At 36.7% G+C, this 124,361-nt stretch overlaps 7 protein-coding genes across 9 annotated transcripts; 3 read left to right on the top strand and 4 right to left on the bottom strand.

Moving 5' to 3' along the window:
- Positions 1-25,212: 25,212 nt before the first annotated feature.
- On the bottom strand, positions 25,213-39,055 carry LOC149080813 (transmembrane protein 145). Its single transcript, XM_089237490.1, has 6 exons — positions 38,399-39,055; positions 36,234-36,408; positions 35,437-35,670; positions 29,930-30,067; positions 29,178-29,433; positions 25,213-28,863 (listed from the first exon to the last, which is right to left on the bottom strand). Exons 1-6 carry the CDS (start codon positions 38,878-38,880, stop codon positions 28,697-28,699), a joined length of 1,452 nt encoding a protein of 483 aa, XP_089093616.1. The 5' UTR covers positions 38,881-39,055; the 3' UTR covers positions 25,213-28,696.
- A 230-nt stretch (positions 39,056-39,285) lies between these two features.
- Positions 39,286-49,198, top strand: LOC149080812 (uncharacterized). The gene is made up of 4 exons (XM_089237488.1): positions 39,286-39,327; positions 41,557-41,689; positions 45,217-45,314; positions 49,028-49,198. Exons 2-4 carry the CDS (start codon positions 41,557-41,559, stop codon positions 49,109-49,111), a joined length of 315 nt encoding a protein of 104 aa, XP_089093614.1. The 5' UTR covers positions 39,286-39,327; the 3' UTR covers positions 49,112-49,198.
- On the bottom strand, positions 49,190-62,493 carry LOC149080810 (uncharacterized). Of its 2 annotated transcripts, XR_016193391.1 has the most exons (3): positions 62,234-62,493; positions 54,684-54,858; positions 49,190-49,909 (listed from the first exon to the last, which is right to left on the bottom strand). XR_016193391.1 is itself a non-coding variant. In XM_089237489.1 (2 exons), the coding sequence occupies exons 1-2, from the start codon at positions 62,360-62,362 to the stop codon at positions 54,760-54,762; spliced, it is 228 nt and encodes a 75-aa protein (XP_089093615.1). In that variant the 5' UTR covers positions 62,363-62,493; the 3' UTR covers positions 53,303-54,759. The 2 variants fall into 2 exon arrangements, 1 of the variants encoding a protein (XP_089093615.1); XM_089237489.1 differs by lacking the exon at positions 49,190-49,909 and having other exon boundaries at positions 53,303-54,858.
- On the bottom strand, positions 59,097-62,235 carry LOC149080811 (dnaJ homolog subfamily C member 8). Its single transcript, XM_089237486.1, has one exon. The coding sequence runs from the start codon at positions 62,106-62,108 to the stop codon at positions 61,374-61,376; it is 735 nt and encodes a 244-aa protein (XP_089093612.1). The 5' UTR covers positions 62,109-62,235; the 3' UTR covers positions 59,097-61,373.
- Positions 62,494-62,608: 115 nt separating the features above from the next.
- On the top strand, positions 62,609-70,194 carry LOC149080809 (coiled-coil domain-containing protein 32). The gene is made up of 3 exons (XM_089237485.1): positions 62,609-62,717; positions 67,970-68,148; positions 69,978-70,194. The coding sequence occupies exons 1-3, from the start codon at positions 62,642-62,644 to the stop codon at positions 70,098-70,100; spliced, it is 378 nt and encodes a 125-aa protein (XP_089093611.1). The 5' UTR covers positions 62,609-62,641; the 3' UTR covers positions 70,101-70,194.
- A 5,959-nt stretch (positions 70,195-76,153) lies between these two features.
- Positions 76,154-92,325, bottom strand: LOC149080808 (cell division control protein 42 homolog). Of its 2 annotated transcripts, none has more exons than XM_089237484.1 (5): positions 91,955-92,325; positions 91,771-91,856; positions 91,454-91,665; positions 85,485-85,543; positions 76,154-83,202 (listed from the first exon to the last, which is right to left on the bottom strand). In XM_089237484.1, the coding sequence occupies exons 3-5, from the start codon at positions 91,647-91,649 to the stop codon at positions 82,699-82,701; spliced, it is 759 nt and encodes a 252-aa protein (XP_089093610.1). In that variant the 5' UTR covers positions 91,650-91,665; positions 91,771-91,856; positions 91,955-92,325; the 3' UTR covers positions 76,154-82,698. The 2 variants fall into 2 exon arrangements, with proteins under 2 accessions (XP_089093610.1, XP_089093609.1); XM_089237483.1 differs by having other exon boundaries at positions 91,967-92,325.
- Positions 92,326-92,592: 267 nt separating this feature from the next.
- defl (Integrator complex subunit 7) lies at positions 92,593-114,039 on the top strand. Its single transcript, XM_089237482.1, has 22 exons — positions 92,593-92,834; positions 93,140-93,247; positions 94,405-94,534; positions 94,752-94,898; positions 95,623-95,760; positions 96,002-96,131; positions 100,056-100,172; positions 100,496-100,618; positions 101,804-101,918; positions 102,794-102,901; positions 103,055-103,173; positions 103,332-103,428; positions 103,550-103,698; positions 103,917-104,102; positions 104,904-105,062; positions 105,151-105,345; positions 105,517-105,620; positions 105,933-106,001; positions 106,975-107,122; positions 108,689-108,787; positions 108,995-109,186; positions 113,688-114,039. Exons 2-22 carry the CDS (start codon positions 93,148-93,150, stop codon positions 113,934-113,936), a joined length of 2,874 nt encoding a protein of 957 aa, XP_089093608.1. The 5' UTR covers positions 92,593-92,834; positions 93,140-93,147; the 3' UTR covers positions 113,937-114,039.
- Positions 114,040-124,361: the final 10,322 nt, after the last annotated feature.

Genomic DNA, 124,361 nt, shown 5'->3' with positions numbered 1-124,361 from the left:
CTGAGTCATGATTTCATTTTCCTGAACAATTAAAAAGTGTGTTCATTTTTATGGGAAGATTTTTTTTAAAGTTTCTCTTGTAATGGCTGTCTCCTTCCACAAAAAGTGACCATTTTGATTCAAATCTCATGTACATCGTATAAAAGTTTTTATAAGACCAAGCTGAAAATGTCGCTATTTTATAATAATGAATTTCATACGTGATCTAAAAAATCATCTTAGAGCCATGTGGCAAGAAAAATGCTTAAAGCCAAGGCTTTTTACATAGAAAAAGTATATTTTAATTTCTGTGAGTCTTTTGAGTTTTTTTTCCCCCCTGTTTGATTTTTGCAATTAAATTAAAAATGTGATGGTAAAGATTTAGAAAATGGATGCCTGAGGTTAACAGGGCTGCTCTGTCATTAATGAGTTCACCACCTCCATGTGTCCGGTATGGTTTTGAAAGTTAGGATAACTCATTTGTAATGGACAATATTTCAACATTTGTACCGCTGAATAATGTAGAAATATTTCTTTTTTATTAGGTTTTTTCCTTCAAAGAAATGTAGTCAAACTCAGTTGTTATGGCGTTTGACTAAACATGTGATTTTGTTGTAATGGTTGTGTAATTTGAACGGCGGTTGGGGTTTTCAAAGTTAAAATAGGTAATTAGATGCATTGACTTGTTTTTTTATCTCTAATACAGTAAAACCTCTCTGAGATGGATGCTGTGTGATACGAAAACCTGATTAAACAGAATCAAATGATAGCCCCGTTAATGATGCTTCTTTATAACATGTAAACCTGGCTAAAATGAGAAAATTATTTTGGTCCCTTGATACAATGGCAACACTAATAGAACATAAAAAACACACGCAAGCATGATGCTGATATGTTAGGGCCACTAGTATATACACGCACAGCATGTTTGGCATGTAAACAATTCATTAAAAATTTCCCATTTAAAAATATAATATGGAATTTTTCGCAAATGACTTTCCAGAACATGATCTATGTTTCATTAATTGGAAGTTTCAGTACACAAGGACTGTATAAAAAGTTTTGGTATGTATGTGGCTAGTATTTGCCAATATGCATATAGATGTGTGATTCACACCAAAATTCAAGGTTACTCCATTCAAGTTTACTTTCATTCAAGCGTAAAAATACTCCTTATATAAACTTTTGGTGAGGAGTGAAATTACTCTTAAAAATAAATTTTGCGGATAATACCTTATCTGCCCCTCAAAAAATTATGGTATTTTAAGGAATGGTATGACATTCAAAACCTTTTTTGTTATTGGAAATATTCTCTGAAATCAGGGATTTTTTTTTTTTCTCTCATGCATACAAAAAGCCATAATTCTGACTTTGTAAAAAGGTTACCACTGGGTTAGAAGTGCCTGTTAAAAATTTTTCAAACAAACGAGCTGAATTGTTAAAAAGAGTGTCTCATTATATCATAGGTCCTATCATTTCTATGTTAAAAAGGGTAGTGTGTGTGGGAATTGCACAGAACCATTACTCATTGATTCAATGGATTGGATGTCGTAATAACTGAGTTTGGTTGCATTACTAAAATTGCTATTTAAAACATTTCAATCATGAGAATCGAACCACCAATCAACTGTCATTGATGTGCTCTCGATACCTCTGTCATTACCAGCAAGTGGACTCAGTAAAATTACTCGTCTTTTGTTATGAGCCGAGGCATAACAAAATAAAATTCACAGCGATTTATTTCTTTTGTAACTTGTCTGGAAAAAAGAAAATCTGAGAGTATATTTTATTGTGTATCTAAAGTTCATACTTTGAATTTGCTATATTATGCATTTGGTATAATTTATTTAATAATGTGTGAACTTACCAGGAAATATTGAAAGTGTCAACATGAGAATTTTTTTTTTATTTCATTCACATAAGATTGGTTCTAAAAAATTTTCCCCATAATTTTTTTTTTTTTTTTTTGGTTTTGAAGGAATTTTTGCAGCAATGTATATAGATGTGATTAGCTTAATTATTTCTATACTGTTTGTTTAGCCAAAACCAGCAACATAATTGACACAAATTACAAAAATATTACTATCTTTTAGTGGTGGCTGGTGACTGAGATGCAGGCTCGGGCAACCACCAGATTTTCAGAGAAATTACTAGAAAAGTTGTTTCAGTTGTCAAGAAACTGTGAGCCTTTGAGCACAGCTGATTATTACAGACCTTCTGCAAGTTTTTGGAAACTAGAATGGGCATGTGAACTATAATGGGGAACTGGATATTTTTTTTTTTTTTTTTTGTCAAATAATTCTGAATAATATCAATATCTGAGCAACCAATTACAGTGATACCTTGAAAAAAGTTTAATAGCGAAGTTTGTACTGACCAAGGCAGAAAAACCACACACAAAAAAATCTTTGTTATCCAAAAAAATAGGAGGCCGGGGCGTTCTTTGATATCACTGTATTGATTATTACTGGAATCATTAATTATCTATTTTTCCCCCTCCATCTTCTCAATGGCTCTTCCCGTTATGACCTTATTTCTGTCAATGCTTTCCAGTTTTTAATTTTTTGAATACTTTTTTGGGGATATGCCATAACATTTATTTAAATTACTAAACATTTTCGCAGGATAAATTATTTGATAATATATTAAATTTCTTCCTATATCAAAGACTACTATATCGTTCAACATACAGTTAAGTTCATTTTTTTAAGGGAAAATATTCAACTTGAATCTTACTGAAACATCTATAGAGCGGACATGCAGAAACTCGGGTCCATTTGCTGTTTCCCCCCCCCCCCCCATCCCCTTAGGTAGCAAATAGCCCCTTACGGATGAAGCACCAGCAAGGGCCTTCAAACAATAGATCCCCAACCTATTGTGCACATTTGATGCTGCTACCATTAAAGCTCTGCATGGTTTCCAGTCGCCTTGGGGTAGCCTGAGACAATCTGCCTGTATGTTTCTGTGTGTGTGTCAGACTTGCATGCTTTATTCCAGTTCCGGTGAAATGTGCACCATGTTGTTCCATGTGACATAGCCTTAAAAAGTGGGGGTACCTATCCAGTAACTAGGATTTTTTTGTAAGGGTGGGTAAACATGATTTTGCCGCCCCTATTACTGTATAATTTAATCATTTTATATCACTATTTTTGTTCTCCCTCAAAATTTCTTTGCTCCACCCCTCTACTTCCGGCTCTGTATCTATCCACACCCAACACTATAAATATACCAGTTTGTGACTTGCGAACAATGGCCTTCTTGATCCATGTAGGAGTCATTAATTTGATTAGCTAAAAACTTGATGCTGTCTCAAAGTGTTGGCCAAATGAATGGGAGAAGGAAAAACGTCTCTGCTATTTTCTGTTGTGTAACTTCCATATCTTGATTTTTTTTTCCCCCCTAAAGCATTCATTAAATGAACGTTGTGTATCATATTGGTTGGGAACGTCAGTTTATACACATACATGCAGTAATTTCATTATGCATCATAACTTTCATGACTTATATTATATTCCATTATAAATTTATAATGTGGAATTAATTATAACTTTTAACATGATTCAAAATTACAATATATTTTAAAAAATTTCGTTATACCCTGGGTTTCATTCCACTAGTCGCCACTGCTATCACAGATTATCAATTCTTTTTTGATAGTTTTCTACAACCCCTAAAAGTAACCCAACCATAGATTATGGAGAATATTGAGTCTGGAATCTGTGGAAGTTAAATTATCATTTACATGGGAAATTTAGGCACGTTTTCAGTTGGCCAATTATAGAGGCAGCTGACTTGAAGGTGTCTTTGTGTTCCATTATCGAGTGTTTATTGCATTTATATTCAACAAAATCAAAAGCAACTACCTTATGCCTATCTGAAAGCATTGTATTTTAAGGTCATGTGTTTCTTTCGTGCAGCCGATCAGGTTTGATGTGTTTTGTAGTTTGGATATTTTTTCGCTCTTTTTTTTGTGCATATTTTGTATATGATTTTATGGTACTGTACTCTCTCTAAGCTAGTCGTCGTTGATTTGTAATTCATTCTTATATGATATGGTTCTGGGGAAAAATGTTTGATTATACGTTTTATTATAGTCTTTTTGGCAGCATTCGTCGTCTAGCAATGGTTCTTTCAAAATGGGAGGGGGGAATGAGTTGTCCCAAAAAAAAAATTAGTTTCAGGTTTCTCTTTTTTTTTAAAAGAATGAAAAAATTCTTTTAGTATAAGATTCGATAATGAAATACAACTGAAATATATACAAGGTGGGCAAAAAGTAAAGTCAATGGCACATTTTAAAAATGAATCAACTGACATAAACAAATGTGGTTTGCACTAAAATACTTATCATGGCCTAGAGATTTTCTTTTGAAAAATCTGAAGAAAAAAAATGTTCAAAATTTCATTCACAGATGGTGCTGTATCTAGAATCCTTGTAGTCCATATATGCTTGAACAATGGCCCACAGCTCAAGTGTGATTTGTAATCTCAGACCTAATTTCGTCAAAATTAACTGAATAGCGCATTTACAGATCACTCAAGTGTCTAATGGCATATTTAGACATAATTTAAATTACCTGCAACACAGTTCCAGTCACTTGGATAACTTTAGTGACTCGCAGCACATTCACGGATCACTTGAGTAACCCACAACACAGTACCATAAGTGGTCCATAGCATATTTCACTGATCACTTAAGTGGTTTGCAACATATTTCAAGATCACTTAAGGCATTATTTCCTCAAAGTATGCATTGCAGCTCCTAGAGGCATTTGCTGAAAGCTGGAGATATTCATTTATGTGCCATAAATGAATTTATTTATGCTTTCGGGTGGTTCATTGGTGAAAATATCTACTAAACTATTCTGCAGAGCTGCGAATGACAAAAATTCACAGCGCAGTTCCAGGTAAATTAAGCGGCCCATGACACATTTATAGATCACTCAAGTGACTGGTGGTGCAGTTTCACATCACTTTAATGGCCCATAGCACATTCCCACATCACTGAAGTGATTTACTATGTATTTACTGATCACTGGAAAAACCTGCGACAGCCAGACCATTTGAGCACCCCGCAGCACACGAAAAGATCATTCGTGAGTGATCTGCTACTCATTTAAGCCTCATTTGCATGTTCAATATTGCAGTAGCATTGGGAGTTCTAGTACCCGCTTGACGACTTCTTTTTCTCGTAAGGAAAGAAATGGAGATAATTAATTGGTAAAAATTCTTGAAGCGGATTTAAATCCCGCTTTTTCCATTTCCCATGTAAACGGGACTTTACAGACCTGTACCTTTGTCATGGTGGGAGATCACTTGAGCAGCCTACAACCTATTTTTGAACCAATGAAGTCGCCCAAACTCTTCTAAATCCATGACCCACACTTGTGTCCAGCCTGATCCAATGGTTATGGGTGAGTAGTGTGGCCCCTCCACCATGGGCAAGGATCATCAAATGTTGGTAGGTATTGAAGGACTGGTTGAGGAGAACCATGATCTTCTTGCCTCCAACCCAAGTCAAAAGAGCCATCATCCTTCCCCATCTTCCTATCAGACTGGCCATACAGTTGTTGAACAACACCAACTGTCCCATTATGCATTGGCATATTAAATTGTTGCGGAAGTAAATATTTTCCAAGGAACATTGGGCCAGTGTATAGCCAGCCTAAGTTCCATAGCAGCAGAGAGAGGAAAGCAATAAGTTGCGAATGATAGTGGGCCCCAACTTAAAGGCTGAGTACCTTGCTATAGTCCATCAATAGTTTAGATAGAACTGGATCAAAACAGTACTTGCAAATGATATTTTTTGGGATCCATAAATGAGCTGTTTTGCATTTTTTTTGCTTTGTTGCTGAGTCACGATGGAATGCAATCGGCTTCAGATTCCATCATTCTAGAAATAGCTTGCCTAGTGAAAGAGCATAACTTCAAAAAAATCTGTTAGTGTGAAACGTTTTTAATTTCATTCTATCTCAGTATTGAATTAAATCTCGTTAATTTATTGTCATGATATATTGAAGACGACAGTTTATGCCTCTCATGTAACACCAACATCAAGGAAATGAAGACAAGGATCACGGAAGTGATCAAGACTCCTCTGCAAATTCAAATCAAGTATCATTTTAATGTAACCCAAGCTGCAAAGCATGCTTGTACTGTAGTTTTATATAATGTGAATGATAAAAAAATATGCATTCTTGTGCAGACTACATTCGAAAATGTGTCATCGATTTTTCACCTACTCTGTCCCACTTAAAGCTCTTTTTGTATCTGTTTCATTGATGTTTTATCTTTGTGGATCTGTACAATATTTCACAGGAACCTATACTGGAATTTTGTCTTGGAGAAAATCTTAATTTTTTTTTTTTTTGCTCTGATATAGTGCCTTATTATCACCAAGTTTTTTTTTGTTAATATATAAAAAAACTTACAACTCCAGTTTTGTTTTGTAAAAACGAGCTCTCTGTCAAATCAACATTAATAATAAGCATGCTATTGCAATACAAGAGAAGAAATGGTCTCAGCAGTTACGAAGTGAATAATCTTATTCTTTAAGGGTGCGAATCTGAGTGTTAAAGAACGCATGTGTACTGTGTATCCTTGGCGGTTTTAATGCATTCTAAAAATTGAAATGATTGTAGGGTTTTTACCTCCCTTGACCAAAATTGAAAACTGTCCTGAGGAAAATCCCAAGTTGATTCTTTCCTCCGTTTGTATTCAGATGTATACGATAATATTAAATTGTATGTTTTCATGAGCGCTTTGGTGGAATATGTGCTGCTGCGAACATTTATTGTCAGAACCATTTTTTTAACCTCCTTCCCTCATGTATTATGTATATTTTTCTGCCTTCACCTAGTTATTCAATATTTTGTACACAGTGCAATTTCGCTCTAAATCTTTTTCGTGTTTTTATTTCTTTTCGTATTTAAATAGATCCTGTTTAAGAAAAAGTCTTAGTTCTTTTTATTATTTGGTTTGAAAACAAAATGTAGCGAATTTGGAATAAATGTGTTGATTTCGTTTTTAGGAATTTGTGGATTTATTTCGTGGCTTAATTTTTTTTCCTCCATGGGAGAGTATCTATGTATAAATGCTCAACCCATAGCCTGCAGGCCAAATGTGGCCTGTGATCTCAAGCCTAATTTTGTAAAAATGAACTAAGCGGTCAGATCACATTAGTGGCTCGCTTCATTGTTCCAGCGCACATATAAGCGGCCTGCATTGCAGTTGCACGTCAATTAAGTTTGCCTGTGGATTCAGTTTCCTTCTAGAGAAGACACAGGCATTGCTTCTACTCACAGTGATAGAAATCGTATTTGGTACGCTGCGACGGCTCGAAGCTTGGAAACAATGTTGGAGCTAGAGTATGCTGTCCTGGAGATGGTATACAGTTATTATAACCTTTACGAGCTGTAAACCCCACGGCTTCACTCGTGTGGATTTGGTAATCTATGAAAGTTACTCTGCAATGACCGCCCACCTAACATTTGAGCCCCTCATGACACCCTTGGGGAAACGAATTTTCAGAAATCACGTCTTTTTAAGTATCTACATTATAAAATATAATAGACGAAATTTCATATTTAGGGCTTCAGCAGTTTTGTCTCAGTGATGATTGCTCCATATAACCTTTGCACCCCCCCCCCCTCTCCTTAGTGCGGTTACATTCTGAAAAATCCTTTATACCAGTGATTCCCTACAATACAAAAGTACTGACCGAATTTCATATTCATAGCTACAGTGGTTTCGGCTCGGTGTGATTTCTCTGTATACCCCCTTATGTTCCCTTCAGGTGTCTAATTTTTAAAGGGTGCGGTAGCCCAGGTCGATAAGATACTCGCCTGAAGTACCATAGTATGTTTAGAGGTGTCGCGAGTTCGATACCCGGTTCGTCCTTGTCAGAAAAATTTCCTGACACGGGTACAACAGAAACGACGACATGACTACAGAAAAAGGTTGCTGCCGCAAGGAGTTCCCCATCGAGGGGTTCGCGCTCCAACCTCTCGATGAATATAAAAAACAAAAGCCTGCCGTTCGGTATCGGCAATAAATTGTAGGTCCCGGTCTAATTAGCCCTCGTGTGCAGAGAGTGACCGTGGTGCGACAAAAATGATCAAATCAAATTTTTAAAAGAAAAACCCTTGGTCTTTATGTCATGAAATGAAACTTCTGACCAAATTTCAGTGGTTTGGGCTCAGCATGATTTCTCTATTACCTTTGAACCCCCTTAGGATTCGAATTTCATAACTATCCCCCCCCCCTTTTACAGTGGTACCTCCCTTAACTGACTCGTTTCTGATCCCCGGTCCCGTGGAATAGGACTTAAACTCTAATTTGTTAATTTTTGTTCATAAATCGGAAATTTATTATATTGAACGGTAGTTATATATATGAATAATCCCAAGCTCGCATTAGTAAATATGATAATCCGTCAATTAATTACTTGATTAACTGAACATAACTATGGTCCAGGATGCTGATTCCGAATGACAATGTTGGCTTTGCACATATTAATACGTGTGAAGAAAGCCAACATATATATATATATATATATATATAATTGATAATGTTGTTATCCAGCAACGGCAGAGTGCAGCAGGTCCACATACACGGTTTACAACGGTAAACTGATTGTGGATTAGGAGCGCAAGTTCTTATAACCATCTTATTTGCATATTTCCACCGAAGCGCTCGTACCATCGCCACCTATCGGCTGTTTTTTAGTAATTTTTTGCCCCCGTCTTAAAAAAATATTCCTGTGACCTAGCGATGCAAAACAACGCAAACCGTTTTTATTTCGGTTATTTTTCCGGTTTTTATTCATTTTTAAATTTTTACGGACTTTTTACCCACCCTGTATAATATTAGATCACCGGACCTTTGACGTTGGGAGAAGGGGGGGGGGCAATGCCCCCACGCCCTCCCGTATCTCCGCCCATGCACATAATCCGATTTGTTCATAATCCATGCACAGTTGTTCGATCACTCATATTCTTAGAATTTTTTCATGGAAAGAAATAATTATATTTTTGCTACAAAAAAAATTGGCTGTAGGAATTTTGTTGTCAAAATTTTCGTCTCATAAAAATTTACATACATAAGAGTAAGTAAATTATCATTAAAGCTTTTTTTCTCGATTTTGATCAATGATTTTTTGGTTCATATTTATTACGAAGTCGATAATGTTAATATTCTAAAAAAACCCGATCTCTCTCTCTGTTTGCTCTCGCTCTTTTACCATCATTGTTTGAGTTGTCAGAAATTTTGAGATTAGATGGCAGCACCAACAGTATATAAATCAAGCCTCAGAATCTATGTCGTCTGCTTCTCCCAAGGTTCTTTGTTTTGGACGTCTCCTTATATTATGAAAAAATAACTGAACTTCTAGTTCGAATTTCCAGTTCAGTTTATGAGCTTAGCTTGTAAGGAACCAAACAAAGCGACTTTCTGCCTGTCGTCTGCTCATCAAGATATTATTTGTTTTGGATGCCTCCTTATGCCCGTATGAAATAACCGAACCTTTAGTTCAAATATCCAGCTCGGTTTATGAGCTTAGATCATAAGGAACTGGGTGGAATGAAGAATATATTTTTTTTTTTATTAAACTTCATCTTCACCACATGTGTCACTTTCAATTCTGAAATTAGATGGCAGCACCTACAGTATATATTGTGAAGTGAGGAAATTCATTTCTTACCTGTCGTCTGCTTGTTGGAAGGTCTTTTGTTTTCGACGTCTCTTTGTGTACTGCAGAAATAACTGTACTGTTAGTTTGAACTTCCAGTTCAGTCTATGAGCATTGTTTAAAAGGAGCTAAGTAGAATGAAGAATATAGTTTTTTCAACCTGAACTTCATTCACACCACATAAGTCACTTTTGATTTTGACGTTAGATGGGAGCACCAACGATATTTGAAAAAAGACTACGTATATAGCAGCGTTTCTATGTACAAGATTGCGGTAGCATTGGGAGTTCTAGCTTCTGCTTGACAACCTTTTTCCTTCCTAAGCATTAGTCAAGCTTATATTACTGGAGGGCGCATCGAGCCGCTGGGGCGGGGTCAACATCGAATGCAAGGAAATCACGTGACTCGTTGAACAAGTTCATGCCTGGCAATCTCCCCAGAGTGCAACTATAATATTATAGATACTTTTTGAGCCGGGGCAAGAACGCATTTTGGCGCCCACACGTAAAATAGAAGAAGCAATTAAAGGATACATTCGGCACCCCCCTTCCGTCTATCCCTCAGGGCACAAGATCCGCCTGCGCCCACCTGGTTGCGGCCCTGATTCTCCCCATTCAAATGTATAGTTCAGTCTCTAAATATTGCGTTTTAAAGAATAAAAAAGGATAGAGAACTCTTGTAAAGATTAATTTATTTATTTATCTAATTCAGCATTAACTTCTTTCATTAATGTACTAAAAAATTTCCCTCATTATTTCTGGAATTTTCTTTCATTAATTTTGGAATTATTTCCTTTATTAATAATTTTTTTCATTACTTCTGGAATTGTTTCCTTTATCAATTTTGGATTTGTTGCTCCCATTAATCCTGAAATTATTTCATTCATTAATGCTAGAATTATTTCATTCATTAATGCTAGAATTATTTCCTTCATTAATGCTAGAATTATTTCATTCATTAATGCTAGAATTATTTCATTCATTAATGCTAGAATTATTTCATTCATTAATGCTAGAATTATTTCTTTCATTGATTCTGGAATATACATTATCTCATTAATTCTGGAATATACATTATCTCATTAATTCTGGAATATACATTATCTCATTAATTCTGGAATATACATTATCTCATTAATTCTGGAATATACATTATCTCATTAATTCTGGAATATACATTATCTCATTAATTCTGGAATATACATTATCTCATTAATTCTGGAATATACATTATCTCATTAATTCTGGAATATACATTATCTCATTAATTCTGGAATTATTTCTTTCACTAGTTTTGTAATTATCATTTTCATCAATGCTGAAATTATCACTTTCATCAATGCTGAAATTATCACTTTCATCAATGCTGAAATTATCACTTTCATCAATGCTGAAATTATCACTTTCATCAATGCTGAAATTATCTCTTTTCTTTCATCAATACTGAAATTACCTCTTTCATTAATTCTGGAATTATCTCTTTCATTAATTTTATAATTACCTCTTTCATTAATTTTATAATTACCTCTTTCATTAATTTTATAATTATCACTTTCATCAAATGCTGAAATTATATCTTTCATTGATTTTGTGGAATTATCTCTTTCATTGATTTTGTGGAATTATCTCTTTCATTAATTCTGGAATTATTTTTCAATAATACTGCAATTATCGCTTTCATTTATTTTGGAATTATCATTTCATCAATACTGAAAGTCTCTTTCATTAATTCTAGAATTTTTCTTTCATTAATTTTGGAATGATCTCTTTCCTTAATTCTGGAAATTATCTCTTTCCTTAATTCTGGAAATTATCTCTTTCCTTAATTCTGGAAATTATCTCTTTTCTTAATTCTGGAAATTATCTCTTTCCTTAATTCTGGAAATTATCGCTTTTACATTAATTTCGGAATTATCGACTTTCATCAATCTGGAATTATCGACTTTCATCAATCTGGAATTATCTTTCATATATATGTGGGAATTATCATTTTCATTAATTTTGGAATCATCTTTCCATAATTCTAGAATGACATTTCATTAATTCTGGAATTATCGCTTTCATTAAATTTGGAATTATCTTTCCTTGATTTTGGAAAATTATTTATTTCATTAGTTTTGGAATTATTTATTTCATTAGTTTTGGAATTATTTCTTTCATTAGTTTTGGAATTATTTCTTTCATTAGTTTTGGAATTATTTCTTTCATTAATTTTGAAATTACCTTAATTCTGGAATTATCGCTTTCATTAATTTCTGAATTATCGACTTTCATTAATTTCTGAATTATCGACTTTCATTAATTTCTGAATCCACTCACCAGTAAGAAAAGCACCATGACTGTTTTCCTACAGAGCGCAATATATCTCACGACAGCGCTTTACAAATACAAATACAAATACAATGCCACAACAGGCAAATTGCCCTACGAGGTGGCTGACTTAAGAACATCATGGATCCCCGAACCATTTTTTGGAGGCCCTACCTACTACTGCTACACCACACATGCACCCCGCCCACACCCCCCCCCTCCCACCCGCGGAACCCCCAACGAATCTGTACATGCGGGAATGTGCGTGTAAGTGTAGTGAAACCTGACGTGAAGTTTTGTTTTTGTTTCTCTGTAATGCTTGTTATGTGTAGTGCTGCCAACTGCCACCAATTTTTCAAACTATGAGTGAAGTGTTATGATTGAATGATTTATCGTTGTAGGACTGTTGCTCTCTGTGGCGAGACTTTTTAACTGGGAGATCGGCTCGCATTTGCGCCTTGAAGTTGGGAACCACAGAAAACCAACTTCAGCCGACCACCGACCACGTCGGGCGTGATTGGCCGACTGCTTCTGGAGGAGTCAAATGCATCGTGCGTCGCGCGTTTTGCCGTTCTCTTCACTCTTATATGTGTTTTCTTTCCCTTCCTTCAAACCGGAGCATGCAGACAACAGAGTAGCTGATGCCAAGGCCATATACTAATACAGCAGCCCTGATCTGATGCGCTCCGCTAGGAAAACACAAACGCGTAGCGTGATTATGTAACACGTTGCTGCCGACGAGAAATTATACTGTTCGGTTCACGCGGCGCAAAACACCTATTCCTAGGAAAACCAAGCTTGAAGCCGGGTGAATAGGTGAATTGTAACACAATTGACACGTTTAAAAAGAAATACGATAAACATGTTGGGGTAAATCGAGAAACTACCCATACTTAGAATAAGACAACCATAAGTATTCTTTACGGGCATTGTATAGTATTTTATCGTGTATATATTGTTTATAATTTTTGTCAATTGCATTTTTAATAGGGTTGCTGTATTTTTGAAATATATGACATCCATATTTTTATGGGCATCTTTTTCTCAGCCACCTCGTTGGGCATTTTGCCTGCTGTGGCGTTGTATTTGTAAACTTTTCTTTATGCTATTAGAAAATAACGAAGATTGCGCCGATATTCGCGTCTTGTGATCTTTCGACAAATGATGTTGGCCACATCATTCTCAGCACTGGCAAGGCGGAGAGCGCTGACGTCCTACTCCCTCCAGTAATATAAGCTGGACAGGGCCGTCTTAAGAGCATCATGGGGCCAAGTCATCTTTCTGAGACCCTACCAGACAAATTTCCGTAAATTTCAACCGGATCTCATTTATGTGAGGCCCCTTTTCACTTGAGGTGCCCGGGTGGGCCTATGACTTAAGACGGCACTGAAGCTGGATGTTCGTAAGGGGCCGTTCAAGTATTACGTAAGCAAATTTTTAGTCATTTTTGACCCCCCTCCCCCAGCAAAATTTCGTCATCAGCTGTGCCCCTCTGAATCTTAACGCATATTGGTGGGATCAGAGACGATCAAAAAAATATTTTTTTAATGCAAAAAAATATTTTTTTTAATTGAAATTTCCATTGAGAAGAAATATAAGTTATTTCTCCTCTAAGAAAATTTCAGCAAAAAATACCTTTATATGTTATTATAATCAGTTTTTCTGTTAATTCCAATGTCATATGAAGTCTATGAACTCAAAACTTATCTTTAATAAATTCTTGGCCCGCGGACCAAATATGGCCCCGGGGAGTTATCTGATCCAGCCTGCCCTCCTCAAACCTAATTTTGTAAGAAAATGAACTAAGCGGCACATCTACAGATCGCTTAAGTGTCGCGTGGTACAATTCCAGAACATTTAAGCAGCCCATGGCACATTTTCAGATCATTTAAATGATCCGGGACAGTTCCAGAACACTTAAGCGATCCGTGACACATTTAGAGATCCCTTGAGTGACATGTGACGTAGTTTTAGAGCACTTAAGAGCCCCCCCAGTGCGGTTCTACATCACTCAAGTTACCCGCGACACATTCTCAGATTATTTAAGTGATCCGTGGCGTATAGTTACGGATCACTTGAGTGATGCGTGGCACAGTTCCAGAGCACTTAAGCAGCCCGGACACATTTCCAGATCACTTGGATCCGCGAAACATTTAGAGATCACTAAAGTGGCTCTGTAAGGCACTTATCAATGGGGTACTTCAAGTGCCCACAAACTATCGAAAGATTTCTCGTTTTTGGCGCACCGAGTAAGATGTCATTAAAAATATTTCATATTTTCATAAAGGGTGGTTGATGACGGAAGCATTATCCAACCCCCCCCCTCTCGTCATCAAAAGTCAGCAAATCGGATACCCCTCCCCCCCCCATCGATGATGTAATACTTGAACGGCCCCAGAGTCTCCCTTTATTGAACCCCTTATGATCCCCTCCCCAAGGGCCGAGTTTCAAAAATTCCCTTCTTAATGAGTCTTTACGTTATGAAATGAAATTTGACAAAATTTAATGAATTTCAGTGGTCTCGGTTCTGCGTGATTTCTCAGTTACATTTGACCCCCTCAGGGGTCGAATTTCAAAACACCCCTTCATAGTTAGTCTTTACGTCATGAATATAGCTTCAGTGGTTTCAGCTGGGCGCGATTTCCCTATGACAACTTTGACTTCCCCTCACTCCCTTAGGGGTCCAATTTTGAAAGAAACCTCAGTTGGTCTGTACGTTTTATATCAAAACTTCTGACCGAATTTCATGAATTTCAGAGGTCTCAGCTCGGCTTGATTTCTCTATGAAAAATCACGCCAACTTCTTGGTACTTTTTAACCCTCTTATGATTGACCCCCTTAGGGGTAGAAAATTCCGAGAAACCCTCCTTCTCACTCTTTACGTGAGAAAATAAAACGTATAGCCGAATTCCATGAATACAGCTTTAGTAGTTTCCGCTAGGCGTGATTTCTCTACATGGCTCCCTTTCCTGAATCCCTTTATGACCCCCGTCCAGTGGAAGAGAGAGAAAATCAAAAATCCTCATTTCAGTTAATCTTAACATGAATTTATGCGGTTTCGGCTCGGCGTGATTGCTATGTTATCTTTGAAATCCCCTTACGGCCCCCTTCAGGGGTCGAAAATTTTTTTTTTTCGAAAAACCCCTTGTTAGTTTTTCTTTACGCCATGAAATGAAAATTCTGACCTAATTTCATGAATAAGTCATATTGCAAATCACTTTTGGCGTGATTTGCATGTTACATTTGAACGTCCTTATTCGACACACATCCCCTTAAGGGTCGAATTTCGAAAACCTTTGTTGGTCTGTACATCATGAAATAAAAATTTTGACCGAATTTAATGAATTTCAACGGTCTCGGCGTGATTTCTCTACATTATCTTTGTAAGCCTTGACGACTCGAATTTCGAAAAAAAAACCCTTTCTTAGTATTTACGTCATGAAACAAAACTTGTGACCGAATTTCATGAATATAGGCTTCAGCGGTTTCAGCTGAATGATATGTAGCCAATCTAGCGTTCAAATGTAACATAACTGTTTTTCAGTGTCAGAATTTGGATACGTAGAGGTTTTAGTAGATGCATTTTTATATGTTCTAGTAGTCGGGCTGTTCCAAAGCCGCTTGAAAGGTCTTAATGCAGCTTTGGGCTGTTCTGATGGCTCTTCAGAAGTCCGAAATTACTTATCATGTGGTCAGGGATTGTTATAATGCACTCTGTAATCTATTCAACAACAGGGTCCAGCTTTGCTGGGTACCTGGTAATTCAAGTATCTCGGGTAATGAATTTCCTGGCTAGAAGGGATTCTAGGACCCTGTTTGTTGGTCTTGAGCCAATTTTGTGCATTTTATGGGAAATGATTAGAAATACAATTTCAGCTCATTCATGAAAAAACAGTATTAAAATTGACTGAATAATGATGGTCAGTGACCGGCAAGAGAGATAAATTGTGATTGCCCTAGTTTTTTGGGCAAAAAGAGCTGATGAAACTCAACAAAAATGATATTTGTAGAGCTGTTGGCCTTTATTAGACCTTTGTTTCAGCTACCTAAGGACTTAATTTTTTTTGGGACAGTTCCACATCAATTAAGTTACCCGCTGCATGGCTCGAGATCACTCAAGCAGCCCATGGCACATTTCCACATGACTTAAGTGGTTCACAGCATGTTCCCAGATGACTTAAAAGGCATCAGCATATTCACACTTGAGTGATCCACGACACATTTACAGATCACTCAAGTGACCAGTGGTACAGTTCCAGAGCATACGAGCAGCCTGCATTTCAGTTGCACATCAATTAAGTTGCTCGCAGGACAGTTCCACATCAATTAACTTATCTGCTGCACAGTTCCAGATCACTCAAGCGGCCCCCCACTACATTCCCAGATCACTTAGAAGACATTGAAAGTGTGAGGAATATTCACACTTGATCACTTGACTGATCTGCAACGCATTTTCAAACCAGTGAAGTGGCCTACTCTTCTAAGGGTTGAACAGACTTTCTTCATTGGATATTAAGGGAACGTGACAACTTATCACGCTTATCGAAATGGTACAATAAAATACAGGGTGTTTATAAATTACCACCTGGGTTTCATTGCTCATAAATTTTGAAATAAATGTAATAAAAAAATATATTATAGAATCACAAACTGCAATTCCAACAAAAAACCATGTAATTAAAGTTATGGTTTCCGCATATAAGCCTGTACAGACAAAATTCTATTTCCTTCAAAGTGCTTTCCAGCATTTGCAGTAAAAACAATTTGGATCACAATTTATAACTTCATAGATTTTTATTGTAATGATTTCCTAAGAGAAATTGCAGCAGAGGACATAAAACCACATGCACACCACACAAAATATCAATTCCATGCTGAATTCGGAAAAAAAGCTTTTAATATATATCTTAGCACATCAAATACAATTCTAAAATGTATCCCCGATAAATACAATGCAAAGAAAACACACGAGTGTATACATGTATGTAAACAATTATTTACATGACTAGATACTTCAAGTTCGAAAATTTAATTTCAGGATTAATGACTGAGGAAAATTCAACAATTTTTAAAATGGCTACAGAAAGTGAAAATGGATTTTAAATTATGATACCAGAATACTATTAACCTTTTAACGGCCAATGTTCCCAATTGGGAACATACTTTTGATTAATTCAAAAAAAATATTTCTCTTTAACGAAAATAGCTGATTTTTTTCCCCTGAACATATAAGGTTCTGAACTTAATTTAGAAAAGACAAAAGTTATTCGATTCAGCTTTTATCATATCAATTTATTATTCTAAAATCACCCATTTTCAAGGGAAATTATCTGTAAGTTTATGTTTTAATTATTAAAATAGTTTTTGTAAACGTACATGCATCTCAATTTTTTTTCAATTGTAGAATATTGCCAAGAATGATAAGAAATGCTCAATGACAGAGAAAAAAAATTTGTTTGAATTCCAGGGAACTTTTCCTACGATTGTTCCCAATTGGGAACATTGGCCACTACTGACTATTCTAAAGTGTAATGCAGAGGAGTGGCATTCCGAAAAAACAATTTATTGCTTTTTCCTTCTCTCTGGTGTGTCTCAAAAGGAAGGAAAAGTATCAAATTTCACATTCCGATGTTTACATGCAGCATCCCCTTTTTTCTGTGACTGACTTTGCCCTCCCTCGCCCGACCCTTCAACCTTTTCTCTACGTTTTGAGTAATTTTGTTGGTACGCTGGTCTTTCAGTTCTCAGTTGATATCTGGTCTTGTGACTTTCTACACTTCTTTTTCCCATCTTTTTTGTTACACTAGTAGCTTATTAGACTGAGTTTGAGAGATTCTGATGTATCACATCTCTCTGATGAAGAATTCGAAATGTGCCAGCTACTGCCTGATGAAAATGAGCGGGCTACAGATGAGGAAGATATCGATGACAACATGCTTGGCCCGGTCGTTCCTGCAGATGTTTGTGTATATCTGTGTTTTAAGATCACCACGTAGTTCATTTGTGGGGGAATTTGTAGATCCTATCAACATGCCTTCTACATCAAAATTGCCTTTCAAAGATCAGATAATTACCCAGTCAAAAAATAAGAAAACATCATGTGTCAACTGCCAAAAGACTAAAATTCATGCAACCGAAGTGAAAATTCGACAAAAATATAAGTGAACCTACTGAAGCAATCAGTCATAAGTTTCCTGAGCTAAGTGCAAGCCGACTCGATTGATATTTTTTTCAAATTTTTACCGCAAGAGTGCCTCAGTTACTTGGCTGAGATGACAAATATTTATGTCGCACAACATGGATCGAATTTAAAAATTGAGTGGAAAAAAATCGCAAAGTTTTTTGGATTGGTTTTGCTAAGTGGGTATCACAGAATACCAAGTGAAAATGATTACTAGGGTACTTTCAGTAGACACAGCAGTACCAATTGTCCCCACTGTTATGCCGAGAAATAACTTTAGAGACATAAAAAATAACTTCCATTTGATGGATAACTCTTTCTTACAACCCGGTGATAAGTTGGCTATCTATGATGAATTAAATGAAAAATTTACACACATTCGGTTTGGGTTGTTCCATGATAAACTAAGCATCGATGAATCAATAGTACCGTATTACGCTCATCATTCAAGTAAGATGTTTATATGGGGAAAACCGATTCGCTTTGGATTTAAAATTTGGATGATTTGCTCAAACAGTGTGGTTTCCCATATAAAATGGAAGTATATGCTAGTGAGCAGTCATCGGAGCCTGTGCTTTTAGGTACCAGAGTTGTAAATAATATTTTCTCTCTTTATATTTTTAAATAATATCTTTTAACTTACCAAGGGATCCATACAAAAACCTGAATCCGTATGTATGTATTCTTTTGTGAATTTTAGACCAGCATTTCAGCTCATCATAAGCTCTTTATTATAATCCAGATATACATGCCTTTTGAGTGTATTCGAGAGAAATTTATTTCCATCATTTTTAAAATTCTATATGTATATTCTTTAATTTTTAAAAATAAATTTATTAAATGATGACGAATTTTGCATCATCCTGTAAGATGGCTTCACTGCGAAAATTATGTTTAGTCAGATCCGGCCAATGTTCCCAATTGGGAACATTCAAGAAAACGCATAGGGAAATTTTTTTTCTTCAATTTCTCGATTGATATCTCTTAACTAAAAAATCAGAAGGAGAAATTAACAAAAAAATAATGAAAATCAGTTGGAATCTGAATTCGGTCGGTAAAAGGTTAAGGAACACATTTCAATAAAAGTCATGCCTATCTCTTGAGCAACTTAAATGCAGCAAGATATACTATACCACATACAGTAGAGTCTCAGAAATTCAAAGTTACAGAAGACTTAACCCTCAGGTGTCCCCATTGACATCATCCACAGATGATTGGCATAGTAGCCTGCTCAAACATGTGATCTGAATTTTTTCCTCTTTTTAACATGTTCTTAAAAAATAATATATATATGCGTACGACATCTATACATTCTAATTTTATTTATTTCAACACTGTATTTTCTAACAGATTTGCCTGTAAAGTAGAACCTCGTTTATCCAAACATCAATTTTCCGAACAACTCGGTCAACCGAACACATTTTCAACCTACTCATTTTCAGTTTTCTATAGTCAATAATGCTCAACAGTTGATATTTTCTTGGAACTTGAACCCTCTTATCTCCCAACTCGATAGATTCATTCTATTGCACAATAATCCACTTCCAAACAAATGTGCATACCATACCTGTGAGCTATAGAAGTAAGTAGGGACAGATCCAGATACAGTTTATGCAGTTATAAATGACTGACAAGCAAACAAAAGTGTGAATAGGAGCAAATTTAGCTGCCATCCTTTTTTTTTGTCAGACGATATTTTATTCCTATGGGTGTGCCTTAATGAGAGAGAGGAGTGCTTCTTCTTGACAACAAAACAGTTCTTTTTGTGGTTTTGCTGGGGGGGGGGGGAGTATCATTTGTTGCTGAATTTCAATTTATTCCTTTGTGTTATCAAATTAGTTTTGAAATTGATTTTCGAATACCCTTCGGTCCCAATGTGTTCGGATAATCAAGGTTCTACTGTACTATGTAGGATGGGTGCATATTGTTGAGTACTGGTAGAGCGCATGCCTGCTACCAATTACTATTTTGTCTGTGATTGTGGGTTTGAATCAGAGTTCTCTGAGAATTTACAGAATCAGAAATTACAACAGCACGTCAGAGTAATGTGTAGCAGTCTTAAGATAGGGTTTACTGTATTTGAAATGTATGAGTGAGTGCCATCTAACACAAAAGACAACTGAAAAAAAAATAATTTTATGCTGGCAAATGTGAGACAAATATTTCTCAGACTATTCCCACAGCCTATAAGGGTTAAGATCATAAAATTTCTGTCTTAAAAGTCTCACCTTTTTATAGAACACGGTGTCATTCTTTTTCTCACCAGAAATGCAAGTTTGCATGCCCATTTTACAAATACAAAGACCACAACAGGTGAATTGCCCACCAAGGGGTCTGAAAAAAGATGTCCATAAAAATATGGATGTCAAATATAACCAAAATACAGCAACCCAATACATTAAAAAAAAAAAAAAAAATTGTATAATACACTGCCCATAAGAAGATTATGATTGTCTTATCTAAGTATGGATAGCTTCGATTTATACCATTATATCTATCATACTTCTTTTTAAACGTGTCAATTGTGTCAGAATGTACGACCCCCCCCCCCCAAGGTAAGCTGTTCCATTTATCAACAGCCCTATTAGAGAAAAAAAACTCCTTCGCAACACAAAAATCTGGAAGTTCCCTTACTAAACAATAACGGTGTCCCCACCTAAAAGCAGTTAATTGATGGTGTACTAATAACTCATGGTTCATCCTATCTCTCCCGTTGAAAATTTTAAACACTTTGATCATATCCCCTGACACCTGCATTACCTAATGTAAACATATTCAAGAGATCAAGTCTTTCTTCATAATTTATTTACCGAATCAATCTTCTTATATGAACGTATTTACCATGAAATATGTTCTTAAAATGTGATACCTTAACTCACTGCAGACTCTAACATGAGAGCAACAGACCCAACAGCAAACACTATTCGTAACTATACACGCAACTTCCTACTATTCGCAATTCACATTCCACTCACAATTCAAAATATAGTTGTGGCAGACTTAACTTCTCGCACATAAAAAACTATTATATAAAAACAGACTGTTAGGTACAGACACTAACATTTCCAGCACAGCTCACTTACCCCTTCAAAGTGAATAAAAAAGTATTAAATTACCCAATGGCACAAAAGACTGGGGTTGTGCTCGATGAAGAAGACTAAAGCATATATGCTCAAGCTGTGGCCAGTGACTTCACAACCCCGATTTTGTAAAAATTTACCAGTGCAAATACTCCACATTACCAGAATACTTGAGTAACCCACGGTGCAGTTCCACATCAATTAAGTAGCCTGTAGCACAAAGTGACCTATGGCTAGTAGTATACAAAGGATTTTCTTAAAAAAAAAAAAAAATGGTGTTTAAAATTTTATATCTTCCCAAGGAGTGGGGGGGTTACAATTTTTAACTGCGAAAATACACCATAATCTCTTCCCCGGAATTGCATATGCTAATGTCGAGGTTGTTAATTGCATTTTTAATTGGGTTGCTGTATTTTTGAAACATATGACATCCATATTTTTATGGGCATCTTTTTATCAGCCACCTCGTTGGGCATTTTGCCTGTTGTGGCGTTGTATTTGTATTTGTATTCCCTCTAAAGATCAGTTGAGTGCTGCTCGATTTACATAATTTTTGATTTCTTTGCACTATATGTAATCTTTGACGTATCAATAAATTTTGGTTTTACCGGAGATGCCCTGTTTCCCCCCCTCCGGGGGGGGGGGGGGCGGCGAAGTGCTTACGTTGCTTCTTGCGACAGAGCCTGGGTGTCTCGCGGTTTCTCCAGTTTCTCCAGTTGAGTGCTGCAGCACAGTTCCAGATCACTTAAGTGACTTGTGGTACATTTCCAGATCACTTAAGTGACTTGTGGTACATTTCCAGATCACTTAAGTGACTTGTGGTACATTTCCAGATCACTTAAGTGACTTGTGGTACATTTCCAGATCACTTAAGTGACTTGTGGTACATTTCCAGATCACTTGAGCGGCCTGCACTTTCCAAAAGATTGTGCATCCTTGCTCTAAAGCAGGGATGACTACCCCCATATCACCAGGATAGGCACACAAAGGGTTTCTTAAAAAAATTTAACAATCAATTTCATTACCTTATTGAAATTATTATCTGGTAATCTTGTAGGCTGCCAGAGATGGTACATCACTCCACTACTAGATGGCACTTAGCAATTTATACCATTGCACAAATTAACACCCCCCCCCCCCCAGATCGATGATAGTAACTCTTGCACACCTGCATAAACCATTGGCAGAACAATGTCGAAGAGGGCGGTATATTGTGCTCTAAGTTCACCAGGGTACCGTGCACAGCTTGAAAAAAAAGGATGGCCATGCTTTGCTTCAAATTTTAACGAATCCTAAAAAATCTTCAGAATTTGAATTCACTCTCACAAATCACACGATGCAAATAAACAAATGTACAATGTGTGCAAAAGTCTGGAAATTGAGAGTTTTGTGGTGTCTACGGATAGATCTTGTAAACTGTGAAATCGAATAGCGTCCTAATAATGAGGGTATATCTCCTGAGTTTTGGAAGGTCCCATACTGGTTGTACCACATTGGAAGTATAAGAAATTGTACAGCGCAGATACAGTCTGACCCTGATATAACAATCTCTGATTAAATATTTTTTTTAGAAGTCCTTATGCGAATATTTGTGGTGATCTGAACCTGGTATAATATTTTTCTTTGATTTCATGAATTAAAATGTCTGTTTTATGATTCATTGAATAAGAGTTTGAATGTAGATTCCAGTAAATCTAAAACAAATCCAATCATATCCGATTGAGATGAAGATATCTTTCCCCATCTTGTACCTTAATGAAGGGTGCAAAAGAAGGTGGTCACATTGAGAATTACACCTGTCTCAATGACACAGAACACCTAAATGTCTTTTCTGAGTAAAAATATCATACACTATTGTCTTTCCTATCATCTATTACACTTCAAATAATCCAAAACGGTCTTGTTTACATTGAATTATCGAGACTCTACTAATAGAAAAACAAAATAATTAAAAAAAAATTTAAATAACAGAAGCCTTTCACAATTAAATAGGCTTTCAAATTTAGTACAAGTTTATTGTACGGCATTATAAGAAAAGCTGAATTCTGTTTCAATGTAAAAAAAAATAAAGATAACAAATGCATAATGTCCGTCCAAATACAAGTTATAATACTAGCAAATACAATAGCCCTATCATAATAAATGCTGAGAGAAATCTTGCAAAATTAAATGAAATAAAGAAAAATTAATCAAACTGAATCAATGAATCGGCCACTTGTGTGAAGTTTCAAAATAAATCAAGCATAAAATCATATGTTTATAGAGTGATCTGTCACTTATACAGTTCTCTCAGTTATAAGATGATTTTCTGCACTCCTGGCTAAAAATGCTGCATTATAATGCTATTCGCTTAATGCATGTGCTCAACCTATGGCCCTTGCAGGGTCATTTGATATGGCCCACGAACTCAAACTTAATTTTGAAAAAATTTAACTAAACAGGCCATTTACAGATTACTTGTGACCCTTGTCACATCATTTAACTGACACATTAATGACCAGCAGCACATTTCTAAATCACTAAAGTGATCCACAGCACACTTGCAGATCACTTAAGTGGCCTGCAACGTGTTTTCAAACCAATAAAGTGGCCTTCACTCTTCTAAAGGTTGAGAATCCTTCACTTAATGTCTCTCTCACTCATGCATCTTTTTCCCCTGTTCTTTTGCACAGACGCCTAAGTGAGAGATCACTGAAATTAATTACAAGCAACAAACTGATAATCATTGGATAGAATTGATGATAAAAAATCTGAAATGAGATCGATGCACTTTGGAAACACTGTTCAACAGGATCACCAGATTGATTCAGATCAAACCATATTATGGAATGTTAGTCATGTCATCCAGACAGAAAATACACGTTGCCTCTCACAATTTCCCGCATGAGTTAATATACAAAGTGTTTTACTCGCTCCCAACCCTCATGTACCGACGGTCTCACACTGACCATTTCATAGTTATTGATACAAACTAATTTTGTCCTTGTGCAACTTAACTTCTGATGAAGCAAATAACTAGCATTCAGGAAACATTGAGAAGATGAGCTCATACCAAATAACGAAACCCTCTGCCTGGACAATTACTTGCCCATTTGCTTTTACTTGTTCTCAATTTTGATTTGATACCACTGATCCAAGGGAGCCTGGCTGCTGAATCTAGAGAATGGGCAGCACTTACACCTCCATGTCAGGTGGTTTAAAAAAATACAGTTGATTTCATTAGTTGTAGCGAGGCAGGTTTATAAAATGCATTAAGTAACATGATTACGTGCCTCTGACAATATGGTATAGTCAAACCTTGTTACAGCTGCTTCAATGTTGTACCAACCCTGCTTAGCACCAGAACTTTTCAGTGAGCAAAATTTTCCATGTGCAGGGATTACACAGGTTTAACTGTGAATCACAAAATGCCAAACTTATTTTTGCATAGTAATTCTGTAAAATAAATGGTGGCGCTAAGTCATGATTTGACTGTATATTCAAAGAGATTATGGTATGGTAAATGTTGAACAGTATATATAGTAGACTCTCATCAATCCAGCTCATATCACAAGCCAGGGTAATGCTGGATCAACAACGCTGTTTGATTACTGAAAGATAGTTGAAAGGGGGGGGGGAAGAATTAAATATAAACGTCTGTACAGGCACGTAGAGACATATTTCCATCTTCTGTGTTCGAAAGTCTAAAAACAGTCTGTGCTAGCTTTCTGGCAGATTATAGAGTCTACTGTATTTCAGAATGACTGATAGCATTTGATTACTAAAAAATGCAAAAATGGGACAATAGAAAATAAATCAAGCTCATGCTGATTTCAGCAATGAGCTGATCAAACAGCAATTTCCTGCTTGTACTCAAGTAAAAAAATATACTGAATTTGTTAGTGTGAATTATATGCCACTGTGCATTGACTGTAGCTTTTTTTGCTTGTGATGGGAGGTTGGAATAAAAATGACTATTTTTAAAAACGGCCCACTGACAAAAAAATTTTCGTACGTAACAATTGGTTTACAAGAGAATCAAATTTTTTCAAGATTTCATTGGTCATTACAAAATTTTTTTATCAATGGTACCAGAACTAATTGATTACATCTCCAGGGCCACTACCACAAACAAAAACTGACAACTGCCCACCCAGGGCCAGAATCGATTCTGGCACCCCTCCCCCCATAATTTTTAACAAAACAAGAAAATATTTTGTGAATTAAAACCAGCCAAAGTTTATTTTTTGGATAAAACAGGAAAAACACAGTGACCTTCCAGGTGCAAGGCACCAGACCCCTTCCTGCCGTCTTCTGGTTGCAGCCCTGGGGACACCCCCCCCCCCCCCACTGCTATCCCAAATATGTAATAAGAGCTCATCAATGTTAAAATAAACAGAGTGGTTAGAAGTAAAGTTGAAAATGAATGCGAGAGAAATAAGTACCAGACATTGAGCATGGGTTTGTAAGGAAAAGTGGACAAATTCAACACTACGCAGAAATGAATGGGTGATGGTTTCCTTGGAAGACATAGCAGTAATGCCGGCTCTTGGGGGGGAGTGCAGCCTGTATGGTTGCAACTCTGGAGGGGTGCCAAATCCGAGGTAAAAGGGTTTTTTGTCAAAAAAAATTGACCAAAAGAAATACGGGGAAAAAAATTTATAGACAAAAACAATGTAATTATATCTGTCGCTCTAAAAGGGGCATCAAATTTGAGGTGAAAGGGCAAAAAAAGTTTTTCCTTTTCGTCAGGAATGGTTGGCATAAATTGAGTGGGTAGGCAGGGGTTGCTAAAAAAAATTCCAGCACAGGTAGAGATTTTGTGTGAAGCTGCCCCAGAATTGAAGAAAATAACGTTCTGAAAAACAGAACATTATTAAAAAACAATAATTTAGCATAGACTTTAACTTAAAAGTTTTCAGGTTTTTTGGCCAATGTGAAGTATAGTTTGTCTTTTGACGTTTCGTTCACGTGAGTGGTGAACATAAAAATGATGAGATTGAAACCCAAGCTTTATCCAGAACCCTTAGGAACAACTTCAGCCGATGGTAAAAACAGACTAGCTCAATAGACCAATCCCAATGAGGCAGTGCGACTCAAGCAGGGAGAAGACATAAGTAGTAGCCTTTTGCCCGCCGTTACATAATGATTTCTTGAAAATATTCGACACTCGTGCAAACAAAACGTCGAAAGACGAAAACTGTACTTCACATCGGCCAAAAAACCTGAAAACTTTTAAGCTACATTCTAATTTACACGATGGCCACGAAAGTCTTTTTTGTTTCAATAATTTAGCTGTTTTATATGGAGATGTGCTGAACATTCTTCCACCATGAATTATAGGAGTGAGTTTTTCTGATGACAGAGAAATATGCACATAGATTATATGGTACTTTGGTTTATAAGCAGGACATTACAATAGTTCAGAGGTTTCCAGCAATTCAGATCATGCCAATCAGTTAATCTGATAGTTACAAAAGTGTTTCACAGAACTCAAGCATCCATACAGCGAAACCTCAATTTAATGATGGTCTGTAGACCAAGAAAAATTATTGATGCTTTTTGAGATATTATCAAGAAACAATATTAAAAAATACAAATGCAAGGCCACAACAGACAAAATGCCCAACGAGGTGGCTGAGAAAAAGATGCCCATAACAAATATGGGGAGATGTCATATATTCATTATATTATTTAAATAATTATCTGGGATAAGCAAACTCAGAAATAACTTCTACCCACGAACAAAGAAAAAGTTGTTTTTTCTTTTGTTACATACTGTTATTGGCACAGTTTGTCTTGCTTGAGAAGTGGGATTTCCAGAACACCCCAATTTTATTTTTGGTACCAAAACTTTTCTGTTAAATACATTTTTATTGTAAGTTCCCAAATGATGTCTTTAAGTATGATACAATGTATTATAGTTAAAAAGATATGCATACCCCCTACCCAATACCTACATTCCTCTAATGTAAACATGGTCAAAAATTCAAGTCTTTTTTCATAGCCAAAGCCTTATGTGGCAACAAGGGCATGTGTAACTCTTCTCTGCACCCCTTCAACCAAGTCTATGTCCCTATGTAAGTATGATCTTCAAAACCTTACAGCATATTTAAGTCCAAGATGAACTAAGCCTCAAAAATTCGAAAGAATGACTTTAAGAGAATGTGAAAAGACATTTTTAAGAATGAAACCAAGCATTCTATTTGCTTTTTTTGGCCACTGAACAACGTTCAGAAAACTTAAGCCACTCATCAATAAGAATCCCGAAATCTGACCCCAGTTGCATCCCCAAGACAGCAATACCATTCATCTCGTAAATGAAACATGGGTTGCTTGAACCAAAATGAGCAACCATACGTCACGAGCCACCATCAACACTAAAGGGCATGCTCCATTCATTAGCCCATGTTGCAATCGTATTAAACTTGTCTGGAGCATCTCCCTATTGCCTGGATTCTGACTACCCTCCATTAGCTTCACGCCATCTGCGAATTTGCTAGCAATCCCATCGATACAACAATAGAGTTTATCAGTAAGAAGTGAAAACAGTATTGGCTCAACAACACTTTCTTTACTAGGTGCATGCAAGGTTAAACACCAGTAGAAATGGTCTTGATATTGATATCAATATAGAAAAAGCTTGGCCACTCTCATCTGCTCTAAAGCATATACATAAGTGGATTCATTCTGTTAACGGTATCAGTTACAACATATTTTTCGCAGCTCCCAAGAGACTCCATGATATCCAGGTTTGACTGTACTATATTTCATGACAGAATAATCAAAACTTCATGTAGAGAATGTAACAATCTAAAAACAGTTTAAAACAAACTTTTATAAGCTTTTTTTTTTCAACACTAAGTGCGCTGCACTCATTATTTTATACTTATAATACATCAACACACATCTATCTTCTTGATACTCTTTTTTAAAGAGGATACATCACTATACATAGAATAGATTCCAGATACTGGATCAAATATGAACACTATTATTATGTTCTAACTATGCAAAAGTTCTTGAACATAGTGACAAGTCTACAACAAGCACCTATCACTTGACAAACAATTTATGCTATAGACAGTTTTTCTTATACACCCAATATCGAAACAAAGTTGGAATAAAATGTTATGAGAAAAGTTCATCGATGCGAAACGCCATGCAATGAACTGTGATACAAACACGATCAACACCGACATGCATATATCAATATGCAAAAAAGTTATATATGTTTTTCATGAGCTTATTTCATAATAAAGACATACGTACCCAACACACACACACACACACTTGCTTGTTATACATGTATAATCATTCATACATCATCACCCACATCAATTCATTGAAAGTAAAACTTTAGCAATTAAAATCAGAACTTTGAAAATGTAAAATGGAAAGGGATCGATATATAAAAAAAGAAAGACTCAGCTTTTGGGCTCTACTGGAAAACAAATGCAGGATTCTGGCATAACAACTCCAATTACACTTTCTGTGGCCTCGGTACATTATGCGGGGCTTCATTGAATTCCTCCAACTCCTCACCAGGATCAGATTCGGACGCTAGTTGAAAATACTGCTCGCTTCTCGTTGGCCACAGAAGGTGGGCCATGATTGCATATGCCATGAAATCTGCACTGGAGGTGATGCCTAAACAAATGGGGTGAGGTAAATTTTCCATTAATGTAATTATTTGCTAGAAATTTCAAATACATAAAAAGCACTTTTTTCCTTAGTAACATTTTTTTTTACATTTTGAAATTTTACATTTTTTAAGCATAGAAATAGAATTCGTAAAAGCAGAGAAAAATAGGAAAAAGTTTGATCGTGACAATTTAAAATACAGTTAAACTCATTGCAGTGGAATTCCAAGGCTTGGCAAAATTACATGCTACACAATTTTAAATCCACAAACTATTTAAATGACAAAGGAAAAATATATGAATGAAGAATAAAGAAATTACCCAATAGTAGTTTTGCTCTCCACAGGGCAGAGATCTTAATAGCGATCAGTGCAACAACTGGAAGATAGACGAACCAAACAAGTATACCAGCACCAAAATGGACATAGAATTTGAGCTTCATGCGATCGTTTTCATCTAGCATTGTCGATCGCAGCTCGTACAAGAACCATACCATGATGACAAGTCTGAAGACCAGAATTATCCATCCGGGAAATGTCTGGTACTCATATATGTCGTCAATAACATCAACTTCAGTCTATAAATAGAAAATTTCTATTAGAAAGCTAACAAAGGTGGCACTTTTGAAATGATGAAGACAGTATAATGTTCATAACTTGTTCAATCTCTTATATAACTGAGATAAGAAAAAAAATTATAATGACATATTCGAGACAACATAAATTAAGCTAGTAAAGTCAGAGTAAGAGTTCTGCATCTCTTGATAACTACTAAGTAAGAAATCTCAAGAAGTAGATAACTCTGATTAATTTACATTTGCAGATTAATCATGATTCTGTCATCATCAGAAGACAAAGGGAAGGTTGCATTGCATTAATATAATATTACATATGTCCAGTGTCGTAACTAGCCATTCCTGTGCAAGAGTTTGTATGACCCCCTCAATTGAATACCCCCCCCCCCTACATTTCTGGAAAGGGGGGCCAGAATGGCCCCCCTTTCCAAGTGGGACCTGTGCGGGTACATCTGTTGCACCTGCCTAGTTACGGCACTGTATATGTGATACAGCTTACCATGTTCCAGACATACAGTAATATGTTCACACAGGTATATAACAGCCAAACACAGAATAGCAGAGGTTTCCATGTGATTTCTGTACGAGTTATCGCCCAGCCTTTAGCCAAAAGCAACAGCAGCAACATGAACAGACTCTGTAATGACAAGAATAAAGAAAATTCAAGCTGTTTACAGCATGCCAATTATTTTCAAGGGAAATCACACTGGAGTCATTAAATAAGTTATTTAATTACAACAAGCACTATTTTATCAATGCTCAGTTTTTGTTAATTTATTACAGTGTTAAACCTTGCTATAGCAAATCTTTGGATACATAGAATGATATGTTTTTAGTCTCTTTAGATTTTTTTACACAAATTATTTTATAGGGATACAGCAAATGTCAATATGAATGCATTATTATTAGCCTAAACTGAAATGGAGCCAGAAGTGCATAGTTATAATTGTAATAATTGTCCCAGTAGCTGGATCTGCATCTTTTCAGCCGACTACTACTCACGGAACTGTCAGTTTGTGCATAACAGGGTAGGGGATATAGGAGTAGGATCCACCAATTCAATATAGGCCTGAAGGACATTTGCTCCTCACTTGGGGTCACGTTCTTGGAGCTTCCCGCATTTACCGATAGGTGGCTTCGTTCGGATGGGATCCATCTAAATAAGAGAGGGGTCTGGGAGGTTTACGATAGGCTTAGGTCAGGTTTTTTACTCCCAGACCACGTAGTCGGGAATGCGGGTTAGTTAATGATAATCACAACAGTACTGACAGGGAATTACCCACCTCTGACTTGGATGGCTTCTCGATTGACAACAAACCACCGGGCAAATTAAAATGTGTGTTAATAAATGCCAGGAGCTTGGGTAACAAGAAAGATTTTTTAGAAACTATGATAGTTGTGGAGGACTTGGATCTTATAGCCATTACAGAATCTTGGGCAAACGATGGGGATGAATCTTTCTTACACATCTCTGGATACGATACTTTTTTGAGAAATAGATCTGATAGGAAAGGGGGTGGAGTGTTGATATACGTGAAATCATGTTTGAAGGCTAGAGAGTGTAACGTGCAGAGAAGTGACATTGAAACCATATGGGTTGAACTTGAGAACAAAAGACGTCATAAGCTTATTGTTGGGGTTTGTTACAATCCACCGAATAGGGATCAAAACTACATCGCCAAAATGCATGATGAAATTTCCTACATGTGTAAGCGAAAGAGGGTTCTCATACTAGGGGATTTCAATTACCCGGGTATTGATTGGGAGAACCTTTCATCTGGAAATCAGTATGAAAGAGACTTTCTTAAGTTGGTGCTCGAAAATTTTTTGTATCAGCATGTATCAGAAGCCACTAGGGGTACTGCTATTTTGGATTTAGTTCTTACTAGTTCTGAGGATCTAGTTGAACATGTTTCGGTGGGGGAAGAGTTTTCTTCCAGTGATCATCGTATCGTCAGATTTCACTGTAACTTTTCCTCGGGTAAGGTTGATAACAAAAGACTGGTTCCTTGTTTTCGGAGAACTAACTTTGATGTTTTGCGAAGAAGGTTAGCGGAAGTTTTCAAAGACCGGTTGGAATCAGTAGGGGTGGTAAGTCAATGGGAAGAATTTAGTACGAAGCTGTCCTCTGTTTTGCACGACGTCATACCCTTTGTTCGAAAAAAGCGTGTTTGTACATCACACCCTCTATGGTTCACGGATAGCGTGCGGAACCTTTATCTTGAAAAGAAAAGAGCATTCAGAGAGTATAAAAGTGGACGAGGTGACCTATCATTGTTTACTGATAAAAGAAGACTGTTGAAGAAAGCGATAAGGGATAGTAAAAAGCAAGTTGAATCTAGGTTGGCAGATAACATTGGCTCTGACCCAAAATCATTTTTTCGATACGTCAATAATGGATGTAAGGGGACAGTTGGCCCCCTCTCGATAGGAAGCTCAAAAGTAGAGAGCAATGTAGGCATGTGTAGTGCTTTCAATGACTTTTTCGCGTCGGTTTTTAATGGAGATAATGATATTCGATATACGGGTGTTGCATGGGGTAATAAAACGCTCAACGATATTCAAGTGGAAGACGTGGAGGTCCTAAATCTTCTAAGAAATGTATGTGCAAGCAAAGCACCAGGACCAGATGATATCTATCCCAGGGTTCTCAGGGAAGGTGCTAATGAATTGTTGGGGCCAGTCGCACAGATATACAGGAGTAGTGTTGCTGAGGGTATCGTCCCGAGAGATTGGAAACTGGCTAACGTTGTTCCGATATTTAAGAAGGGTAGTAGAGAAGTGGTGTCTAATTATCGTCCAGTGAGTTTGACGAGCTCCCTCTCGAAAATTTTGGAAATTATCATCAAAAGGCAGTTTGTGAAGTGGATAGACGAGAATAATGTATTGTCGGATAATCAGCATGGGTTCAGGAAGGGGAAGTCATGTGTAACTAACCTCCTTTGCTTCTATGATTACGTGACTAAGGCTTTGGGTAAGAGCAAAAATGTCGACGTTGTTTACCTTGATTTCCAGAAGGCATTCGATCGGGTCCAACATGGCAAACTCTTGAAGCGTTTACACGAGATTGGAATAGGGGGCAACTTGCTGAATTGGATAGAATCGTGGTTAAGAGATAGGTCGCAACGAGTTATGGTGAACGGGGAATTCTCTGGTTGGACAGATGTCACAAGTGGAGTTCCTCAGGGAAGTGTCCTTGGCCCCATACTTTTTTCACTTTTTATCGACAAACTCGATCAGGGTATCGATGGAATTACTAGCAAATTCGCAGATGATGTGAAGCTAATGGGGGTAATCGGAAATGAAAGCGATAGGGAGTTGCTCCAGACCAACTTAAACAAGATTGCAGCATGGGCAAATGAATGGGGCATGCCGTTTAGCGTAGATAAGTGCATGGTCGCTCATTTTGGTTCGAACAACCCACGGTTCTCTTACGAGTTGAATGGTGTCACTATCCCGGATGCAACTAGAGTCACCGATTTGGGAATTCTCATTGACGAGCGACTTAAGTTTTCTGAACATTGTTCAGCGGTTGTCAAAAAATCGAATAGAATGCTTGGACTCATTTTCAAAAAGGTCTCTTCGCGTTCTCCTAAAGTCATTCTTCCGCTTTTTCGAGGCTTAGTTCGTCCTGGAATGGAGTATGCTGTAAGGTTTTGGAGACCATACCTACAGAGGAACATAGACTTGGTTGAAGGGGTGCAGAGAAGAGCTACGCGTGTCCTTATTGGCACACAGGGCTTGAGTTATGAAGAAAGACTTCATTTTTTGAATATGTTTACATTGGATGAACGCAGGTGTCGAGGAGATATGATCGAAGTGTTCAAAATTTTCAATGGGATGGATAGGATGGACCATGAACTTTTAGTACACCGCCAATCGACTGCTTTTACAAGGGGACACCAGTATCGATTGGTGAGGGACAATGCAAGGTTATGGTGTCGCAGGGAATTTTTCTCCAATAGGGTTGTTAATAAATGGAATAGCTTACCCCCGGAGATAGTAAATTGTAACACAATTGACACGTTTAAAAAGAAATACGATAAACATGTTGGGGTAAATCGAGAAGCTATCCATTCTTAGAATAAGACAACCATAAGTATTCTTATGGGCATTGTATAATATTTTATCATGAATATATATTGTTTATAATTTTTGTGAATTGCATTTTTAATTGGGTTGCTGTATTTTTGAAACATATGACATACAACCATACAACCATATTTTTATCAGCCACCTTGTTGGGCATTTTGCCTGTTGTGGCGTTGTATTTGTATTTGTAACATCAAAATATGATCAACGCGAAATGTTCAATATGGATGCTTTTGTGCTAAAGAGATTGACTGCTCCTCAACCATCTTCGGTGATAGAGTTCAAAGATCATGACATGCTTGATGGTCTAAAGCTGGCGGATCCAACATTTTCCACTCCAAGTGACATTGATTTAATCATAGGGGCTGATCACTTCTTCTCGATAATTCCCAGCTGATCTTGCGTCTCGAGGAATCAGTCCTGAGCTGCTTCAAGAATGTGAACTCTGGTGGCATGGACCACCATTTCTCCGTGATCCATCTAGAACCTGGCCTAAGACAAATGATGGATTGCTGAAATCATCACCTATACCTGAAGAAAGACTGGATCCAATATACTCATACGCAACATCGATCAACAACACTCTGAGTGATTTATTTGAAAAATATTCATCTCTGTCTAAAATAATTCGTATCGTTGCATACTGCTTCAGATTTTTGTCAAAATGCTTCGGGACAAAACTTACTGGCAGCAACATCGCGAAACCCACTGTGAAGCCATTGCAGTTGTCTGAGATAACATTGTATAAACGAGGCTCAATTGTACCACCGTAGTTTCCTGCATCTAATCTGTGGATTTATACATTAAAATAAACATAAGAACTTTTTGATGCAGATTATATATTGTAGCACATTATCAGCTGCTGTTTAATTCGGAGTGAATGGAATAGGAACTGATATTTTAAAAAACTAATTAATGAAAAATGATTTTGTAAAGATGCATAGATGGTATATAAATGCAAGTACAAAAAAAATATTTTTTCTACAAAAGCAAAGCATGATCAACAACCTCCTTCAAATTTTTGATTTCACTAATTTACAATTTTTGTAAATTGCATTTTTAATTGGGTTGCTATATTTTTGAAATATGACATCCATATTTTTATGGGCATCTTTTTCTCAGCCACCTCATTGGGCATTTTGCCTGTTGTGGCATTGTATTTGTATTTAATGGATGAAATTTTAACTGGTGAATTATATGATCATAGGCAGAGATAAACTTGGAAATCTGGGGGGGGGGGGTCATTATTGCTGGGGGAAGCATGATGATGCTGATGTCAATTCATATATACATATGCATTAGATCAATTGCCTCTACCTTTGACGTGGGGGGCACATGCCCCGTATCTCCACCCAAGTATACGATACTTTTAATTCAAAGTGGTGCATTCAAAGAGCACTAGGTACTCTCTCCCCCCGACTAAAACTTGGTATTGGTGCTTAGAATTTTATATGTGCGATAAATCCCCAGGCTCATCATGTAATTTGTTCCTCAGCTGAGTAAAAACACATTTCTTCCTTTACACTTATGATTCTACTGCTCACTCATCTTGACATATTTTTAGATATTGTGCTTGATTTTCAACCAAAACTAAAAACATGATACAACGTTTAAGAAAAAACAATGCAGAAATATCTAAAACAAAAATAATAAAAATAGTGCTGATATCATAATTGCATCAAATGTTTGGCAACCAATGAAACATAGGAATATACATCCCGATGGTTCAAAATAATCTTTAAGAACTAAAATCACCCACAGAAGTGTTCAAAAATTTTAGCCTATCTAAAACTTGATAAAGTAAAAATAGGGATGGAATATGTAATCAAAGAGTAAAAGTATAAATTAAATTTCTATCACAACAATAAAAACTGAACAGCAATACCAAAAAACTCTTAGGAAAAAAACCTGTACCTGCGACAAGAGATGCATGACATCTCCAAATATCTGAAGACCTTGTATATCATCACCAAACATGGCAAACATTATAACATATGTGAAGAACGAAAGCACATAAGCTAACTGAAATGTAAGAGAAGAAGTGAAAAGACGGGTTATGTGGTGATGCTGATGCATGGCTGCATACATCTGCAGCGAGACTAAGATTATGTATAATGCCACGAGACCAAGATACATCTCAACAGTGCCCTGGAAATACAAAAAATGGTAAAAACGTCAAATAAAATACACTCATGTTGCACATAATCAGATATTAAAACTAAAAAATATATTAGTGCTTATAATTTCATCATCGTGATCACACGTGAATCATAGATATCACTTATTTAATAAACATCAGTCAAATACAGTCAATTTTCAATAAGCCAAATACCTGTTTGCTTTTATGTGTTTCCAGAATATTCAAAATTTTATAAAGTAGTTTACCAAGTCAAAATAATAAGCAGCTGATGTTTTTTGTTGGCAGAGGCACATTCGACCAGGGCTTGACAAATCAAAAAAAATTTAAGTGCCTATACCAATTTCCTAATCGCCATGGCAACCTAGCACCTGGGATTTGTCAAGTCCTACATTAAATTAATCAAAATTTGACTGGAAATGTATTATTCTCGCTAAATTCTAGAATTATAAATATGAAATTAAACATTAAAAATCAGTCTTTGAACAAAACAATAGAATGTTATGCATCACCAAAAGTACAACTATGCCATCCATGAACTTTGTTATGGAATAAAATATGCAAGAAAATTTACCTGCTGATCAAATGACAGTTGAAACTCAAACGGATTCCTATGTACTCCATATGGATCACCGTTGACTAACCAAATATCATAATCTATGGCTATATTCTCATGAGAGGACTGCGTCCATGTGCAATTATTCTCACCGCCAGAGCGATAACATGCAACAAAGCTCAAATACCAAAACCTGCAAAATGGAAAAGGGTAAGAAACAAACATCAGTCAAGCTAATGTCAAAACAATTGAATTAACATGAAACACATCTTCAGGACTGTCACACATCTGTGGCAAACTTGTTTTTATAAAAGTCTGTGCCAAGAATTTGTAACAACTTCACACTTCATCAGGCGTAACGCGTTTGTCAGGTACATCAGAAACTAGTGTGATTGTATTTTGCATATTGTGCCACAAAAAGAATCAACAGATTATTCTTTGGACTTAAACTGTCAGACCAGACGCGACCCAGGTTCTGTCCCTCCCAGGATATAAGCCTTTTACCCGTGTGGGTTGAAATAATGACTTGAACTGGGTTTGCACCGTACCATCCAGAACCTCAAACCTGGATGCTTTTGAATAGTAATTACAGTGTGTTCTATCCAAAACCCAAAGATTAAATTTAAAGATTAAAAAAACAGAAATAAGAGTCTAAAATGTAAACAGATGCGAGAATTGTAATCAATTATCAAAAATATATCCATACATGCAAACATACTCATGCATTCAGATCAGGGCTTGACATGCTGAAAAATTTATGCATCAAATTTTTTAAGAGTCAACCATAATGTTTGAAGAAAGATAGTCCAAAATAATATTTTTTCAACATTTTCGGGACTTGATAGATCACTTTTAATAATTATTGGTTGACAAGCTAACATAAATTTTCAGAATTTTATGTTGTTCTTCAGATTCAAAACCAGTAATCACACATTGAAAATTTTGATATGAACCCAGCAAATCAGTCAAAAGTAACATGTAGTAAACTTTGTGTGTGAATATACAGGGTGGATAGGAAATGGAAAACTGGGCACATTTGAAAAAAGACTGATTGACATCAAAAGGTACGGTTTGCACTAAAACACTTATGGCCTAGTTTTATTTTTGATAAATTAAATGAAAAAGTTCATGCTTCCCTCACAGACGGTTATGTAAAATGAAAAATTTCACATGGCACATTAAGTGCAACGCAAACAATGCACAACTAATGTCTGACAATTTGTGTGTATCACATAAACCATGTCATATTTCACACAATGCGAGAATCCTACCATTTGTTTAGATGTAGCCCAAGCTAAAAAGGGTGTGCGTATTGAAATGTGACGGTTTTATATAAAGCAAATTGTCATGAACATCAATTATTCACTGTTTATATTACATTTTATGTGATAAGGAGAGCTCTTCGTTTTACAGTGCCACCTGTGTGTGAGTGAAATTTGAACTTTAAAATTTATTTTTAAAAAACTCTACGTTCCCCCAAAGCAGAATACGCCAAAATCTGCAATGCATGTCGCAGAACAATCATTGGCACTGTAGAAAAATCTGGAAGAATTTTAAGAAAAATATAGAAAACACTGTTATGGGAATTTTTTCTGCAGAGCATTTCCAGTCAGCCGAGAGCTCATTGCAGAACAATGCGAAACATTCTGCTTTGGGGCTCCATATGTCAGGGGTTCTCAAACTTTTTCCACTGGCAGCGCCCCTTTCCCTGATCAATGCTTATGCACAGTGCTCCTCACAAAGGTTGGAAGCACTGCAGGGTGCAGTTTTCGTGAGATCCCCTTCTCTATGGCATAGGTATTTCAGTGCAAGCTGCACCTTTTTATGTCAATTGGTTAATTTCATAGGCCAATTAAATTTTACAATATGTTTTTACAGGACTTCTCATCCATTCTGTATATTGGTCAGATTTTGCGGCCCCACTAAGACTATTGGTTGAATACCTCAATTGCCAGTGTGGAAATCCAACTGACTTTGGCAATTTAACACAATCGTCATTCTCTCACCAAATGAAAACACTACTGGAAAGGAATTAGTGCTGCTCCTAATATAAAAATGAGGGACAAGGAAGAGTGAGCACAAATGTGAATTGGCCCGAATGTGAGTGCATGAATGTGAACTGTCGACCATTGCACTTAAGTCAACCTATATCAGAGCGGCTATTTACACAATAACAAATTTACCGAGCCTGGTTGGAATTTTGCACAGCATAGGTGAACTGGTGGCCGTTGACAACGTGGCGAGAAGTGTCCACACATAACTCGTTGGTCTCGCACGGAATGCTTAGTAGGAAATCTTCGGTGCCGTTTTCGTTACAGTGTCTGTCCCGAGCGACAGTGTCGATCTTCTCGAACATGACGGAGCACGCGTCGTCCAGAGGCGGCAGGTGCTTGGGTCGGTTCCGGTAGTAGTCGACGAAGTACTGTCTGTCCACGACCACCATAGCAGCCTTGAAGAGATTACCTTCGCTGGGTTTCTTGGTCGTGATGTTCCCGTATATGAACCCCAACGTGTTGGCGCTGTCATGGTTATCGGTCTTTTGAAAGCCAAACTTGGCTAAAAACAAGAAAAACTGCCCGGTATTCCAGCTCCCTTGCAAACGCAGTGAGGAAGAGCTGTTGGACATACACACCAGGATAAACACAAAATTTTGTATTAAGTTCATGCTATATGCATTAAAATAAGTACCTTCGCCTATACACAAATAAATTAAAAAATTGGCGATGAAAATAAAATCGAAGCGGTGTAATCACATAATAACAGCAACTACGCTATCAGCTATGATATTGAAGTAACCCTTCCCCGTCCATGACGTTACGCAGTTTACGGACGGCCTTGACAAGCACTCACTGGAGTGTCAAATCATTGTTTTTTTTAACTGAAAAATTAAACACATCTATTTATGACTAAAAATCAGCAAAACCTCAATACAATATATATATATATATATTTTAGACAGATTTTTCTCATTTTATAGTTTATTTGGTATTTTTGAGTGTTTACTCAATTATTCATGCAAATTGATTTCATATTTTAAATCACGCTTGCTGTTTCAGCCGTCTTGATCTAGGAATATAAACAAAGCAGCTATCCGGTTACTGAAATAACAAAGGTAGTAGGTTTTTAATATTTTGACTCTATGTAGTTAACGTAAATTTTATTGAAACCCCCAAATATTGTGCTTAAATGAGAAAATTAATTGTTAAATTATATTCTTTGATAATAATTATTTCATCAACCTCCCCCTCTATGGCTTCCCCGCTTATGTGGGACTGTGGCAGCACTTCGGTTCGAGCCCCAAAGATGAGTTTTATTCATTGTTTTACACTATCAATTGATTTTGTGAGGACCTGTGGAAAGGTTTGGCGTGGGTCCGCCAAATAACCATATTTCAAGATAGAGCAGAACCGAATATTATCATGGACTGTAGGACCTCATCCAGTGAATTCAAAGTATGAAAAACAACAACATAGAATTGCCGTGGGCTGGAGTCCCACCCAGGAAGAGTGATGCTTTGCCCCTTCCCCTTGGCTGGAGGCTCCAGCGTTATCTACATTTACATATTCAGAGTCTACATTTATTTGTTATGCTCCTTTCTCTATGTGTTCTTTTAAGGCTCAAAATTAATCTACAGCTGTAAAAAATGTCCTTATTCTTTTTGATGGGTCTGAAATCAAGTATCTTCTATATATGATTGTGAAAATGCTCGTCAAATTTGTAGCCACTTGGGCAATATTGAACAGCAATGAGGCCAAACTATTGTGATTGGTATAAGCATAGGCGGAGATAGACTTGAAAGTCTCGGGGGGGGGGGGGGGGTGGCAAGATGATGATGATTCATATATACACATATACATTAGATCAGTCAATTCCGTCTTTGACGGTGGGGGGCAGCATATCTCCGCCCTTAGTATAAGAGGGGGTAATTCTTAATTGTTGGGTCTATTCTCTGTGGTCACTAACACTCCATAGCAGTGCTCTTCGAGTACCGCTATGGTGGTCAAGGTGTCATAGCAATGGATTCACATTGCAAGGACTCGCGTTCGAACCCCACAATGGTGGTGGGCTAAAGTTTGTTTTCTGTGGTTTCCAACTTCGAGGGGCAAATGCGAGCCTATCTCCCCCCCCCCCCCTAAAAAGTCTCGTCACAGAGAGCAACAGGCTTTCAACAGTACAAATCTTCAATTATTACACTACACACAGTCTCCTTTCCTTTCAAATCAAACATTGTTTTCAAATCAAACATTGTCCATGCTCTATTGCCATCTGGCAATTTTAGCATATCTCCCCCAATGGGGCTGGACCATGGCTGACTTCATTATACAGTAATAATATACATAAAATAGAAAATAAAATAAAGCAACGAATAAAATAAAACTTCATGCATAGTTCTGGAAAATTTGATGGCAGATGCAGCATTACACAGTAACAACTTCACATTAGGTTCACAACACTCGCACTCCAGCATGCACCAATTCATTAGAAATGACACAAAGAAATGTGGATGAGCTGCATATATGCATGGGCGGAGATATGGGGGGGGCGCGTGGGGGGCATTGCCCCCCCCCCCAGAGTCAAAGGTGGAGTCGACTGATCTAATGTATATATGAATTGACATCATCATCATCTTGCCCCCTCAGACTTCCAAGTCTATCTCCGCCTATGCATATATGGTTTAGTAGTAGGGCTCTTCAAGTGCTGTTTCATGGTATTTACTGCCAGCCTGTAAAACATTTTGCTCAATTCATGATGTTCAACTTAACACAATACTGGGTCTATATGTTTTTATTTACATTAGCTATCAACAGGTATGTGTAATTGTTCAATTATTTTCACTAGTTTGCAAAAACGTTAAAGAATGCTGCTCTATTGCATGTCAAATACAGTGAAACCTCCCAATAAAGGCCCCTGAGAAAATGTAGTCGTTTTTTGAGAGGGCACCATTGTAAGAGGTTGGGTATGTCTGAGGAAAAATATAAAAAAAATTTATTTCATGTATAATTATAACTATACTATAACTTATGAAAAGTTTGCAGCCATTCATTTATTATGCATTGAATTTAGCATGAAAGATTCCTCGCACCCGTTTTCAACCAGGGTAGTAGGCCCATATTTTGGAAACTATTGTGGGAGCAGGGGTATCTCAAGCCTATCTAGATCTAGGGGTTGTTTAACCTGTGTGACCACACAGGACACAGTTATATGAGGGACGTTGTAAATCGGTGGTAAACAGGAAAAATAATTGCAAGAAAAAATGTTTTGTTTAGGAAATTCACATTATGAATATGCTGGATAGAATGATTACAAGAGAAAAAACTAATTTAATATGCATTTCGTCTAGATGGGATTTTTTGTGATCACTTTTACTGATGTAACTTATACACCAGGGAGAGCCGATACGATATTTTCAAACAAATGGAACTTCTTCTCGAGCTGCCCTTATGATCTAAGGAAGAACCCATATTTATCTTCAGGTTCGTAGGGGTTTGAGGAAGAAAAATTTAAGAGAAAAAGAAAATGAATAAGTTTTTCATATAGTATGCATCATTTACTTTTTATTTTAATGGTCAAAAGTGGCTGTTGTTCGGAAATTAACTTTAATGTTAATCCAATGGGATGCATTCTGTTCCAAGGAATGCAGCAGTTGTTTGGAGGTGACCGTTATGGGAGGTTTTACTGTGCCTAAAATTGTTGAGAGAGAGCTGAAGCACCACCTTTATAGTCCTTTTCGCAAGTCTCCCATCAAGAGCACAGGTTTTTTAACATTCCAGGGACCAGGAAAAAGTTGATGACACTCTATTCTTTGTGACATTACCGTTTATATCATTGGTCATCATTCTTAGGTATTGATCTAAGCATTATTTTCAAAGTATGAGATGAGATGTATGTGAATAAAATCTTTCCTGATATAGAAAACAAGGTTAATTTTCCATAAGCATGGTCACCGCTAACGTGGCAATTTTTTTTTTTGCACCAAGCAATCACAAGGCTAATTCAAGATGGCAGACAAAGAACACATACAATGGCACAAAAAATTCAATTTATTACATGAAATCAATCTAAGATGTGGTAATGTGCGTAATCAATTGAAATATGTGGGATGTATGGAAAACTACAAAGAAATTATGCAGAAAAAATTGATGTAAGGAAATGCATGGTTAATTAATGTGGTTTGATAAAGGGTTGGCAAAACTAGCAAATAATATTGCAGGGTTCCCAGCAAAATCTGCTTGATCATTTCCCTGACCAAAAACGCGTACACTGTCACACGCATATATAATTCTAAACCATCCCCACACACACACGCACTATCACTCTAAATTATCGTCAACCCCCCCCCCCCATATTCGTGGGGGTGGGGAAAATACGGGAAATCTGTGAATAACCGAAACCATAGTTTTTTTTTGTTTATCTCATTTATTGAACATCATGAGAAGAGCAGGGTGATGCAAAAGTATAAGGGAATGTAAAAGAGGGTGCAGGAATTGATTGTTGGTGATGTTTTCTGAAAGAACATTGTGATTTCTGTTTGCCGTTTCTTCTTCATATCATCAAGTATGTTGGAGTATGTTGACAAACTTCTTCTACTAATTTTTCTACATGTGAAGAACATACCACAGAGGTATTTCAGCGCCTCACGACACAGTGCGTGAAATTAGGAAGGCAGATTCATGTGTCTCCAGTGGTGTAGATGGTAGCATGCTTGCCCGGTATGCAAGAGGGCCTGGGTTCGAGTCCCGGCGGAGACGTGATGACTTTTCTTTCCGAGCTCACCTCAGCATAATATCCGGAAAATAACTGTTTCCTTGATACCACAGAGGGTTAAAAATAATCTATTGCTGATTTGAACTTGTGAAGCTCTCCTGCTATGTTACTCATGGTGAACTTGTCTTCTACTTCTTTATTTTGATCTTCCTCTGGTACCACTTGTTTCATGAGCAATCAGCTGCATTAATTCCTCCTCTGTCAATGCCTCTGAATTGCTATTAATTAGCTGTTTGACTTCTCTTTTATATCCACATCATTGAACCCTTCTCTACCCACCTGTTTCACTAATGTGACCTGCTGAGGTAAATATCCCTTCTCTTTAATAATTTTCAGCAGTAACTGGAAATTTTCTAGCTACCTCCCGGTCGGCAGCGGCTTGATGGCCAGTGATTTTTGCATTGTGTAATCCAAATCGTTTCTTAAATCTATGAAATCAACTTTTACTTGTATAAAATTCTGATGAAATAGATGTTTCACTAGCTCTTCCCTTTATAGAAGAGTAAATTAATCTTTTTGCTTTTTCCCATTATAATATTACAATCAATTGGACTACTTTCTTTGTAGCAGTCTTGTATCCACAAAAAACCTGAATTTTCAGTATGAGAAACACATGGATTCTGTAGGCAATGCAAAGTTTTTACTGCCACGGGTGCAGCTACAGCCACGGCTGATCAAATTTCACATTCTTTTTTCTTGATATATCTCACCATAGATTCGTTGATTCCATAATGGCGAGTCACAGCAGCAATTGACTTACTTTCGTAGGCGATCCAAAGTTTTTGCTGCTACAGCCACGGCTAATCAAATTTCATATTCTTTTTTCTTGATATAGGCCTATCTCACCATAGATTCGTTGATTCCGTAATGATGAGTCACAGCAGCAATTGACTTACTTTTGCCAATATATCCAATTTTTCTTGTACAGTTTTCACTTTGTTTGTCTTTTTAGAGAATTATCAGTAGTACTAGACAAATGAGCCATCCTAAACACGCACAACTCAAATTTTGTAAACAAAACATGAATGACGATTGCTGAGCGTTGCTGAAAAAAATTCCAATGAAGGGAAAAACCACAAATACGGGAGGGGGGGGGGTGGTGGCGACTGTGTACATAATTTTGCAGTAATATACCATTGAAAAGCACATTACAGACAGAACGTAACTATTTTGCCACCACCCCACCCCTTACAAAATCAAATTATGTATATGATATTGCACACAATACTAGTTTTCTTGGAAATTTCATATAGAGATAATTGAATTCAAATCATTCTTCAACATATAAAGGTTAATGATTCTCTACCCACAGGCAGGAAAAAAAAGCAAGATAAAATGTTTTTTCAGAAGAGACAGAAAAGAAGTTAAAAGCTGGTATTGGCTTTGACAATGGAAAAAAAGGAGGGTCTCTCCACTTTAGATCCCTTCATCTATTTACTCAGAGGGCAGATTGTTCCCTGGCCAACATTGTTTTCCAGTATATATATATGTAAACTCCCACCCTTTCAACTTATAAGGCATATCTCTCAGTAGGGGGATCTGGAGGAAAATGCTGATAAGGATTTTTTCCCTCGCTCTGGGGATCTGAAAAATAATCTTCCATGGAAAAAAGTGAAGGTACCACTTGAATGTAGATTTATCCTCTTTGATTTTTTTTCTTTTTCCCCTTCAGATTTTCCCTGACTTTTCCCAAGTATTTAGAATTTTCCCTGACTGTTTTCCAATTCCCTGACTTTCCAAGTCGCTGGGAACCCTATATTGGCTATCAAGTCTGCCACTTTTTGTGTAAAAAAAGTTGGCACTGTCCACTCTTATGGAAAATTAACCGAAAGCACACATATCAGAATATTCACTAGTACTAGTCTGTTATCAGGATGATCATTGGCATACTTTTCCATGCTTTTGATGGTAGTTTTTTTCAGGGCCGCAACTGGGGGGGGGGGAGCAGATAGGTCTAGTGCCCGGGAACTGTGGACTAGATGGGGTACCAAAATGTATGCTTGTCCGGCCTGCTAGTCACTGTGTTATGTCTTTCTTTCATATTCATGCTTGTGATTTGAGCAGCAACCTTTTTTCCAACCATCAAAACTTATGGTTTGGTTACATTGCGGTTTTTCTTCATCTCCAATCGGTAATTTTCCAAAATAACCAACCAGCACTCAATCAGTTTTGACAATTAATTATTTTTAACTTTTCTTTTTTGTGATTAGTGTCTAATTTTTTTCTCTCTCGCCAGGATATAAAACTATATATAGATGTCTTTCCCAGACAAACAAAATAGAGAGCGATGTTGGCAGGCACGTGACCGGTTCTGGGCATGTCTTGATAAAAATGGTAATGACCAAACAAAGTGCGATAATGAAATGAAAGAATTCCACAAGGAATGCCCTAATTTATGGGTATGTTACCTTCGTAAACTGATCATTTTTTTCCTCTCATGTTCAGAGGCAATGACATGAAAAAAAAATTGCAAGGCTGAAAATCGCCAATTGTCCTGTATATACAGAACTCAAGCCCGAACGTAGGAGACAGGATGGTGTATTACAATGTATATTTGTGAATTATTGGGTGGCTGAGTCCCCTTCACAAAATTTACTGGAGGGGCTCAAATAGCCTCAGCCCCCAGATTCCGGTGCCTATGCTCATGTTTATTAACATTAATATCAGTATAAATTTGAATGGAAGGAATGAGTTTAGGGTGATATACAATAAAACCTTGCTACAATGATATATCAAATTTATATTATAATAAACCCTCTACAGTGATATTTTTTCAAATCTTGTTCGGAAATATCTATACTCGAAAGAAACTACTGCCTCTCAATACAACAATAATGGCTCTACAACATTTTTTCTTTGTCTGCAGAGTATCATTATGTTTAGGTTTCGCTGAAATCACTCATCAAGAAATTGAAAATACAATATATAGACATTATGAATGATTCTATGTAATTTTCAGGCCCAGCCTGACCCAACTGTATGGGCATTTATGGCTTATAAGAATATTTCTTGTATAAAGAAAGTATATGATACGACACCTTCCCCACCCCTACTATAGGGTTTAAGTTTTCCGATAAGTCACCCTTGAATAATTACGCTGTTTAAATTTGGAAGTCACCAAATTATATGGGGGTCCTGCACCTATTTTTTCTCTCACAGTTCTTGATTTTCTCTCTTTCTGTCAGTCAAGTAAAAACATTGATAGCATAATACCATCTATCCGCAGGCTGAAAAAACATCTTCAGAAAATGAACCCCTTTAATAGAAAATGTGCTGCCATCTAATGTTTCGAAAGAGAAAACAATACTCTTGTATAGTGTCTTCATTAAAAACTAGATGGCAGTAATCTCCATCAAGGTAATATAAAAATTATACAGATTAGAGCTGTACAGCTGTTTGTGAAAATTGCAGTAAGTCAAGACTGACTGACATAATTGGTTGTTTTGTAGATTAATTTGTACTTGGCGCTGAAATGGACTAGCTGTAAGCAGAATTTTCTCCGGAAGGGGTGCCGGAAAAAAGTCGATAAACATTGCCAATATCTGGGTTATACTAAAGCTGTTCCACAGTGGCATCCCTGATTGCACATTAATGGGGGACAATGAGTTAACTTGGGATTTCAAGGCCTTGAAACACCCTAACGCAGGGGTTCTCAAACTGTGTGCCATGGATCACCAGCCGATAAAGGTTTTTCAAAGAGATTCTTTGTTAACTGCTCTGGGTAGCTGCGGGGATTAAGAAAAGGGGCGCCGCAGGTGGAAAAAGTTTTAGAACAATTGCTCTAACAGACTCATCATCCAGTTTTGTGTGGAAAAACCATTTTTCTATTCAAAGTGACAATCATGAAAAAACAAATGGAATAGAAAATGTCATTTGCTGTAGTGATAATATTGCCATTACACTTTGCACAAAAACGGTGGATAAGTGGGCCTGGGGTGCAGTAGTCATACATAGGAGCCTTGTTGCATATTCAACGTGTGAGTCGTCACATTTGTTGACATGTAAAAAATTTTGACAGCTCTGATGAGCAATTGAGAAAATATCAGGTATCATGAATTAGCCGCCATCTATGGCGATAGACCTGAGTTGTGCTCGGTTTAAAAGAAAAACATTTGGTGTGGGCTTCAAAATGCCATTACTTTTTTACTGCATGTATAGGTTTTACCAAGTCAAGTTGGTAAAAGCCTGAAAAATGCCTGTAAACGTATATATGTTATGGTAAAAGTTAGGTTTTACCACTCTTCTGGCTTTTACCATAACATATATATCATATTATAGAAATACAGTAAAACCTGTCTTCAATGGAATTTTTTCAGTTGAACACAGATTTCTGTTTAATAGAGGTTCAATTGACGTAATGTGTGAAATTATGTAACGATCTATGTAATTGAAGTACAGTATAACAAAAATAAATTAATTGAAATGTTCACTATTTACGCTACAATTACTAAATATTTAGGTTTCCATAGCATCTGTATGAAACTTCACCCCACATTGTTCATCTGAAATGACTACATTTATGTTCTTTTTGACTATCTCTGAAATTTTCAATAAGGGTGTCAATATCTGTCGTGCCACGTTCAGTTTGTATATTAACGTCTATATTTATGCAATCCTCAGCACCAGGGCTGTAACTAGACAAAATTTTTGCGAAAGTGGAGGGAGGGAGCAACATGATTTTGCTGCCCCAAAAAACTGTAAAATCTGACAAAAATCCCTCGTAAAATTCGCCACTCCTAAATTTTGCGACCTAAGCAATTGCCCCCGATCGCCTCCCTCTAATTCCGGCCCTGCTCAGCACTTGTGCTCACGGAAAACAGCTTGCGTACAATTTTGTAAGTGATTGTATACCATTTAGAAATCTATCAATTACACTGAGAGAGAGATTTCTCTTAGAAGAGCTTGCTTTACCGAGAAATTTTGTTACAATTTCAGAAAGCAACTGTTTCACTAAATGTGGCTTTTCAAAAACCATAGCATCACGTACGGTAACGGCTTTTACAGATCTAATGGAGGGTGAAGTAAAACTCGCATTAGCAGGTAGTCATTGCATAAAAAACTTTGATAGAACTACTAATACTTTGTATGATCTATGATCTTTTGGTCGCGAAACAGTCAATTTGTGTGCAATTTTTCGTTAAAAGGTAAAATTTTCCTTTTCGTTTCCGCGTTAGACAGGTTCAGTTTAATCCAGGTTTTTTAATGTGTATTTTGGCATTGAAATCAAGTGTCCACGATTTTTTTCCGTCAAAGACAAGTTTTACTGTATAAAGGAATTTGGGATCTCAAGCATAGGCGATTGCAATCGTTGCTGAAAATTGTGATAGGAACCTCTGAAATATATCCAAATGGCAGGAAATGACACACTCATAATTAAAAATGAATTTGATGGTCTTGGGGGGGGGGCATGATAATGTCAATACATATGTTTCTATTAAAGTTCAGTTATTTCATGAAACAACTCATTAGTTAATCCCTTCATATAAAAGCATTTGGCAACAAATTTGGATGATCTATATTTGATGAATCATCAATAAATCTGGTAACTTTGTCCTAACCTAACCGCACACACTAGAAAAAGGGAAAGATGAAAAAGTCCACAATAGATTTCTCTTTTCATTCTCACCCTACGTGTTTCCTTTTGCTCTTACATGTATGTAGTGGAAACACACATTATATGTGGGTGGAATCATTAACAGGTTTATAGAAAAAAACGGAGGAAGGAAACTTCGGCTGATAGGACTACAGTAAAGCTTCAAGTTGGTGAGGAAACAGTAAAGAGAATGCAGAGAAAACTGCATAGAATTTATGGCATATGGGCAAAATATTTCACCCGTGATCATAAAGATGTTAAAGTGTGTAAAAAAAACTAATAACTCCACACTTCAATTAGTTATTCTATGAAATAACTGAATCGTACACTTTAATGGTAACATATATGCACACAAAAATTTAAAAGTCAATGGTACATATCTTTAACGTCGAGGGCATTAGAATTGACACATTCAAAATTTGAATTTATTTTAAGTTTTTTTTTTGTATTTCAGATACAGCATTTCAACCGAAAAAGGGAATACATCAAGTACAAAGAAAAACTTTTACAAAGTGATGAACCAATTGATAAATTGTAGCGATATATTTTGTATAGGTGATAGTTTGAAACAATGCGCTTTTTGTAAAATGGATTATTTATAGAATAAGAAAGCTTTTTTTTCCGATGAGTGCATTTTAATTTCATTATGGTTCAAGTGTTATTTATAAGTGATATTATACAAGTACATGGTAATTGAATTGCGGAATTAAATCATCACCAGTTTGAAGGAAAAAAATTAATCCAATCCAAATAATAAATCAATCCCTACAGCAGGATATCATTACCATTGATATGACCGATTTTAGACGTAATTCAATCCTCATTAAAAAAAATTAAATGTAAGAATTCATTTCCTCATTCAAATAGCATCCTTCAGTTTTTATGGGAAACATTCCATTATCTGGGTGAATGCCAACCGTCTACTTCTCTAAAATCACTGATGCAAAGTCTTACATTTCTAAGATTTGGTAAGAACTGAATTTCTGACTAAATGCATTTGGTTGCGGGACACATTCCAGCTGAGAACGAACTTCGGGAAATATATTTATATCCATAGAAAATATATTCTTTTGGTCGAATGGATGAAATCATGCAGGAGAGTCAGCAGTGTTTCTAACCTGTGGGTGGTCTTGAGTTTCAGGTAGGAAATTTCAATTTCTGGATCAATTCTGTGTGTGCTCTCGGACTTGTTCTATGAACTTTCACAGGTGCTTGAGCACCCCTGGCTCCGACGCCACTGAAGTCACATGATCTTTAGATTTAAAAGCCTTGTGTAGTCTGCTGTGGTACAATGGTCATCGGCTGAAATTGATCTTGCACAGTTTCTGACTCTGAACTGCAAATCAGAGTTGTTGATTTTTTTTTTTTTTAAATCACGATTTTTTTTTATTTAAAAAAAATATATATATATATGAAGTATAAAAAATTACTAACACACTAGTCATTAATCTATGTTTCTTTAAAGAATATAAAATTAAAGAAATTTAAACTTACAAAAATGACTATTTAAAAATATTTGCAAACAAAAGATAAAGAATCATATACTTGTGAAATATTTCAGATCATTTTATTAAGAAAGGGGGAAAAACACTTCTTGAATAAATATCTTGCATCAAGTATTAAATAATTTAACCCTGTGTGAATAAATAATTGTTCATTTGTTTCATTAGAAACACTAGTTTGAATGCTTTGTCTACTCTTAATCTGTTTCGTTATTTGGAATGAACTTCACCTTGAAAAAATCCTTTCACCACAGGCATCAATGATTTGGCTGTAGTTAGCATGTTCACATATCGCCAGGGCCGAAACTAGATGCTTGGTCACCCAGGGCAAATGCGCATTTTGATGCCCCCTTGTAATGTTGAAGGAGAGGTTTCAGAATGAAATTTACGCCCCCCTCGTGTCCAGCGCCCGAGACCCGCCTGCTCCCTACTAGTTGCGGCCCTGCATATCACTCTCTGTAATTGTATCTTTACCAAAAACATTATAAAAACTATTCCATCCCTCAAAATCAGACATTGTATCAACAACCTTAGGGTGAAAAATTTTTTTTAGCATGAAAATGGTTCTAACTTTCCCAAAAACTTTAATGTAATTGCCAAGAAACCGGAGCCACATTTTTGGTTGATAGATTCAAGACCCTTATTCTCTCTTCTTTTATGACATTAATACCCTATTAGAGGTGAACACTGATGAGCTTAGAATAAATGCAGCAAAATGTGCATCTGTTAATGATTGTTCATATATATTTTTATACTCTGATGACAAAACCTTTTTATTGTTTGATGTTTCTTTTATCTTCAATTGCAGCTTTTTCCATGCCAATACACATTCAGCTATGGAGCAGTAGTGCAGTTCCTTTGTACAAAATCGTTAATTAATTGGCTATTGGTTTCAGAATTGCAATTATGTCCTTGACATTTCTTTTTGAATTAATATTTAAGATTTCACTAGAGATGTTACTATCTGTGGTCTTCACAAACTTTGGTAACAACTGATGAATTTTTAACATAAGTGTAAGTCCAGAAAAATCAAGCTGAAATACAGAGTCTTTCTGGAATAAACCATATTTGCAGTAACACACAAAACTTGATGCTACATTAGTGAAGTTAACAGAAGAAAACTTCAAAACTAAAAACCACATTTGCTAAATAATTTCCAGCATGTGATAAGCCAGATGTGTCAATAGTATCAACATGGATAGCTTTACCACACCATTTGATAACACACAGAATTTATTCATTATGTATATCCATCCATCGCTACGCAATTTTTGATTTTATAAGTCAACTTTACATCCTCTAACTTCATTGTAAATCTTGGGTAACCATACCATTAATCAGCTAAATTGGTACGACTATGGTATCTCTGATATTTGATATACATATTAATATATATATTATAATATAAAAATATAATATTTAAATTAATTTATATTTAAAACTTTAAAAATCAGTTGATTTAAATCACTACAACCCTGCTGCAAATATGAGCTGTTCTCTGATTCAAAAAAGTCTCTCCACAAAGAGACCAATTTGATACAAAAACAAACGCGAAAATTCACATATCTTGCTCTATTTCTAATATTAAGACAGATGATGGCATTTCTCGAAACAAGCATAACCCGGACATCATAAAAAGTGTTAGAGAAACTCTTACACACACTCTTCCATTTACAACCAGTCTGTTGAAATTTCCTAGAAATATTTATGAGATGTGTTATGGTTGTAGCAGTATTAACCTGTTGTTATACCATGTGTTTCGTGAAGAAAAGGGAAATTAATCGTATATTTAAAGACTCAATCTAGTTTTTTTTTTTATTATTGAATTCTTTTAAAACGCTTCAGATGAAGGAAATCAAAAGATCAGTAATTTGTCATCGGTTGATTGATTTTATCAGAAGTGAATTATAAAGAGGGGGGGGGGAAAGTATCATCATTGCTACCATCAAATTTCAGTAAAAGTGCTTGGTTTCTTTTTTCGCTTTTGAAAAATATTGGATCCTGCAAAAACAAATAATCAAAGGTGGACACCAGAGGATCCCCCTTGTTAAAAAAAAAAAAAAAAACATTATTGGTGATGTGTCTGTCGATACGCCCCAATTCACTATACCAAGTCACTATGGTGACTAGAAAATCAGTATTAGTGCATAAAATTTTCTATATGTGATATCAGAAAATTTTGTAAAATCCTTACTGTAATTTAGCTATCATATGACGTCTACTGTAGTGGGAAAACCTTGATTTATAAGTAATTCTGCCTATGAACACTTTTTGACTGTTTTTCAGCCTCAGCTAATGGATATAGATTTGGCTAATGAATGTTTCAGTGGATGTTGAACCCCCCCCCCCCTAAAATAAACTCATGTTGTGAGCTTAAATTTTATGCCTACCATCTTAATTACTATCCACTGAGCCTGATGAATTTATGTCTCTCAAAATCACTTCTCTTTCCAGACTTTCTCTTTCTGAAAGCTTTTAAGACTATTTTTTCAAAAGCCTTCATTGTGTTCAGTGCAATTGAAAAGACTCAAAACTTTTTTTTTCCTGCAGGAGCTTAAAATTGAATGTCCAAACAAAAATTAAAACAATGATAGTGATATTATGCATGTATGATGATGAAAACGAATTTGAAGAATGTTTCTACAAAAAGAAGTGCCTAAACTGCCCAAATTAAAAAACAAGTCTTAGACAAGACTATTAAAATTGAAGAGAAAGTGCTAAAATAGAAGATGTAGTAGAAACTTTTCACGTGCACAATTACAGAGGTTTAAAGTCAATGAGGTCCTTCTTGAACACATCTTTGGAAGTTTGATTTATTACGTAAAATTTTAGGAAAAAGTACTTTTATGTACCTACAGCTGACATATGAGTATTTTCTCCAGATTGGGCGAGAAATTCCATTGACTGAAAAAGGCAGTGGTTGTTCACCAACTTTGTTTCGATGAGCTCATGGGCCTTTGTGGCCACTCCAATAAAATTAGTCAATTTAGGGGCTAAATAAAAAAAGATGCCCCAGAAGCTCCGACAAAGCATTTAAAAAAAAAAGGGGGGTCTTCAAATTAGAAATGTTAGGAACCACTGGTTTGACTTGAGCAAACGTCAATGAATCAAAATACAACAAAAAAGAAGAGGTCCAGTAAAAATGAATCGTAAGGGAAATTGACAGGATCACAATTAAACCAAAACAGTATATATTAAACTTTGATTTAATTTGGTAAGTAATCCATTTAAATTTGGAAATTGGTTAACGACACATTTTGAAATGTTAAAAGAAGCAATAATTCTATTCTTAACTCGTCATATTTCCATATACTTGACATTACAAGTAACCTCCAAATAATGACCACTTTGAACATGGAGTCATGAAGAAAAATGCGCATATCGTGACAAGAAAAAATAATTTTCAAACAGATTTTTAATAAAGTTTTTCCCACTCCCCGAACTTCATGGGAGAAGAAAAAATTATGTATGCTTTCCTCTCCTGTACACAAATGCTAGATGGGTATATTGAAGGCAGTGCAAAGGGGAAAAAACTTCATAGGGGACAACAGAAGACCTGCTGAAGAACTCTAATCACCAGAGGAATATGCAAGTTCTCCAATTACTAGAAACCCTTTGTTTATTCTGCACTCCCTACTCCAAGGGATTGTTACGTCCAAGAAAAATGGTGCAGCTAGGAATAGAAATGCCCAGGATATTAAATTTTTATTGGCAATAATGTGCCAATCCTTTTTTTTAAAACAAGAATGTGTGTCAGCGCCTACATCTTGAACTATCAAATTGGACTTAGGAATGCCCTGGAAAGGAACCAAAAAAGACACTGCCTTGGTCCATATCAGTTTTTCCCACCAAGTTGTTGCCGCTGTGGTGGTCGAGTGGTTATAGTGACGGACTCGCGATGCGAGGATCCGGGCTCAAACCCCAGTGGTGGTCAGCTGAAGTTGGTTTTTTGTGGTTCCCAACTTCAAGGCGCAAATGCGAGCCGGGGGGTGCATGTGTGGTGTAGCAGTAGTAGGTAGGCTACCAAAAAATGGCTCGGGGATCCATGATGTTCTTAAGTCAGCCACCTCGTTGGGCAATTTTCCTGTTGTGGCGTTGTATTTGTATTTGCTGTGTTAACCTCAGCACTGCAAACCTGAATTTTTGGATGTCATAATCGTGCTGCAGATCGAGATTAACCAATTATTATATTTATCATCAAAATATAATCAATTATATAACTATTATAATCAGTTACGAAATGGATTGTCATTTTACATGTTATATGCGTAGATCTTAAATTTTGAGTTATTTTTCGAAATAAAATCACCATTCCCAATAATGGTCACATTTCACAGTCCCATTAGTGACTGTTGTTGGAAGGTTTTACTGTAAACGATTTTATTTATAGGAACCTATGGGAAATCACACTTTGGCTAATGAATATGATTCCAGGATAAATTATCGTTGTTAGTAGAGGTATCACTATTTGAAATTCTAAAAATAATCTGTTCCCTCCCTCTTTTTAAGCTGATAATAAAAAATCGTTAATGATATCTGTTGGCAAGCACTACCATAATTTTTTTTAGAATGTCATTTTTTTTAATTTGGATAATTGTCACTACTCACAAGTATTTGCAACATACAAACAGTATTTATGGGCCTCTAATACATAAATCAGGTTTCAGTGTAAAAATATGTGAATTCATTTCTTCTTCCTTTTTTCATATTCGTTTATGCAGATGCGAAATTCTTTCACTTGGTTTTGACACTTTCTCCAGTCCTTGTACTCGGCAATGCATTCCTGAAAGGACAAAATTTTATGTTGCAATGTCGCAAATTGTATAATATATTTCTGGTTATTTGAATAGAAATTTTATTTTTCTGCAAGAAATCAACACACTGTTTCTCCTACAGAGGAAAAAAATTGGGGCTGAATTTTTTTTCAATGGGGGGTGGGGGACATTAAAATTTAATTTCTCTTCTTTTCCCAACCATTACCTCAGCTTGCAAACAATACTATAGCAGCTGATTCAGTTTTTACAATATCATTGTGACTCATTATTACTGTATTCCCCAAACTAACCAGTATGCCAGGAAACAGCAAGGAAGACTAGTATGCAGGGAAATTTGAATCAGATTTTGGAAAATTATCTAATATAGGCCTATCTTCCTCCTAACAATCCATTGAATTAGCTGAATGCATACTATGATACTTATTAATTATCAAGTCTTGCTTTTTCTGGCATGTCAGAAATGGCGTAGAACCCCCGTAATGGAAAAAACGGGTGTCCCCTCCCATTTTCAGACATGCCGGCTATATATAATGCGGGGAAATACAGAAATTAACATTTTAACCGGTTTTTAAAATTTTCCTGATCCGCATTACAACTGAAAAATTGGAAATTGTGAAACCCTCCACAAATTGTCACCTATTTTCAAGATTTTTGTCCCCCTGATTTGAGCTAACTGCTTTTCTCCCCAAAAAAACAAGAAAAGTGACTTTACCCATCGCTTTCATTTCCTGCACTATACCTAGAAAGTTGGACGTTTTACCAAAAAGTGAAAGCCATGGAGCTGTCCGAAACATTTTTTTGTTCATAACAGTTTCAATGAAATATTTCAGTCATTCAAAAAATATGTACAAAGGTAAAAGTAAGCATTCAACAATAATTGAACATATGCAATAACCAGACCAACAAAAGAAAAAAAAACTTGATAAGACAATGAAACTGCATTTTTTTTGAACCAACATCCTTTATTAAAACCGACATGAGAAAAGAATAATCAACACACAATATTTTTTTAAAACAAATGTCTATTGTCAGGCCTATTACATCATTACCATTAATCGTCGTTCTAACGTAAAAATCTAGTCTCAAAAAGTACAAATTTCATACCTCAAAATAAGCAACAGGTAAGAACAGAACTAACATCGAGTTCAACATATAAATTTCTTTTGCTGTTTTTATAAACATTTCCAAACATTGGCATCACCTGTAGCTACGGTTATAAAATATTGACTTGTAGTAATCAACAGGAGCCAGAAAATCCTGATGCTTAGACTTGGTTTAAAAAGGAAAAAATGGGGGAATTTTTAGCCCCCTTGGTCAAAAAAATAGTATCAAATTCGATCATTTTGGCTTGAAATATTATCAAACATAGAACTTTCTGAAATACTTATACTCTTACAGCGTGTCTTTGAGCTCATGGACCAAACTTTCAAGGGAAGGTAAAATACAAATGAAGGAGCATTTTTTGTATGCCAATGTGGGTTCGGAAATGAAAATTGTTGGCAGGAAAACTCTGATGAGGACCTCATAGTAAAACTTTCAGTTACTGCTGCAACTGTTCGTGAAACACCTCCCATCTTCGAAAAGGTATGCCAACCACTTGCTAGATGCTGCCAGGCCTCTATCGAAGTTTGTAGCGATACATTTGAGCACTTACTGTAATTAATGTAAATAAAAAGCTTTTTTAATTTCCTCAGCATTTTATGTTTTTCCGCCAACACTTTTCATTTCCGACCCCACATTGCTATACAAAAAATGCTTCTTTACGTGTATTTTACCTTCCCTTAAAGTTTGGCCCATGAGTTCAGGGACACCCTGTGTATTCACGACTATTAGCGCTGAATAATAAGTAAGGAAACATGACATTCTTTTTAATCATTTTAAAATTATGATGCCAGAATACAGTAAATTATGGCGAAATAGGGAAAAAATACAACTAGTCTAGAAGTGACACATATATAAGCTTTCAATTATATGATTCCAGAATTTCGGCAGATGAATTTTCAGCCTCTGGGGCTGCAGACATCTTCAACTCACTCTCTAGCATCATCCACTCTGTTCGCCTCAATGATCAAATATCAAGAAAATTTTTGCAGCAGTAACAGTTGTGCAAATAGCTCTGATTCCTGCTAATCACTATGTTGTAAACGAGGGCTTAACTGACAAATCCCAGGTCACCATGGTGACTAGAAGAAAATTGACAAGGATTAAAAAGAAAAAGCCAGCCAAATTTTTTAGGAGCCAACCATTTTTTGTTTTATGTTTATGGGACTTGGTGGTTCTTTTTATGGTGGTATTCATGCTCACAAAAGATTTCATGTCCTCTGACTTGAACGCTTAGAAAATTTTACGCATCAATGCAGATTTTTTAGTCACCATGGCGACCTAGGATTTGTCTAAACCTGAAGATCGGTATTGGTGCATAAAATTTTCTATATGTAATTGCAAGTACAGTACGTCTTTCAACATGGGTAGAAGAGTTATGTTCCAAGAAAAGCATAAAAAAACCTTATCATGGACCATTCTTCAGCAAAAACCCATGCTTGGCTCCTAAGGAATGTGGCAGGAGTCCAACAATTTTTGGATTTGTCGAGTCCTGTTGTAAACACATATGAATTTGCTTTGTCCAAGGTCCTTCTGCATCGAAGCACATGCTGAGAACCTCTGCATCATGGAATGTATTTTCCTTTGATATTTCATTAGTACAGCAGAACCTCGCGATAATGGATACCCTTAGGACACACAATTTTATTCTTTTACAGGAGAGTCTGTTAATAGATGGTAAAATATGTTAATGCCTGCTGACATTATTCAAAAAGTGTCCGTCATGGGAGGTTCTACTGCACAACCACCCCATATAATAGCCTACTGCCCTTGACATACCATAAAACGACTTAACAAATCCTAGATTGCCATGGCGGCTAAAAAAATTGCACTGGCATTTTCCAGTTATTACTGCATTTAAGTCAGAGGACAGCACAAAATCTTCAGAATCTTTGTAAGCATGTGGCTGGCAGTTCCTTCAAAGAAATGTGAATGCCGTCTAATGTTTTATTCATTTTTTCAAGCCCTGCCATAAAATTATATATATCCCTGGCACCATCATATCTCCAGATGCCTATAATTTTACCTTCAACTTCCCGATTATTAATTCAGCCAAGACTTGGCAAATCATAAAAAAATCCAGGCACCAGAACAATTTTATTAAGCCCTAATATTTTTTCCTCCCACAGAAAAACAGGTCAAAAATATTTATTTCGGCTTTTCCAGGACATAGTGACCGCCTTCAGTATTGATAGATGCGCTGATATACAGGGTTAGCAAGAAATATGTGTTGCGAGTGTGTTCTACTGTTCCAAATGAGATAAAATTTGTACATCAGATTGTTAAAATGACGTGCTTGTGATTTATCAAATTTAAAAAAGTACAAAAATCTGGCGCAGTAACACAAGTGGTATTTATTTGCATACATTGAACAAGTGAAATGCCATTAGCATTGCATCTTCTTATTCGCTGGATAATAAGGTGGTGTATTGTGCAAAAGTGTTAGTTACTTATCTACACATCATGCCAACATTGCAAGGACAACGCTTCTTCTGTAAAATTGTTCCATCCATTGTTGCAGCTGTAAAATAATTCCACCGCATCAAGCAGATACAAAGAGGCCCAATGCCACCGTGTGCCCTACACAAGATGATTGAAAAATTTGTTAAGAACCGGACAACTTGGCATTCTTCGGATAGAGGATGAAATTAGATCCTGTCTGCTCACATCAAAGATGTGGCTGCGTAGTAAGCCAGCAGTCAATCCCATCATGGTGGTGTGAGTGTATCCACCGCTGTTTGCTGTGCTGTGGATATATGCTGTATTCCACGGTATAAACCCATCATGCGCTTCAGTTCCTTGCCCGAATGGTAGTTGACATGACTTAGCCATGGAATATTCTATGGACCGATGAAGCCCACCTTTGTATCAGTGGCCAAGTTAACATCCAGAATTGTCTAATTTGGGCAGCGGAAAACCCTCACGCTATCCAGGAACAATCCTTGCATCCTTAAAAAGTGACAGCATGGTGTGATTTTATTGCCACTTTTATCATTTGGCCATATATTTTTTAAAGAAATAACTATTAATGGAATCAAAACCTATTCTCGCCACAACACAATCATACCATGATTATGCTGAACGATTTCATAATCCCACAACTTCAACAACACAGTTACACAAATTTTGTTGACAGGATTTGGTAAAAAAAAAAAAAAAAAAGGACGACGAAACCTAGATAGGGGCGCACCTCCCCACATTTCTGGGCCTGTAAAGCAATAGCCCAAAAAAGCATTCCACAGATGCAAGTGTGATCAGATGGTATTTTACTGCTGCATGGCCTCCTCACTCACTGGATATTGTTCCGTGCAACTTCTAGTTATGGGGTTTCCTGAATTACACCGTCTACCGTAGAAGACCCGGATCTGTGTCAGATCTCAAGGACAGCATTTGGCCATGTTCACATCGTTCAAAATGAAGGGAGGCATATTGAGCAGTTTAGTGCTCTATATTAACCATTTATGTGTATAAGCATATCCAATATTTATATATACGTGCTCCAGCGGCACCTATCAATGGTTTTTGTGCTAATTTTTTAATTTTTTGATAAATCACAAGTGCATCATTTGAAGTTTGGAGCAGTAGAAGTAGGCACAGATCCAGGACGATGTGGTGGAAGGGGCGAATTGTTTTAGTTTTGGCCGTTCTGTATTTTACAAGACAGAAAATTTTCTCCATATTATTCGGAGAAAGGACTGTCGTTTTAATCCCCCCCCCCCCCCCCCCCGTATTCACACCTGAGCGAAGGCAGACATTTTCAGCTCTGAATGGAGCAGAGGCATGCATCTTTAGCTGTGACTGGAGTGGAGACAAGCATTATCAGCTGCGAATTAAGTGAAGGCAGGCATCTTTAGCTGCAAACAGGGCGGGACCTTGAATGCTGCAAACTATGCAGCTGCAGAAGGCTTCAACTGAAGGGGTCCACTTTTAGGGTGATTTTTTTATAGGGCTAACATGGGGAGGGGAACGAAAGCTTATCCCCAAAATATTATTCGCTTACACTTGAAAATGCTCAGAACCAGAGCTGTGGATGAAGTGGAGGCAATCGGATCCAGGGCGATGTGTAGCAAAGTGACTTAATGTACAGGGTCATTGGATCATCGATTTTACAGGACAGAAAAATTTCTCCATATTATTCATCTCGAGAAAGGTGATCGTCCCTATCGCCCCCCCCTCTGGATCCACTCTTCAGTATAACAAACCCCAGACCTCTCTAAGACTGTGCACATCCGACCACAAGGTACAAGAGTGCATAATAGAGACAAGCGAATAAAATAATTGTATTGTTTTGTTCTGTCCCCACACATACCCAAGAAACGAGACAAAGGAGAGAAAAAAGCCAATCAACAGGGTTGCATGAGCTGAACAAACATGTTTGTTTGCACCTCGATCTGCTGATTTGCCTGTTTTTCCCTTTCCCTCTTCGGCGAAGGCATTATCATCCTTACATTTCAGAACCCTTTTACGCCATTTCCTCTATCCTCCTCTTTTGCTATGGGAGGGGATATCTCTTCCTCCACCCTATGCATTTTTCCCCCTTCCTAGTCAAAATTCTTGGAACTCTTTGCTCTGCTATGTATGCATTATTACTTGCTGACCCTGTATTGCTTTCAAAAATTTAACATTGTTCTCAGATTCCAATTTAGTAACCACACATAAAAAAACTCAGGTACCAATACTACAAATAATTTCTTCTTTGTTCATGGTGACCTAGCAACTGGGATTTGTCAAGTCCTGAATTCAGGTTTCGTCGAGAATTCTTTGCAAAAGTAGTTGGTGGGATTAGTAAGAATGGTGGTGCTACCACTATTCTGTGAACGTTCATGTGCATGTAAAAACTGAAAAAACCACAGTAGTGTTCAATGTGAACCCACACAGCTTCAATATCTCAGATCGTCATTGTTACATATGATTTTACGATCACAAAAAAAAATGAAATATATATACTTATATTGTTATCAAATCCAAAATCAATCAGGAACCAGATAGACTTCACTTCTGAACATGCAATTCAACTAATATTAATACAGCAAGCAACTCCTCCCAAAGAAATTGATTTGAAAATGACCTTATCACGATAAAAAAACATTGGCATGTTCTTCATATATACACACACACACACACAAGCTATCACTAAATATGCATAAAAAAACAGGAGAAAAAAAATTGCCAATTCGAAATGTCCTGTTGAGAACTGCAGTAACTTAGGATGAATATGAGCGACACAGAAAAGAAATTTCACAAGCAAAAGCACTAACATAGTCTCTTTCACACTCTTTCCAATATTATCACTAAAATATTTCCAGTTTTTCCCCCCACAATCGCACAAAACACATGAAGGTTCATCTGTTTTTGTTTTTTTTAAACCTAAATCGCTAGTTCAAGGTAAAAACTCTTCCAAAAAAAAAAAGAAAAATAACACTCATCTCGTTTCAGCTTTGTGCTTAGGCGGTCTAAACTCTTTAACCTTCTTTGTCTTTGATCCCGCTTTAAATGCTTTCCAGCTGTTGATGCGGTTCTCGCGACTGTCCTCATAGTTCTTCTGCCACTCCTGCTCGACTTTCTTCTTCTCCTCCTCCGCAATCTCTTCCTCCCGCTTCCTTTTCCTGTCCTCCATGTTGCGCTCTTCTTGCTGCCTCCGCTTCCTCTCCAGGTCAGCGAAAAGCTTCATGGTCATTACGTAGATGGCGTGCTTGTACTTCCCGGGATCGTCCTCGTCTACCTCTGTGCTCTTCCCGGCTTTCTTCAGCTTCTTGCGCTTCTCCTCGATCATCTGGTCGGTCCTTCCTTTGGCTTCCTCGACTATCTCCATGGCCTTTGCCCGCTGGCCCTCATCCTCCAGACACTTATAAGCCTTGTTCACGATGTCAAAAGCCTGCTGAGCGCGCTCACGGTTGTCCGGGTTCTTGTCAGGGTGGACGAGGATAGACAACTTACGATACTGCTTCTTGACTTCATCTAGGGTCGTTTCAGGGTCCACTTGGAGCACTTCGAATGGGTTGAGATTGAAGTACGTACTACCCGGTCTCAAGAGCCGGTCTATTTGCTGTTTAGGGGTGAGGACAGAGTCTCTTTTCTCTATCTCTTTCACCTCGGCGATGAAACTGTTCAATAGGTTCTCGGATGGCTCGACGGGAAGAGGTATATTCATAGCCATACTTATTACTGTAACGTGGAAAAGATAAAATATGTATTTTCACTATAACAAATAACGAAGAAGCGGTTTTTTTTTTTTTGATGAGTCAGCTCTTCGGAGTTTTTTGGTTCAAATTGATATCATACCTGAACTCGGTAATGAAGATCAGCGCAACCCGCTTCATTCAACAGTTCGTCCACATCTACACCGACTACCGTCCGCACGACGCCGTGTGGATGGCTGACGCCAGTCCTTACAGATGCATCATCGCCCATCTAACTCCGCGTGTTTTACCCGCTAACAAATACACAAGTATCTTAACTATTTTCAATTACAACACAACGGCCGTCCGTACAAGAAATACACGATATGTGTGTTTTGGCGACCTGATCCGAGGACATCGTAAGTTTTCAGCCTTTGAAAAGGATGAACCTGATCCTTCTCTGCTCAGGGTAGAGCTCGTAGATCCAGAAGACCAGGACTATTCATTTCGATTCTCTTGTCTTTTCATTGTCAAAGCCGTCCGTGTTTACATAGCACTGAAGGAAATAAAAATGATCGATGACCAGAATCCAGCGAGTAACACTCCATATCCTTTACCCGATTCAGAGCTTTACTTGAAAAAACTAGGTCAGTTGAAATTTATTTAAGCTCTATGGATTTTGTTGGAGTTAAAATAATGAAATACACGCAGTGAATAGACTTATGAAATAATACCCTATAATAACAAGGGTGCTCAATCTTTAGGAGAGGGGTGGACCTCTTCATTAATTTAAAAATGTGTCGCGGGTCGCTTAAATGACCTGTAAATGTGCCGCTGGTCACTAAAGTGCTCTAGACCTGTCCAGCGGATCATTTAAGTGATCTATATGCATGCCGCGTTTCAATCAAATGATGTGTAAATATGCTGCGGGGTCACTCGAGTAATTTGTAAATGTGCCGCGGGTCACTTAAATGATCTGTAAATGTGCCGCGGGGTCACTTAAATGATCTGTAAATGTGCCATGGGTTGCTCAAGTGAACTGTAAATATGCCATGGGTCACTTAAGTGATCTGTAAATGTGTCTCGGTTCACTCATGTGATTTGTTGATATCTGGTTTATCGAGTTATCTGTAAATGTGCAGCGAGTGACTCGTGTGAACTGTAGATACGCTGCGTATCACTCGAGTTATCTGTGAATGCACCGCGGGTTACTTAAAGTGATCTGTGAATGTGGTAGAAAATTTTATTGTTACTGATACTCGCACAGCTGTTTCTTTGTTATGATTTTCAACGAGATAGTGTGTCGTTTAAAAGAAGTCCAGACCACTAGAATGACTAACCTACAGAGTGTCGTGTAATCACGTGAGTGACCATAAGAATGACGAGGTGAGCGGGGGACGAAAACAGTGACCCAGAGGGTATGAATTCATGTGAACGACCGAAAGAGTGACCTAGAGCGCAGAGGCATATTTACGGTGGGGGGGGGGAAGGAGAACTAAACGGGATATAGTCCAGGTTGGATAATTTGGAAGAATGCATACTCAAGAAAACTAGACATTAATGGGTGAAGGGCGGCAAAATTTGTATAGCCCACACAGAGCCAGGGGGCAACTGCCGCGGGCGAGAAAATTTAGGGGGCGGCCGGTTTATGTGTGAACAAAGAACACAATTATAGAATTATCGAATTTTAAACTTATTGGGGCGGCTAAATAATGTTTGCCCTGGGTGACAAAAATCATAGTTACGGCCCATACGAGCCCACAGGCCACTATACGATGAATCCACCTCCAGGGGGGGGGGGTAAATATTATGTTGCCCTCGTAAATTGCTCGAATTTCCTAGTGGAGAAATGAGGCATTTGCTCAATTAGCACCTGCTATTTACCATAGCATCTGATCCAATCACCGTGGGGGTACCCACTATTCACCCGAGAATGAGCTGCGGGGTAGTTTATTAAAGAATCAGGCAATATATCGTCCTTCTTAAATTCAGAAACAAACAAAACGAGTGAAACTTTGACCATTTCTGTCACACCGCTGTCATTTTCTGCACACGAGGGCTAATTAGACCGTGACCGACTTATTGCAATTAAGTAAATCACAATTTATTGCCGAATCCGAACGGCAGCCTTTTTTATACACACGGGGAGTTTGGTGTGCCAACCCTTCGGTGTGGGACACCTTGTGCGTAGTAATCTTTTTTGTTGCCATGTCGCCTCTTTCCATCATACCCCTGTGTCAGAAAAGTTTCTGACATTAACGAACCTGATAGAAATCGCGACACCTCTAAATATCCTTTGGTACTTTAGGCGAGTATGTTATCGACCTGGGCTACCGTGCTCACAAGTAAAACAGCACTTCCGTTCAAAAGCACCGCAGGTGGAGGTTCTGTTTTGGTTGGAAAACAATTGTTGTTCATTGTTGGCAGGACCGTAATTAGAGGGGGGGGGGCAGGGGGTAATTGCCCCGGGCCGAAAAATGTAGGGGGGCGGCAGTTTTAGGTGGGAACAAAGAACACCATATTACAAAATTATCGAATTTTAAAGTTGTGGGGGTAGCAAAAACACTAGTTACGGCCCCGATTGTTGGTGTAGTGGCACCATCTCTGGTAAATATACGTGTAAGCAGGGCCGTCTTACGAGCATGATGTGCCCTGGACCAGGTGATTATCCTGAGGCCCAACCAGGTAAATTTACATGCTTACTTCCGAAAATTTCAATCTCATTTTTGTGAGTCCCTTCTCCGCTTGAGGTCCCCCGGCTGGCCTATGCATTAAGATGACTTTGTATGTAAGGAACATAGCCAAAGAATGCGTGCGCATGCATCTTCATGCCCAAGTTTAAGAGAATTTCTGGTAACCCTACTTAAACGCTTCCTCTCGCATATTGAGTACGTAAATTAGAAATTATATAGTTAAACCTTGGAAGCCCAGCTGTCATCTATACATGAAATATAAAAAATACTAAACATCAGCTGGCTTATAAGACTCCTGCTGAGCTGAATAAAAAGTTCCATTTCCGTGTTAACGAGGGTCCTTTTTATTGTCCAGATAACACGCACATTCTCTTTAATTTCAACTACACAGATCTGCTGTTTCTCTGCGCACAGAATTCTGATATCTGTGCGGAATGGAAAAACATCATGCTACGTTATACAGTGTGGGGGAATTTTTTACTGCACAGCAAAAACTGTATACACAGAAGCATCCTCGGCAGTGTCCGCCAGTACGTATCTTTATGTGGGACTCACGCATAAAAATTCAATTTTACTTCTCCAAATTTTGTTGAGGAGTGAAAATACTCCCTCAAATTTTAGGTAATTATATTTCTTTGTTCCTCGGGTGCGGGGGACCCCCCCCCCCCCTCTTTTCACCAAATTATTACCTAGAATTTTTGGAGAGGAGTGAAATTATTCTTTAAAATTATTTTTTCGGACAACATTGATTCTCAATCTTTCTCAGAATCTAAACGTCCATATTTTGTCATTTCATTCACCATAAAAAAAAATGCTGCTTCTCTCCGTTTGTCCGTAACCGACAAACGGGTAAAAATCAAAATTTTATCAGCCAAAACACATTGGCTTCTAAAAAATTACACCGTACAATATACGTATATTACATTGAGAAAAATCATTACGCCTCCTGCCACCTATTGAATAAAAATCACAACTGTTACGGTTCGAATTGGTGACTGGTTTTTAATTAACGTGCCGAATGAAAAAAAAAATGTAACATGATATTAATTAATAATTTATGAGCAATAATATCAATTAAAATGTTAAGTTTGTCATAAAATTTTAACAGTTGATTTATAGATACAGTAAAATGACGTTAGTAAAACTGCAAAATACTGTCGTCTTGGTTCCCTGTGATTGTAATCGAAAAAGCATATAGACCCTCATACATTTTGGATTAGAATCGCGAAAAACCAAGACGGCTATATTGTATGAGTGTTACTAATATTATTTTACTGCATACATATATCAACTGTTAAAATTTCGTAGCAAACTTAATATTTTAATTAATATTATTGCTTATAAAGGTACGAGCTAATATTATATTGCATTGTTTTTTCATTTGGCACATAAATTCGAAAACCGGTCACCACTTGGAATCATAACAATTGTGAGTTTTATTTGATAGGTGGTAGGAGAGAGAGATTCCAGTTTAATGATGTTTCTCAATATAATTGAGTTCACAGTTTTACAGTGGAGTAAAAACAACAAAAACGATGAGATTTGTCCCCAGCCTTCGTGCTAGTGCCCTGCCAGTCCTACCCTTTTGGTGGTCATGATGCTCACTCCATTGTGGATAGCTACTACTTGATTTACTTAGGGGATATTCATTGACAATACAGATGAACACCTTAAGATTTAATGATTAGGTCAGGGGAGATTATTTCAGTAAAAGCATATGTCAGAGTTCATGCACGGGAGCTCTCTTATTCTGGTGATGGTTATAATCAAAGCTCTCGATATTCGTGAATATTCCTCCCAATAGGATGACAGGGCTCCAACCACGCGAGTTCCAACCAACGAGTTCAATCAGACACTGCACTCATGAAACCCTCCCCCCCCCCATCCAGCAGTAAGTTCCTTAGGCTGAGATCTTTGGTGGGCCCCCAGCATTATGCATTTATAGAATGAAAAAAAAATGATGAGAATCATGTGAGGCTCTCGGGATTGAGCCCTGCCAGCTCCGCCTCTCCCCACTCGCGGGGGCCATGCGGCGACGTCAGTTGAACAGTTGAATAAGGGTTCCACGATAAGATCTTAAGATCTGGCACAATGATTTATGATAATAAATATGCATATTAAGAGCAGAACCGTACGCGGGAGGAATAGGGGCCCGTGCCCCAGCCCCACGAGCCGATCAAAAATTAAAGAAAGTTCAATGTTTCGGTATAAAAAAATTAAAATCTATCGAAAGAAAATTTATTTTCCATGCTATTTTAACGAATTTTTGTTAATTTTAACGCTTTTTGAAGGGTGGTAACTCAAAGTTTTTTGGGAAGCCAATTTTTGTGCCCTCCCCAAAGCTTTTTGTACCCCTTCCAAAGGTCGACCTGTGTACTCCCCAATTAAGAGGTGCTATGACCAAGCCCTCTTTTATTTTGTCTTGAGTCTATGATGCTGTTGAGGCGGCAGTAGGGACACACTTTTATTTTGGAGAAATATTAAAAAATTTGTTTGAGTTCCGTAGATCATTATCATCTAGGGTTCCGCGAAAAACTCTACGCTAGAAACCCCTGCTCTAGAACTACGCAGTGGGTCACTCAAGTGATCTTTAAATGTGTTGCGAGTCGCTCAAGTGATCTTTAAATGTGTTGCGAGTCACTTAAGTGATCTGGACATATGCCTTAGGTCATTCAAGTTAGCTGAGGGCAATCCCCCCTGCAGTGTCAATGATGGAGCCGACTGACCTAATGTATATGCATGTATATGAATTGGCATCATAACGCCCTCCCAGCTTTCAGTATCGTGCCCCTCCCCTCCAGGCTTTCATGGCAGCGATAGACATGAAAGGCTTACTTACTCACCGTTTCGGTTACTAAGTAAGCCTTTCATATCTATCTCTGCCTATGCTCTGGTCTCTTGGGTAGCGTTATATAATAGTTTCCATCGTATATCTATGCAGGAAAACAGGCTTTCAGGTTACTCAACTCTCAACTGACCCACCGCATGTCGTCTCTTCTCTTTGGATCCCGTATAAACAATGTTACACCCCCCCCCCACTCCTTAGTGTTGACATCTCCATTTCTGATTGAGAAGTAGCTATTTATTCATTGTCTCCTTAGTGTTAGAACCTCAAGTGGCTATTTATTCATTGCAATTCGTGTAAATGTCACAGTTCCATGTCAGAATAGAATATAGTTTAAATGAAAGCTTTGTGTCAAATTTAGAATCAAGACTTTCGAATTTGCAAGGGAAAGAGAAAGAGTTGAAGTCTAAAGATATGCTGAAAGTGCTGAAAGCTGTGCGGGAGGATCAGATGGGGCATCTGAATTCCTCCGACCAGGCGAGTACTTTTCTTCCAGAGTCAGATGAACAGGATAAAGAACTGACTCAAACATACTTAGAGGTAAGAGCGCATATTCATCACAAGAAGCCTTGTCTATTCCTTTATGTACATTGCCGAACAACATGAGTAGAGCCCGGAAGTTTAGGCACTAAAAATGTTCGAAATAAGCAGTCAAAAAGGCACTAAATATATTGAAAAAAAGGCATTTATATAATTTATGGAAGGAAGAAAATATAACAAAAAACTAGTATCAAGGGTCCAAAAACTAGCTAAAAAATTGGTTGCACTTGATCCGTCTACTGTTTCAATTAGTTTATAATAACTGCATTATTATCCAAGTTAAATATTGATTTCAAGCCCAAAATAAAGTATTTGAGGTCCCCTCGGGTCAATTCCAGGGCCACCATTAACAGACATGAAGCCCGAAGAGAAAATGATCTGTGGGGGGGCTCCTTCGAGTTGTGAATAATTCTCGTTCATTTGATGTATTATTTGGAATAATTACTTTCTACATTGTTCCATTATTGTAAAAAAAAATTACTTTTTTTTAATACCCCCCCCCCCACATATGCGAGATTCCTCCAAGCGGGGGGGGGGGGGTCTGTGCGACCGGATCTGTTGCACATCCCGTGAGGGCGACTCCCGTCAATACCAAAAAATACGTGTGTAAAATAAATAGCCATGGTTGTTTGATGTGCATTTATGGTGTAAAAAACTAAATCAAAACAACATGGGGCCCCAGAGCCACGGGTTTGAACCCCACCGTCGCCGCACTGGTTGTCGGCTGGAGTTGATTTTCTGTGGTTAGTTTCCCAACTTCGAAGTGAGAATGAAAGCTTATCTTCCCCATTGAAAAGTCTCGTCGCAGAGAGTAACAGGCCTACAACGGTAAAATCTTCAAGCATTACACTTCACTCATACTTCGAAACATATGAGGTAGATGGCAGCACTATAACAAGCGTTACACAGAAACAAGCTTCACGTTAGGTTCACAACACAGACACGCACATTCCAACATGTACCAATTCGTTAGAAGTTCCGCAGAGGAATATGGACGAGGTGCATGTGTGGTTTAGTAGTAGTCCAATGCCTGAGCGACTCACATAATGTGAAGAAACAAATTTCTGATTTTCCTCTGCTTTTCCAACATGGGCTGCGTTCATCTGAAACACCACGTCTAACACCATTCGGTCAAAGCAGAGTTGACTCATAGGGAAAACCAAGTTTCCTATCTTTCAGATCACTTATTCGGGGTTTAAATGGGGCTAGGACTTTCTGATGAAAATTAACACTGAGAGTTGGAAAAATTTTTAAATTAGCATTTCTTTTGTTCTCAATGCTCAAAATATCCAAGTTTTGCATATTATGGCATCTGAAACTCACCAGTAAACTTAGAAATATGTTAAAATAGGCATTTGTGGTGGAAAAAAGTTTCAAAAGAAGCATTTTTACTGAAAAGTCTGAAAATGGGCAAAAAAAACAAAGGCATTTATGGCATTTTTCCTGAACTTGTGGGCTCTAATTAAGAGTTTATTTGGCCAGCAGTTGTATCTATAGCGTCTGCTCTCTCTCTCTCTCTCTTCTGTCCTCCAAATCCATTCATTGAATCGCACACTTTGAGAAACGCCTCTGTTATACTTTATTTTAGTGTTTCTCAACCGCCGTGCCGCGGCCCGGTTACCGTTTCATTTCTCCTAATTCATTTTCCGTTGGTCGTGTTTTTAACCGGGCCTTCGACTCACAAAAGTGAATGAAACCGGGCCGCCGCAGGCTTGAAAAGGTTGAGAACCACTGCTTTATTTGACCCTTATTCAACACATTCATAGTGGTATTGATTTTGCGATAATTTTTAGGAACTTTATTAGGAAATTTCTTTCTTTTTTTTTCAGAAGAAACTATTTCCTCAGAAAAACGCCCTGACTTACGAAGAGTTGCAACATTTACTGAAAGCTGATGTTTTGGCGAAAGTAACTTCAGAAGATTCTGAACCAGATATCGATGCTCACAGATAGATAAGTTATGCTTCTGTGAATACTGCGCTGTAGTGTATCATACACTTTTTTTTTCTATTTTGTATAATTAAAGTGTGTCAAAGTTTAGCGTGAAGTGATGGCAATTATTTGTTTCTTATGTATCGATGCCATACGCATTTCTCCTCTTGCCTAATTCATATACAGGAGGGTTCAAAATTATTGTACACCAGTTTCATTATACCAGACGTTTCGCAAATATTTTGTCCATCACCCTCTCCTTCAATTTTTTTTTTGTCCCGAAGTGGAGTCAACCCTCCGGATCCCATACTAAACCCGTAGTATCTACAGCATAGGTCCCCAAACTTTTTGTTCTCTCGGCTACTCTTCAGAAATTTTTTCTCTCATCGCCCCTCAACTCATGCGAACCCATAGGACCCTATGTTGGACCAGCAGCTTTTATCGCCCCCTCCCGGACCATTCCATCGCCCACTCGGGGCAATATTGCCCACTTTGGGAAACACTGATCTACAGCATCCCGACTCTTATAGGCAGAGATAGACTTGAAGGGTCTCTGCGGGCAACTATGGTGATGTCTGTACAAATAAATGGTGAATTGGTAACTGCGCGGCACAGCATTTTACTTGTGAACCATACATTTCATAATAGAGACATACTTCCAATTAGAGAATGTATCCAAACAACATGTGGACCTCAGATATGTCGTTCATGCTGCAAGTGGTTGTATAATTATGGAAATAAAAAAAACTAACTTTTTATACGGACACCCTGTGCCCAAAATTAGAAAATCGTTGTATTGTCTCTCCTGAGGCCAACAAAAAGCATTTTGCACGTAATTGGAATATTTGCCGAGATATTCGTAACACGGAGGAAACTTTGTTTTTCCCCTTGTTTCGAATTTGAATATCTCAACGAGCAGTGCAGTTTTTTTGTTGGCACATGAGAGAGACAATACAATGACTTTCTAATTTTTGGTTGTCCGTATCAAAAGTTAGTTTTTTTTAAATTTTCATTACTCCCCAACCCCCTACTACTACCACACGCACCTCGTCCACATTCCTTTGCGGAACTTCTAACGAATTGGTACATGTTGGAATTTCACATGTAGTGAACCTTCCGTAAAGTTTGTTCCTGTGTAATGTTTGTTATCCGCTCACTTCGACACCCCTGGGAGGTCCACGGCCCTCTGCGGAATTTCTAATGAATTGGTACATGTTGGAATGTGCATGCACGTGTTGTGAACCTAACGTGAAGTTTGTTACCGTGTAATGCTGCCATCAATTTTTCTAACTATAAATGAAGTGTAATGATTGAATAATTGTACCGTTTTGGGCCTGTTGCTCTCTGTGACAAGACTTTTTCAAGGGGAAATCGGCTCGCATTAGCACCTCGAAGTTGGGAACAACAGACATCAAACCAACTTCAGCCGACCACCACTGCGGTGACGGTGGGATCAATAAGCACCTCCTAGAGATAGGCTATTTTCCCTCAGAACATTCAGGGGAAAAAAATTCCCTGCTCATGCCAGTATCATCGTTGTGCGGAAAAGAAATGATCGGGCACAGAATTGGCGATTTCTATGCCCTGCGTCCAATCACCATGTGGTACTTGTGAGCCAATCAGGAAGATTCTACGCCAAAATAAGAAGAAACGAAATAGGCTGCTGTGGTTAGAAATGTGGCAAACTGGCTAGGTAATCTCAATGACGTTACAGATGAACTTGGCAACCCGTGCGGAGGCCTTATATCTCTAGGAGGTGCTGGGTCTTTTGACAACAAATTAGAATGATCAGTATTTGAAGTAACAGCGGAAAACCGGAAAAAACTGGTTTCCTGATTCGTGTGAGATATAGAAGGGGGGGAAAGTATGGTATAGTTCTCTTTCTTATACATTATATGGGAGAAGGGGGAGAAATATCACTAAACAGGAGTATAGAAAGAATGGGGAGGAAAAAAAAACACCTTTCATGTGCATAGGGTTACAAGAAGCTTCGTGGTGATAAGAAAAAAAATTAAAAAACAAGGGGAGCTAGAATGAAATTCTTCCATTTGCGTTAGGACCAGTAATTATAAATAACAGGAACTTTTAAAATCTTTTGTACAGAGGTCAAGAAAGATTCTACATAATTCTGAGGCCCGGTCGTACCCAAGAGGCTAAGCTTTCAAGAGCCTAAGCAAAGCAACGAAGGGAGAAGAGATCCGAGCAGTGAAATCAAACACATGGATTCCAATGCGCCTGTGTATTATAGCGCGCACCGCTGCAGAGCGGGAATTCCGTGACAAACGATAAGAGCAGCGCATTCAAGTTTTGTTTTCACCGCTCTGCTCGCTTGTGTGTAGTTTTAAGATAGAGGTCGAAGGGCTTGTTTTCGCAGTTAAAAAGCGGTAGTGAGGTCAAAAATGTCACCAGAATCGTCGATGTTAAGTTCTAGACGTACTTTTTAAAAAAAGTGTGGACGATCAAATGGAAAAAGCAAGTACCGAATAATTTTCCCGTAAAACTTTCGTGCGCACGTGCTTAACCAAACCGAAGATGATTTGTATTTTGAGTTTTAAGCTAATTTATTGTGCGCCATTGTATCTTGTATTGATCTTGTGTGGGATGTATGTATATTTAAGTAGTCTCAATTAAAAATCATGCGTGTTTCCGAGGAAAAATTGGCTAGTTTCATATGTTTATTTTCTGTGTACCGTCAATATTTCCATACTGGAAGCGCACCGAATGTTTTTTATTCTGGATTTTTGTGTCAACAATTACGTTTCTTGTGTAAAAAAAGAAATGAAACCAACAACTATTCATATAAATAAAGCTATTCGAGCGGGGGATTTTCCACTTCTATCCTCCCGCCTATGCTAATAATACAAATTTAAACGGGAGGGGGGCCTTTGATAAACTTAATATCTTTCTCAATTTTGTACTCATAAATTTAGTCGAAAATATTAGTGCATTTTCGAGAATTGATCGCTCTCAATTGCTGCGGGTGTTTGGCCCAGCGGAAAGATAATGATGGTCACAGAGCATGGCCCATTTCCGGTCTAGTTAGAACTGTTTAAGTGCTCAACGCAGTATGCTTGTAATTGTGGAGCTTCTGGAGGATCCCTCTGGCATTATGCAATGCAGTGTCCAAAGACGGCCCAGTTCTACTTTGTTAAGATGCCAGAGTCTCATACCTTAGCGTGGAAGATAAGGACCCTTCGTAGTCCTGTGAACTTCCATCGCCTGATAGGGTCTTGTCAGGTTTCTGGAGCAGAACTTGCATCAAATGCACGACAAAGCCAGGAGGAGCACGCGAACCGAGAGGAGGCACCGATCCGACGTATGTACCATCAAGGGAATGCTGCAGGCAGATGAGGGAGTACGACGTGATGTGGGATCACGTAGAAATGCGTGCGATATAAATTCCACCTATGAGTCTTCTGTACAGGGGCGTAGCCAGAAATTTCGTTTGGGGGGGGACCAAAGTGACAGAACAATGGATTTGGCCATCTTTTTCCATTTTTTCGGTCATTTTCTCACATTTCGGGGGGGGGGGGGACCAGACCCACAAGTCCCCCCCCCCCCTGGCTACGCCCTTGCTTCTGTAGGTACGTTCACAGTGCTGACGTGACGGGGGAATGTGTCGAATTACGAAATCGGACGTAACACGCCTCAAAAACAAATCAAACCTTTCAGATTTTCGTCAATGGCATGTGCAGATGCCATATTTGTTTGTCTCGTTCTTTTTGATTCGTTCGTGTTTTTGATCAATTTTGTTTTTTCTTCGCATTTCGGCGATGAAAGAGGAACTTATCGAACATATTCGGTCAAATTCTCTGTTCTATGACCCTACCAAAGGGTCTGGGTCACAATCCCGAAGCTGACGAATTTAAATATTCAATTTCGCCGAATAAGCCGCACTTCCTGTCGAGATTTGCATTTCTCGCGGCGTGGGACGTTGATAAGAATAATAAATTGTATCAAATACATTCTATTTATTTGATCACAATTTATGCTCATCGGCACCCCAATGCCCCTCGCCACAAGAAATGCAAATCTCGACGGAATGCGAGAAGTGCGGCTTATACAGTAATGCTGATTTTTTTATCAAGTCTATTCAAAAAGCCTCATAGAGGAAAAACTATAGAAAAAAAAAGCAGTGGCCCACCAGTGACCACTTTTTCCCTTCTCTGGTGTGTTAAATAGAAAGGCTAGTGGGGCAAAATCCCCAACTAGTTAACGCGATAAAAAGGATTGCAATAAGGAGTTGGAACACTTATTCGGTGGTGTGGCATGAAATTAGCAAAGAACAATATAACATTTTTATTAACTAGCCCCGATACCCGGCGTTGCCCGGGTTTTCTTTAATTACTGGGAGGATTGAAAAAGTGACAAACCATTATAAAGGCAAACTATTATGCATAATACAGGCAGGATTAAATAAGTGACAAACCATTATAAAGGCAAACTATTATGCATAATACAGGCAGGATTAAATAAGTGACAAACCATTGTAAAGGTATACATGCATGTTTGAAACGCATTGTTAGGGAACCACGGTAGCCGAAGTAAACATTTCGAAAGTGATTGTTGGGGGCCCAGGAACCATTGTTGCCCGACGGTTTTTCGCCCGTTTCGGGCATTTGTCCAGCTCTGATGAATTTTTAAAGTAGCCTATGGTTCAATCCCGGTCCTGTTTGGTATATATGCAAAATTTGGCGATGATTGGCCTAAAATTGTAGATTTGCATAAAGAACAAACATATACATTCACATTTATATATAAGACTAGCTGATACCCGGCGACGTAGCCCGCCCGGTAGAAAATTTACATATATATAGCTTATATTAATTATTTCTTAATCAAAATATTTCTGCATTAAGTAAGAAAAAATTACTTTCATTTTTAAATATTTTAATTAAAAACTTCAGGCAATCGCTTGTGGATACACAATATTTTTGTTTGTCCATCTGGTGTGTAGAACTGTCTGCGATGTGTGTCTGTGACAGTGTCAACCGATTTATAAGATGTGTAGTCTCCCGGAATAACTTTCAGGATTTTTTTCGTTGATCTTGTTCACACTGTCATTTTTCGGTGCCAAAATCGCTCTCAGAAAGCCACTCATGGTTTTGGTCATTTCGTTGAATGTTTGGGAAGACTTTGTCTGCAAGTTCTTGAACTGAGTTTAACAACTGGCAAAATCCATTTGGGAACGTAATCGGTCCAGTACTTGGGTCTACTGGTTGGTCAACTGATGTGAAAATGATAGCAGTGCTGAGTCATTTTTCAGTTGAACTCGCATGTTGATGGATAATGATAATTTTTTAACTTCGTGCCAGAGTGTTGATGATTTGAGGCAAGCATTGAGTTCATCAGTTGGCGAACATTTTTGTTCCCAGTTTTGTCAGCGTAGTTGTTGTTCTCTGTTTTTAGCGACGTCATACGTCGTTTGTGCAGCGAATATTATTGAAACGCCTTTTACGCATATTTTAAATTGAAACTATACCTATACGATGGGCGGTTGATGAGATAAAGGCCGCATTATCACTTACAGGATTACAGGACAACCTGTATATAGGCTAGCAGAAATACCCGGCGCTTCCCGGGTTTTCTGCAATTAAATTGGAAAAGTGACAAACCGTTATAAATGAATAAAGTGTTATAATAACAGAATTAAAGGTGTGACAAACCATTGTAAAGGCATATATTCACGTCTGAAACGCATTGTTGGAAACCACGGCAACCAAAGTAAACGTTCCGAAAGTGATTGTTGAGGCCCCAAAACCATTGTTGCCCGACAGTTTTTCGCCCATTTCGGGCATTTGCCCAGCTCTGACGAAGTTTTAAAGTAGCCTACGGTTCAATCCCGGACCTGTTTGGTATATATGCAAAATCTGGCGACGATCGGCCTAAAACCGTAGATTTGTATAAAGAGCATACATACATACTTTCACATTTATATATAAGATATGTCTGACTTGAAGCAGCGTTTTCATGACCTTTATGTAGAGCTGTGATAAAGTGGGCTTCGATGCATTACGACACCATGCTGTAACACCTCATAAAAAAAAGCAAGGCAAGAAAAATTGCATGGCACATTATTTTTCAGCTAAAAGCATGTTATTTAATCACAGAAATCAAAAACTCGTGTCGAAACACAACTTAAAAAATATATATACGTATATACAAGCACTCATGTATATAGATATTTTCAGCTATCATCTAATATCCAGATTCTTCAACATCTATTGAAACATCAATGTTTGCTAACAGGCTCAGTAACACTGAATATACATTATCAAACCTTTAAATACATACTGTAGATCTCGATTCAACAATTTTTTTCTTTGACGAGTTTTTTTGTGTTCCCTGTGAGAATATTTGTATTTATTCTTAACCCCAAATTTAACGATTTTCCTCAATTTAATGGATAAAAATCTAGGTCCCATCTGATTCATCCAATATGGGTTCAACTATATATATATATGTACATAACAAATATTTATACATCAAAACACTTTGAAGAAATTTTCATTTGTATTTAACAAAATGCACCGATTAATTTACCTTTCATGGCTTCAAGATACAAGTTATATTCTTTCAATATCGAGCCGATTTCTACAGAAACCACATTTATTAAACTTTATACATGAATTTTTTTTAAATAATTTAATGAAATGTTTAAAAAATTAATTTGATATTTTTTGTTGAAAAAAATTATTTCTAGAAGAAAAACTACTCTGCACTTGCTTGTGTTTCATGAACTCAAATAATAAAACCTGTGATTATGCACAAGCCTGCACAATGCAGGAATTATGAATGCAGTAGAACTTCTTTCAACTGAGGAAAATTGTTAGACCAATATTGTCTGCAAGGGTTCAGACACAACTGGCTCATGAGAAGATAAATACAAGAAAGAAAGTTATATTACCTCTGGGAAGGAAGGGGGTGTGGAGAGTATTTTTTATACAAAAAAAAATGTGTTTAACATACTTGCGCTTTTCAGGAAATCATGATTAAAAATCTATGAGTTTTTCTGATTGGGCAGTTTTAAACAAAAAATTTTTTTACAAATCACAAAACTTTCTACTGTTTACACATGGGGCTAATTAGCTGATGTTCATTGCTAAAATGAATTGAAATATAAACTCATTGACATATACTATGACAATTTTTTTTCAACGAAAGTACAGTAACCCCTCATTATATCGCACACATCAAGAGACAATGAAAAAGTGTGATGCAATCCAGGGCTTGATAGATTGCAAAAAAAAATCTAGTAGCCAGAAAAATTTTTTAGGAGCCAAAAATTTTTAGCACGTGAAACACTGGTCCAAAATAATGTTTCTTTCAATATTTCCAGGACACGGTCATCCTTTCATGTTGGCAGATATGCTGATATAAATTTCAAAATTTTTGGAATTTTTAAATTTTTTTAAAAAAATTCTGTAATGTTCTGAACTCAACTTTAATAACTACACATAGAAAACTTTAGGAGCCTACACTATTTTTTAGTTGCCACGGCAACTTGGCGTTTAAGATTTATCAAGGTCTTTTTGAATTTTGAATGAAGGATACAAAATATCTGAATGTGCATTATAACGAGAGGCATTTCTGTTTTTAAAAATCATATGTTTTATAAACTACAGAAGAATTGTGATTTAATAAAGTTCAACCATATATGAATTCATCGCCCATATTGCATTATTAATGATTATGAATATTTAATGATTTCAGAATAATCGGCAAAAAATATTTGAATAACAATGTACTATGTGTAACCAATTTATTCTACAAATGATGCATTTTAATCTTTCTTGAAAGGCTGATTGAACACTAAAGTACACCTAGAAGTGAGAAATGACAACTGTAAGCTCGTAAAGCAGTTTAACCTTTACTGCAACCAACTGTGAACAAACCCCATTAAAAGTTAATAGGTCACAAAACTCGTGTAATAAGAAATTTTCAATAACATCTTAGTAGTTCTAACATTTCTCTAAGCTATTTCAAAAGCGGGCAATCATCCTGTAAAGAATAAGTTATCAATGAGGGGGGGAAAAACAGGATATTTGAAGAAATATGTAACAAGTTCGAAATTATCATGTCATGAAACTTTAGACAATAAGTTGGACAATTCTGACAGTCTTCAAAAACAGTTCTTATATAAATCCATTTCATAGTTGTACAATATCTATTTAATAACTACTTATAGTTATAACTACAATATCTATTTAATAACATTAATACATTTCTTTCTATAGCTATGTTCTTGATGGATGTATCTATGCTTTCAAGTAAAACCTAATACTTCCAACAGCGAATATCACAGAATAATAATTGCAAATTTTATAAAGAATACTGTCATTTCAATGAGACCAAACAAGGTAGTTAACATACATATTTTTAAATAATACAAGAAGTCAATCAATGACAAAGATCAATATATAAAAATTTTGTTTAGCAATAGGTGTTATTGGTATTTTTCAATGGGTGAAAATACCCTGTTCTAACTATAAAGATTGGGGGGGGGGGGGGAATGCAACATTTAAAAAAAGACCATGGCTCTAATAGAAAGTCATATATATCCAAAAAAATGAGCTGCTTGTAGAAATAAGATGTAAATCAATATACAGTCCATGATCGATTTCATGAATCGATACAAACTAGTCCACTGGTTCCAAACAATATGCTGCAATACAGATCTTTGTGAAAAAAAATTGGTTGTCCCCTCAAGGAATCAAAATAGGGTCAGATTGCAAATTAATGCAAGAGAGTTGATAATTAATAATTGCTAGAGGATCTCAAAGCAGAATGTTTTGCATCGTTCTGTAACGAACCCTTGGCTGACTCGAAATGTTCTGCAGAAAAAATTCCCATGCAATAGTGCTTTCTACATTTTGCTTAAAATTCTTCCAGATTGTTCAGCAGTAGACTGATTGTTCTGCAATGTACGTCACATATTTTGGCATATTCTGCTTTGGGGGAGGATCTGGGTTCAACTACTGCAGGAGACAACTAAATTTTCTATAGAAAGGTTTGTATTGAAATATTATACAGAAAAATCTCTTTCCCAATGAGGTGGCACTGGCTGAGAAAATAACATCTCTGAACATACGATTTCTCTTTGAACATATTTTCCATTCATAAACTAATTTTTCATACACGTACGTGTTCGTAAAAATGAGCATCAACTGCATATAGTTAATACATCCCACAGAAAGATTTAGACCACATGGATGCACAAACTTTCAACTTGTGGGCAATAGGCTTATTTCACCTATTTCTTTCTGGAACATACACAATATAAATTATTTCTATAAAAACCAAATAGAAATAAAAAAATACTGACGTGAAATAAATTTACATGTATGTTAAAAAAAATGTCAAGCATAAATCTCATACAGGCGAGATTGAGAGTTCACAGCAGCTTTTTTTTTTAGAAAAAAGCACACTTGAGTTTGTGCACTAATGGTTTAGACCAATTTCTCAACCTTTTTTTTTTGTCCCATCGCTCCCTTCTTCAAAATTTTTTTTTCCCAGCAACCCCCTCAAACGCAATCTAACCCATAGAATCCTGTGCTATACCCATAGCTTTTACCACCCCCCTGAAACATTCTATTGCCCCCCAGGGGGCGTTAACACCCACATTGGGAATCACTGGTTTAGACCATAGTTTCCCAAACCTTTTGTTCGATCAGCACCTTCTTCAGAAATTTTTTCCTTTCATTGCCCCCCCCCCTCCCCCAACTCCAGCGAGCCCATAGGATCATATATGCTATACTCGTAGCTTTTATCGCCCTCTTGGAAAATTCCATCGCCCACTGGTGGGCCAAACTTAGAAAAAACAATGGTTTAGATGTTGACATTTATGCATGACAGTAAATCATGCATACAACTATAAAATATTCATGAAATTGGGGGATAACATGTAGAATAAAGCTCTAAATTTCTTCTTTCATTTAGTTATTTTACATTGCAAAAACATCAACATTCCAGATAACATATTTAACATGCAACATTTATAGAAATTGTGCCAAGAAACATTTCACAAATACACTGTTTAAAAGTTGGTATAAATGGTTGAAGGGTTAAAACGAAAACCATTCAGGCATTATCTGATTCCTGAGCCTAATGCTTACCTGTGAGTGAATCGCATTACACTATTTTGACATGAAAATTTTGCGAATCTGTTTGCTTTATATGTATTTGTTAAATTCAAATTCAATTCATTAACAATGCAGAGAGTTTGAATTATCTGTGTGAAACAGTATGAATTGATAATGAACAGTCTTTGATGCACATGAGAACAGATTATGCATTTTAACAGTTCTCTGCAGAACAAAATGCAGTAGTACCAGATCAACATTTTGATATCAAGAGGAAAAAAAGCAGATAAAAGCAAAATAAAAGCGTTTATATCACAGGCTATGTAGTTTCATCCTATCAGAGGACTCTGTAATAGGGTGGTAAGTAGGGTTGCTGATTGTCCCAAATAATGTTAGAAATTCCAAATTTTAAAAGACTTGCAGCATCCTGGATAACACCAAAGCAGGAAAACCAAGATGTCAAACCAGGCCAAAGATTTCATCAAATATTCAAACCAAATCACTTTGTGTAAGAAACATTTATATAAATAAACACGAGGAAAACAATAATTTTTCTAAAATAGTAGAGAATTTTTATAAGACCGATTTAAAATAATATGATCAATGAAAGTATAATTCTCTTTTGGTCATGGATTGGAGTGAGAACTATTGATGATTTCAGCTCAATATTTAACTTTCATTCAAAAAAGTCGACAATCCAATACCAACGTCCTGCATCTGTCTGAAACAAAGGTGGTTACACAACTAAAATTCTGTCAGCAGTTTCCTGGTTAGCCCCGACTTAAAATCAGATCAATGAGAAAATTTATCCCATAAAATAAATTGAAAATGATGTTTTTAGGGTATATTTAAATTTTCGACACAGAAGCCATTTTCAACCTGAATACGTCTTTTAAACATCTTTACGCTGCAATACAATCAATCTGTTTGGTCTGCCAAGTGGAACTGGGGAAGACTTCATATAAATGGAGTATAGTGGGATTTGTCTCAACGAGATTCATGTCCATTTTCAGCATGCTTCCTGAGATAAAGCATGAAACCATTATGGAAGTGTACTGCTCGTTTGATATACAAAGCAGGAGCTGCTGCTTTACAGAGGTATCCACCTGGTATGCAAACCATATCATTAATAAGGTATCCTTGAATTTTTATCAGCAAGATCTATCTGTAGACATCAAAAACAATTATGTGTTATATATACTTCTCAGGAAATGAACGTTTAGAGTATTTTCCTTCAGCCAAATTTTCAGAGATGGACACAGTATAGTTTGAAAGATGATTCAAAGACACATTATTGATGTAAAAACACCAAGTGCTGCTTGGATTAAAAATGTGCACCACAGGTCCAAAGAGGCTTTGGCTAGCCTTTGTCCTGGTGAAGTGGCTACACTGATGTTTGCGTGGTCAGTGTGGTGAAATGGCTCTTTCCAGACTACTCTGGAGAGTTAAAGATAAGCACTGACTAAGAGAATCACCACTATCACAACAAAATGCCTGAACAGTATAAATTCCTTTCTGACATGCACCAGTTGGTTAGAAATCCCACAAAGGAGTATCTATGAGATGCGTGCAAGGTGTTGTAGTGCTAGTATTAACCCCCCACCCCCTACATCACTTAAATGCTGGCTAACTGAAAACTAAAAGTGAAACAGTGCATTAAATATCAAGAACAAACTTGCTAGCCAGCTACAACAAAAGTCCAGTTTCGTTTTGGACAGACCGTGACAGACATAAAAGGGTAGAAGGATTTGAACAACAACAAGATGACAGAGATTTGAAGGTGCTTGATCTGTGTCAGAATTCTCTATTCCAAAAACTGCATTTAACATTGATAATGCAAATTAAATTCCTATAAATACCCGCAAGCTAATGTGCTTCACAACACACTATGGAAACTTAATAACAAATATAGTATTCTCATTTGATAACACTGTACTGAATAATTTACAGCATTAACCTTTTAAGAGGCACAGAAGAAATCCCTAAACATTTTTCAAAATGCCAGTAATGAAATAGGCTCTCTTCCGATTCTTAGCAGGTTAAATCTAAGTGGTATAAGGAAAACTGTTCCACTGAGAAATCAACTTTACAAAGTACCTTGGCTTGTTGATGCTAAAGTAAGAGGCTTTTCAGGAGGTAAGATATTTCATCAATGCCATTTAAAAGGTTACAGCACAAATATTTTAACAATGTTTGTAACATAAATTTTAATACTTCCATAGGTTGATAATTTTCAAAAGCTTCATCTAATAAAATGGGATTCATATTTCATAACAATACTGCCATCCAAAAAAAAATATATCACTGGTACAAGAACGGCACAACAAACAACACTTATAAAATCTACAACACGAAATTACAAATGCTTACTCATCAACTGGCAAAAACGTTGTCCTCAAAAACATCTGTAATGCCATTTAGAGAAATCGATCGAGGATCCAAGCACACAGCCTATAAAACCTCAGCTAAATCACAGCAAATTTCATATATATATATATAACAGGTGGTCGATGTCTAGCGGTAAAAACCCCAAAAAATTACAAAAAACAACAAAACCTTTTCCAACCTCGCTTCTTATGATGTCCATCTTCAATGCAACTCAGACGAGTCAATTTGCTTTTGTGTTTCCCAAGAATGCTCCTGCACTTGTGCCTGCCTTCGTCCAAGGATATAAGATCGGGCTTCTGCGTCTTCAATGCAGACAAGAGTGCAGTGTCGAACACTTCTTTGAGATTTTTCTGAGTCAGTGCAGAACACTCCTGATAACCGATCGCGCCTATGTTTGAGACGAGGGAGTAGGCCTCGCTCTCTGTTATCGGGTGTTCATTGTCCTTTGCGAGTTCGATAAGAACCTGAACATCAGTGCGTAGGTCACACTGGGTTCCAACGAGGAGGACTGGTGTTTTTGCCGCATGCTGCTTTATTTCGGGTAGCCATTTTTCTGTTATGTTATGGAATGAAGTTGGACATACAACACTGAAACATAGGAGAAAGATATCTGTCTGGGGATAACACAATGGTCGCAGAGAATCGAAGTCATCCTAAAAGAAAAATAATTATTCCGAGCATTTTTTTTGACACCATAAACATGAAGATGACATAAATAAGTAAAATATCACATCCAAGGAAGGTTTTCTTTTTTTTCCAACATTTAAGGCAAATTTAAAAATCATGAGCAACGGTTTCCAGCTCAGTGCGTATTCCATTGATGTCAAAAAACCAAAAATACAAGCTGCAAACTTTTGACAATGAGAACTAGCAAGGATTTTATACAGATCAAAATTAAGTATAAAAATAAATATAGAAGAGATTTTTGTAAAACAATGTAGGGATTTTCAATAAAAAATAAATAAAACTGCAGGGATTTTTTCCCCTTTGCCAAAATGGCATCATGCAAGCTATCGGGATTAGCACTAAGTCACCAACCATTGCCTAACAGTAAGCTAAATTACCTGTTATTACTACTCCCAAATCAAATCTCACCAGCAAAAAAAAAAGTCACCATTGGGCCATACCAATTCAACTGGACATAAGGTCTAAGCAGATACAAGTCATCTCGCCAATTTCGGATGCCGAAGGTCCGAATTGATGCTGGCTGTTGGGCGAATTTTGTTTTTGTCCCTGAAAACTAAATATTTTTTTGTGATTTGATGCAATGGTGCCAATTTAAATTAGGCTTGTGATGCTATTTCAGGGATAAAAAACAAAAGCACAATCTTTTTCCCAGATACATTCTTTTGGAATATTTTTTCTCCGCAAAGAAGAGATTTTTTACAATCATGGTTAAAATTTGAGAGTCCGGAAGAATGAGCCTCCTGGAAAATCTGAGAGACTCGGCAGCTATGCCATTAGCACAAAGTTGAACACAAAACCATTGACAAGTAAAAATTACCCGTCACTACCACACTGAAATTAAAATCACGCCAATGGAAATCGTCATTGGGCCGAAAAACGGGACACACAGACCGAAAACCATATATTATCATAAAAATTAGAAACTTTGCCTGGTTTTAATTTATATAAAAATTGCCACATTTTCAAGACAAATAAGATTTTTGTCAAATATTTCATTCATTTACCAAGACAAATAAATGAATTTTATTTGTCTTGAAAACATGGCAATTTTTGTATAAAAAAAACCATATAGTCATATAGGATAAGCGTCATCTTAGAGATTCCAGTGTAGGGAGATCAAACCAACGTTGGCTGTTTGATGAATTTTGTCTTTTCCTCACATTGATGAAATGTCTCTTTTTGATTTGGTATAATGGTAACAATATGCTTCACACATATGACATTTTAGGAAGGACGAAACAGACTTTCTCCAATTAAATTCTTTGGAAATAATTTTTTTTACATCAACTTAATTTCTTCTACTCCCAAAAGGAGGAATGTTTTTTTAAATCATGGTCAAAATTCAAGAGATGTGGGAATTTTCAGAGTGGCAGCTATGCAATTATAGTGTGATCTGTCATTTAAAAAATTCACTCTATTCTATTCTGCCTAGAGCTCCAACTTCTTTTTTTCTACAAATGGGAAGATGATAGTACAAGAAGTTGATAAGCTTCACGTTAGGTACACAACACATACATACATAGCCCCCCCCCCCACATTCCAACTTGCACCAATTCCTTAGAAATTCCTCAGAGGAATGGTTAGGAGGTACATTTGTAGTAGAATAACATATTAAAAAATATATAAAGTGGTCGTGATGTTGAGAAAAATGAATTTGGTATCATTACAACATACCATAATCCACGGTTACTTTGCACCAATGATGAAAAAAAAAAACCTGTTTCGATTTAGCCTGACAGGAGACATCATCGATCAACATTATCAGTAACTAATTTATTTAAGTTAATGATGAATCTGCCACTTTCAATACTGTTTGCTATACATATTTGTGCTGCTCAATTTCTCAGCTGAAACTTTTTTCAAGAAAAAGCTAAATTTACAGTCACAAATTGATGATCAATTTTAAATACATGAGTTGACGTCCCCAGCCAGGCAGAATCAAGAAACTGCTAGGAAATATCATTAGAATAGCCCCTCCCCCCAAGTCATTTTGAAAACTCTTTTTTTTTAGCACAGATGCAAAGTAGATTATGGCATGTTAAGGGAAAAAATTCTTAAAAGAATAGAGAACACTGTTGACGATGAATATTTTATTAAGTACTAAGCATAATTTAGGAAACAATTGTATTTTCTCTTAGTGAAAATGGAATAGATATAATTAGTCTTCCATTCTTCAATGTGTGGCAAATGAAAAATGACAATGTGTTAATGATTATTAAAAAGAAAAAAATCCAATAAATATTCTTACTTGTCCTGCAGTATCACAGAGTTGTAGCCTCACTGGTTGTCCATTCACATTCACCACAACTTAAGAATAAAAGAGGGAAACACAATATTATACATTTATATAAATGAAAATCAAAGCAAATTATTCAAAAAAGAAACATTGTTATGCAAAAAGAGAATCCAATCTAAAGTTTGTATACGCATCTTATAGTTATTGCACAGCATGAAATCATTATTTGCGATTAAACCGATTGCTTATTCTTAAAAAAAAAAAAAAATTATGAACCTGGGTCTACAATAGGAAAAGTTTTGAGATAATCGAGTAGCTTTTTTATGAAAGGAATTTTTTATCCAGCTTAAACCCTGGTAGGGATTCAGTGTCTTGGTGTACCATGTAGCAAGAGAACTGTTTCGGCCTCTTGTATCCCTGAGACATGTCAAGCTAAGCAGAGTCTATACTGAAGTCTTTGCATCTTACAGCTGTCCTGCTTCATTTAGCCTCAGAAGTAGAAAAGCCAGTGCAAATATGTACGAACAAATTTCTTAGATAAATCGGTTTCATCACCAGAATTGCCTGTGCTTGATGACTTTAACTCGTAACAGGTTTCTGATTGGTTGGACATGGTATTGTGCTGATAGTCTGGACCCAGATTAAGGAATTGTACATAGACCCTTTAGTTGTCTGTAGATTGCATTTTGGAGGGGAAATAAACGACAAATAGAATACAGAGTGCAGGAAAACTCCCTAAATTTTAGATATTCATGCAACAAAATGCCCAAGAAAAAAGGTCTCATCATTTATTGAATAGCCCAGCACATTCAATATGGACCTGAAATTATTCCATTAATATGAACATGTGAGAAGCCATTATTTAATTAGCATTCTGGAAAAAAATTATATGCCAAATAATTTGAATAAATAAAAAAGTATCGAACTGCATATGCTGATATTTTTTTTCTTTTTCAAACACGTTTCGAGAAGAGGAAGAAGGAATCACAGCCTTATGCATTCATCACATCACTGATCTTGTGTTTCAATTTGTATTCATGATGTCCTAGGTACTACAGGAAGTGGGAGGCACATGCTCTTGGTCATTCAATAGGCTCATATCCATGCTCCAATGATTCTGTAGTTTTTATTTTTCATATACATAGCTTACAACTGTAATAAATAGTCTTGATGCTCAAACATTTATGGAACAGAATTTTTCCCCCATAATTTCAAAAGCAATTATACCGGGTGATCATAAAATAACTTTCTCTACTCTGGGGGCAGGGCATACACATGGCTTAGCTTTTGGGAGGGCACACTAGTAGAGAGGGAAAGAAAAGGAAAACTCTCCAAAGGCAGACCAAGAAAAGGGTACAGGGGAGAAAAGCCCCAAGACAATAAAAAATTTAAATATTAGAAGAAAATACCTAAAAATGCTACCTTAATTTATTTTTAAATTTTTTTTGAGTGCTCATAACCCAAAATTCATCAAAGGGATCCCCCATCCAACACAACCTCTCTAAACACCGATCCAGCATATGCCTCTGCCCAGAGAAATTTCGAGTTATTAACACTAACATATAACAAAAATGGAGGGAATAGATCAAATAGTATTTTGAGATTTTTCATTTCCAATTGGCTAGGGGGAAAACGGAGCGCACAGTGTTAATATGTTCCATTTATACCGGTAAATCCTTTACAAATACAAATAAATACAAATACAAATACAACACCACAACAGGCAAAATGCCCAACGAGGTGGCTGATAAAAAGATGCCCATAAAAATATGGTTGTCATATGTTTCAAAAATACAGCAACCCAATTAAAAATGCAATTAACACAAATTACAAACAATATATACACATGATAAAATATTATACAATGCCCATAAAGAATACTTATGGTTGTCTTATTCTAAGAATGGATAGCTTCCCGATTTACCCCAACATGTTTATCGTATTTCTTTTTAAACGTGTCAATTGTGTTACAATTTACTACCTCCGGGGGTAAGCTATTCCATTTATTAACAACCCTATTGGAGAAAAATTCCCTGCGACACCATAACCTTGCATTGTCCCTCACCAATCGATACTGGTGTCCCCTTGTAAAAGCAGTCGATTGGCGGTGTACTAAAAGTTCATGGTCCATCCTATATATCCTTTATAGTGATACATTTTCCCAGTCTCTTGTGAGTATCATTGTAATGCCTGTATAGGAGTTTCACTGAATGTGTTACACACTTTATTAACTGACACAAACCCATAACCCCTCCCCCCTCCTAATATCCTTGAATGAGACCTTGATTTTTTATAGGACCCCATACTCAGACATCTAGCTTTCGCCTTATATTGGTTTTCAAAAGCATTTACAGCTTAAAAAATTAGTTCAAATTTTATTCTTTCTTCCCCATATGTGGTCATGCTCTTAATAGCACTATAGGGGGTGGGGGATTTTCTACATCCCTCCCCACTAAGTTCCAGCTATCCTGATACAGAATCCCGTGCAATGTATTAGATAGTGTTTTGTTTTGCATGTTGTCTCATTACCATGAGAACCCCTTATCCACCTCTCATACTGGTTAGCAGGGCACCAGATGCAGGACTTTGAGCGGAAATAATCAGAGAGGGACCCTCCCTTTGCAATACAGGTGCTGATCCAGGGTGGGCGGAAGTGGGTGGGGCTTTATTAATCGATATCAATGTCTGTATTTTATGAGACTGGCTCATTTTTTGTCAAACATTTCGTGGATTTCTAGAGAGGTCTGGAGCAGTACAAATATGTGTGTAATGCTTACTAATTCCTTATAATAAAATGATCTCTCACTTACACATTTCTCTCAGTTACAAGAAAATTTTCTGCACTCCCAGTCAAAGATATATAAATAGATATATAAATAATGCTCTTCACGTTAGGCATAAATAAAAGATCACTGTATTTGATTTTCACGAATCAAGTTCATTACTTTTAATTGCCATTTCTATGAGTGTGAAGCCCAGTGCAGTCCTACCTATCCTACATCCTTAAGAGCAGCTCTGATGGGTAGTCAGATGAATTAAGATGGCCCACAAAACCATCAAGTTTGAGCTTTAACACTGTGGTTAGTAGAGTTGGTGAGTTTTTGCCATTGGTGGTAAAAACCATTTCGGCAAAAATAAGTTTTTGCCAAGTGGTAAAATTGAGTTTTCTTCCCATTTATGCATGTGAGAAATTATTATACATTTGTTTATTTTTCCAAATACAAATAAGATAGTTTTGAACACAAACACACACTTCTCGCTTAACTATAAGAATTTATAGCCTTTTTTTTTTTTCTTAGCCATCCAGCTGGGACATTGTTTTGTTTCACATGTTATCTCTACCATGAAAACCCCTTATCCACCTGTGATACTGGGTAGCCAGAAATTTCATTCAGGGTGGGGGGGCATTTTCCTTTCAGGGGGGACCAGTGACAGAATAGAATTGGCCATCGTTTTCCCTTTTTTCTCATTTTCTCACATTTCCGGGGGTGGAGAGGGAAACCAGACTCCCCCCCCCCCAGTACTGTCGTTGCGCATTTTGCTTGTTGTGGCCTTGTATTTGTATAAGAATTAATAAAGTTTTGAGTTTTTCTTCCATATATATAGGGATTACACACGTTAATTTGTGATTCGATATAATGCTAAACTCGTTATAGCGCCAGAAATCTGGTAAAAACTGCCGGCAAAAATAGATTCTTTCCTAATCTGTTTATGCATTTATTTTTCCATTTATTATGCAAGGGACATAGTATTGAACGAACTCACATTTTTATTTAATAATCAATAATTTTTAGGGTTGATAAGTTTTTACCATAGCTGGAAAAAACTACAGTAAAAACATACTAACAAGAATATGTTTTTGCCAAGAATAAAAGAAATTGATACTTACCACATTTATTTATGTCCAGTACCATTAAAAAAAAAAAAAAAAAAATTGCAGAATTGTATATTGTTATAACGATTCTATCATCCGAGACAATGGGTGGCCAATGCATTGAAAAGAAAAATATAGGATAGTTGTTAAATGAAAACATTTGGAACTTTTCCCACAGGTCATTGTAATGGAATGATTGCTATAAGGTGGGTCATCATAACAAGCATCGACTGTACCTCTATTTATTTATAAATGCATTTTCCACCAGATTACTTCACAATAAAACAGTATAAAGTTGATTGTCGTAATGATTTCAAGTCTCAATTACATATAATACACATCGAGTCAAATTTTTTATTTCATAAAACCATTTTTGCCAGCAAAATACCCTGGTGGCCAGTAGAGAAGGGACGAATATTCGGCCACTATTTGACAAATATTCAGTTCGACCGAATAATGCTTAGGTATGCGGCCGAATATCTATGTGAATCCAAGCACAGCAAACTACTTTTAAAAAACTTAACTGGAATTTTTCACATAAACTAAAAATTTGCTAATTATATCAAAATCTGAATCTTTTTATAGTCAAAGTATAAATTATAATATGTTAATAAAATATATTTTATTGAAACAAATACAATGCTACAACAGGCAAAATGCCCAATGAGGTGACTGAGAAAAAGATGCCCATAACAAATATGGATGTCATATAATTAAAAAATACAGCAACCCAATAAAAAAAAAAAAAAAATTGATAGTATGAGAATGACAAGCAAAATTTGGAAAACAGTTCCGTAACCCATAAACATGTGAATTGCCCTTAAATAAGGCTTTAAGCATGGTTCTGCAGTGGTGCTGATTCTAGAACAGTAGCTAAGATCAATTATAATTATAAATAATTAAAATTCAGGAAAGTTTCGTAACCAAGATAGTAGTTTTATAAAGTATTAAAATTTTATCTCCTTTTTCTTTCTTTCTTTATCCTCCCCCCATGTGAAAGTTGATGATTTACTTGCAATTTGCAGACTTTTTTACAGGTCCAGAATAGATTAAGTGGATAATTCAAATTTTGCATAAATCAAAATTTTCTCCAGTGAATTTGGAATTTGAATTATCCAAGTTCGACTGTATATCATCGTTAAATTTTATTGTCAGTATCATGATAAAAATATTTCAATTATCACAGTTTTTAATATCTATTCAAATGATAAATTGCATAATTGAAATTCAATATCATTTAAAATTACCAATAATTTCATTTTCAATTAAAAACAATTTCATTTATAATTTTGATGAATTTTAAGAAAAATCAATGTTCGACTGCTGGATATTCAGCCAAATTACTATTTGTCCCATCCCTAGTGGCCAGGGCTACTAGTACTTCTTTACCGCACACTAAATCTGGTCATATCACAGTACATCCATTTACTATCGCCCAAGTTGGTTCAGATATGAAGGCATCATCTATTGGTGGTTGCCTCAGGTTCAGTAATAACTTGAAATAATTTGTTGTCTATGTTCTTCCTGAAGATTGAACCTGCAGACTCATGGTGGATGATCTTACCACGGCTCAACAAGATACTTAGTCCCTCGGGGCAAACACACATTTTGGTATCCCTGTATGATTTAGAAGCTGTTGAAGGTTGAATTTGGCACCTTCCTATAGCTCAGTGTACGGCACTAGACCCACCTGCTCCCCACACTAGTTGCAGCATAGACCGTGGCCCATGTTACCTTGCCTTGTGCGACTTCTCAGTTCAAACCTAGTCTATGGAATATTAGATACATATTCCGTGGTACAATACACAGTGCACCGAGATAAAGAACAGGTAAGTATGAAGGGAAGAGAAAGTTGGGGTTATAGTGCAAGCTACGATACCCACATCCCGCGGCAGGACCACTAGGCTAGGATCTTCGCCAGGCCTCAGTCAGATTTCCCATGGGCTCCTTCACAGTGAATTTACAGTGCAAAAAAATGTAATATCTGAATTTACCCGTGACACCAGGCTAGAGCCTTGTCAGCTCTTTTTTTTTTTTTTGTTGGGGGGGGGGGGCAACCATAATACAAGCTACAATGCTGCAACACAAACATATTGGAATTTCTTACCTAAATAATTATCGAAAGCCGTGGGCTCATATTCCGTAGGATACCCATTCGTGGTGTAGCTCACGACTAGACTAGTCTTCCCGATAGCGCCGTCACCGACGAGGACGCATTTCACTTTACACACGCAGTCACCGTTGTCCGATTTCGAATCACCAGGCAGTAAACTGGTCATTTGATCTTTTCCGAGAGGAGGCATAGCACCGAGGATATCACTACAAAAAAAACAATAATAATAAATAACAACAACAATGGTATACAAAGGAGCGAGCGATCACCGATCAGCTGTGTGTCATCAATATATATCCGCCGTGACTTACCTTTAAATGGAGAGAAAAATAGGCGATGATATCACGACTCATCTTAATTCGGGTTTCATTTTTGATAATGACTCCTCGTGGACTTCCTGCATACGGAAATGAATAAATAAATAATTATATAAATAGGTAAAAAACCGCTATCGCCCCCAGAGGATCCACGAAGAAAACGAAAAAAAAATCCGACCTGATTTCGCACCTGAAAACAAGTCGTTGCACAACCTGTTCATGACGTCACTCCGGTGTAAAGTGTCACAGGAGTAATCACTAAAAAAAAACCAAGTCTACTCATCGTCCGCCATTAATGTGCAGAGTGAGACAGTACTATCACTCTCGTTAGCCCCGTATCGCTTTACCCAGGGCCGTCTCTATTCTACCGTAGAATAGAGACGGCCCTGTGTTACCCCACAATCGATGTTGTTATCTATTATGAATCATTTTTTCTTAAAGATTTTGATTTATTATTTTCTGATATTTTGCTAGAGTATTTTCATTTGGTGTGTACTATTAGAAGGAGCAATTACCCTTATTGCACATTAATGGAGAACAACAAATTCGATTGAAACTTTAGTAGCCTTAGTAATTGGATTGCAACTTAAAAATAGTATTATATTGTGTCAATAGATGGCAATTAAATCTATGGTCCGAAAATGGATGATAGATCCGAAATAATACACTAATTTTAATAACTATCATCAATTTATAGTTAAAAGATGTTTATGTTAACAAAATTCAAATATAAATTAAATTTTTTTTTCTAATTTTGTGACCATCCCATACTGGAGAGACTTTTTTTAAAGTTCCTCTCAGTAGAACAGAGCTTTGTGTTTACTTGGTGAATTTCGAAAAAAACATACATATCACCGGAAAGCCCTGTGTAATTATTATTGTATTGCATTGTAATATACATATCACGTTTATTTATTTATTTTTTTGGCCTTTTTGATGTTGTTACATTGATTTGTGGAAGTAATATTTTGTTTCATTGATGACTGTTCCTCGAATAAGTTTCTCTATTGATTAAAATTTGAACGGAAAATTCTTGGACGGAACTGAACTATAAGCCGGTAATGTAATATAATTATCATGCATTCTTATTTCACACATTAATGTTGTTTCTCTCAACCTGGCTCCCTCCTTGTGGTGCTAGGATATTATAAGAGAGCCACGTTTTTACATTTTATATTTCATATACTTATGTTTTCACATTTTATATTTTTGTTTCAACTTTGAGAAACCAAACATTTCATTTTGTAGTTTTCATGCTGATATTGAGGTGAAATATTAATTTATGTAACGCATCTTCCATAAATATCATTATCAATGTTGTCTTTCTTCCCCCTCGTTTTGAAGAACATTTAATGTTTTATAGGTTAGCTAATGGCTGCAAGTATCTCTGGTCGCCTATCTATGGCATCTGAATTCTCAACGTCTGAACCAGATCAAGATGCTAATTCAGCACTGACAGAACTTGATAAAGGTATTCTTTTAAGCGTAGTCATTTGAGACTCAATTAAACGTTGTGCTTGAATTAATTTAAATTATTGTAATAAACTGTATGTAGTTGAATCGTGAAACTATAAACAATTCTGAGCCTGTGAACACTTGCGCTAGCGTTTAGCAGCCAGGAGGTCTACCAGCTTCTAGTGCTTATAAAGAATAATCCGAGAGAAATTGACGTCAAACAAGCATAACTTTCTCTCCGCATGAATGGAGGAAGTTCATTGAGTGGGGAGAACCACTCACTGAGATTCGGATTACAGTATTTTACACTCGTGATAGCATTGCATTTGTGAAAAATAAATATATTTATTTTATGAAAAATAATTATGCAATCATAAAAAAATGTCGTTTTAACAGCCATAGCGTTATCCCTTTTTTGGCCATTTTTTTTCTTTGGCGAGAAAGACGACTGAAAGCATGACTTCATTTTATTCTTGGTGACTTCTTGTCGTGCATTCAGATGTTTTTCTTGATAAAGAAAAAAAGTTGCCAACTTATTGTCATACTATAGCTGTTCCATCAAATATTTTCATTTTATTATGTGAAAAGTAATAAAATGTGCGTGTGAGGTCAATGGCTTACTTCGCCCGCTGATATGCCACCTTCCACATAGCAAGAGGATGAAACCTCCAGGGATGTTGGTACATTTAATAACTAATTAAGTTCTTTAATGTAAGTGACAACTATACTCACTTGAACAAAATTGCTGAGGAATGGGTTATATTAGCTTAAAAACTGATGTTTGGTGTTTGAAATTTGTTATTTTTAGCTTCAATGTTTGATTGTCACTTAAATTATTGTACTGTGCTCAAAAGGTGTTCCTTTCCTTCAAACAGGTTTTTTTATCTATCAAGCCTGAGGCAACCATAGGGCATAGGTGGTGCCTTCATTTTCCACTTAACTCCATTGGTAGTAAAATTGCTGTATGGCAATATGACCGGAGTTAATGTGCAGTAAAGTAGTGTTCATAAGACTAGTGAGAATACTCATGGGTTGAATAATTGCTTTCTTTTTGTACACATTCAAACTCTTAGAAATAGAAACAAAACTATTTTGAAATGTCAGTCTTATGCTGAAATGAATGTCTTGCAATTAATTTTCATCATCTCATAATTTTTTCTGTTTTATATTTAGGCTTGCGTTCAAATAAAGCTGGTGAGCAGTGTGAAGCCATTGTTAGGTTCCCTCGTCTGTTCGAGAAATATCCGTTTCCTATTCTGATAAATTCGGCATGTTTGAAACTTGCGGAGCTCTTCCGTATGGGGTAATTAATGCTTTCCTGACTGTTTTTCAGAGTGAAAATATGTTTTAAGATTGTAAGTTTTTGACATTTTTGGGTGAAAAACTTATCTTTAACTTGATTGAAATTTTCTTCATTTTTCTATTATTGCTTTGATAATTTTAGTTGCCACAATTTAATAAAACTAACTTATTTAGTCTGTCACAAAAGGAATAACTCTTATATATATATATATTTACAGAACAAACTTCCACAGAGTATTGATACTTCGAGTTATGCAGCAGAGTCAGAAACATCTAGATAAAATTCTCAACATTGATGAGTTTGCCCATAGGTTGTATGCTGTTATCTACAGCAATGATCCTGTCGCCAGAGCGCTTACTCTGAGGTAATTAATATTTATACTAGAAAGACAGTTTTTTTTTGCTGTATCTTCAAGAATGTAGGCCAAAATAACCAGATTATTATCATCATTATGTAGTTTTTGGGAGTTTTATTATATTTGAATGTACATATTTATGTAAACAAGTAATAGAATAGCATAAATAAGATTTTTCGCAAGGAATTTCATGATCATACTATATTTTTTTATGCTTAAGGGTAAAAACATAGTGCACACTGGTTTCTGATTCTGCAAGTTGATGGACGGCATTACAGATTGGTTTAAAACCTGAATTTCAAAATTTTTTAGCCAACTTGTAATGATGTTGACTTGTAAAATCAGCATGCACTGTGTTGATACCCTAAAAGTTCCTCATCTCATAACCAACAATAATTCACATTTGTCTTAGCTGTATTCACTCATCAAGTTTTTACATTTCAATACCCCATTAAAAATATTTTTCACACACATGCACACTTTTACATTGAACTCTTGCTAGTGCTTGTTTCACTTTAATTATGAGGAGCGATAGGGAAAAACAATTTCTGACGGGGGAAAGATGAATAAAAATGTTTGGGAAATTATGGGGTTGAGCAATTTGTATCGAGGGAAACGATACCCAAATTCAGTGGTATCGTATGGTTATGCACAAACAGTTTTTCTTTAATTTCTCTTCTAATGTTTTTCCCCCCTTATGAATTTAGTTGAATGGTTTTTAATTCATTCTTAGAACGCTGGGAAGCATTGCAAGCATCGTAGCAGAAAAAAAGTTCATCCAGCACAGTATTAGAAATAGCTTGGATTCACATGATGCAGTTGAAATGAAGGCTGCGATTTATGCTTCTGGGAAATTCGCTGCTCAGAGCAAGTGAGTGGTCTTTATCATCATACATTTAGTTTGTTATTACAATAACATTATATTATTAATTTATCTGTTGTTCATCAAGTGATTAATTACATATATTTTATTTAAAAAAAAGAAGTGCACACAAATCTTCAAAAAATGTATATTGTATTAGTTTTAAGGTCACATATGTATATGGGATTAAAAATATACACGCTTCTTCCAGCTGAGTGAAAATTTAATTTTTTCATATGATTTTATACAGAAACTTTGCATCAAACATCTGTAGCAAAATTGGAGAAATGATACACGGATTGGCCACACCAGTAGAAGTAAAACTGCAGTTGCTTTCTGTGTTCCAACACATGCATCATGATGGACAGACAATTGCTGAGGTACTCAACAGCTGAGTTTTCTTTACTATTTGAATGTTAAAGATGAAGCTTTGTATCTTAACCATGTATGATAAATACTTTTTTGCTGATATGCTTCAATTATTTTTTCTCATTCTTCAATCATTATTACTGATTTAACTTCACCAAAGGCCAAATTTCAATTTGTTTTTACTTTCCAATGTTTTTACTTTGATATCATTCCTAAAGAACTTACTATTTAGTTATCATCATTATTAAAATTAGATCTGGATTTGAAACCGCATTTTGTATGCATTTCTTATTATAGCTGTTTGCACATTACCTTGAATTTTATAACCTTGTCTAATTAATCTATACAATCATTTTTCAACCTACAGTCCATGAGAATCGCATAGGCAGTTTGCAGACAGATAACTCAATAAAAAATTATTCAGTTGTTTTAACTGATATTAGTAATATCCTTATGGGTTTAAATAAAAATTAGACCTTCATATTTAAAATACCTATATCTCTAATCATGAAAAATGTTGGAAAACTAATTGTGTAACCAAAAAATGGTATTTACTTCAAATTAATCTGTGTTGTTGCTAATTACTGTATTGCTAAAATTACTGAAGGGTGAACAAGTAAAGTACTGTAATAAATCACAACAGACAAATATGTATTTCATTAGAAAAATTGTTCATCATGACTAGGTGATCATATCTCATTGAGAAAAATGTGGAACATTGGGACCCCTAATACAATACAGGACACTGCAGATTGTCACCAATAAACATTGCCATAAGTTGCCAAAATCACCACTTGTTGCTGAAATTGCAGTGAGAAGTGTAGTTCACAGAAACAACATTTATTATGACACATATGCAAGATGAATTTAAAAAATTTAAATATAACAAAATAATAATATAATATAATGAAAATTATCTTCCTTCTTGAATTTAGTTAAATTCAAATACTCTTAATCGAAGGAGAATGGGGCATTTCATTGTAAGGATGTGATGAATATTAGGCCGCTATTCTGTATTTAGTCCTTTTGCCAAATATTTGGCTCAGCCGAATAATGCTTAAATGTTTGCCCAAATATCTGTGTGAATCTAACCACAGAAAATTAATTTAAAAAATATATTGGAATTTTTTGCATAAATTAACAATTTACTGATTATATTTTATTGTGTGGTGCATACCTATCCCTTTCTGCGCAAGAGATTATGTCGGTGAATGTCTAGGATAAGAGTAAAACATGAAACTGAAAATAGAATCCTACTGCAATAAGGTGGAAGTGAGCATGAATTACACAAATTCACTAACTGAAGGATGTACCTAGATAAGATACGTATATTGAGCTACTTAAAGGGACATCTGGAGTGAAAAAATAAGTTTTAAATTTTATGATGCATTAATAATTGAGTGTAAATACTAGTTGGCTTTTTCTTAATTAGAAGCAAAATTGTAACAAGTGTTGAAAAAAAAATTGATTCTGTGAGTACAGTGATACCTCAGCTAATGAATGCCTCAGCCTACAAATTTTTCAGCTAACAAAGTTTTTTAGTGATTTTTCTGCCCAGGCTAATGAATACTGATTCAGCTAACAAACATTTTCGATGATATGAATGCATGCACTTACCTAAAATAGCCGCATATCGTAGAGCATGATTAAGCAATGTTGACCTTTTCAGATGTTCAGGGACCTACACTTCTCTTTCTGAAATTCCTTGAACTATTTCATATAGAATGAGAGATTCAGCCAAAATAGAATATGCATTGAAACGGGGGGGGGGGGGGGGGCTATGTTTTCAGAGCACGAGTTCTTTCAGTGCAAGACTCTTATCATCGAGCTGAACAATCTGGACATTCTAAGAGTATCTTTTCCATCTGCATGTATCAGACACAAAAATGAGCTGACCAAATCACAAATAGATGGGAACACGTACAAACTCTATTAGGTTGTGTCAACACGAGCTTCAGTAGACTAAACCTGTTGTTGGTTGTGTACATGCTGAAAAATAAAAAGATCTTCAGCATCTCTTATCTTCCTGAAGATTCTCATTTATATAATTTTAAAGCTGTTACTTTTAGCCTTCAGTCAGTTTTTGATTTTTTATAGCATTCCTTGGTGTTTTAAAAAAAAACTATTTCTAAATTATGGGCAGAAGCTGGAACAAATCAAACAATTTTCCATAGAAACCTGTGGGAAATTTCATTTCAGCCAATAAAGATTCCGGAACAAATCATCTTCATTAGCTGAGGTCTCGCTGTGGTATTAAAATACAATATATCATCGTTAAATTTGATTGTCACTATAATGGCAATATTAATTTAAATAAATTGCATAATTAAAATACAATACCAATCATTTGAAATTACCAATAATTTTATTTTCAGGTAAAAACGGTAATTTAACTATAATTGTGATGAATTTTTTGAAAATGATAGTTTTTGTTTTGAAAATGACGAATTGTGATTTGGTATTCTGCCAAATCACTATTCGTCCCATCCCTATTTCATTGTATGGAAAAAGTTGTAACTGCCAAAAAATTTCCATACGTTACGTAAAATGTAGGAATGCCACATAAAATACAAGAAATTCCTATGTTATATGTACAGTAATCTTTCATTTAGGGGCCATTCAAGTATTACGTAAGCAGATTTTTAGTCATTTTTGACTCACCCTTGTCAGCAAAATTTCATCAGCAGCTTAAAATATTTCATATCTTCAAACAGGGTGATTGATGACGTAAGCAACCTTCAAACCCCCCCTCCCCCTTCTCATCAAAAGTCAGCAAATCCGTAACCTCCCTTAATGCTGATGTAATACTTGAATGACCCCTTATAGGAGGATTTTCTGCACTTCCGGTCAAAGATGTAAGTAAATATTAATTATTAATGCTATTCACTTATATGCCTCTCTCACTAATGTGTCTTTTTTTTTTCCTGTTGCCTTGCACAGACGCATAAGCGAAAGATCACAGTACAGTGAAACCTGTTCGAAACAGAATGTCAACAGACTGAAATAATAATCAATTTTGGACAGATTTCCATTTTATAAAGATGCAAATAAAAGCACTAAATCATTGAACAGATTATATTTTGATTCCGTTTAAGACAGGTTTCACTGTATTTTATTCCTGTATTTATATGCCCAGAAAAATACAGTAAATATGGTATGGTGTATGTATATTAACAATTTTCAAAGGGTGTAACACTGATCCTCATTGTCTAGTACATCAATTTCAAAACAATTAACATTTTAAGGAAAGTTGAAGATTTTATGTGTGCAGCGTGAAAGTTCTGTTGTGCTCAAATAACTTTTGAAGATTCAAAAGTTATTCGGAATCTTCCCTCCTATCAGCCACCATTTTATTTATAAAGAACAACACTTGATTCAACTTATTATGGTTGGCCTCGAGACCAAATGGTATATATGTATGAGAAAGAAAAATTTGTAAGCAGGAAATGCTTTGGCAAGGCTAAAATATTGGGACTCTTGAAAGAAAACTTAATTTACACTCTCATTCCTCCTCCAATGGTTAATGTATAATGTAATATTTTCCATCTCACAGGCCCCAAGAATGCTTTCCCTCACCCCTGGTACATAACACTGGTCTGTGAAATGCATGAAATAACCATGATGGTGGAAAATAAATCATATACTGTAGTTTTTCAGCACTGTTTTTATTTACTTCACAAATACAAACATGTGATACACAAATTTAGACATGTGTTACACAAATACGAACATATAGTACACAAAAAATACATACACACATATTACAAACAAACGCTTTGTAGCCTCAAGGGTCCAGCAGGCCTATAAGCTATAGAATATTTTTTTTTCTCTTGCAACAGCATTAAATTTTCATCTCACTTTATTCATATTTCTTACTATTTTAGGTTTTATAACAGCATAAAGCTAATACATGTTTTTTATACGTACCTTTGAAGGTATGGGAGCTCTGTACTTCTCTGCTTCCCGATTATCCAGCCCAACAGTTTGTTGTCCGAACTCTTCACACATTGACCGAGCTGGCAGCTTCTTGTATCACCCTCATACCACAACAGGTAGGATATTTTATTTTCATGTGTATGTGTTAGTTTCAAATAACAGTGTTAATCTCACATGATCCAGAAAGATCTGATGATGCTAGCCCCTGAAGTTGGAGAAATGTTGAGTGTAAAATTCCAATCTGTTAGGGCTTATAATTGCTCAAAAAACATTTATTCATCAGGCAACAGGTATGAAAATCTCACCAGAAATTAATAACAGTGAGGTGTTTATTCTTCTGTGAAGAAAAAAAACACAATGGAAGCTTCACAAACAATTGTTATTTTTCACATTGCATATAACCTTTAAATATAATCAAAAGTTTTGATGTTTGATTCAGGTTGATTTGTTAATATCTTATTTGAAAGAAGATGCTCGATCATGTGTAAAAATCAATTCTCTGAGAAACATGAAGAAGTTGGCCCAGAAAGGAGCCCATCTTTGGAGCGTGACAAATGTTAATGTAAGTATACAGGAATATTTAGTGTTTATGCACTCTACTTTTTTTTAGGATTACCATAATAAAATATCAGAACAGAAAGTACTACTTAACTGTACATACATTCTACAAACCTTCCTCTGGTTAAAATGTTTCTTCCTATTTTTTTGTCTCTTTCTAAAATAAATTCAATGTTTTTGAACTGGTGTGATTCATTCTTTTGAAAACCACATGCAATATATCTTTAGATTAACTCATTTGTATCCACTAGCAGAATATCCTGCAACTTTTTTTTTGTCCTTTATCACTAAGTGTGGAAGAGTTCATTCATGCTAATGGTCACTTTGTGCTGAATGTGAAGGAATCTGTGAGTGCTTCTTGAGATAAAGAAAAATACTTTTGGAAGTTTGACTGATTCAAATAAATTCACACCCATGCCAGTTACTACGGTTTTATTTTTTTCTGCCTAATTCTCAGCCAAAATCAATATTATACTTGGAATTTTAAAACCAGTTTAGATATTAAGAGTGTTGATGAGATTTGTAGCGAGTTGAGCACTTCAGATTTATGAAGTGAGTAGCAGATTTAGAGCAGCGATACAATAAGGGGTTAATTATCTAATTTCTCCAGTCATCCATCGGCAACTGGTGCCATCATGTATAAGTTATTGGAATGTAGAACAGGGAAAAATACACCTTAACTCTTGTACATCAAATTATAATCTAATGTACAGAGCATTTTGCATTAGGAACAAGTGATGAGTTAGTAAACAAAGGGTGTCACGAGTGTCAATTTTGGCCATTGGAAACATTTTTTTTTGTAACTGTAGAAATTAATTTTCTGAATAATAGCATAATAACATTTGAAAATAAGCTTGAAAATATTATTTGATGATTTTGACTCGATAAGTTTTAATGCGGTATGAAATTATATCAATATTTTTGTACGTATAACAATTTTCTATGAGATAAAGTTATTAATAGCTTTATTTAGTGACTGATTTTTTTTTCCTTATCATATTCTATGTGTACTTACGAAAATATTTATTTTGTTTTGACTAATAAGGATTAAAATATGTCACTGATCAAAATTTCAAACTTCAAAAATCATATTTTTGACAATTAAAACTGAATTCAGTGAATTCTGTATTACGCAATGTAAATAGCATTGTTTCTCTTTTTTCATTGACTATTCATTTATGTATGCTAGGAACTTGTGGATTATGCTATAGAAACCCCATATAGCAATTTGAAATGTGCAGTGTTTGGTGTTCTGGTGGCACTGTCATCATCTATAGCAGTGGATAAGTTTGATTTTTCTGGTGGTACGTAGTTTTTGTATGAGTACATGTGTGATTTATTCAATTTTTGATTAACTTTTTTTTCAAACTTATTCTAGAAGTTGGTAATTTAAAAATGGTAATTTAGTTTTAACTATTTCAATCACATATCAATTTAATTATGACTGTTATTTATATCATACTCTGCAATTGCTTATTGCATAAAGGCAGTTATTTTCTCTGATCTTCTGGCTCTTGTTGATCAGAGAATATGCCTTGATGAAAAATCCAAAGAATTCTATCGATATCCCATTTAACAATCAACAGATTAGACCGGTTGAAATTATAATCGTTTTAGTTAATCACAGATAATATGGATGATCAGATATTCATGCTACCAGCACTTTGGTGAGAAATTATTTTCTACATTCGAAATACTCTTGCACAATTCTTAAATGTCTATTTCCATTAAATAATGATATAACTTGTTTTTAAGAATTAGTTGTGATTGGAGTATTACATGTAAACATAATACGGAATAATGAAAATATCTTTTGATGATATTTAGCAAAGTTTTTCATCTTCTTAAAAACTAGAATGCAAAAAATCAAGAACTTTTTCCAATTTTCATTTTTTATTTTAAAAATTGTCTTGAATTGTGGAACATGATGAGAAAATGTTAATGAAAAAAGACAGTAAAAGGACTGACGATATGCATACACCCTGAACGATTTATTGAATGTGATACTAACCCTGAGGATGAGAACCATTATCAGTGATGTTTGTGATTTACTACTGATGCAGATTTTGTTCCTGTTTCAGAATAATGTATGAACATAAAGAAAACACTGCTTTTATTTTTTTTAGATGTGCTCTCATCAGATCATATGTAATGCAATGATTCAATTTTTTTCTTTTAGACTGCAAAGTGTTGCAGCTCTGCCAGGACTGCATATTTCACGATAATGTAAATTTGGCTGCAATATCTATTGAATTGCTTACACAGATTGCTGTTCATGTCTTCCAAGGTTAGTATTTATGGTTCTAATAATTGTTCTGAATTGTGATTCTCATTAAAATATACAAGGATTGGTAATATAATTATAAATGACACATGCTCGTCAGAATTTGGGATCAAGTGATTTTAATTTCAAGATTTTTTTTCATTTGATGGTTTCCAGAGGATATTGTTGTGCAGGGAATGGACTTGATGCAAGAAGTATCAAGTGCCATCGAGACTCTTCTACTAGTGATATGTACTGAGGAAAAAATGACAAAGCTACATCATCGATCTTTAATGGCAAGCATTTTTATTTGGACCTACATTTTTACATTAAAATTGTTTGTATGATACATTAATAATTCCTTTTACAGTGTTTCTATAAAAATTGAAATATCTATGTATGTATGTCTGACTTGTTTTTCACTTGTTTCACTCTGCTCTTTATTTTATTTCAGACATGTTTTCACTGTGCAGTTAACATATGTGAAGTAAATCCAGATATGTGTATTTTGTATGCAGATACCTTAGGTTCTCTCATAGGTAGAAGCTCAGGTATCAGAGTGTGAATCTTTTTACAAACATTAGTTTGATAAGAAATAAGAATATAAGTTATAATGGTTTGTATGATGCAAATGTTGTATTCATATTCATTTCATCTTATATTTCCTTCAAGATGCCAGCGTGATACCTCTTTGTACAGCATTGTGTGCCCTTGGCAACAAAACAGTCGGCTCTCTTGTATTCTGGAAGTCGGAATTGATTTTGAAGCTCCAAGAATTCTCTACCCAAGCTGCAGGCAGTGATCAGTCAGCGAAAGCAATTGTGAGCATATAAATGCTTACTTTCTGATGTTCCTTATTTCTTCACTATCCTATGCGATTATTTTGTTGTGTAGTGCTGTTCTTGTGTTTCATTTCTGTTTTGTTCTCTGTAAAAATGAGTTTTAATAAAACAACTTATTGAATATTTGAGGTTGCTCCCAACTTCATATAATTAATCCACAAATATTATTTAAATATTTTTAAAATTTTCCATATTAGGTGATGATCTGTACTTTGCTGTTCCAAATAATGATCGACAAGCCTTTTCTACTGGGTGATATGTCGTTCATACACAATGCTGTAGAATCCGTTGATATGTGGTCTGCATACCGCATCGCTCGTCAAGCTACAAGGTATGGCCATCATCAGTATGCATCAAAGATATATTCCAATATCTGTGACAAGGTAAGGTTTTTTTTGGAACTCGTAAAGTATGCCTACACATGCTTACTTGATTTTACTATGGGGGGGGGGGGGGTGTCCATGAATAAATATGCCAATCTTTTGCATTTCTTCTCCTGCCCACAATTGCAGTACCCCCAGCCTTCCACCATGCTACATGACGGAGGTGCAACACAAGTCTCTTTGATGTACCACCCTGTCTGTGTAGCAAATTTAACCTTTGTCTAGTGCATATTTGCTTGGCTAGCTATGAAATATGACATCAATGTACATCGATAGGAAATTTCAGCAAACTACTCAAGGACGTCTGCCACATCTCGCACCATATTCGGGTGTAGATGAACCAGTAGAATATTTTTATGCACATTATTTGTGACATACTGAGGAATGAACTACATTCTAGTTCTCACAAATTTTCATTATAGTTGTGGAATATAAATACAAAGCAATGTGTGTAAATATTTTATTAAATGAAATCTTGTCGCTTTAACTTCCAATTAGATATTTAAAAGTTATTTAAAGCTATTACTTTGCACATTTACAGAATCGACTAATCAGACTTCCTTTATTGAACAAAACAAACACATGCAATGATTATTACTTGCAAAATTAATCAATTTGTGTGAAAATTGAATAAGAGCATTCACATGTTTCAATATCTGAGGAACAAGAAAAAACTCTGATTCATATCTTCCATCAGTGTTGTGTTGAAAAGTTTGACCAGAAAATTTTAAATGCAACATACTTTTGAAAATTCTTGTAAAAAGTTATTGCAATTGTTTCTTCCCCAATTTGAAAAATTAGGTTAGCTCTGAGCAGCTTCATTTTTGGCTTCTTGGCTTGAATGAAATCAGCCTCGGAGAAAGTTGCCTCGAAAAAAAACCATTGAGTGCTATGGAGGATATTGAAGAGTGTTTGTCTAAAGCCATCGCCCATTATATGAAAGCCATTTCTTCCCTGAAGGTAAAGTATAGATCCAATATAACAATTTTAATTATTTGATGATTATTGTTGTAGCGGAATGATCCGATGTTTTGTTGACATGTTTCAGGCTGCCACATCACCTGTACATTCTCTCACTTTCCAATGTGAATATGCTCGACTTCGTAGTGAAGTTCTCCAGGCTCATCTACAGCTACTACTTGCATGTTCATGTGTTAAGACTTCACCTCCGCCTGCCATTGCAGTATCTGTTGCAACTGTGACAAGAGATGAATTACAAAAATGTGGTCGTGTTGTCACTCAGGTATTCATAACCTTTTCTATCTTGCATATTTCAAATGCAGAATTTTCTTTTAGTAAGCGAAACATTTTGGAGCTGAAGACATAGATTTGTGGCATAAAATTTTAGAAAAATTAAACCCTGCCATTGTTTTATTATTTGTTTAATTCTTTGGATCATGCTTGCAACTTTTAGATCAGAAAGTGTGCAAAAGATTTCAGGACTTTGGCTGATCAATATGGAGCTTTGTATCAATCTGTATTTGATGCAGATCCAAAGACACTCGTCAATATTCAATTGTATCCTTCTCATCAATGTTTGAACTCACAATTTTTCAGATTAGTGCTCTGTCATTGTTATGTATACAGTGAAATCTTGATACAATGATACTTTGCTACTCAAGAAAAAAAATATATTCTTGTCAAGGGATTAACATTATATCGAGAGGCAACAGTTTGAAATTATAGTATAGGCATTTGCAAACACAAAACGTGAAAAAATATAGTTGTAGAAGATTTATCATTATACCAAGTTATTGTTGTGTAGTGAGGTTTCACTGTAATTATTGATGTGTACGTGTGTCTTTCTGTTCGTCCTTAACAAATTTTCAGACTGCATCAAAGCTGCCAGCTTGTTGCACAAGCTATCGATAAAGTGGCTTTGCATAATCAAGGCATGGGGTTAGTATCTTAAAATTATGCTTTTTATTGTGGTTTACATACAGTTGCTCAGTTTCTTACAGTCTTTGATGGAATGAAAACTGCACCAATGTGTGAACTATCCCCCCCCCCCAACAACTTCTTTTTTTATACAGATTTTCTTACGTGATCTTGCTCTTTAACAGAAAAGAAATGACCAGATAAAATTGACGATAGTACCTATATCACAGTCCCCTAGAATACGAATGATATTTTATCTGATCATTGTAATAATAACCCCACTTTTTAAAATTTGTCAAAGTCATTGGTTTTTATGATAAGTTAGAGTTTTTACATTCTGTGTCTGTGTTTTTACATTTCACACTTGTTTTGTTTTTCTGATGCACAATTTTTTTTACCATCTTATTTTTAGTCGGCCACTTGTTTTGATGCAGCTTGGCCTAATTGATCCTTGCGCCAAAAAAAAAAAAAAAAAAAAAAATCACATTACTAGCAAAACACATATATAATTCTGATAGCATATATGACTTTGTTAGGGTCATACAGACACATGCAACACTTTCTAGCATGCACAAAATTGTTAGAAATTCCTCAGAGGAATGTTTACAAGGTGCTTGAATGGTTAAGTAGTGATAGAGTTTATATAGCCTGCCTAAATAGGCAGGGGAGGGGGGGGGGTCCACAAAATTCTAGATTAAACACATCTGCAACATTCCATTCAAAAAATGAAAATAGCACATAGTACACACATCTCTAGGCACATTGATAATAATGGACACATCTGTTAAAATTCAGAAGTTCCTTTTTTTAAAGTAAAACCATAGCAAAATACTCTGTAGCTATAGGTCAGAGGTATGTGTGCAATCAAATTGTGTGCAGAATGAAATTTTAGCATTTGGAAAATGTAACAAATGCTGTGAATAGTTTTTGAAGATCTATCAATTTCTCGTGGATACATTTTGCCATTTTTCAATATGTGTTTCATCTATAACAGATTCAGTACTGGAGAGGAAGAAATTCTATCTGTGGAACAGCCAAAGCAATCTTTGGAAAATTACAAATTAGCAGAAGCTTGTCATAAAGCATCTCTGATGATAAGAGACTTGAATGTTAATTGTGAAGAAAGAAATGTTGGCAAGCAGGTGAATCTCAAATTTTGTCTGAGTTTCTTTTATGTTGTAGTTAAGTTTAATCCTTTTTCTATATATATATATATATATATATAGCTATATATATATATATACACACACACACACACACACACATTTATATAAGGTCCTTAAATATGTATTGCTAGCCAAAATAGATGACACACGACACTCCATAAAAAGTGTACTGATTCAGTTATGAAGAGGAAATACAAAAGGACCTCAATTTATCACTGAAATTGGTCATGTCTTGTATATATAACCATTTAAGTGTATAATTCAGTTATTTCATAGAACAACTAGTTAAAGTGTGGAATATTCTATGCTTTAATTAGTTAGTCTATGAAATAACTGAATTATACATTTTAACAGTAACATATATAGACTGACAAGAAAAGTGTGCCAAGGTGATTTCTTTAAAAAGTTTTGAAGAGAAATTGCCACTGATTCTATTCATTTAAATAGCACAAAAATACTAAAAAAAATTGGCAGAATAATTATAGGTCACTAAAATTTTTTTTAAATATTAATATTTTGAACGCCAATAGAGTCGAAGAATGAATTTGAAAATTCTGCTATCCTGGAGTCTTACAGTGATATCATTCAAACAACATAGGATCTAGTACAGTATAAACAAAGAAAGAGAAAAAAAAGTAAATAACCTTTTTTTAGTTTCTAGAAGGAAAAAAGCTGAAGGGAAAAAATAAAAAGGAGGAAAAAAGAGTAGAGCTAAAGTGGGAAAAGAATTTTTTTGTAGATATCACCAAGAAGATGATGAGTAGCTAACTGGTGTCAGTTTTATTAGTTTTTTGTAGCTTTAATAATTGCAGTCCACCACTAGTTTTTGAATTTCTATTTGTTTCTCGGTGACATGGTTTCACTTGAATTTTTTTATAATTTTTTGAGGATGACAACATCTTTTAACCATTTCTTTGTGAGTCACCTCAGATATAAGGACCTCGGCAAATAGAAACAATTCCCGAAAATGCAAAAAATAACAGCTTGCAGATCACATGTAAATTTATTTTGCCTGATGATAGCTTCTTTCTAAAGGCAACATTATATAATTCTAAATGTGTCACTTCTTAAATTTGCTGAGATTACCTCCACTTGCCATGACGGCTCATTTATTATTTATTCAACCAATTTTCATTGAAGATCATCATTTTCTCTTGTGAAATGGAACTAATGGTAGGAACGTCTTGGGGAAGTCTCTGTCTGAAGCAAACAAAGCCACTTCATTAAGTCCATCAAATCTCAATTTTTTTAAAAATGCACTTACTCTTTAAAGGATTTTTTTAGTCAATTTTAGCATGAAACTCTCTTATTTCTGCAATGTGTCACTTCTAGTTTCCAACCATTGCTTTCATGAAACTATAGTTTTCCAGCCATACTCTTTAATGAATTTGCCTATTTTTAGTCTTAACAAGCTCCATTTCTCTTTTCATTGACCCTACAACTATTTTTTGTTTCTTACTGGCACTTGTTGGGCTGCAAATGACTGACTTTGGTTAGTAGAGGTCTATATCTGTCTAAATCCATTGTTGAATCTTTCCTTAGGAAACAGACTATCTGCTCAACATCGCCAATGAAATGTTCCTTGTTCCACTCGGCCTCCCACGATTTTTCTACCAAGCACTACAGTCTACGAGTATCAAGGTGAATAACTTTTCTACTGACCCATATCTATTTGTAGTCAATATGAACTTTTAGGATTTCACTAATATGGTTATGAGCATTATTGTTTTTTTATAACTCATTGTTCTTTTATAATGATTATAAGGGTTTTTTTCTTCATTTATCAGAATTCTGTTCATTATTCCATTTAAACAATCCTTTTATCATTATTTTTTTCACCTTGCTTAGCTCGCCATTTCTCCTCAACCAAAAGTGTCGGGTGAACCCATTGTAATTCAAAATTCCTCGGATTTAGCCATAAAAGTAGAAGGTGTCGTTCAGCATGGAACTCGAGCAGGACTCTTCAGGAAAGTTGACAAGCTTTGCATAACAGTGAACTCAAGTCAGCAAAATCGTAATAACCAGCAGCCAGAAATAAAGGTAGGCTATTGGTTCTTTTACTCATTCTACTTATCATATAGGTCACATACACACCTAGTCTATTTATCTATTTCATAAAACGAATTATCGATCGCTACAATCATATCTATAATGTTACATACAAATGCCACAAATGCGAAATTTCCATTACTGTACAAAAAAAAAAAAAAATTACTGTAAAACCCTTCTTAACGGATACCCCAAATAATTTCCTAGTGTATAATAAAAGTATGAATTTCGAACCCCTGATTAATGATCACCCTTCTTTTGCGGACAAATTTTTTTGTTCCACCAATGTCCACAAAAGAGAGGTTTTACTGAATTTGAAATATATACATATTTCTTTTTTAAACATGTCGATTGAGTTAGAATTCATGACCTATTTGGGTAAGCTGTTGCATATATTCACAATCAATCAGCTTAAGCCTTGTGTACCATCAAGAGCGCATGTGACTCTTCTTTGAACCCCCCTCAATCAATTCTATGTCCATCTGTAGGAATGGTCTCCAAAACCTTATGGCATACTCCTGTCCATGACAAACTAAGCCTCGGGAAATTGGAAATATGATTTTAGGAGAACAAATGAAGACACCATTTTGAAAATGAAACTGAGCATTCTGTTTGCTTTTCTTACCAGAGCTGAACAATGTTCAGAAAATGTTCGCTCGTCAATGAGAATTTCTAAATCGAAATCAGTGATCCTAGCTGTGTTGAGAAAGACATCTTCATTCAACTCAAGAAATTTCAAGTCAATTTCAAGTGAAACCTGGGGTTGTTGGAACAGAAGTGAGCTACCATGCACTTATCAACACTAAAGGTCATGCTCCTATCTTTAGCTCATGCTGCAATCATATTCAAGTTTGTCAGAAGCCTCTCTCCCTATTGCATATAATTATGCAGACCTGCCAACTCTCCGGATTTAGGCGGGAGACTCCGGATTTTTCATCCTTCCTCCCGCTTTCCAGGTTTGTTAAAATTTCTCCGGATTTTGGCAGAGAATTAGATTTTACGTGAGCTTTCACGTTATTGTGACGTCAATGACTGCTCTCTGTCGTCGTTAGAGAAAACACTCGTAGAGGACAACCGTGGTCATTTCCATCGAGCAGCCGTAAAAAAAGTCTTGGTGACTGCATTCAAGTAACTGGCAAAGACGTGACTGTTTACGTAGCGTTTATCGGCAATCATTTATCAGGGGCACGACCTTGGCCCAAAATTCCTGTATAATCGTTATTGTATTCCATTAACAGCTGTGCGGTTTAATCCATTGTTGTTCCATGACGGAAAAGCACGAGTTTTTCCGTCAGCAGCTTTGTATTTTGAAGTTTTTAAATTGTTTCTCCTCCGATTAAATATGTCTTCAGCATTCCTATTTTTATACAGTAAATTTGAACTATGCCTGATGAGGGAAATATATAGAGAAAAATTCCAGACCACATAAAAAACTAGTCCAATAGTAAGGTGGCCATCCTAATGGATTGACCCATTCATGTAGGGCTTGGGGAGCCTCAAATGAATGGTCCTCACGATAATGAGATTTGATGCCACGATTTCTGAGAGTAAATATGTAAATTGGTAGGCAAGTACTTTGGCAGTTGGTTCCTTCTTAACATCCCAGAAAAGGGGTCCCAGAAGTGGTGCTATTAAGAAAAACCTTGGCTTTTTTCAAAGCATTTCAAATGTTGTATTAAAGGTTTAGGCGTGCTTTAAGATATTGATTAAATAATATTGATTCTTGACTGTATTAATATTATATATATATTATATACAGGGTGGGGGAAAAATCTGTAGAAACTTTAAAAATGAATAAAAACCGGAAAAATAACCAAAATAAATCACAGTTTGCAGGGTCAGCATCGCTAGGTCACGAGAATTGTTTTAAGACAGGAAAAAAAACCCCAAAAACAGCCGATAGGTGACGCTGGTACGAGCGACTTTGGTGGAAATATGCAAATGAGATGGTTATAAGAACTTGCACTCCTAATCCAAAAACAGTTCACTGTTGCAAACTGTGTATGTAGACCCGCTGCACTCTGTCGTTGTTGGATTTGTGACTCGCCTGCAATGTGTTACCCCTGGGTGGTGGTCATGGGGAACACATTCTGCTGTAATAAATGATTTGGAGACATTTTGTTCGTTATTTGCGTATATTTTCTTTGACTTGTGTATGTCTGCGCAACCTATCGGCTGCTTTTTTTTAGTTATTTTTTTCAAATTTGAAAAAAAATTCTGTGACCTAGTTGTTAGCCCGTTCGGGTTTGAGACCGTTCTCGTAAGTACGTAAGCGAATGCCGTTCCCTGATTTCAATTGCGTTGTGTTGTGTTTATAAAGTATATAACCCAGGCAAAGTTTACACAAAGTAGTCATACACGAGATGCTGGAAGTTAATTAGTTTATTTACACTATAGTTAATTGAATTAATGCAAATTGTATTCTCATATTACCATCCTTATTAAAAGAAATTAATACAACTTCATTCAAAAATACTTAAAAAAATCTTCGGTTGGCCCCCAAAACACTTAAGCTCTTGGCCCTGAACATTATATGACCCGTGATTTCCATTACACCTCAGTTCGCCCCCAAAACAATTAATTACAAGCAACCTACACTATAATTCACATATGGGAGAGAGAATATAATCCATGCATCACTCACCAAGTTGCAGAGAGAAACCCTTCTCCAGTCTTTAGCTTTAGCCCCTTAGACACTCATCGCAGCCAAGAAACCGATTCCTCTGATTACAACTCTCGTCTTCACAAGTCATCTCTTTTTCAGTCTAGTTTTGTTACTGCCTTGCTCTCTAACTCCAACTGTCAATTCCAGTATCCAGATTTTCTCCTCCCTTTAAGATTTCATTTCGGACGTCCCCCATCCCTTGGAAAACTCCACCCATTTAATTTGATTTGATATTTTACCCATCATCTCTAAGTTTCTATTCGTTTCTTGAGGGTTTATTCATAAGATTGGCCACTGCCAATCCATCCCTAATTTCTTTGTCCAAGCAACTCTCCCTTCAGGACCCTGAGAACCCCAACGGCCATGGCCTAACCTACATTGAAGCTTCCCATGACTAACACTCGACATTTTAGATCCTCTGTTATACTTTAATTGCATTCCCTAAATGAAGGGATTCTATTTCTACTTAAATGGCCGTCATCTATTCTCAATCTTGAAAATTTGTCTATTCATTCGTCGGTCCCCTTTATTTCCTACGATTCCCCGCTTTTTCTCCAAGAAAACACTCCTCGGACGATCACTTTTGCCTAGGGCACCACTGAAGTACAACCGACCAGATGCTTTGTGACGGTAACTAAAAGATTCCCTAATGAATGGCGATTGCCCCATCTATTTACATCGGTCTGTGATTGTATTTCTTTTAATTGGGACTATGTTCCCACCACGTGGACAAAACTTCTTCCATCGACATGACGGCACTTACTTTAAACCCTCAAGAAACATGACGGTATTCTTGAGGGTTTAAAGGGTTTTAAACTTTGTGACGGTAACTAAAAGATTCCCTAATGAATGGCGATTGCCCCATCTATTCACATCGGTTTGTGATTGTATTTCTTTTAATTGGGACTATGTTCCCACCACTTGGACAAAGCTTCTTCCATCGACATGACGCCACTTACTTTAAACCCTCAAGAAACATGACGGTATTCTTGAGGGTTTAAAGGGTTTTAAACTTTGTGACGGTAACTAAAAGATTCCCTAATGAATGGCGATTGCCCCATCTATTTACATCGGTCTGTGATTGTATTTCTTTTAATTGGGACTATGTTCCCACCACTTAGGCAAAGCTTCTTCCATCGACATGATGCCACTTACTTTAAACCCTCAAGAAACATGACGGTATTCTTGAGGGTTTAAAGGGTTTTAAACTTTGTGACGGTAACTAAAAGATTCCCTAATGAATGGCTATTGCCCCATCTATTTACATCGGTCTGTGATTGTATTTCTTTTAATTGGGACTATGTTCCCACCACTTGGGCAAAGCTTCTTCCATCGACATGACGCCACTTACTTTAAACCCTCAAGAAACATGTCTACCATCCATAGACAACCATTCTTATTTACGTTCCTATTATTAAATTATTTGTTTGCTGTACTATAGTATATCGGTTACTGTCGCCTGCTATCAGTGCCTGGAGACCTACAGTTCTAAATAGTTAAATCCAAAAATCAAATTAAAATACTCCAAACTATCAATTTAAATATATCTGAAAATAATAATTTTAAATATTCCCTCTATTCTATATTTCTATTCTAACTAGCGCAAGCTAGTTAACATAGTGATGCTAACCCTGCAAACCGTTTTTTATTTTGGTTATTTTCCAATTTTTATGAATTTTTAGAGTTTCTATAGACTCTTTGCCCACTCTGTAATTGGAAAGATAACCTCTTCTCTTTTGAATTCTGTTGGACGTTTTTCAGAGATTGTTCTTTTAGAGTTTGTTTCTTTAATAGTGAATTAAATTGTTCTCTATTTTTTCACTGAAGACAAATGCAGACATAGGTGGAGGCATAACTCTATCCCAGTTCGTGAATCCACACTATGACTATTTTCAAGCGCAGTTTCTGCTGGCATTTCCGATGGCTGGTCTCCACAACATTCTGGTTGAAACGTCAATTGTTGATGACAAAGATGCTTTTTGGAATACTGGACCTAAAATGACGCTTGCTGTTAAGTCTTATGATGATAACAACAACCAAAAACAAGCGCCACGACCTGGTTTCCCGAGATTTTAGCATGTTGTTCAAAATTTCATGCCTGTTCATGCACATAAACTTGTATTTGTAACATAAATGTATCTTTCATTTTCATAAAACATTTCTCATTTTTTGTATTTTAGCTTTCGTTTTCTCTGCTTATTTTTTTGTATTATGCATGTTTGCATTTGCTAATTTACTAAACAAACAGTGCCATAAGGATAACCTTCGAGAAGTATTTTGAACCCATTATGACATCACAAATTTTTAACATCACTGACATCCTTTGAAATAAGATTGGAATTACAAATTTTTTGCAGGAGCCCCCCTTTATCAACCCCCCCTTATGATGATATGAAATATTCGAATATTTCACATCATCATAAAGGGTGGTTGAGCAGCACGTAAGCATCATCCAAACCAACACCTCCTAGAGCAAGCTTTCTGCTTTAGAAGGTATTGTCCAAACCCACCGAATTAGATGTCATTAAGAATTCTTAATGATATCTTATTTTGGGTGCCAAAAATGGAAAAAACCTTTTGATAGTTATTGGGCACCTGAGCTAACATTCTTCCTATTGACAAGTCCCCTACAAAGACAATTTATAGTGATTTCTAAATGTTTCACGGATCCTTCAAGTGCTATGGAAATGTGTCCGCTTAAGTGCTTTGGAACTGTATGTGTCACGTATCACTCAAGTGATACGTAATTATGCCACGGATCACTTAAGCAATCTGGGAATGTTCCGCGGGTAACTTGAGTGATGTAGAATCGCACTGAAGGCCGCTTAAATGCTCTAAAACTGTGCCACATGTCACTCAAAAGGGATCGCTAAATGTGCCACGGATCGTGTAAGTGTTCTAGTGATCTTTGAGGCCTACTTCAGTGATCTGAAAATGTGCCGCGGGCCACTTAAATGCTCTGGAATTGTGCCACGGGTCATTTAAGCGATTTGTAAATGTGCCGCTTAGTTCATTTTTACAAGATTAATCTTGTAAAAATGAATTAATCTCCTCCTCAAATTTGAGGAAGCGAGCCACATTAGATAACCTTCAAGGCCACATTTGGTCTGCGGGTCAAAGGTTTACCATACATGGCTTAAAGGGTGGGTCACAATGAATTTCTTAAACAGAAATTTTGAGTTCTTACCCTTCAAGTAATATATTAACAGAAATTCATTATATTAATATATAAAATTATTTTCTTTCGAAATTTTAATTTTTCAAAAATAATTTTTGCGTTAAAAACATACTTTGTTTTTCATCTGGGGGGGGGGGGGAAGGCATACGAGCCCCCTATTCTCTCTTCAATCAATCAATCCCCTGTGCAATCAATATGCGTTAGGAACCAGTGCTAACGAAATTTTGCTGATAAAGGGGGGGGCAGAGTTTAGCTGATTCTTGCTGACAAAGGGGGTCAAAAATGGCTAAAAATTTACTTACGTAATACAACGGCAACGGCCCCTAAACTCCCAATGCCACCACAATATTGCACATGGAAACAGGGCTATATAGTCTTTTCAAAATGTCGTTGGTGCTGCCATCTTATTTCGAAATTGAAAGTGACTTATGGAGTGATAATGAAGTTCTGATTAAAAAAACTATATTCTTCATTCCACTCAGTTCCTTATAAACAATGCTCATAGACTGAACTGGAAGTTCAAACTAACAGTTCAGTTATTTTTGCAGGACACAAGGAAACGTCCAAAACAAAGGACCTTGCAATAAGCAGACGACCGGTAAAATACAAATTTCCTCACTTCAATCAATAGTATAGGTGCTGCCATCTGATTTCAGAATTAAAAGTGACGCATGTGGTGGAAATGAAGTTTAATGAAAAAACTATATTTTTCATTCGACTCAGTTCCTTATGAGCGAAGCTGATAAACCGAGCTGGATGTTTAAACTGGAAGTTCGGCTATTTTATCTGGACATAAGGAGACGTCCAAAACAAATAACCTCTTAATGAGCAGACGACAGGCAGAAAGTCGATTTGTTTGGTTCCTTACAAGCTAAGGTTATAGACTGAACTGGCAATTCGAACTAGAAGCTCAGTTATTTTTTCATAACATAAGGAGACGTCCAAAACAAACAACCTTGGGAGAAGCAGACGACAGATACTCTCAGGCTTGATTTATTTACTGCTGTGCTGCCATCTAATCTCAAAATTTCTGACAACTCAAACGATGATGGAAAAAAAGAGACTTACTCTTATGCATGTAAATTATCATGAAATTTTTTATGAGACGAAAATTTCGGCAACAAAATTTGTACTCTTGTAATAATCAATATATTAATTATATTTTTAAATAAATAATAATATTTTTTTTACAAAAAATTATTTTTTCTGGAAAGAATATAATTATTTCTTTCCATAAAAAAATTCTGACAATATGGATGATCGGACACATAAGTGAAAATACCATGGAGCTTATATTAGTAATATCAGCTCGATGGAAAATATGGATTATGTGGTCTTCCGATAGGGTTATCAAATTCAAAACTGAGCCAGGAGGAGACCTAGCGCTCACCTTGGATAACGATACTTTTCAAAATTTTTAAAACAGATGGCGCCACTACACTGACAGTAAAATTATATAAAAACGTAATTAAAGCCGTGTTTTCCTAGGACTAGGTTTTTTGCACCGCGTGAACCGAACTGAATCATTTCGCGTCAGTAGAAACTTGTAACGTAATCACGTTACGCATTTGTGTTTTCCTAGCGTGGCGCATCAGCTCAGGGTGGCTATATAGTATATGGCCCTTACATCAATTACTCTGTCGTCGGCATGCTCCGGTTTGAAGGGAAAGCTGGGTTTTCCTAGGAGCAGGTTATCTGTGCTGCGTGTAGGATCGTCTTAAGAGCATCGTGGGCCCCCGGGCCAAGTGATGTTTTTGAGGCCTTACCTGGAAAATTCTCGAAGATTTCAACCACTTCTCATTTTTGTGAGGCCCCTCTTCTTTCGAGGCCCCCGGGTGGGCCCATGCGTTAAGACGGCACTGGCTGCGTGCAACGTGAATCGCCAGCGAGACACGCCGTCCACTCAACAATGAAAAGCATTTCCTACAGAGCGCAATACTGCTCCTCATAGCGCTTTACGTCGGGCGTGGTTGGCCGACTGCTTCTGGAGAAGTCAAATGCGTCGTGCGTCGCGCTTTTCACCGATCTTCTCTTCATTTTTGATGTATTTTCTTTCCAATTCGAATCGCAGCTATTCCGAGAGCTGTCCAAATTCGTCGGAGCAAAACGGGTTAGAACAACTGGATACCATCCACAAGCAAACGGTATGTTGGAAAAGTGGCATCGCCCTCTCAAAGCCGCGTTGAAATGCAACCAAACCCATAAATGGACTGAAGCATTACCTACAGTTCTACTCGGTCTTCGGTGCTCTCTGAAACAAGATTTGGAGGGCTTAAACCGGCATTTCTTGTGAATCCGACGGTGGAGCCGGTACCTGTATCTCCAAACGTACCAACCGCAGTTACGTCTGACAGACTCGCAGCTGATTCTGCTGTGAAACCAGTCAGAACCACTCGTTCTGGACGTACTGTCCACTTTCCAGATCGTCTACAGTGCTCGTGATCACTGATGCTACTCCATAGTACGCGATCACCTCTTATTACTCGTGATCACTGGGGAGGGAGTGTGTGGTGTCTCACGCAGACGACCCCCCAAGAGTCGGGTCAACGACCTCGGGTGTGTCACGTGATCCCGGGTACTGGAGACGACCGTCTGGAAAACAGCAGAGCAGAGAGTCACTGCACACGAAAGCGTGAGGTTCGAAAATTTCTATGCCTGTCTTTTTCATTAACCCAGATAATCATTATGTGTCGTCGTAATAAATGTTTATTCCGAAGCTGTGGCTCTGTGTAGTGACTCCGCAAACTTATAATTAGAAAATTGTTTCACTGTCTGTCCTGAGGCCAATACAAAAAATTCCATGGGCTATATTCGCTGAGATATTTGAATTCAAATACCGTAGAAAAATTATGAAAGAACAGCATAAACTAACGGACACAAATCTCCTTTCCCTTATTTATGCTGTCCTTTCTCAACTTATCTTAGTTTTTTAAATTTGAATATCTCTGCGAATATTTCGATTCGAAACTTGGAATTTTTTTGTTGGCCTCAGGGGACAGACCTCAGAGACCGGGAAACAACTTTCTAATTGGAAATTAGAAGACAGGCGGGAGGGATCGTACAAAAATTTGAATTTTTTTTTTATGACACACTGCATTTTCATTCCCGAAACTGGTATCGGGTAATTTTTGAATGCCTTTAGAGCGTTTTTTTAAAAATTGAAACTATACCTCTACGACGGACAGTTGATGACATAAAGGCCTCATTAGCACTTAGAGGGCACCCTGTATAGCAAGTGAAGCCGCAAAAGTTGATAAGAAGGGCATTTCGGTCGTATCAGACTCACCCCTGAAGATGCCTACCACAGCTGCGAACAAAGCATCGGAGAAAAATAGCAGACCATGGCCTAACATCCTAGTAAGACCTTATTCTCAATTAGTTCATTGTTTGTACATTGCTATACACCGAACATCATTTTATAAAGAGTTTGGGTTTAATTGTTCTTCATTTTATTATCACAGGGGTCCACGGAAATGACCTTAGTGGCACAAATTTCTCGTTTGTGTGTGTGTGGAACACAAAACATTCAGTCAAACCTCTTCTACTGAAAGAGAAGTACACAAGAAAGAAGCAATCAAGAAATTGTTAAAAAATTAAGTTTGATATGATGCAAAAAATAAAGGGAGTTCAGAAAAAGGTCCCAAGGTTTCATAGAAAAATTCAAATTGCCCCACAAATTTCCCTGGTCGAAACTGCTGAAGTTATATTCATGAAATTTAGTCACAAGTTTTATTTCATGACGTAAAAACTAACTATGGGTGTCGAAATTCGACCCTCTTAATGAAAAACGTAACATTGAGAAATCACGCAGAACCGTGATCACTGAAATTCGTGAAATTTTGTCTGAGAAATTTTATTTTATGACGTAAAGACTTATTTAGAAGGTGATTTTTGAAATTCGACCCTTTGATGGGTCGATCCCTAAGGGGAGCAACAGCGAAATCTCGCCGACCCGAAATCTCTAAAATTCAGTCAGAAGTTTCATTTCATGACGTACAGACCAACTAAGAAGAGATTTTTAGAAGTTCGGCCACGAGTTTTCAGAGGTAGCAGAAATGATGCCGACTCGGAAATGCTGAATATGCACTCGAAACTCGTGACTATATTCATGAAATATAGTCACGAGTTTTATTTCATGATGAAATCACTGAGAAAAGGTGTTTTTTTTTCTTTCGAAATTCCACCCCTAAGTGGGTCTAAAGGTGTCATAGGTGAAACTCACCTATCCGAAATCGCTGAAGAAATTTGGTGAGAAGTTTTTTTTCATGACGTAAAGACTAACTAGGGGGGGGGGGGGGAGTGATGCAAAGCAACTTACTTCTGTTACCCCAAAAGAGGCAATGTTTTGTTAGAAAAAATTAGCAGAGATTTATAGTGGTGGTTCCCCTTGGCCCGTGCTCGCAATTATCAAATCACTCACGTCGTTCTCCCCATGAAGATAGCCATCAACTCGACGCAACGTACAAACCATTTGACTAAATTTGGTAGCTGAACCCAATGACCAGGGAGAAAAATTGCACGTGCGCCCAGTGGCACATAAGGGCAGGAGACGGCAGTCTGGGATTTCAAAAGAAGTGAGGAGAAGACTTTTGTGGCACAAGTTAGAAGCAGAAGAAGTTGGCACGTTGAACTGGAAGAGATTCGAGAATGGTCTAAAAATACACAATATGCACAAAATATATTATGACGTGTTATTATTATGTGTTTTATTTGACTTATACATTGTCAGTATAGAAGTATCTTGACATAGCGCTTGCTAAGAACCTTACATTTGCTATGTCGGTTCACGTTCAACCTGTCACGGATTCTGATCACAACCCTATATTTCTGGTAGCGGATTTCAATATTCCTTTTATATGTAAACCAAAGAAAATAGTGATATGGCCATTATTTAAGCGAAAGCTGGCCAGAATCACCTTGCCTTCCTTCACGGGTGGCAATATTGATCAAATTGAATCTGACTTATTGTTTCTCACAGAAACCATCACTAACACTGCTAAGGAATCCACCCGAGATGCTCCCACTAATAATCCACTGGGTATTCCCCGCTGGATTAAGGAACGCATCAAATTAAAAAACAAATTTAGGAGGAAATGGCAAAGAACGTTAAATCCGTACTACCAAGATAGATACAGATCTATAAAAAGAGAAGTATCTAGAGAAATCAAAGAATTTATGAGTGAGCGTTACTTCAGCTTTTTACGTGAGGCAAATTGTGCTGAACAGTATATAGTGACAGTGATAAAGCGGAAATATTTGCTGACACATATGAGAGACAGTTCTCTCCATGTGATAACACTCCTCCTCAGCTTATTGCCAGTGTTGACAGAGAAGTTCAAGTATTCTTTAGGGATATTCCCCCAGAACAACCCTCTGCTTTATTTCCTACGAACACTGAAGAAGTAACAAACATTATCAAAAACCTCAAAAAGAAAAAAGCACCTGGTCAGGACACCATCACCAACAACACTATCAAGAATCTCCCCGAAAATATGGTTCGCCAGCTGGTCAACATATTCAACGAATTACTTCGTACAAACCACTTTCCGGCAGAATGGAAACTCGCTAAAGTTAAGGTCATCCCCAAAGCTGGACATGACCTACACTATCCACAGAATTGGCGCCCAATCTCACTTCTCAGTTCATTAGGGAAACTTTTTGAGAGAGTGGTAGCCATCAGACTACACAAATTTGTAGAGGACAATAACATTATCGGTCCAGAGCAGCACGGTTTCCGCAGCAAGCACTCGACCACCACTCAATTATTGCGGTTCGTAGAACGAATTCAAGAAGCCAAAATTTATAAAGACACTGCAGCAGTAGCCTTTTTCGATTTAAAGAAATCTTTTGATAAAGTTTGGCGCAATGGGCTGCTGTTTAAGATGATTCGCATGGGAATGCCGTATAACATCATCAAATTTGTGAGCAATTATCTCGACTCGCGCTCCTTCCGAGTACAGATAAACGACTCAATATCTAATTCTAGACAGATTCGTTCATCAATAGCTCAGGGAAGTGTGTTAGGTCCTATCCTACACAATTTTCATATGAATGACTTCCCAGTTGCCCCTAAGGGTTTCATCGCTCTTTATGCCGACGATAGTGCCATTTGCTGCACAGATAGGGACCCTGGCAAGGCCCTTTCAAACTTGCAAGAAATGGTAAGATTGGTCGAGCGCTGGTGTGTGCGAACCCGTGTTGAACTGAATGCAGATAAAACCAAATTCATGTGGTTTACTAACAAGTCCTCATTACCACAACAAGCACACATAGAGGTACAAGGAGTTATAGTCAACCCAGTCATTCACAATAAATATTTGGGAGTGATAATGGACAAGAGATTCAGTTTCTCCTGGCAGTGTGTTGATGCCATCCGTAGGGCGACCGTGGCCTCGGTCATGCTCAACAGACTAAGCCACAGGCACTCAAGTCTTTCAATTCGAAATAAAATTATTCTGTATAAGATGGCAATTAGACCGATTCTTCTGTATGCTGCGCCTGTCTGGTTGTTCTCGAAGAAAATGAATATCATCGCTCTGGAGAGATTTCAGAACAAGACTCTGAGGAGATACACCGGACTACCTTGGTACGTTAGAAACGTTAATATCAGACGTGATTCCGGAGTGGCTGATGTAACGTCATATGCAAAGAAACTGGCAAAGAACTTATTTGATAAATTGAACGATTCTGAATTTTCACACCTTGCGGAGATTTCATCATACGACAGGAGACACAAAGCACGATTAAAAAGACCAAAAAATTTTCTACACATGCCTCGACCTGTGTTGCCAGGTCTATGAAGATTTGAAAATTTTTGAAAGAAAAGAAAAACCCTTGGGTCTCAGGTGAACCTACGTCTTCACCCACCTTATTAGAATCTAACTATCATTGCAAAGCGCACTACTGCACAGGAATTGGCAGAGTCATGATGAAGGGGGTTTGATGGATTATAACTATCCATTGGAACCCCGTTTCACCAATTACGGTTTTCGGTTTTTTTTTCATTCTTCCTTTAAATAAATATGGTAATATTCAAATATATGTACAGAGACGGGATATTAATAAGCCGAGGCCACACTCCTGTCCAGTCTGGTCCAATACGTTCTATGGTTGATCATGGGCGAGTAGTGTGGCCTCTCTACTATATTGGCAATGATTGCCAAATGCGTGGGCGGCTCAGGCGTAGCTGCCGCCCCTAAAGAAAACTTTTACGGAAAGTTGGCAGTTCTTTACCATTGGGGACCCTGAAAAAAAAACAACGATATTTTGCAGTACAAAGCCGCATACAATTGTTTACCAGTCGATACAATACAATTGCTTACAATTGTTACCAAAATTATTTACCAATCGGAATATTCGTGACCATGCATCCTGCTTTAAAAAAAAGATTGTCCCGTTTTTTGGTCTTGCTGTTCTTAGTGTGTGACATGAGTGTCCAAATGAGTGATTCACCATATGAGTAACCGAGTGATTGACCATATGAGTGGCCAAGTGATTGACCACATGAATGAGTGATTCCCAGTATGAGGGACCAAGTGAGTGACTGAGTGATTGACCATTCACTGTATGATGGACCAAATAAGTGATCGAGTGATTCACCGTATGAGTGACCGGGTGAGTGCCCAAGTGAGTGTCCTAAATGAGTGACTGAGTGATTGATCGCATGAGTGATTCACTGTACGAGGGACCAAGCGAGTGATCGTATGAGTGACCGTAAGAATGACCGTATGAGTGGCCAAGTGAGTGATCGTATGACTGACCATATCAATGACTAAGTAAGTGATCGTATGAATGGCCAAGCGAATGATCATATGAGTGACCGTATCAATGACTAAGTAAGTGATCGTATGAATGACCAAGTGAGTGACTGTATGAGCGTCCGAGTGAGTCCCAATATGAGTGTCCAAGTGAGTAATCATACGATTAACTGAGTGAGTGACCGAATGAATGACCAAGTTAAGTTACCGTTTGAGTATGTATGGTTGAGTGAATTACTATGTGAATGACCAAGTGGGCGATGGTATGATTGATCGAGTGCCCGAATGAGCGACTGAATGATGGACGAAGTGAATGAGAGAGTGTCTGCAAAGATGATCCACACACACACACACACACACACACACACACACACACACACCCAAGGTACCTCTCCCCTCCCCCCCACCTTCGCTTCCTACGAACGCCAATGAATTTGTGACAGCAATAGACATTATATACAATAGACATTTGCCACATACTCATCTAACATGGGGGGGGGGGTTAACACCCACGTTGGGAATCACTGAGGTACAGTATAAAAAGGTACCCTTTTCTACAGTACCCTTTCTAAAAGTAGTACAGTACCCTTCGTACAGTACCCTTTTCTAAAAGGGATATTTCGACTGATAAAATTGTATTTTTACCCGTTACGTTGGTTATGGGCAAAAGTAACTACGAAAGGCATCATTTTTTTCATGATTAATAATTTTAAAAAATATGGATATTTAGAGTCCGAGAATGACTAAGAATGAGGGTACATCCGCGTGCACAGAGTTTCTGCTAGGCAGAAAAAATCCCTAGCCTATTGCATGAGGTAGTATGATAGTTTTTCATTCCGCGCAGATATCGAAATTATGTGAACATGAAAACAACAGGTCAGTGCAGGTGAAATTGAAGAGAATGTGCCCACTATCTGGAAAATAAAAAGGATCCTTAGTACCACCGAAATAAAAAAAACTATTCAGCTTATCAGCATTTTTTTTTCATTTCGGCTTCATTTTTCCACGAAATTCCAGCAATTGACAAGGACCACATAATTTTAGGCCCTCCGATTAATGACGGAATCCCCAATAACCTCCATGAATTGCGTGAAACCATTGAGGAATTTGACCCGGACGCGGTTCTCATACAAGAATCGTGGCTTTCACCGGCACGCAACTTCAAAGTCCCTACGTATGAATGCCATATACTTGACCGCCCCAACCTACCAGGAGGGGGTGTCCTTATACTTATTAAGAGAAATTTTCATACTGAGACAGTTGATCTTCTTCCATCCACAACTTGTGAGGCCATCGCCGTTAGGGAAGATCACCCAAATCAACAACCGATGTTAATCTGTTCCTTCTATAAGTCACCGCGATACCGACTCGATATCCCTTTATTATAAGCGATATTTAGTAGCAACGGGAATAAGCCCATATTTGTAGGTGGCGATTTAAACTCTAAAAGCCAACTTTTCAATAGCATCACAACAAATCAGGATGGTAGGGTGCTCGCCACTTTTTGTCATTCAAATATGATTGATATTCATGCACCGCAATCACCTACACATTATCTCTACAACG

The sequence above is a fragment of the Pholcus phalangioides genome, unplaced genomic scaffold (genome assembly GCF_987345545.1).
Source record: "Pholcus phalangioides strain wild (caught in Gottingen) unplaced genomic scaffold, Ppha-v1.0 ptg000010l_1, whole genome shotgun sequence".
Taxonomy (NCBI): Eukaryota; Metazoa; Arthropoda; class Arachnida; order Araneae; family Pholcidae; genus Pholcus; species Pholcus phalangioides.
This window is presented reverse-complemented; position numbering and strand designations above follow the sequence as displayed.

What these genes read in the sequence shown, in the direction of transcription:
- LOC149080813 (XM_089237490.1), bottom strand. Translation starts at nt 38,880, where the DNA reads ATGAACTTAATACAAAATTTTGTGTTTATCCTGGTGTGTATGTCCAAC. An exon ending in CAAAATTCCAACCAGGCTCG is followed by an intron (nt 36,409 to 38,398) that starts GTAAATTTGTTA and finishes TCCATTTTGCAG; the next exon opens with GTTTTGGTATTTGAGCTTTG. An exon ending in AACTGTCATTTGATCAGCAG is followed by an intron (nt 35,671 to 36,233) that starts GTAAATTTTCTT and finishes TTGTATTTCCAG; the next exon opens with GGCACTGTTGAGATGTATCT.
- LOC149080812 (XM_089237488.1), top strand. Translation starts at nt 41,557, where the DNA reads ATGGGATTTTTTGTGATCACTTTTACTGATGTAACTTATACACCAGGG. An exon ending in GAACCCATATTTATCTTCAG is followed by an intron (nt 41,690 to 45,216) that starts GTTCGTAGGGGT and finishes CTCTCTCGCCAG; the next exon opens with GATATAAAACTATATATAGA. An exon ending in GGCATGTCTTGATAAAAATG is followed by an intron (nt 45,315 to 49,027) that starts GTAATGACCAAA and finishes TTTGTATTTCAG; the next exon opens with ATACAGCATTTCAACCGAAA.
- LOC149080811 (XM_089237486.1), bottom strand. Translation starts at nt 62,108, where the DNA reads ATGGCTATGAATATACCTCTTCCCGTCGAGCCATCCGAGAACCTATTG.
- LOC149080810 (XM_089237489.1), bottom strand. Translation starts at nt 62,362, where the DNA reads ATGGGCGATGATGCATCTGTAAGGACTGGCGTCAGCCATCCACACGGC. An exon ending in ATCTTCATTACCGAGTTCAG is followed by an intron (nt 54,859 to 62,233) that starts GTATGATATCAA and finishes TTGTCCTTTCAG; the next exon opens with GAATGCATTGCCGAGTACAA.
- LOC149080809 (XM_089237485.1), top strand. Translation starts at nt 62,642, where the DNA reads ATGATCGATGACCAGAATCCAGCGAGTAACACTCCATATCCTTTACCC. An exon ending in GCTTTACTTGAAAAAACTAG is followed by an intron (nt 62,718 to 67,969) that starts GTCAGTTGAAAT and finishes TGTCAAATTTAG; the next exon opens with AATCAAGACTTTCGAATTTG. An exon ending in TGACTCAAACATACTTAGAG is followed by an intron (nt 68,149 to 69,977) that starts GTAAGAGCGCAT and finishes TTTTTTTTTCAG; the next exon opens with AAGAAACTATTTCCTCAGAA.
- LOC149080808 (XM_089237484.1), bottom strand. Translation starts at nt 91,649, where the DNA reads ATGCCTCCTCTCGGAAAAGATCAAATGACCAGTTTACTGCCTGGTGAT. An exon ending in GGCTTTCGATAATTATTTAG is followed by an intron (nt 85,544 to 91,453) that starts GTAAGAAATTCC and finishes TTTATTCTTAAG; the next exon opens with TTGTGGTGAATGTGAATGGA. An exon ending in TCTGTGATACTGCAGGACAA is followed by an intron (nt 83,203 to 85,484) that starts GTAAGAATATTT and finishes TTTTTCTTTTAG; the next exon opens with GATGACTTCGATTCTCTGCG.
- defl (XM_089237482.1), top strand. Translation starts at nt 93,148, where the DNA reads ATGGCTGCAAGTATCTCTGGTCGCCTATCTATGGCATCTGAATTCTCA. An exon ending in TAAGTTTGATTTTTCTGGTG is followed by an intron (nt 101,919 to 102,793) that starts GTACGTAGTTTT and finishes TTTTTCTTTTAG; the next exon opens with ACTGCAAAGTGTTGCAGCTC. An exon ending in TGCTGTTCATGTCTTCCAAG is followed by an intron (nt 102,902 to 103,054) that starts GTTAGTATTTAT and finishes GATGGTTTCCAG; the next exon opens with AGGATATTGTTGTGCAGGGA.